This window comes from Oculina patagonica, chromosome 9 (assembly GCF_052425735.1).
Source record: "Oculina patagonica isolate OP01 chromosome 9, crgOcupat, whole genome shotgun sequence".
Lineage (NCBI taxonomy): Eukaryota > Metazoa > Cnidaria > Anthozoa > Scleractinia > Oculinidae > Oculina > Oculina patagonica.
In genome coordinates, this window is record NC_135766.1 from 29,475,712 (window position 1) to 29,618,666 (window position 142,955).

The 142,955-nt window shown below is 38.3% G+C and overlaps 12 protein-coding genes and 3 pseudogenes across 14 annotated transcripts in view; 5 read left to right on the top strand and 10 right to left on the bottom strand.

Annotated features, from left to right (window-relative positions):
* Positions 1 to 227: 227 nt before the first annotated feature.
* On the bottom strand, positions 228 to 14,850 carry LOC144664794 (uncharacterized). Of its 3 annotated transcripts, none has more exons than XM_078526011.1 (5): positions 14,657 to 14,850; positions 10,153 to 10,329; positions 8,570 to 8,638; positions 3,576 to 3,824; positions 228 to 1,918 (listed from the first exon to the last, which is right to left on the bottom strand). In XM_078526011.1, the coding sequence occupies exons 2-5, from the start codon at positions 10,325 to 10,327 to the stop codon at positions 1,596 to 1,598; spliced, it is 816 nt and encodes a 271-aa protein (XP_078382137.1). In that variant the 5' UTR covers positions 10,328 to 10,329; positions 14,657 to 14,850; the 3' UTR covers positions 228 to 1,595. The 3 variants fall into 3 exon arrangements, with proteins under 3 accessions (XP_078382137.1, XP_078382136.1, XP_078382135.1); XM_078526010.1 differs by lacking the exon at positions 14,657 to 14,850 and adding an exon at positions 11,413 to 11,503; XM_078526009.1 differs by lacking the exon at positions 14,657 to 14,850 and having other exon boundaries at positions 228 to 1,914; positions 3,572 to 3,824; positions 10,153 to 10,717.
* Positions 14,851 to 26,501: 11,651 nt separating this feature from the next.
* On the top strand, positions 26,502 to 27,614 carry LOC144664774 (melatonin receptor type 1B-B-like). Its single transcript, XM_078525983.1, has one exon. The coding sequence runs from the start codon at positions 26,502 to 26,504 to the stop codon at positions 27,450 to 27,452; it is 951 nt and encodes a 316-aa protein (XP_078382109.1). The 3' UTR covers positions 27,453 to 27,614.
* Positions 27,615 to 29,516: 1,902 nt separating this feature from the next.
* Positions 29,517 to 38,963, bottom strand: LOC144664732 (platelet-activating factor acetylhydrolase 2, cytoplasmic-like). Its single transcript, XM_078525936.1, has 9 exons — positions 38,584 to 38,963; positions 37,219 to 37,402; positions 36,254 to 36,380; positions 35,360 to 35,473; positions 35,155 to 35,246; positions 33,848 to 34,002; positions 33,189 to 33,213; positions 31,839 to 31,987; positions 29,517 to 30,274 (listed from the first exon to the last, which is right to left on the bottom strand). Exons 1-9 carry the CDS (start codon positions 38,885 to 38,887, stop codon positions 30,141 to 30,143), a joined length of 1,284 nt encoding a protein of 427 aa, XP_078382062.1. The 5' UTR covers positions 38,888 to 38,963; the 3' UTR covers positions 29,517 to 30,140.
* Positions 38,964 to 39,031: 68 nt separating this feature from the next.
* Positions 39,032 to 53,700, top strand: LOC144664693 (putative sodium-dependent transporter YocR). Its single transcript, XM_078525891.1, has 14 exons — positions 39,032 to 39,162; positions 39,790 to 39,907; positions 40,792 to 40,975; positions 42,236 to 42,347; positions 43,378 to 43,582; positions 44,634 to 44,693; positions 45,715 to 45,817; positions 47,810 to 47,938; positions 49,480 to 49,619; positions 50,134 to 50,225; positions 51,479 to 51,580; positions 52,153 to 52,202; positions 52,661 to 52,781; positions 53,484 to 53,700. Exons 1-14 carry the CDS (start codon positions 39,091 to 39,093, stop codon positions 53,616 to 53,618), a joined length of 1,623 nt encoding a protein of 540 aa, XP_078382017.1. The 5' UTR covers positions 39,032 to 39,090; the 3' UTR covers positions 53,619 to 53,700.
* Positions 53,701 to 54,560: 860 nt separating this feature from the next.
* On the bottom strand, positions 54,561 to 55,665 carry LOC144664776 (melatonin receptor type 1A-A-like). Its single transcript, XM_078525984.1, has one exon. It carries the CDS (start codon positions 55,596 to 55,598, stop codon positions 54,648 to 54,650), a length of 951 nt encoding a protein of 316 aa, XP_078382110.1. The 5' UTR covers positions 55,599 to 55,665; the 3' UTR covers positions 54,561 to 54,647.
* Positions 55,666 to 59,497: 3,832 nt separating this feature from the next.
* Positions 59,498 to 60,541, bottom strand: LOC144665102 (melatonin receptor type 1B-B-like). The gene has a single exon (XM_078526277.1). The coding sequence runs from the start codon at positions 60,539 to 60,541 to the stop codon at positions 59,498 to 59,500; it is 1,044 nt and encodes a 347-aa protein (XP_078382403.1).
* Positions 60,542 to 64,416: 3,875 nt separating this feature from the next.
* On the bottom strand, positions 64,417 to 67,474 carry LOC144665103 (kelch-like protein 17). The gene is made up of 2 exons (XM_078526279.1): positions 67,425 to 67,474; positions 64,417 to 65,352 (listed from the first exon to the last, which is right to left on the bottom strand). The coding sequence occupies exon 2, from the start codon at positions 65,344 to 65,346 to the stop codon at positions 64,417 to 64,419; it is 930 nt and encodes a 309-aa protein (XP_078382405.1). The 5' UTR covers positions 65,347 to 65,352; positions 67,425 to 67,474.
* Positions 67,475 to 67,600: 126 nt separating this feature from the next.
* Positions 67,601 to 68,569, bottom strand: LOC144665104 (kelch-like protein 40; annotated as a pseudogene).
* A 1,572-nt stretch (positions 68,570 to 70,141) lies between these two features.
* LOC144665105 (uncharacterized) lies at positions 70,142 to 72,897 on the bottom strand (annotated as a pseudogene).
* A 1,488-nt stretch (positions 72,898 to 74,385) lies between these two features.
* On the bottom strand, positions 74,386 to 81,421 carry LOC144665106 (uncharacterized). Its single transcript, XM_078526280.1, has 4 exons — positions 81,388 to 81,421; positions 78,454 to 78,510; positions 76,412 to 77,023; positions 74,386 to 74,696 (listed from the first exon to the last, which is right to left on the bottom strand). The coding sequence occupies exons 1-4, from the start codon at positions 81,419 to 81,421 to the stop codon at positions 74,476 to 74,478; spliced, it is 924 nt and encodes a 307-aa protein (XP_078382406.1). The 3' UTR covers positions 74,386 to 74,475.
* A 4,721-nt stretch (positions 81,422 to 86,142) lies between these two features.
* LOC144664835 (C-type lectin domain family 12 member B-like) lies at positions 86,143 to 90,546 on the top strand. The gene is made up of 2 exons (XM_078526058.1): positions 86,143 to 86,366; positions 90,344 to 90,546. Exons 1-2 carry the CDS (start codon positions 86,300 to 86,302, stop codon positions 90,496 to 90,498), a joined length of 222 nt encoding a protein of 73 aa, XP_078382184.1. The 5' UTR covers positions 86,143 to 86,299; the 3' UTR covers positions 90,499 to 90,546.
* A 4,253-nt stretch (positions 90,547 to 94,799) lies between these two features.
* Positions 94,800 to 96,013, top strand: LOC144664748 (uncharacterized; annotated as a pseudogene).
* Positions 96,014 to 103,594: 7,581 nt separating this feature from the next.
* Positions 103,595 to 104,719, top strand: LOC144666681 (uncharacterized). Its single transcript, XM_078528068.1, has one exon. The coding sequence runs from the start codon at positions 103,595 to 103,597 to the stop codon at positions 104,717 to 104,719; it is 1,125 nt and encodes a 374-aa protein (XP_078384194.1).
* Positions 104,720 to 108,329: 3,610 nt separating this feature from the next.
* LOC144666683 (uncharacterized) lies at positions 108,330 to 119,441 on the bottom strand. The gene is made up of 7 exons (XM_078528070.1): positions 119,406 to 119,441; positions 118,132 to 118,213; positions 117,998 to 118,060; positions 117,579 to 117,733; positions 116,710 to 116,811; positions 110,589 to 110,763; positions 108,330 to 109,380 (listed from the first exon to the last, which is right to left on the bottom strand). The coding sequence occupies exons 1-7, from the start codon at positions 119,439 to 119,441 to the stop codon at positions 109,076 to 109,078; spliced, it is 918 nt and encodes a 305-aa protein (XP_078384196.1). The 3' UTR covers positions 108,330 to 109,075.
* Positions 119,442 to 122,915: 3,474 nt separating this feature from the next.
* The window catches only part of LOC144664682 (furin-like), a 142,888-nt gene continuing 122,848 nt past the window's right edge, over positions 122,916 to 142,955 (bottom strand). The window contains exon 15 of the mRNA XM_078525875.1: positions 122,916 to 124,832. Within this exon, the coding sequence (XP_078382001.1) occupies positions 124,754 to 124,832 (79 nt within the window). The 3' untranslated portion in view covers positions 122,916 to 124,753. The remainder of the gene's footprint in view (positions 124,833 to 142,955) is intronic.

Consider the following 142,955-nt stretch of genomic DNA (forward strand, 5'->3'; position numbering starts at 1 on the left):
ATTTCGATTTTACCTAACCTTTCTTAATTCGAAATGTCAAAATTCCCTGACTTTTTCCTAATCTTCAAGAATTTTATTTTCCCGACTGGCCTCCTGACCTGTGGCAACGCTGCTATATCGTGAAGTAACTACTCTTTATTATATAAACATCAGTGAAATACCAGGAAATCTTTCGCGCGAAAAAATCATATCTTCACACGTGAAAATAACATGTTATTTCACATGTGAAGATATCGATTTCTAAACAATTTCTGACAAGTTTGCCCTGTTTCAATGCTGAATGAGCCAAAGTAAATCGATATTAAGTCGAAACATCTTCGGATATTCCTCGACAATCTTCGGCAATCTTCGGATATCTTCGGAAATTTTCGGAAAAGTTCGGAAAATGTTCGGAAACATTCGTACGACCTTCGGACAACATTTTGCAAATCTTCGGAAAACTTCGGAAAATGGTCGGCAATCTTCGGAAAATCGTCAAAACCATCGTAATTAGTAGGTTTATATAATAAACAGAATATTACATGGTTGCTTGGAGATATGAAATTTATCTTCTCGTGTTCAAATCGATATCCCACTCGTTCGCTGCGCTCACTCGTGAGATATCGATTTGAACACTCGAAGATTAATTTCATATCTCCGCGCAACCATGTAATATCCTCTATATTTTAGTGACATAGCAGACATAAGAACCGGATAAGAACAAGCACAAAGATAAAATAACACGTTATTTTCACCCTGCTCTATTTTATAATTTCACATTATTTTTATAACGTGTTTGACAACTGCATGTAATTATTTTGTTCGATAGCACAATTTAATGAAAATTCTGATCAGTATCCCCTGCAGAAGAACTATCATAATCTGCCTAGGTCTATGTTTCTTAAAAATGTAAAACAGCAAGATCAGCTTGAAACCGGCCTGGCATGATAAATTATAACCTGGCTTCCAGGAATTTAAAATTAAATTCAGTTATATTAATTTAAAAATTGGTAATGAGATCTGCCTCCTTGAAACGCCGGGACAATAGAAAGTTATTTGGTTCTTTGAATAAAAAAAGTAGCTTTAGCGTAAAACGTGTCTTCGTTTGACAATTTCAGTCCTTGTCGCTCTGTTTAATCAGGGCATGCACTTTTTGAGAAAGAATTCTAAATTAAAAAAGAAAATCTAGGCTACTTAAAACCATATGGGTCACCCATTCCTAGCTAAAGGTCTCATTTTTTGTCGTTTTTATTATTAGGTGGAGCTGTTCCCGGTTTTCCTTAGTTTGAATACCAAGTCACTGGCCTTGGCTGGCACCATGTAATAATCTGATCCGGTTTCTATTAATAACCTAAAAAGGTTCCTAGAACGGTAACAATTATCAATTATTTTAATTTGATTTCCGGTAATTACTTTGATGCAATCTTCCTTTACAATTAACTGCCAATTACAATAATTATTACTCAGCAAAAACGTGATTCGCTTTCGCATATTATGAGAAAACAATACAAATATATGGACTGACATACTGAGGTATTGAAGTTTTCTAATATCCCACATCCCACTCCTTTATTGTGCAGGGCGTGTAAAGCTAAGACTCTGAACTCCGTGATTACTCAGGTAGTTTCATAAAAGACTTCCACTTCATCAGGTTGAAAGTTCTTACTACCTGCCAGGAATGACTCAGCGAAGGAGGATCCAGGACTGTAACCAGATGACAGGCGGAAGGTGTATCCAAGTAGTGAGTACGATTTGGTGTTGGTTGAAGCGGAGTCGGCAATGTGAAGATCGTGTCCTATACCAAATGATGGTCCATGGCGGGAGCAACTGTAGATGGAAGTACGTCCTACTTGATCTAGTTTTAGTGGCTGCCAACCAGGCTTGTTAACCACAGAGAAGAGAAATGCTGCTGGATCGTAGTGATACCGACAACTGCTACCTATTAAGAAACAAACAATGGAACAAAAATTTATGACGCTTCCTACAGTTTGGATCGTTTCTTATATACTTTTTACAAAAGTTAATATCATGGGTGACAAAATAATTAGTCCTAAATTTTTGCGCGAAATTTCATCCTTATCTATATTTTCTCAATGCCAAGATGGCATCCAAATTTAACGATGTTCTTAAAGTTTTAAATCTTTACATATTGGCGGGTTTGCTTTGGCCACATGACAAACTTTTAACAAAAATCTATTCGCAGAACGTCAAAACACGAAGCCAGTTACATAAATTGCACGTAATGGCGTCGAGTGGATTTTTGAGCGCATTTTAAGCGGGCAAGGTTTTCAGTTCATTCATGACGAATTAGAGCCCACGATCGCAGCGTAATTTGTCACTTATGGTAATCAAATGGTATACTCCTCACCATGTGATTACCCATACTTCTGTGACGACTTCAAAACATTTCACTGTAGTAATTTAAGAGGTTTCTTCATGCAGTGTTATTTTTACGTATCTGAAGCCTTAGAGGGACTGAGTCACGGCTGAGTTTAGTTCATTTTATTAAGTTTTACCAAATACTTGCTATAAAACTTGATGTTTGAAAATAAATTATTTCCATGGATCTAAACGACAAAACCATAGCTTCATTACAGCCAAATGTGTCTCTCGGGCGTTATAACTTAAAGTTGCAACAAACGAGATTAACTTTGAAAACTGTTCAACCCAACAGTATTTGAAAAACCCATATCGCAATCGATTTCAATCTTCTTCACTTTTGGCCATTCGCACCTTCTTCTGTATTTAATGTGCTATTGAAATTGTTCTTCACTGTTTTATGTATTTAGTTTTCATATTTCACCGAATGTTATGGCCATTTCCATGCCTAAATTTGGCTAGAATCCCTTACACAGTTCCTTTAATTACATGTAGCCAGTAGGCGGGCAGTTGGTGGATCAAAGGTCTAAGTAAGACTTTGTCCCTGATGAGGCGTGGTCGACAATGTAAAAATCGTGCATTATTCTTAACAGGCTGCTGAATCGTACACCTACCTGCAACTGTAGCCTGATTGTAAATACACATGGAAAAAGAAATATCAAACACTGTATTTCGCCAGTAAATATTTGTTGTGTGTCCCACTTGTTACATTATTGCAACCCAATTATATAAAGGTACTGAAAAAATACAGAAAAGCCAACAGAGACGCGAAAGGTGAAGCGTAAACGAGATACAGCGAGACAGTAAAATAAACTCTGCATCCAAATCTTGCTGCATTTTTACGAGTTTTGCAGTACTTTGGCGAGACCGAAGGACGAGTCAAAATATCTTAATAATAAATGACGAGTAAAAATGAACAGCGATACTATACATACCAAAATATCTAACATAACTTTCCAAAACCAAACATAATATATTTCTAAAACACTGGAAAATGCTGACTTTCCACCGTTTTTTAATAATTCGCACGGTCAAGAGGAATAAAAGGAATACAAGAAATCCGTTAGATTGGTCTTGTGGTTTACAAATATCTTAAGATATTCACTCCACGAATCGGAGTTGGATAAACAATGTATGAACTTTATTCTATGTTTTGCGTACCTAAATATTATTTTTGTTTGCGTATCAGCACGTATTAACAAATTCATGTCACTTACTCCATGAGCGGCTGGTGTATGCCCCGAAGATATACTGACCAACACGTACAATTGTAACTGTGGGACCTTTATCGTCGCAAAGTGAATGAAAAGTTGTTGCAGCCCAGCCATCCGACGACGCACGCCAACAGCGCCTCCACCGAGAGTTGCTTTGCATGACAGGCTTTAAAATGTTAGCTAAAGCTCTTTGATAACTGGGGTCACGGCGTTTCATGATTTCTGAACCCCCTAAACCAGCTGCTACAGATGCTGAAAGCGAAAAAATGAAACAAAGATCGAAATTTAAAGAATCGTTCTCGAAGAATTCTTGCAAGACTGTTACAGCAATTAGTGGCAAAAAACGTAGGAGCTGTTGTGTCACAATAAAAGATACCTTTCTTCTTGGTTCCAGGTTGGGGGTTGTGCGGCGGGCTGATAACCCGCTCCCAGAAAATGCTATTTATTACAGAAACCGAAGCTAGAACTACCACTGCACCCTATCGGGAAGCAGGGGTAAAGGATGTTAACACCCGGTTGGAACAACGTGCGAAGCAGCGAAAGGCGAAACTGTGCTATAATCAGGAATGGATGAAGGTGAAAATCATGAGAGAGGAGTTGGCTTCATTTTGTCCAAAGAAGCTGCACAATGCCTGCTGGAATGGAAGCCATTGTCTGAGAGGATAATCAGGGCAGGTTCAACTCGAGGTGGCAGCAGGTTACCATCTTTCAATGCTATGCCCCAACAAATGAGGCAACGGGGGAGGTTAAGGATGATTTCTATGACCAGCTACTGATGGTTTTGGAGCAGGTGCCATACGGAGTGGACATGGAGGTCTCCTGATGATGGTATTGTGAATCAGATCGACCACCTGGCATTTAGCAAGAGATGGAGGAGCTCACTGCAGAACCTTCACGTGATGCGTGGGGCAGACGTTGGGTCAAACCACCATCTGTTGATGACAAAGGTCAGGCTAAGGATTGCCAAAGTGAGAAAGGGGAAAAGCGGCCGAGTGCGTTTTGAGGTCAGCAAGCTCAAAGATCTGGAGGTTAGGAACGCATTCAAGCTAGCGCTGAATAACAGATTTGAGGGTCTGTAGCAGTTAATGGAGGAGGAGGAACTGTCAGTGAATGATGAATGGAGGCAGATTAAATAAAGTTATGTGGAGACCTGCGAGTAGGTGCTGGGTAGGTTAAAGGCAAACAGGAAGGAGTGGATCAGCAAGGAGACTTGGGAGATAATCGAGCAGCGAAAGGTCGCAAAAAACACCACAAACATGGCCAGAACGAGAACCCAGAAGAGAGAGGCAAGTAAAAGACATCAAGAGTTAAGGTGGCCCGCGGGTATTTATGAGGCTGGCAGTTCCCTCTTTCAAGCGCGTTTTAAAACGGCAAAACGTGAAGCGATTGCTTAGATTTTTGAGAATCTGAAAAAATAATGCTTAACTATATAAAATGATAAATTTTATGGCGATCAAGCGCGATTTGTTAAAGTTATAAGCGATTTTTGGAAGCCTTCGTTTTTAATAAAATGCGATTATTTTGAAAATGCCACGGTGAATTTTTCTGTTATTACCCAAAAACGCTGCCAAACAGTTGAAGTTTACTCACAACAACTTACAGGAAAATCCACTCCGTAGATTTCCTGAACGAGCGACTTCTTTATTTTGCCTTTAAAAACTGTTGTGTTATGCGTCTGACTTGACCGTCGCACAAATTTAATATTTATACTAACCCAGTACCAGCCAGTTTTGAGTCTGATGTCACCTTAATCTTGTGTGTAAAAGTTAAAAAGATCGTGTCTATACATCAAATGTTAGCAGTCAATAAAGATGGATGGTTTTCAGCCGAATTTTTGAAAATATCAAACAAATGACGTTATTTAGAATTGCGAAAAATTTGTCGATTTGTTTTTCATTTTTTTAAAGCTGCAGCTAGACCAGGATATTGCAAAGATTTGTGCCGAGTTTCAGCGTGTTCCTATCATACGGTTTGAAGAATTTCGGTCGGAAAGTCAGGTACATTTACTTTCCAAGATTTGGTCGCTTTGTAAACCCCGCATTTCGAATGAAATTATTCTGTTGTTGTTTGAAAAGAGGTGTTACTTCTAAATTCCGCACGATCTTCTACCGTCAGGGAATACATGTGCAGGAACGGTATTTGTCATTTTAGTAGTAGCTATTTCAGGCTGTGTTATTTCCAAGTGGCCGAAGATCGTGCGGAATTTGAAAGCAACGCCTCTCTTCGAAAACAACAGTATAATTTCATTCGAAATGCGGGGTTTACAAAGCGACCAAATCTTGGAAAGTAAATGTACCTGACTTTCCGACCGAAATTCTTCAAACCGTATGATAGGAACACGCTGAAACTCGGCACAAATCTTTGCAATATCCTGGTCTAGCTGCAGCTTTAAAAAAATGAAAAACAAATCGACAAATTTTTCGCAATTCTAAATAACGTCATTTGTTTGATATTTTCAAAAATTCGGCTGAAAACCATCCATCTTTATTGACTGCTAACATTTGATGTATAGACACGATCTTTTTAACTTTTACACACAAGATTAAGGTGACATCAGACTCAAAACTGGCTGGTACTGGGTTAGTATAAATATTAAATTTATGCGACGGTCAAGTCAGACGCATAACACAACAGTTTTTAAAGGCAAAATAAAGAAGTCGCTCGTTCAGGAAATCTACGGAGTGGATTTTCCTGTAAGTTGTTGTGAGTAAACTTCAACTGTTTGGCAGCGTTTTTGGGTAATAACAGAAAAATTCACCGTGGCATTTTCAAAATAATCGCATTTTATTAAAAACGAAGGCTTCCAAAAATCGCTTATAACTTTAACAAATCGCGTTTGATCGCCATAAAATTTATCATTTTATATAATTTAAGCATAATTTTTTCAGATTCTCAAAAATCTAAGCCATCGCTTCACGTTTTTCCGTTTTAAAACGCGCTTGAAAGAGGGAACTGTCAGCCTCATAAATACCCGCGGGCCACCTTAAATAGGGAAGTGAAGAGGAGGTGTAGGAGAGACAGGAGGGCGTATGTGGAATCAGAAGCTGAGAGAGCTGAGGAGGCTGGAAAGAGAGGGGATGTCAGGACTTTGTACGATGTCACCAGAAAGCTAAGTGGGAGGTTCCAGAATACTACTAAGCCAGTGAGAAACGAGGCAGGCGTGTTGCTTAGGACAGCAGAGGAGGAAATGCACCGGTGTAGGGAGCACTTTCAAACAGTGCTTAACCATGAAGAGCCGCTCAACCCAGAGGTGGAGCCAAATGAGGAGCTTAACAACAGGACAGGTCGCATTACACGTATTGAAATCAAGAATGCTATAAAGAAGTTAAAAAACAGGAAGGCTGCAGGATGTGACAATATTCCACCAGAGGCAAATAAGGCGGTTGGGGAGACGTCAGAGGAGGTTCTTCTGGACCTCTGCAACAGGATATGGAGTGAGGAGAAGATACCAAAGGAGTGAAGGAAAGGTTTGCTAATCAAGCTGCCCAAGAAAGGTGATCTGAGCTACTGTAAAAACTGGCGTGGCATCATGTTGCTGAACATGGCAAGTAAGGTGTTTTGCAGAGTGATCCTGGAGCGCATCAAGATTGTGTTGGATAAAAAGCTGAGAGAGGAACAGGCGGGCTTTCGAGCAGGTCGAAGCTGCACGGATCAAATAGCAACACTGCAGAACATCGAGTGGCAGTCCCCCTTGTACATCAACTTTATAGATTTCGAGAAGGCCTTCTAAAGTATCAGCAGAGATGTTTTGTGGGGGTTGTTGCGGCACTACGGGTTGCCCAACAAGATAGTCACCATCATCATAGTTCTCTTTGAGGGTTTTTCGGCACAGGTGGTACACAATGGACAGAAGACTCAACCATTGAATATGAAGACTGGGGTAAGAAAAGGCTGCCTGCTATATCCTTTGCTGTTTCTGGTCGCCCTGGATTGGGTGACGAGGACAGCCTTTGACAGGAAGAGAGGTATTCAGCGGACCTTTACGACATCGTTAGAAGACCTTGACTTTGCCGATGATCTGGCCCTACTTTCGCACAGAATACAGGACATGAGGTATGAGACACGGGCCTTGGAGGTACAAGGTGCAAAGGTAGGCCTGAAGATCAATGCCACCAAGACAAAGCTGATGCGTATTGGTACCAAGCGTGGTGATGGTGTGTCGGTAGCTGGGGAGCGGGTTGAGGAAGTGGATGAGTTCACATACCTTGGGAGCATTGTAAGCAAGAAGGGAGGCACTGACGAGGACATCCAGGCACGAATAGGAAAGGCAAGACAGGCATTTGCGATGCTGAGACCAATATGGCGATCCACGGCACTAACAACCAAGAGCAAGCTGAGAGTCTTTGGGTCAATTGCAAAAGCGGTGCTCTTGTATGGTTCTGAAACTTGGAAGCTGACCAAGGGAATGGAGCAGAAGTTGCAAGTGTTTATCAATAAGAGCCTGAGGAAAATCTTACGAATTTGGTGGCCTAGAAAAATCAGCAACAAGGACCAGATCGACATGTAGTCAAGAGGGCACCAGAGTGGAACCCACAGGGGAAGCCAAAGATAGGGAGACCCCAGCACAGCTGGAGACGCACGAGGATGGCAGAGTTGGCGGCAAAACATCTTACGTGGAATGAGGCAGAAGGCATTGCACAAATAGGGTTAGGTGGCGCGCGCTACTTGAGGACCTATGTTCCCCTTAGGAAAGAAGAGGATTAAGTAAGTAAGTTCTCCTTGTTCGTTTTTACTACTTTATCTGGGCCCACTTGTTCAAAGAGTGAAAAACGCTTTCCATCAAGTGGATAATAAGGTCGGCAAAACAATCTTCGCTATCCACTGGATACTGGTTTATCCAGTGGATATAGTGTTATTATTTACAACTGAGGCATGGCATTTATCTTAAAAGGTCGTAGTACACTGTAAGCGGGGAGGCCACTAGGTTCGAATGCAGACTTTTACACTGTCAGACATTGCAAATATAAAGTATCAAAAGTATTGTATCTGCAACTTACCTGGTTGAGAGTCAACCTTTTCCCGCAACTCATTAATTGTGTTATTGAGTTCTTGTATCTTTGAGCAGGCTGAAAAAACAATTGTGACCAATTTCAAGACCTTTAAAATTTGTTAAATAAATCCACTCTATAATTCCTTTAATTTATCTTAAAGGGAACCTTTCACTTCACTTTTTCAGCACTTTGTTTACCCTCGGATTTGAAGAGTAGCTTATATAGCTAATATCTCCGAGCATTTCGCAGTAAGCACAGTACAACGGGCAAAGACCAGACCACAACACCGGGAACTCCATTCCCTACTCTTTACGATAAGTGTGTGGGTTCTTTTACGTCCCCTGCTGACCATAACACTGAAGATGCAGGAGACGGGGCCTACGGTTTATCGTCCTTATCCGAGAAGACTAGAATATCTAACCATTTGCAGATGTAATTGCAAAGGCAGCATATTCTCCTCAGTTATTTTAAGACCCTGAGTGTTGGTCCGGTCTGGGACTCGAACCCGAGACCTCCCGCACTGTAGTCTGTCGCTCAACCAACTGAGCTAACCGGTCGGCGGTTGTCCACTCTTGGGACAAGTTGGCGTTAAATTGTTTGAAATAATTCCTAAATTCCAAATTTTACAGAGCAAGGGAGAAATAACATTTAATAATAACAATAATTGGAAAATTTTATGGCTTTTAAATTTTCAGCGCGCCGCCATTTTGGATTTTATAACGTGTTATAGCTCCCGCTATTTTTTTGGAAGCTTCCAAACCATACGTCATAAAATCCAAAATGGCGACGCGCTGGAAATTTAAACGTCACAAACGTTTCCATTTATTGTTGTTATTAAATGTTATTTTCCCCTGATCTGTAAAAATTGAATTTTTGGCATCATTTAAAACAATTCAGCCTCAGCTTATTGTAAGAGTGGAGGTTCCCTCCGATTTCTTATAGTTGGTACTTGTAATTAATGTACTTTTCTGTTCCCTAGGTAAGGTTTCCGTAAAGGGTTCTCATTACAATTACAAATGACATCATTTTCTTCTTAAATTTATCCAAATTCTTGTCTTTCGATTCGATCTTAAACGTAGCTAGTTTGATTGCAGTGAATGATGCGAGGCAACATTTTAATTTTTTATTATAAGAGCAATTACTTTCGAGATTATTAATTTTTTCCATATAATTTGTCAAGAAAGATGGGCGTCCAATTTTCTATAAGTTTGCGATCTTTTCCTTCTTTTTGTCAATCATTATTAGAGTAATGACAGCTTGACTTTGGGAGTTGGATATTTCTTCCTTTTCGAAGGACTTGTTTACGCAATTAATAAACGGTTACGTATAGGATTCCATCCCTTCCTGGAGATTTATTGCTCTGAAAAGTTTCTAAAATGTTTCTGCATTCTTCAGCAGTAATTCCACCTTCGAACGATTGCCCTCGCTTCCAATATATTCAAAGACACTGAAGCACGCTGTTCAGAAAGAATATGGGCAAATCGGTGAATGACATTAATTAGTGTCAAATTCAGCAACTAAACGAACGTACATACACTGTACTTGTATGTCAGGACTGACTCAAGACCAAGTAGGATGTATACACTTACCTTTGCATTCTTCCAGTGCCTTAATTTTTGCTTTGAGTTCTGCTACGCTCGCTTCCAATTTTTTTGTCCTTTGTTTCAGCGGTTGTCCTGCAATAGCCAGGACGGGTTTGAATTCTTCCATCAGAATGAACAACAACAGACAACTCACAAAACCAATCTTCAGATGACTGGCCATTTCTGTGAAATAAAAGAAAAACGGTATTATACCCCACAAGTGAGTGAAATGCCGGTTGGTAGTGGACGGGAATGTATCCTCGCATATAACGCACCTTAAAACGTTATAATTTCCTTTTTAGGAAGCCAACAGCTTGAACTTTGGTCTTGCACGTGATGAAGTTGTACATTTTGAATTAGAACTATTCTCCAGTTACATACATTTTGAAAAAAAAAATGTTTTCAGACAAAAAAGTATAACCCATAAAAAATTCGACCGTATAGAATTATGGGGAGACTATGTTAGTACATTGTTTGTTTACACTTCATTCCTGAGTTCATCATGTGTTGCACGAGACATTCCATACACCTCACTAGAAAGGGGCTTCTGTGGTTCCAAGTCGCATATGATTACTTGGGGGCTGGGTGCGCGCTAATAAAAGCCTTCGGGACTGGGAGTCAATGGGTTAATGCCTCGCAAATCGCGCGCTTTAAATGTTATCATTTCCCCTACGCATACTCCACGCAAAATAGTAGAATCTTGAACAGATCTTTGATTGGAATAAGGTTGTTTTGAAGAAGTGATAGTTTTTTTTTTTTTTCAGTTATAACCCTTAGGGATCGTTAGGCCTCATTTCTGTTACAGTTATTTTACTTACTCAAAAGGAGAGTTTTCTCAAAGCCAACCTTGTTTAAAAAAGAGATGTGACTGAACGGTGTTGTCTTACAGGAGATATCGCGGCTGAGTCAGCTTTAGCCTTTATATTGTCGAAAGATGCCCTTGTTGCTGAATTGTTAGGTCACCGTTTAACTTTAAACTCTCGCAGGCTCTCATTGAACCTCCCCAAGTTTTAAGTGTCGACAAAATGTTTCACTTGTCGATCTAATTGAAATTACAGGCATGCTCTGTTTTCGTTAACTCTCCGTGGTCCGTAGTTAAATAAAACGTTAAAATCACTAATAATCTAAATGCAACATTGGCTTAATATCTTTTCTTCGTCTTGAATGATCTTAAAGGGTTATCGTAGGAAACCGATCGTGGTGATCAAAGGTCTCAAAAATAAGGCTAACTCAACATAATAAGTATTCAATGTTAACAATACTTACCTATGACTTTTAATGTATATAACGCCCACGTTTCTAGCGAGGTCTTACACTAAAATGAAGCTATCAAGAGAGTTCCGCTGATGAAATCGCTTTCTCGAGCTTATGACTTGTTAAGTCAAAAGTTTGCTCTCAAAGGCGTCAAAACGCCAACAAAGCAGCTGTGGTAACAGAGTCGACGGCTTGTGTTTTCACAGCTTTTGCGCGAGTTTTGTTAATTAGTGTGTTGCTAAAGACCATGTTGCGTTATCATTGCAATCCAGCTAAATATAATTCAACCCAAAATATTGACAAAGATAGCATTGATTTCGAGCTTCAAATGTTGCTCCTTGTTGAAGCAAGGTTGCTCCGAAGTAGTGATAGTTATCTCTTCTGGAATATGTAATTTTTGACGCTTAATTAATAAACGGATCGTTATGCCTAATTTATGTTAAACATAATTTACTTACTGAAAGAGACAGATTTCTCAAATAGTTAAGCCATCTTCATTTTCCAAAGAGATGTGACTGAACTGAGTGGTGGGTTTATGTAGTTTAGCAGCTGAATGACTACACCCACGAGTGGAGTCTGCATTTTAAACACATCCATTATCATTTTATATTGAAGCCGAAAGCGTTCGAAAAGAGTGATTAATGAGAACTGCTCTTCGGGACGACTTCATTACAAGTGAAATTAACCTTCTCTCGGTTGTGAACTGAAGGTGTCTATCTTTTCGGTTTCCTGTGTTAAGAATACGTGTTAAGTAGAAATTATTATAGAAAATATTTTAATACGCGGCTAAACACAACAGCGAATATGAATGCATACAACAAATACATATTAATTTATTTATTTTTTTATTTATTTTGGATTTAAAATGCACAAACAATCAGTACTAACATGAACCTGATGCATTTTTAATAAACTTGATTTCTCATTCAAGAGTCTGCTTTCAAATCGTCAGTGTAAAAAAATCATCCCTTCAAACTACCTTATTATAGGAATTAATTAAATTAACGTTCGTGTTAATTAAGGTATTTGAAATTAACGCGACTTAAATTAACGCGAATTGAAGGAAAAATTACTTCCCAATAAAGGAAATTAACGCGAAAGAGGGGATAACATTTCAAAATGAAGGAAATTAACGTGACGAACACAAAGAAAACACTTGTTGAGACGACTTGAACAAGTTTATTTCAACACTAGGCGTATAATCCTAAACGTAGGAAGAAATCTGACCGCCTCGAGCGTTCGTTACAGTTTCAGTGATACCGGCAAATTTCCACCCTGATGAAAAAATGCCTTTTCCCAGGAGACAAGAACGTCTGGACTGTATCGAGAAATTTGGGCCAAAATAATGGAAATTGAGGTCATGGAAATTAACGCTCTAGTTAATTAACGGTGCGGAAATTAACGTTAACAAAAATTAACCCGACTTAAATTAACGTGAATTTTTGAACTTCGCGTTAATTTCATGGAGCGTTAATTTCCTATAATAAGGTATTCAATTGCCGTATTAAACTCTTTTCTACTTTTCCTTAGGTTTTAAGCGAGTGATGGCAAGTATATTAACTACTTTTTTTCCTGTGTTGTTGGTTCGATGTTGAAGAGACATGTTGCGTGTGGTTTGCGATAAATTCTATTTAGCAAGATTGCGAGATTTGACGAAATCGAGCAGCTAGACAAATATCTTACAATATAGACAAATAGACTAGACAAATATCTTAGTGATTCCTATTTGTGTTTTGCGTTTTCATATCAACATAACTTACTGACAACGCTGTTTAAACTATAAGAAACTGAAATAAAAAAATTCCTTGTCATATGCACTTTAATTCGAACTATAATTTGTCAAATTCATCTTAGATTTGAAATGATGATAAATTTAAGGGGACTTTTTTTAACAAGCACTGCAGAAGGAGATTTAAAAGTAACAATACATGGCTACTCTTGAAAATACCAATACCAATCTGAATAAACTGACATGCGAGATTTTTTTTAATTTCTTCGAAAAATCGCTTTCAGTTGTATCGCTAAAAGCATGTTTAGATTTCTGAGAAGGTTGGAATACTCTTAACATATACATTTTTTTTTAAGGAGGCCCAAACCTATTCGTTGGTTACCGTTTTGAGCCGTGCGTTTTTGCAGGACACATTTCACTGATTTATTTGATTTTTAATTTGGCATCCTAATGAAGAATGGCCGCATTTAGTCGCAGTCGAAACGTTTAAGATATCAACATATTTTCAAAAACTTATCTAAAAAAAAACGTGTGAATAGTTTTAAACCCAAGACAGATTTTTTCCTGACTTCATGAAATAAGCCTCAGAGTTCTCAATTTTTGTAGAATTATGCAAGTTTCATGACAATCATGGCCATGCGACTTTTTGCAGAAAAACCTGGTTAAATTTACCCTGAAAATGCTACGCTAATGCCCTTGAGTTACTTTACACACAAATAGCGGATGAGCGCAGCCAGACTATTTCCCATCTGAAAGACTGTTGTTATCCAAAGCTTTATTGAAAGAAACTGAGAATTCAGAAGACTGTTGCAAATACAGTCAGTGCTTCAAGAAGCAGAACTTTAAGCTAAATGCAATATAATTCTTGTGCATTATTAATATGTTCAAGATCTCTGGTTTAATAATTATGCGATCCCTTTTCAATTTTTTAGATTATATTTGTTCAATATAATTAAAATAAATACGTGTTCTTTCACTTATTAAAAGCTCGCCAAATTTATCAAGAAAGATACGAAATTTTTAAGACCAACTTAACCTTGAGCGGAAGATTTTCTTAACATTTTGATGCCCTAAAAGATCTATTTATTTTTTTAATAGCGTTCAAAGAAAAGTGACACGAAATGAAAACTTAATAAATAAAATCATTTCAAACTGGATGAAACAGCAATGTTTTGAAGTTTATATTAGCTTAACTGTACGTGAAGAAAAAACGTAATACTGAAATATAGGCGCTTGGCTCTACGTTGAAAAAAAAAAAATAGCGAATTTTCTTTTAGGTGAAAATGAATAATAGCTGACACACCAACCTTAAATGTTGGTCTCCTGAATAAGATTTCATCCTCGGGATTGTCAAAATGGAAAAGGTGCCTCTGAATTTAGAACGCTGTTCATTTTTCATTGAAAATTGATTTTGGCTATCTGTTCGTTTATCTGGATTCGAGGAAAAATTACAGAACGTTTGACTGTCTTATTTTTCTTACGTTTAAGTGCGATTGGCAAGTATTGGAAAGCATTTAACATATGTACCTTCAGTGATCCCTTTGTCAATCAAAGAGGTCTATGACCTACTCGTGAATGCGTTAGATATATTTGAATCGTTCCTTTGAACAGTATAGTATCGATGGAAAATATTCATTATAGGGATTAATAATAATAATCAACTTTATTTCAAGAGGGTGAACATATAACAGGTCGCTTAGGTATAAGAATTACTTTTTTCACCGATTATAATTGTGTAGCAAATCGATAGCTCAGTGGTACAGCTCTGCGTTCTTAAGCGTGTGACCCGGGATCGACTCTCATACCCCCGTGGCTAGAATTCTTTTTTCTTTTTCTTTTTTTTTTCCACGGATATTATATACATATCTGTCTTGTATAGAGTTTCGTTACTCTTTTACTGATTATTCTTTTATAAATCGTGCCGTGCTCTAACCTTCCCAGTCTTTTAATAACACATACATAAAGTCACTGGTCATCGTTTCCGAATGTTCGCGATTATTATAAAAGAAAAGGCAATATTTCATCGTTTGGGGAACGATTGTTTCTCATTTACAGGGGTGAAGTATTTTCTACAGTTATTTCTTTGAAATGATACCTTTGTAAAGCTGTATTTTTATTCACAGCCGAGGGAAACGAAATTTAGAAAGCGCCCGTGAGCATACCTAATTTGCATAATGTTAACAACAATGGAAGGATGGACGGATGGCTCAACTTCACCACTATACTCGTTCATTATGCATTCACGAGTAAAAACCACCGTTGAATAACTGTTTATAATAAAATTAATGTGTATAGCAACAGTCCTCCTCACAGTTCAGACTATTGGCAAGAGTTCTTCTTTGAAAAATTGAAAAATAGATCTTCTAGACGCCTCGCTTTATTGACACATCACAATAATTAACCGTTTGCATTTGTTTTTGAAACATTCAATTATTTTCGAACATGTACTGAATTTTTTCCAAATCTTTTGGCAGTCAAATTGATTTTTTGTAGAATGATATGGATAGCCAGAAAAAATATGGCGACGATTTTTCTGGAAATTTATATAATTGCTTATACCATCAAGGAAGGATGAGATTATTTTTCTCTTGATACTAAATAATATTGAATTCACCTCTCAAGAATAATTCCCTGTTTATTTTTTGATTAATACGTCTATTGACCATATAATCTCAAGCGAACAAAGAAATTATGACACTTTGTTACACTGTAAAGTACTCCGTATTGCTAGGTCAATACGCCTGTAAATGATCAAGGTTCCCTTCCAGGCGTTACAAGTGATTTATTTAGGGTTTTCCGATTTAGCGGAAGATCCGCGGAAGTGGAATATGCCCATTTCAACAGAAATCAATTTCTGGACGTGAAAATCATTTAACCGACTTTAAATGATTAGTAAAATGAGTTGTTTATACCCTTTATATGGCGATTTCTTCAGTACAAACTTTTGAGCCATGATAACGTGCTCTTTACAAATACATCAGCACAGCACTCAAATCAGTTTATTTCATTCTAACTTGTAAATTATAAACGTTTCTGCTCAACAAAGAATTCGAGCAAGGAATATTTCTTTCAACTGAAACAAGACAAACAAGATTTCCATGGCCAGTTCCCTGACTGGAGCGTCTCAACGTGGTTTAACGTCAAACGTCTTTTTACCGTCAACTGTCGAAAAAAATCAGTTTTTAGTTGTCAAAACTGAGGTACCATTTTAGCAGCTCCTCTCGGACCTCTGGTTCCTCTAAGTTTTGTTTGTAAAATTTTAAAAACCAGTGACTCTTGTCATCTTGAGGGTTGCCAAACACAATGAAAGTAAGAAATGCAGGGACCTGGGCGTTTTGTAGTTTGGGAAACCCTGACGATCAGCACGAGGAAGCACGAGCGTTAACACGCATTTGACTACTCAACCGGGCATAATAAATGAGATTTTCACGATTACCGCTAGAACGGTTTTTGCAAGGCAAAAGTTTTCGTGTTTTTTACAAGTTGTTGATCAAGTTAGCCTCGATTTGCATTGGCGTCCTTTTTAAAGTTCACGTCTGTTTGGTGCACATTCAAGCAATTATCGTCGTTGAACGGATGCCTTATCACGGAAATAATAATAATATATCCGGTTTTGGCCGCGTAAACTGAGGTTTCCTTACCCGTATGGTCCAAGCCGAGACGTAAAAAGTACATTAAAGGAGAAGTTCACTCCAGAATGGCCATTTATTTTCTTTACGCCAATGAAAAGTTTATGCAAAGATATGTTATTCACCAAAATTTCAGCCTCCAACGTGCGCTATAACCCTACGAAATCTTTCTTTGAAGTAGCCCAAAACTCGACAACTGAACGCCGCCATTTTGGAGCCTGGTAATGTATGCGTGACGTCAAAGAGCTCAGCCTGAAGTTTAGCGGGAAAATTTTAATAGTCGAAACTGCTTGTTTCTTTGTAGTGGCGTTTGTTTGTCAAAATACAAATGAGGTAAAAAAATCTTTTCGCCGTCTTTCAATATCTAAAAGAAAAATTACTCAATAAGAATGGGTAGGGACGAAAAATTACTGCCAAAGCGGACACAAATATTTGTGTGTTCCGAAAGCTATACGGGAGACTGCTTTGAAGAAGATCACAGATACAGCCTCCTACGTGAAAATACCCACACACAAAAAAAAGAAAGAGCCAGACGCAATACCAACCAATGATGCGTTTATGTTATTTCACTTTTTAGTTGATTTCAGGGAGGACTTTTAATCAACCAGAGAAACTCTTCTTGATCAAATATAAGATCGCAGCTCCCAAAGTGAACTTTATGTCATTTTTGTAGTTGACTGACTGAGCTAGAAATGTTTGAATTATTTCATTTTAGATCAAGCAAAATTTTAACTTAACCTATTACTTGTTTGTATCTTTTTCTCTGTGTTTTTCTCCTTCTATATTTATTTACATGTACAACCCAGTCATTGCATCCAAACTTTTTAACAACTTAGCTCGTTTTGTTATTTGTATTCTGAGAAGTGTTGTTGCCAATTTTTGTTCATGCTGTAATTATTTGCCGTCGTCGTATTTGCTCGTTTAAACGCGGGTCACCGATTAAACTCCGGCTTCGTATTATTAAAGGTCGGGTCAAAAATGCTAACTTTTAAATAAACGCCGGGGACGTTTGATCAAGGTCCCGGCGTTTATTTACGGTCGAGCAAACAAGTAAATATATTCTCTTAATTAGCACTGCTACGACAAACTGGTACGGTTTGCTTCTTTGGTAATTTTTTTTATCATGCTCAAGGAAAGTCCAGCGTAAAATAACTAGGATGGAAGCTGTAAACAAAATGAAACAGCAATGTTCGCGTTCGTGTTGTCATGACTGACGCACTGTTGTTTATAACAGTGAACGTTTATAACTGCGGAGGAGGTTGGTGACATTGCCGTTTATGGACTCATTGGTTGTTTATGTTCTGCAGTTTGGTTTGTAACAAATCTTGATTGCAACATGCACGTGCCGTATGCAATACTGTTACTTTGGTAAAAATCATCCTCGGAGACCCAAGAGCAGTTTGTCGGCCGGGACGACAAGAAAAATCGTGGTTCTCGGGACTGAAAAATTACAGAAAATTGCACTTCGTTAATAAACACCGGACCCCGCCAAGTTTGAAATAAACGCCGGAGGTGTTTGATTTGAGAAAACACGGTAAGCAAAATGACTAACCTCCATTCTTTCCTTATTCTTTCGCTTGCATGTCGTTTGAAGGGAGTTACAGAAGGATATTTCTTAAAAATGGTTTATATTGCGTCTGGCTTTTTCTATCTTTTGTGGGTATTTCCACGCAGGAGACTGCATCTCTGATCTACTTTGAAGCAGTCTTCCACATAGTTCTCGGAACACACAAATATTTTTTGTCCGCTTTTGAGCAATTGTTCTTTTAAATATCGGAAGACGGTGAAAATAAACACCTCTTTTTGTATTTCTTGGAGCTCTGTCTGAGCAAAATGGTGCTGCACAAACAGGCATTTTGACAAACAAAAGCCAATACAAAGAAATAAGCAGTTTCGAGTATTTTAATTTCCCCGCCAAACTTCAGGCTGAGCTCTTTGACGTCATGCATACATCAGGCCAGGCTCCAATATGGCGGCGTTCAGTTGTCAAGTTTTGGGCTACTTCAAAGAAAGATTTCGTAGGGTTATAGCGCACGTTGGAGGCTGAAATTTTGGTGGATAACGTATTTTTGTATAACCTTTTTATTGGCGTAAAGAAAATAAATGGCCATTCTGGAGAGAACTTCTCCTTTAAGTTTAAAGAGAAGATGGCTCCTGTTCTTCTTTTTAAAATCATATCCCAGCATCGGGCGAAACGATGTACTCGAATCGGGATGCGTGCGCGGTTCAAACAATTCACCCTCATAGAAAATCCAGCTGAGGTCCCGGATAGTCTGCTTACGATGTCGATACTAGTTTGTTCCGAATAAAGGACATTCGACTAAAGGCCGTTCTATCGAGCAATTTTATATAATTTAATATAAATGCAGTCTGACCAACTTATTACTACTACGCATCGTTACAGAACAAAAGTACTGAGTGACTTTGAGTTAAAAACAAAGTTATCAAAATTGAGTTCAATTCACAGATTCATTTAGCGCGGAAAATAGGTGCGAAATTCCGCGAAATTCCGCTAAATCGGAAAACCTAAAGAGAAACAAGGGTCTAGAAAACTTTTACCTTAAATGAAAGTTCATATGATGAAATTACTGAAAATAGTAATTATGCTTTGACATCCAATTTGTTGTCAATAATCGGGACAGCAAAATAGTCATTTTGCTGCCGTGAGCGGCCATCTTTGTTTTCCCACATCATGCAAGCGAGGCTATGACGTTGCATTAGTCAAGGATTTAGTGGGGTTTTAATAGTGAACAGCAAAAGTGAGTCGCGCTTGTCGCAGAAATCAAAAGAGATGGAGCCATAAACCTGCCTACAATACGACATGTCCTTCGAGGAAGAAGTTCACTCGAGCCGATTGCTCATCAAGAAGCTTCAAGATCAACCTGTAATAGTGGAATCCGACGCCGACGGCCCTACACAATCGCATCTTGGCAATCACGACCGGTGTAGCTGCAACAATTTCCAAGTTTAGCCCACAAAAACAGAAAGTATTTATTACCAGGAGATGGATATTCTGGGTTTAATACCGTCTGGCCCTCGAAGGTTTAAATATTGAACCTTTCGAACTTTTTGAACTTTTACTCAAAGGTAAACATTTTAATACAGAGATACCTTACGGAACCAGGACGCAAGCCACTTGTCAGTTCACAAATGCGACTTTAATGGTGAGTTGTTTTTTTCTATTTGTAGGAGACAACTCGAGAAAAGGTAAAACATTGCAATTTTTCTTTCAGTGGTAAAATCACCAATATTAAAATTCTACGCGACGTAAAACGGTGAGGGTAAAAGGAGGAATGAGTTTGCGGAATGGCATGTGGCATGAGTTGCGGAATGGCATAATTATGCGGAATGTAATTTACGCGGAATGATTCATCGACATAAATTATACCAAAAAGCGCGCCAAATTTTAAAAAAAGAAGCCGCCTTGTTAAATACTGCTGGACGAGGAAACTTCCATTGAACATCGTTGTAAAGATCATTTCCCCGTTCAAATCAACGATTTACGCCGAACAGTACCAGAGAAATTACTTTTGCTATTTGCCGTGACGCTTCCGAGGACTTGAATTTTCGACTAGCTGGCGTTGGCTGAGTACAGTGTGAGTAGTTCTGTAAACGTGAATGAAATCTCTCGTCTATTTGCCTCAAAATACAGAACGATATTCGTTCTAAAGCTACGTACTTCAAGGCAAGACACACAACTGTCAAGTTCAACCCATTTGAAGAGAAGTTTTTAAAAAGACAACGCATTTAAATAAATGAAAGCATGCAAGTGACGTGTTGTGTCGCCCGCGAAATATTGTGTGACCGTAACACTGCCTTGTTCCAGGAATCGTTTCTTTCTAAATGAAAACTTGCTTGGTGGGAAAAAGCTAGTGGTTTCATTGAAGACAACTACTTTTGGTATATTTCTAGCTTTTTATTACAGCGATGAAAAGATCGTGACACGGCTTCTCCGCTGGTGTGACACTATTTACACCGCAGTGGATTTTATCGATGTGCGTCTCGTGATCTTTGCGGTAGGATAAAATGTATGTTTAGCGAATGATTTTCTTTTCCTAAGAGAAAGCCAAGTATTCACAACAAGTAGGCAGTGATAATTACTCGCCGGATTCCTTATCGGTAAATCTGCAATGCGAGCTAGATCTGGAAATACGATAGCTTGTTTTTACCGTGCGGTGACTATAGTCACTATATGAAAGTTTCGCTCTACTCGATCGGCCGTCGGTTGCCGCTTTTTTACGTTTATGTTCAAGTCTTCCACTGAGTTTATATAGTCTTCATAATGGCAGGCGAAAGCTAGTCTCCTTCGCAGCCCGGCACTCGGGCCAAACTGGGAGCGTTGCGTGATTTCAAACCGATCGAGCGTCTGCAAAGGAGACTAACGAAAAGCAAGGCTGGAAGACTTCTAATGAAACAAATACGCCGTAGTGTTCGTAATCTCTCTGCTTTGTACCCTGTACTTACTGAGGCTGAGATGATATCCGCCAAAACTCGGCTTTCCGTCTCGATGTTTTGTTTAACTTACAGTATTAAAGGGTCGCGTGTAAATCTGGTAAATGGTAACCGCTACATGAATATTAATACAAAGATGTATCCGAAGCATTTTTCGGTTCGTATAAAGATCTACGGTCGGATGCTTTTCCTTATCTTTTGACTAAAAAAAGCGATAAACCGTCCACAGAATGGGAAAGCCTTAGCATTGAGGAAACACTGGCCGCCGAAATATTTTCGTAGAATCCGTGAAGAACATCATAGGTGAAATCAAAGACTCTATGCTATCTTCAATCGATTGTCATCATTAAGCCCGCAGTATTTAATAAAGCGGCTGCTCTTTAAAAATTGGCGCGCTCTTCAGTATAATTTATGTCAATGAGTCATTCCGCGTAAATTACATTCCGCATAATTATGCCATTCCGCAAGTCATGCCACATGCCATTCCGCAAACTCATTCCTCCTTTTACCCTCACCGGACGTAAAACAATTTTTTAGACGACTGCATGCGATGCGAGACAAAAAATTAATTAAATTACCCCAATTCAAGTCCCGGTAGATTTTCTCGGAAATCCTACAACTTGTAGCTTCTATTTTAGGCTACTAACTCATCCTAAAAATGGTAAAAGGTTTACCACGTTGGAAATGAGAAGAGAAACTTCTTGAAAAAAGTAGAACAACAATGCTATGGCAACATTCGCTTATCGACGAATTTTAATTAAGTCCTTGCGTTGTCTCGAGTTGTCGCCAAAGCCTATTATAATTATTTGCACGCACGGCAACTCAGATGTTTTATTTTTGCTCACATTTCTACATTTGCTACAGAGCTTGAATGAGATTTTTTTTCATCGAGTTTCGGTCAGACAGATATCAAATTAGAGTAGTGTAGAAGTTTCATTGACCATCGTCGTAACTTTGATGGCCTTAGCTTCGCAAAAATTTAATATTGTGTTTTGATTTCATCTGAGTATGAATATTTCCAGGGAAATATTTTCGCCCTATCAGAGTCTTAAGTGTCTTTATTTTCTTCTTGTCTTGCAGTTTTCGTAAACGTAAAACTTTGCGACTCTACCATTCCGGGCGCCAGAGGTTTGTTATTCTACGTAAAAAATATAAAGCCATGGCAAACCATTCGCCGATCGGCTCATGGTCGCTCATGTTCAGTGATATGTGCCTGATTTTTAAAACGATTGCTAGCTTAATACTAGCTTGACAGACTCTTTTTTTTAGAAGTGTAGCTGAAAATGGTAGGAATAGCTTCCTCCTTTAGTGGCGGTTTGTTTTCCTTTTGTTTTAAATAGCTCCGTCTGTAAGGAAATAAATGTACCAGTCCGTATAAATATTGGTAATCTCAACTGCGTGACACAAAGATCAGAAAGGCGATGATAACAATAAACAGTGTAATATCCCTACAAGATGAGAGGATTTCTTAGATTTAGCAACTATTGAATAAAATACTGAATAAAACACAGGCTGATTGTGTGTGCTGCGGCTTTTTTCGTGAACAAATCGATAACAATTACATCGCCGCTTACGGTCAGAAAATTCGCGCTGATTTCAGGAACTGAAATTTAGCATACCTCTTAAAAATAAATGTAATAAACTCGGAATACCGCACACTACTTATCATGAGGATGCAAAATATAAATTACATGTAAACAATTTACGTACCTGAAAATCTTGCTCGTAGTCATTTTATAATTAGTGTAAAATGATCGGATCAGAGAAAACAGTTCCCGCGCTTCGGTCATTTACCGCATTTACCCTCTCGTTATGTCTTGGCGTGCCACTTTTTCGATTTTTTCAACCTCAGGAACTTGTGAAGGGTGACCCATCCCTTAGTTTTTTGTATGTGTTGCTACAGCCAGCATCCAGGCAGCGAACCATAATATTCTGGGATTTATTAGATATTACTTTTGCACCGAAGATCTGGGTCATTGCAAAACCAGCTTTGACTAATGCTACGTCATAGCCTACGTCATTCAAGATGGCGGCCGTCGGTGTTCGAAAGCGGTGATTTTGGACGATTTCAAAGCCCTCTTGCTAAAATTCAAAGCGGCGCTTCGCCAAATCGCTGCGGGCCATTTTTCCACCTGCGTGCGGACAAAAAATGAGTATTTTGCAAATTTGTAAGATATGTTGATATATTTAACGTTTTAAACAGGTTTGAGCTACATAAATCAAATTTTAACCAAATGTACATTAAAAACTCATGATAGAACAACAATAAAAACTCATCCTTCCTCGGAAGCATGTGAAAAGTTCAATGGTTTGAGCTTTTACACTCGTCCAAATAATCTTCATTTCATTGTCGAATTCATCACCAGAAATATCTTCCTTGATGTCAGAATTGTTCCACAATCTCTCTGCAGCTTCGTTAACATTAATTCTGCTCATTTCTTGTCAGTTTCAAGCCGGAAAAAAGAACGAAACAACCACATAATTCACCGAAGAATCACTTGTCGCAAATCCAAGATGGCGGATAGCATGAGTTTTGGGGGAATGAGCAAGAAGGTTGTAGGCTTTCTGGTCATGTATCTGTCACCAAATGTACAAGTCTTTACCAGGCCCCCATAAGTATTTTTATATGCGGTTAGATTGTTTTTGCGCTATGCGTTAGTATGCATACAAGTAGTTTAACTGAGGACGTACTGAGTACGTCCTCCTAGCAGCGAAGGGGTTAAGACAAAAACATTTCCGGCCAGAAGCATGATTCGAAGTGCATAAGGTAGCAAGAATACAAAGTCGAGAAAATTGGAAGGGGGGAGCAAGAAAAAATATATGACCTGCTCAGCCCGAAAAAAGCCCAAACTTTGTAAATTATTGTACATTTTAACGCAATCTTCATCATAATCTTGCTCAATGGTGTAGATATGTCTTTTTCTAGTAACGTTTAGCGAAATTTAGCATCATGGCACCAAGAAAACGCTGAAACGGTGAAAAGGTGGTATTCTGAGACAATTCTGTACTTTCATGGTTAGCAGTTCCCACATACGAAGTAAGAGTGACGCAGTTTGGGGTACCTTGACTAACAATAGTTTATTACATTTATGGTTAATCCTTATTACATTTATGTAATGTTTAAAACACGAACAGCAGTGTTTTTTTTTTTTCAAGGTTAAAAATTCGAGGCGTAGCCGAGAATTTTCAGACTTGATAAAACACGTGCTGTGAGTGTTTTGAAGGACTTTAAAACACCTCCAAAAGACACCTCCAAAAGCGTGTCCTTAAGGAGCAGAAACAGTTGCGCTTTTGTATAAATGCGAAGGAATATTAGCATACAAGAAAAACACCTGATTAACATGCATGAAAAAAAAATTCCCCTCCCCCCCCCCCCCCGTTTCTTACGGCTGGTAGGTAGGATCAGTTTTTAACAACTGTACTTTCAATTTTCCGTCAGAGTAAATCTAGTATTTGATTATTCTTTACCTGAGAAAATACTATTAAATATTATTTTCTCTTTTGCTTCGATTGATGTTCATACAAATATATTAATGTTATTAAGCCTATTTATTAGTATTCTGTATATAAAGAATACTAACAAGGGATTTTTTATCAATATGAAGTGCATGCACGTGATGTACTATCATCTTCTTGATTGGGTCTGGGGTCATGAATTATTAATCAGTTTTTGAAGGGTATTCGGTTTATTACATTTTTGGTTAAATTTTATTACATTTATGGTGAGTAAGTTTATTACATTAATGGTTAACAGTTTTTACATTTATGGTTAGTATTACATTTATGGTTAATTTTTAATACATTTATGGTTGGTATTACATTTATTGTTTTTATTACATTTATGGGTGATACATGGACCACTGGGCGAGAATGCGAACTTACGTTTCTTATGATCACACTATAATAACATCTCTTGTCCCTTGCCTGAACATGATCAGTGAACATGATCAGGCTGTCGACCATAATATTAAGATTTTTCTCAATGTTTTGTTATAAAGTTGCATAAGTATTTCAATTAGTTTGGTAAGTTATACTTTGACAGGCTTGAAACGAGGTGAAATAGTCGTGTTCCCGAGCACTATTGGTGTGAACTCTCAGCGATACAATTGAAGTCTTCATCCCGTTGGGGAGTGGGGGAGGGGGAGAATCCCACATGTCAGGGACCGGTGTGTTCGACGAAAAATTTGAATTCAACCCGTGAAGAAGACTAATCTGGACATGGTTGAAGCTTTCTTTGACCCCTAAAACATGCCATTTTTCATGCCCGATTAAATCTAGACCACCGACACAGTATGACGGCGCGTTTTGTTTCTTAATGTTCAACCATAAACGCATAAACGAGACCTTGATGGTTGAAATTATTGGCATTTCAAGACACCCTAAGTGAGACCAAATTCCGTTCACTCCTCTAGGCGAGACGAAGAGCAACCCCGTCCCTTCCATATGGGAGTCCTCCCGAGGTTCTTTAGCTGTCGACTTTGAAATAATTCAATTGTCCCGCTTCCAAACCAGTTCGAGGTCCGTAATTGTACGGTTGCAGGATTATAAAGTGGTTAATTGCCTAAATAATTCGTGCCTCGGAAGATGGTGTTATAAAGATTCAAAGCAATAAAAAAAAAATTGTTACATTTTTTCGGCACTGTCAACAAACTTCCGTCTTATTTGCTAATGGGACGGATTTTTTGTTGACAGTGCTGAAGAAAAATGTAACTACATTGTTTATTTTTACCGGAAAAGGGCAGTTTTGCTTGGTAAAAATCAATTATGAAAGATAATTCTTTGAAAAGCGTCATTTATTCAAGCGGACGCTTTTGAACTACCTTCAAACATGGTGACGTGGGTTTGCAAACTTTTGTCATTTTGGGTAAACTAAAGATCTTAAGAAAACAAACATGAGATGTAAAGTAAATCTGTTTTTTAATAAGAATAAAGTTGTCAGTTCGTACACATTCCTCAGAATCTTACGCCCACTGTTAATAAATTTAAATATGCTCGTTTCTTTAGATCTAAGGCTTAAGAATTAAGTCCTGCATCGGAAACAAGTTCAGTTTTCGTTGGTCGTCATTATTCTTGTCAGCTCTTGACGGTGTTTCGGTAATGTGAGGAGAAATGACAACTAAATCAATCAACAAGACAGGTGCAAGACAGGTGTGCAAACGAGAGGAAGTTCTCTTACGGACAGCAACACGTATTGCTGTTCGCTAATATATCAAAGCTTCTATAGCTTATAGCTGCATGATACATCATAGCTTCAAGCTTCGAACTTTTACACCTTCCGTGGTCATTAAGTTATGAAGGAAACACTTTCTGTCGAGCTTTCCGCGAGAAGCGAGGCTTTAGTTTGGACTGAAACAGTTTTGTTAGCTATTATTAATGTTGTAGCTCTCTTTGGCAATCTTCTCACTTGTTACGCCGTTTACAGAAACCAGAGGCTTCGCACGCTTCCCAACATGTTTGTAGTAGCACTTGGTGTAAGCGATATTCTAATGTCGACCTGCTGTATGCCTTTTTCAATTGCAACTCTGTTCCACGGTCAGTGGTTATTTGGTGAGAGGTTTTGTCGATTTCAGGGTTATGAGTCACTGACATTTGGACTGGTCTCTCTTCATACTATGGGAATAATTGCAGTTAGTCGATATGTCTGCGTTGTGAAACCAGCAAAGTACATGGTGTTGTTCCAAAAACGAAGAAGTCTGATATACATTGCTTTTGTTTGGTGCGCGGCTTTCCTTGGAACTTTACCTCCATTTTTCTTCCATAACGGCGGATTTAAATTTCAGCCGGGAAAAGCAATGTGTTTGTACTCATTTGAAAGTAACATTCCTTACACGGGCTTTATTGAGTGCGTTTATATCGCAGCACCTTTAATAATTATCACAATTTGCTACGCCAAAGTGTTTTGTACAGTGTCACGTTCAAATCGCGTCTTCTCGCACGAAAATAACCTCCAACAGCTCAGAGCGAACGTGGAAGAAGCAAAAGTGACCAAGACTTTAGCAGCTGTAATGGTCGGCTTTATATTTTGTTGGCTTCCTATTTCTATCATGAATAACATTGACGCCGCGCGCGGGGAACACACTTTGCCGCGACAGGCGTACTTCACATACGGGCTCTTAGTTCACGTGAGTAGCAGTATCAACCCCCTCATATATGCTGCCACGAATAAGCAGTTCCGACGAGAGTACAAGGATACTTTGGGTACGATTGTTAGCTTACGATGCAACAACAACGACAACAGCTAAACATGACACAGCATTTGGCGGAAAGTTACCGTTGTGGCCACTTTTTGTCTCGTGCATCTTTAATTGAGATAGTGGAAGTGAACTTTTGAACTTAGAAAACTCTCTGTACACTCATTTTTTTTTACTGATTATTTCACGGACAGCCGTTCAAAGAACGAAGAACGACAGTTGGCATCTGATTGAGGATTTCGCATAAGCCGTCCACGCTGTCAGAGTTTAACGTAATTTATTATATAAACTGCAGTGGTATAACGAGTGGTAGCAAATCGATAAATGATGTCTACACCTTTGACTTTTGTGTGATATCATTTTTGACCAATCAGCTAGAAGAGTTTGCCATGTTTCAATGCTCATTGAGCCAAAGTTTATCGATATTAAGTCGAAACATCTTCGGATCTTCCTCGGCAATCTTCGGAAAATTTCGAATAATGTTCGGAATCATTCGTACGATCTTCGGACAACATTTTTAAAATCTTCGAAAACCTTCGGAGATCTTCGGACAATCGTCAAAAACATCGTAATTACAGTGGAACACCGCTTTACGGACACCCGCTTAATACGGACACCCCGCTATTACGGACAATTTCGTTGGTCCCGACCTCATACATTTTCTCTTAAATTAACCCGCTTTATACGGACACTTGTTAATACAGACAACGGACACTTTTCCGTGTCCCGAGTGACGAACTGTCATACATTGTCAACCCAACTTTACGGACACTGTTTATCTGTGTACTGTCAATTAATTTTTCATTGTCGCGATTATTTGCCAACTTCAACATGGTCAAATAATGACAGAATTGGACGGGTTAAAACGATTTTACTACAAACAAGAGCTAAACAGCTTGATTTCCAAGAGTTTTGTCGAATCTTCAGTCCGCCTGGTTGTGTGGCAAGCTAAAAGCTTCCGTGCAAAGTAAAGTTATCGACCTTTTGAAACGATTACGGTCAGATCTTCAGTTACAAAGGAACATTTATGGAAAACGTTCTGTTGTTGTCGACATGCGTTTTATTCCTTGTATATAAATATAGTAAAGCTGCGAGATTTTCAAATAATTCCACTGGTGAGTTTATTAAAGTTAAGTTCGAGTGTCTAACTCGATCGTAAGTTGTTCGTAAAAAACTATTAATCTTAGTCGAAGAGTTCGCAGTTTGCACTTGTTTCATTTACAGTACAATTAAACTACGTTTTGTTACCGTCTTTGTGTCGATAAAACACGTATCAGTGACTTTTTCTGAGACCCCGCTAAATACGGACACCCCGTTAAAACGGACAATTTGGCTTGTCCCTTTGGTACATTGTTTTGGTGTCCGTATTAACGGGGTTCCACTGCCAGTAGTAAGTTTATATAATAAACAGAATAATACATGAATAATACATAATAAACAGAATAATACATGGCTGCTTGGATATATGAAATTTATCTTCTCGTGTTCAAAACCGATATCTCACTCGTGAGCTAGCGATTTGAACACTCGAAGATAAATTTCATATCTCCGCGCAACCACATATTATCCTCTATATATCAAACAAAAGAGACAGTGTTTCATCGGGATATCCAAACACCGAGAAGGGAGTTGAGATTGGATAGCGGATGAAACTCTGTCTCGTGTGTTTGATATATCTTCTCAATCGAAACAAAAACTACTGAGTAAACGGAAAAATAAAATCGTAAAAAATCTAGGCTAATTAAGAACGGGTATCAAAACCAATTTCACGGTTTTGATTTTCTTTGTATAAAAACTGTTATCTCCTTTTGCTGTGTTTTCTTCGGAGTAGTCTGGCGGCATTTTCGCGGAAGCAGAATACAGGTTACAAGCCCTGGGTTTATACAACTTCATATGAGTTTTTGGGTGGGCTTATAAGTGAAGCGGCTTATATCCGGAAGGGCTAATTATAAGCGGAATAAAAAAAAACCGTACCGAAACGGGCCACGGGAGTGTTGATCGAAATGCGTTTTTTAGTTAAAAACGCACAATAAAGCAACACTTAGCCCTTTTTAGTACTCTCATACGGCAGGGGGGGGGGGGGGGAGGGGGCTCATAATGGGATATATTTTTTGATTCCAGGTAGATGGGCCTATAACTGGGGGGGCTTATAAGCGTGATTCAGATTGCGTACAAAACAATCGACGCGCACCGCGTGTAAAAAAGGAAATCTATTAGAATAAAAACAGGTACAACTAGTGAACATGTGTCTACTTAAGTTAATTTAGAAGGTCTTGTGAAGCAATGACGGAAAAGAGATCTTGATTTAAGTGTTTTTTGCATAGTGTACATAAAAAGTCCCGGAAGCCTGAATGTTAATATCATGATTTAAAATCATATTTATTTAATTGAGAAGATATATGGTTTGTGTAGTATAGGATTTATTAAGCGACGTTATGTTTAGTTTACGGTTGTAAACAAGCCCGACGCAACTTCACAAGAGTTGATAAGAGTACATAAATGATTCAGTGAATTTCAGGACGAATTAAATTGTTAAAGCTCTTTGGAATTTGAAATTTCTAAATGTTAAATGTTCCAGCGATTAGCAGGACTGAGGGGGTTATCTTAAGATTTGTTTGAGGTTTAAGTGTCAGCCTTTTAAATTAGCGTTTTGATTCGATTTGGTTACATGTAAGAATTATTGCTTACTCTTGAGGAATCACTGATTTACGCGATTTTGAGTTAAGTAATTTCCCAACATCAAAGCGAACTCTGCACTGAATCGAGTTTCTTGTCTTCAGTTCGAGGTGGCATTTCTGGGCCGAAAATAATGTGCTCCGGTGTCCCCTCCCCTCCGTCGAGAATTGGTTCATGCGGCGGTGGATTCCTAATACCTGAAAGAGAAAAATACAATTCAGTTCAAGCTTTTTAAAAGGAACCTCTGCTCTTGAGGCAAGTTGACGTTGAGTTGTTTGAAATAATGCATAAACTCCAAATTGTACCGAACAAGGGAGAAATAGCATTTAGTTACAAACATAAACGGAAAAGATTATGACTTTTAAATTTCCCGCGCGGCGCCATTTTGGAATTTATGACGTCAGTGTGTTGCCCAATTATTGTTTCACACAAAAGAACCTCTGGTTCCTGTCAATAGCGGCAACGCACTGACGTTATAAAATTCAAAATGGCGGAGCGCGGGAAATTTAAAAACACAAAAATTGACAAATCAAAGACCCAGTATTCAAATGAAAAGACGAATTCGCGTCTTTTAACAACCAAAACGGATTTAGACTGTGGTAAACTTATTATTTTGACAAGAACTGTTTTACAGCCGAAGTTCCCTTTAAAATTTATCATGATCACGGTTGCCACAGAAACTAGTGTGTAAAATTCTGCCACCATTCGCTTTAAGTAGAATTCTTATAGAATACTAATGCAACTGCTGCAATCTGATTGGCTGAGCTACTGTACACTATCAATCAGAGCCATTAGCATAACCCAGCGGCTAAATATTGACAAAACGGGCAATCTGAATGGCTAAACAGGTGCCGTCTATCGATCAACAGACGGCTCTCAGAGCGCTCAGTTTTTCACTGAATTTTGAAACCTTAAAATCAATTTGAGCGATATTCTGTGTTTAATAGATCAGCCACAGGGTTTAATGCTAAAAAAATTAGACGGCTCTCGTTGTTTATAGAAACATCGAGCTTGCCGTCTTATTGTTATTTCAAAGTGTGCAGTCTCGAGAAGCTGTAGGTTGACTTCCATCCTAAGGTTATATTTTCCTTTAGATGATCAAAGATAATGTTTTTACGAGTCCAGTTACCTATAGGCCTTTCTCGATTTTGCTAGCATTTTTTTCGGCATTTTTTGGGAAAACGAGCATTTTCTTTTCGTTTTTTCTTGAAAAAGAATTGCTAGCATTTTCTGTCATTTTTCATGACTGTGATCCAGATTTCAGCACTCAGAACTCAGAAGGATAAATAATCCTAAAGTTTCACAGTTTTGATTACTTTATTTGATTGTTTTCTGCCTGTTTCGACTGTTTGTGCCTTGTGTGACTTGTGTACTTGTGTTGTGTTACTTGCGTGTGTGTTTTTTTAATTTTTTTTTAAAAAAAATTTAATAATTTTTTTTATTTCTTATTTTTATAAACAAACAATTATTAAGTATCACCTGTTGTTGATATGAGCATATAATGTAAGAGTTCGTACGTTTTGTTTGAAATAAAACAAAGCATTCTTTGGAATTCAAGTAACATTTTTTAAAGAAATCGGGCATTATTTTAGCATTTTTTGGCTTTATGCGAGAATTTCTAGTACGCATTAAATGCCAGTTTTACTAGCATAATCGAGAAAGGCCTAGTTGCCTACCACTAATTTCAGAACAGTTTTGACCAAAAATCTTCCTAAATTCCCGTGACATAACTCTATTAATTAGGGACTAAGTTTTACGAACCAAGATGTCTTGCTATGAAAGCCCAAATGGCTTGTCTGTTTAGCCTCACTGCAGTCGATTGATCAAGTTTGCTACCCAGTGATGTCCAACGTAACATGTAGGGCGGTAAAACAGATGGAATATCACACTGATCCATGTGCTTTGTCCACCTGGGGAAGAGAAACACATTAAGCTAAATATTTCACGAAAAAACTAAGTTAGTTTTTGCAGTTTAATATCTGATGAAGAAAAATATAAAAAAAATCACTACGTCAGAGCTGATATTAACCTTTCAGAATTTTTTTTGACATTATAAATAAGAAAATTACCATGCTTATTTTTAGTAAAAAAAGAAAAAAAAAACTTTACATGAAAGTATCCTTTGCGACAGAAGTACTGCTGAAAATATTAAGAAGGGTAAGTCTAAGGGCACGTTTTTATATGCACAATTTTGGAATGAGAATGACCAGAATGTGAAATGCGCGCGTTTTTCTCTAGTCTCCCTCGCAGCCGTTTTTTAGTGTCGTCACGCAACGGTCTGGGGAGGAGCGTTGCGTGACGACACTAAAAACCGGCTGCGAGGGAGTATTCCACATTTCTTTTCCGAAACGGAAAGAACGCAATCTCGTCTATAGGACATAATAAACAGAATGTTGCGAATGAAATCCAAGATGGTGGACAGCATAGCCCGTGAACTGAAGAATGTGTTTTCTCTCCTTTGCGAATAGCATTGCCAAAACATTCGGCAAATCTATTACAGTCATCATACTTTCTTCCTCCTCTTTTTGAGTAGAAAAGGTGCTGCGATAATGGCTGCCATGTTTGTTACGCAATGTTTACTCGTGCCAGGACCCGCGCATATCAGATCGACTACATGGGCGTTTTTTAATGCAGGCATTCCGATATTATTGCTAGCATTCTGTACCAACCATTCTTATTCCAAAATTGTGGGTAAAAGAACGCGCCCTAAGAGAGGAGTTGTTGTCCAAGTTAGCCATCAGTTCGTTTGAAAACAGTTTTTCCTCGAAGTTAATTAGCTAAGCTTGTACAACTGATACGTAATTACTGAGACAATAATAGAACAGTTTTCAGTTGAGCGTCGTAAAACCAAAACCAAAGTAATTACTCTGACCAATCACAAGGGAAACAATCAAAACTCGAAGTAGTTACATGTAATCGTCACTGAGCGCGTGAAAACGTGCGCGAATAAACTTACAAATGGTCTTGGTTTCTCTTCTAATTGGCTCAGAAAGTGGCGCGATATTTTTAGCCAATCAATGAGCGTAGTAATGCAAAACCAGCGTAAAAGCAAATTACTTTCGACACTCGAGTGAAAACCGCTCTAATACAGCAAAACAATATTTTAATTACCTTATTGCTATAATTGGGCGTGTGTCTGCAAAACAGTAAATTCAAAAACGTAATGGTGACTTCTCATATTATTTCAAGGAATAAATAAAGAAATAAACCCAGAAGGAATGAAGAAAGAAAAAAATCAGAGAGGAACACAAAGGGATAGAAGAAAAAGAGGAAATGTGACTCATGTTTTACAAACGTGGTTCACGAAAATTTCGCTCTTTTGCACCAAGTACGATTAAGACATTGTTTCACAGTCAACTCTCTCTAAAACGGACAGTGTCCGGACCGGCTCCAACTGTCCGTTTTAGCGAGGTGTCCGTCTTAAAGGGAGTTCAGTTACAGTAAAATGACAGAAAAATGGCAGGGAAGGGACCAACACTAAGTGTTCGTCTCAAAGAGGTGTCCGTCTTATAGAGGTGTCCGTTAAGAGAGAGTCGACTGTATGACCAAAAGTTAACCAAGAGGGCAAATTCAAGGCGAAAAAAGACTGATATTCCATTTAATTTTTATATTTTCCTATTTAGAGTTTGATTTTTGAAAAATCATTGTAAGTGAGTTGCAAAAAGGTGATATAGGCACGAACTATGTTCAGTTCAAAAAAGGAAAATTGGCTTGAAGAAACAAACTAACAAACAGAAGAAAGAATTACGAATGAAATAACAATGCTGTACCTGGTTTTTTATTTATAAGTTCTTTCAGAGGGTCCATGTTTTCTTTCCATCGGTGAAAAGCTTGTGTGTTAACGAAAAGTAATGGCTGATCAAGCTCATAATTAAAAATATCTTCTCCTACTGGAAGCATCCATACATCTAGAGCTACACCGCATCTAAAAAGCATAACACAAACAGCGTTACATGTAGATAAACCATTTCTGTAACTAAAGACAAGTATATGTACGAGTCTAATTTTCAAATTTATAGGTCGATATCGCTGCTAAAGTTAAGTTTTCGTAAGAATATTGTTATATACCACTTATTTAACAAGTTTAAGGTCTGTACTGTAAGATACAGTGTAGGGACCAAGCGATTTCGCCTTGTCCATATATGGCCAAAAAGCGAAACACGCGGGTCATTTGGGACAAAAGCTTGGTCTGTATTCGTCAGTACGGGCAGAGAAAACAAGATTAATACAGCGTTAAGACTCGGATATTTCGATAAAACCTTTTTTCAGTGAATATGAAAAACATTTTGATACGAAATCTTTCATAAGAATATATACTACTTATTTATCGAGTTCAAGGTCTGTACTGTAAAGCACTGGCCAAACGGTAACGCAAGTGGACGCAAGTAGTCGCGGGTTCAACTTGTATACAGATTTGCGTTGGTTGGCCAAACGGACACGCAAGTTTAGCCGCAAGTGCACGCAAGTTTGGAAAAAGTCATTTTAAATGTTACGAATTGCAATTCAGTATTTGAAGTAAAGTGCAAAACATCGCGGCTTAACTTGCGATGGGTGGCCAAACGGTGAGAAAATTGCGTTAACGTAGTGCAAAATTTGATCTCAACCAAAGTGAGAGCAAGTCAACGCAAGTGCATGCACACAAGTACTGGCGAACTGGAGACGCAAGTGGACGCAAGTTTTCATAGAGCAGTTTTCAATTGAGTGTCGTAAAATTAAACCAAAGTAATTGCTCTGGCCAATCACAAAGGACACAGACAATCCAGTCAGCCAATCAAAACTCGAAGCAAATACATGTAACCGGCACAAAGCGCGGGAAAACTTGCGCGAGCGAGTCACGGTTGGTTTTGGTTTGAGTTCTGAATGGCTGAGGATGTGGCGCGAGATTTTTAAGCCAATCACTGAGCGTAATGCAAAACCAAAGCAAACGCAATTTACTCTCGACACTCAAGTAAAAGCCGCTCTATGTGGTTTCGCCCCTGGTGTCGCCGTACAAATGGACAGCGCTTCATATTTTCAGTATTTTTCCCAGATAAAAACGCTCTGTACGCCATTCCTGGTTATGTGTCAAATGAGTTACCTAAATCGCTTGTCCTTTGCTAAGGCCACAAGAGTTGTCGCTCCTCCAAACGAATGACCCACAATCGCTACCTTGTTTAAGTCTAACCTTCCCTTAAAAACGAATACCACAGAATTTTGAAAGCAAATAAAAATTCAACTATAAAACATTACAATAACTTAATAAATCAAATATTTAGTAACAAAATATTCAAATTGTAAAGTACCTTAAGCTGTTGCAAAATAGAGTTTTCCTTTAACAAATTTCTAGGATAATCTCCTGTTTGAATCTTTTCAAGAATGTTGTGAGCATTTATACATTCATTTGCTCTTTTATGAACCTGTGAACAATGAGAAAATCAAAGTTTGCACCAAACACACATGCAAAAAACACAAATACAAGAAAGACACATTAGACATGTAATTACGGATCAATTCAATGCATGCATCAACAAGACTGCAAACAACAGCCATTCATCCAACAATCAGGAGCTCCCAACAAGAAAACGTTACAATAGGTTTTGGAACACCGTTTTTACGTTACAAATTATTGTCCTTTTTGTTTGATTTAAAAACTTATTTTTACTTTAAACGCTAAGAAATTAAAGTGTATTGATATGCTAGCTTAACTTTCAATCTTCATAAAATTACTTAAGGGAACGAAATATTATTACCCGAATTTACGAGCCGCTGTAGTGTTGCCTTCTCGAAAATCGAAGCTGGCCTTTTTCGTACCCAAAACAACATTTTTCTCTCATCAAAAACAACAGGCATTACTTTCCCCACCTCCCGAAAGATTGAGCTAAAGAAATCTTCAGCTTTTCATCACACTTTACTGAAACCAAAAATCGTAGGCGATTAAAGGTCTTCCAAACAGATATTCATCGAAATGGTCTATTGGGTGCCCCTGAACAATTAATGGCCACCTAAAATTTACCTATGTTTGACCAAATCTCAACTACATTTTTGTATGGTCAGAATTGTTCTTTGAAGAAAAAATAAGTATTTACCTATTGATAAAAAAAAATCAGCAAACTGTTGTCCTAATTTTTTACTGAAATACATTTTTCTTTTGCTTCCAAGTTAATTTCTTTTCCAAACAACAAATAACACTTACTAACCTGACCATTTCTAAATTCAAACTCATTATAACTTGGTTTAAGCCTGTGATATTGGATCCATTCTTCTTGCATCTCTTCAGCTCCTTCTTTTTCTTTTAAAATATAAGTGGCTGATGCAGACTCATCTCTGGAAATAGAGAAACGAAACAATAGTAACATACATATGGTAAAGCAATTTTTCTTTACAAGAATCTAAAGTCAATAATTTTGTTTCTTGGTGTAAAACTACCCCCTTGATACCAGTAAGGGTATTTCATAAACAAATTTTTACACTTTCAAATCATGATTCCCATTTGGTACATGTTCAAAGTAGGGTGTAAATAAACAGGAACTAATTTAGTGTAAAGAATTGAAATGATTGACATTCAAGAATTTCTTATTATTGGCTGGCCAGTATCATTTATCGGTTACAATTAAAATAATGAGACTATTTTCAACTGGTACCTCTAAGGGGTAGAAAAGTTAACTTGTGCCACCCTTCCCTAGAAAATAGATTTTGGGGCTTTCAATCTTTTCTCCAAAAAATAAATCCCAATCAGCATCCTATCACTTAATATATATAAAAGCATTCCCCCCTCCCCATCCCCTCCCCTGGGCAGCTTACAGTATGCTATAATTTAATGTTCAACTTTATCTACCCCCCCCCCTTCCCCCCCCATGGGATGCTAGTTCATTGCAATGCTACCCCCCCCCCCCCTGCCAGCATTTATAGAGCTGGCTAGAGAGAGGCATTGTAGGTGTGAGCAAAGTGACTCTTGTCTAAGAACACACAGCATGATCCCAGCCTGGGCTCACACCAGGGTTGTTGATCTGGTGTCCAGTGCAAAAACCATCAGGCTAACAGGCCTCCTTCTAATTTACCTTTACATGTGTATTATTGTATCTAAAATACTCATTCTCAGCTAGTGTGCGTAATTTAGCACTTGCGAAGCTAACTGACATGAAGGTCATTATATAATTTATACCTGTGCTCCACACATGCCACTAAACATCCTTGGGAGGCCAGCTCACAGCAGAAGGTGCTGTAAAGTAATCTGTTGCCACCCAGGCCATGTGAAAATACTACACAAGGTAACGACTGACCCTCCGCATTATCATTGTCAGGTTTATAAAGAGGTGCATTGTACACTGCAGGAATACGCAAACTACCTGCAATCATAATAGTACACACAATGCAAAAGAAGAGTTAAATTAAATGAGGTCTGCCTTTTTGGATCAGCTAACAGAACTAAAAATTTTCATAGTCAATTTATTTGCCTGAGTCCTGGTTAAGGTACCATATTAATAAAGTACATATGTGACTATTAATATACAGCGTTTTGATGTGGGTTTCATTGAGTGATTGTACAATATAAATGTAGGTATTAAATACCAATTGAGCTGTGCACTAGCAGAGCATGTGTGCCACAGCTAACTTACTTTTGTCTTTGGGTGACTTGTATAACTTTTCTATCATGGAGCTTCTAAGAAATGGGCACCCAACATTTTTTTTTTCAAAAGAGCCTTGGAGCACTCTTTTATTAATTAATCTAAGAGCACAGCTTTGATTTAAGTGGTTTAAGGTTAAAGTAAGTGGTACACAAGTGGGAAGGATGAGAGTTGGTTTTGTCTTTTGCATGTTTGTGATAGATTAGAAAGACTTCTGACTGTCAGTCTGGGCTGGGAAAGGTCTTGTATTTAGTTTTTTTTTTTTTTTTTCATACAATGGAATGAAAACAAAACATTTTATGTATACAAAGGGGGGCCAAAGGGGGCAGGAACTCAGGAATAAAGGGGGCAGTCAAAAGCAGAACTGGGAGTAAAAGGTAAGCCAAGCAGGAGTTTAACTCTACCCCTGCCCCTGCAATGCCCCCCCCCCCTCCCCCGCCCCTTTCCCCCACTCTAGCTCCTACCACTATACAAAATGAACAGAGGGATACAGCCTTAGAAAACCTAAAAGCATCATGGGGATACAGCCTAAAAACATCCTGGGAACCATATATCAGAGGGCTGTTCCTGAATAAGGTGGACTTCAAATGGTATGTCTTATCCGTTTGTAAATAAGGAGTACAGTTGACTCTCTCTTAACGGACACCTCTATAAGACGGACACCTCTTGAAGACGAACACTTAGTGTTGGTCCCGTCCCTGCCATTTTTCTGTCATTTTACTGTAACTTAACTCCCTATATAAGGCGGACACCTCTCTAAAACGGACTGTCCATTTTAGTCGACAGTTGAATTCGGTCCCGACAGTGTCCGTTTTAGAGAGAGTTGACTGTATCCCATAATATTTCCCCTATAAACTTGGAGGTTTGGCCCGAGAGGCGATAGTATAAAAGACCATACCCACCAACAGTCCAATAAAAAAGTCTCCCAAGAAGCCACACTGGAAGTTTCATAAAGCGTACGAGCCCTGTCGTGTATTCTTGACGAGGAATCCAAAAACACGTTTTTGTTTCATCTAATACAGCGGCTGTCTTCTCCGTTGGGTAAAAGAAGCGAATAAAGCTACCGGCATCTGAGGTGACACCGGCGGAATCATCTTTGGCGCACATAAAATCCGTGCATCCTACAGCAAACGGACCCGTACAGTCTTCAAATTTTGTCTGCACTCTCCAAAATGAGAACCACGATGACATTTTTCTTCTAAGCATGAAATCGCAAGAGCGATTTAAACATAAACTTGCCTTTTCGTACACAATCAGTTACGCAACGATTCGCCGATGTAACTTTCTGCAAGGCGCTCGCGTTTTTAAAGTCGCGTAAGACTGGAATTGAGTACTTCAAGGACTTGACCTTCGAAATTTACTGTATTTCCGGGGAAAAAAGACCAAAAAATCCCTGGACGTCGCTAGCGATGTCTTCTGGAGAACATCGTCCACTCCTGCGAAGGGAATCTACATCAGAAAGACAAAATTCCCAAACTGAGGTACAGAATAAATCAATAAATCAACAATGGCTCGATTATTTTTCTTTATCATCAATTCACGTGATAATCTTCAGCTAACATGTTAAAACTTGTGTACATTGTATTGTTTACAGTAGAACCCCTATTAAGCGGCCACACTAAGGGGAAATGGCAACTGGCCGCTTAATAGAGGTTGCCCGCTTAATAGGGGTTTGTCAGAAATTAGCATAAGGTCTTTTAAGAAGGTTTCATTATTTCAATACAAAATAAGGTGAAAAGGAATAACGAAATCACAGGAAGACGACAATAAACCTGTGTTTGAATGATTTTATCGGCCGTCACGATCTGATTCGGAGCTTGTTGGAAATTTATTTAAATATCGTATATTACATTCTTATTGGCCGCTAAATAGAGGTAAAAACAATAGAAGAACGCTCATCGGGACGGAAGAAAGGTGGCCGTGGCCGCTTAATAGGGGTGGCCGCTTAAAAGGGGTTTTATTTACAGTATTAATTATACTGACAATATTTTCGGGACTTTAGTAACTGGCGGCTTAATAGGGGGTGGCCGCTTAATGGGTGGCCGCTTAATAGGGGTTCGACTGTATATTATATTGAAGCATCTTTTTGTGTGAATGTTAAACTTTAGGTAACACCTGTGTTTTCAACCAAATGGGGCCTGATTCTGTCCTGTCTTGGTTGTGTGGTTGGAACAGGAAATATTTGGAGATTTCCCCGGATTGTTGCAAATAACAGCGGAGATATAGGTAAAAAGTTAATTTACTGTAGTTTGTTGGCTTATATGTTTATGTTTTCGTCTATTAAGAGGGACCTGAAGGGGTAAAATGAGAACTGGGATTTAGGCAAATTTTCACTGGGAAAATGGGATTTGGGTCACTGGGACTGGGATTTGGAAAATCAGGAAAACAATAGGCTGGGAAAAAAATTATGGGATCTGGCCAAAATTTGGGCTGGGAAAGTGGGATCTATAAACCCAGCCCCACCCCACCCCCCTCCTCCTGCCCTTTCCAGACCATCAATCCTACAAGCTTGCTAATACAGTTAGTTAGAAGTCTACATGAAAGGTAACATATTTTTTGTTTGGCTGTGGGGGTGGGGTAAGGAGGAATGTCATTACCAAAGTGTTAAAGGAGTGCATTTGTCGTGCAAAAGGTTTGGGTTCAAGTCCTCATTGCATTGTGTCAGAAAATACTGACAGGAATAAATCTTTCCCTGTTACCCAGACAGACAATAACAATGGTTTGTTTAGGGTAGGGAGGGGAAGTCATAAAATGTCTATAGTAGTTTTTGAAGGGATTTATAATCATTCACAAGTTAATTTAATGGACTGTTATACCGTAAAATTCTGGTTATAAGCCCAGAGCTTATACAACTTTGTAAGGGGTTTTGGGTGGGCTTATAAATGAGCCACGGCAGTGTTGATCGAAATACATTTTATAAAAAGCCTCTACTGTCATCCAGCAGAGGAGGGCTTATAACCGGAAAGTGTTTTTTTTGTTTCCAGGTTGATGGGCCTATTACCAGGGGGGAGGGCTTATAACCGGAATTTTACGGTATCTTTTTATTTTATTTTTGTACAAATACAGTAGTACAACATAAAATTTTATCATCATGTTGTTATTTTGTCCAGGTGGTCTGCAGTTTTTATTGGTGTGGATTTTATTCCTTGGGTTATGGTCAATACCAGTGATTCTCATTGAATATTCTGTTGGTCGTTTTACAAGGAAGGCTCCAGTGAAATCATTCCGACTACTGCTAGGCCCCTGGTCATTATGGTGCGGTGGCTGGATGGTAACGGTTGTTATTTTAATCACGTAAGTGTTTTTAAGTTCAAAATTTTCACAGATGACATCCAAAGACAATAAATAGATTATCAGACAACTCCCTTAACTATGTGGGAGTCTGTAAAAGGTAAGGTAAAGTCTGAGTGTGTCCGAGCCAAGTGGCCCATAAAGCCGGAGCTTATCCTGGTTTCCAGTACATTAAGTGATTATAAGTAAATTGCTACTCCCCCCTGAAAGGGATGCTAGTCCATCACAGGGCTACCTCCCAGCAGTAAATTTGCTGGTACCCATTTATACATCTGGGTGGAGAGAGGCACTGTGAGAGGTAAAAGTGTTTTGCCTAAAGAACAGTACAACACAGCGCCCAGGCCAGGGCTCAAAACCCGTGCCATTTGACTCGGAGTTGAGCACGCTAGCCATTAGGCTACCATACCTGGCAGACTGTGCTGTGCCCAAATGGTTAGAGCAGTCCGGGTTCTTCCCCTGGCCAGCCAGTTATTGTGTTGTGTTCTTGAACAACACACTTTATGTTCTCTGTTCCTCTTTCGTTCAAATTAAATGGGTTCCAGCAAATTAAAAAATGCTTCAGGGATTACCCCTGCAATGGATTGCAGACTATATGTAGCATGCATTCCGGGTGAGAGGGAAGAGGAAATACTATGGCTGCTGTGGGCTTAAATGTGGACTATGCCCACATTGTTTTTCAGTATATGCTCACTTCTTTCCCTTGTCAAGTCTAAGACATCTGAAATTTGACCCACTTACAGAAAAATTGAATTAACTGACCACTGTGAGTCTTACAAAAGTGCATTAAGGCAGTGATTGAGGCATGGAAGGCAGCGAGGCATGCAAGGCATGCATAGAGAGAGAATTCCCCACTCCAAATAGAAAGGCCAACTGTAAGCTACCTAAGCTAACTGTAGGCAAACCGGAATGCTATTAAGGCTAACCTAAGTGCTATTTAGGCTAACCAGAATAGATGGTAGACCTAATGCTGCCTGGCACTTGACAACCAACCACTGTCAGTGATTAAGTAAACAAGTCAAATTTATACTTTCGTGGCTGGTCTGACACGCATGTTTCGTCTCCGCCAAGAGACTCGTCAAAGACCTTTCGGTGAAAGCTAACTCGTCGAACATTACGTTCGAAGTCCCTCTAGCGTCGAAATGATGGTGCAATCTGGCCTTACATCGCCTTAGCATTCCCAATTGCGTAATGTGTAAATTGTTAATGAATACTAAGTCAAATTTATATCAAACTAAATTCCTTTAAATTGTTTAATGCTTTTAGGTCGTACTACTCTGTGGTGGTCGGCTGGTGTTTGTATTATCTCTTTCACTCCATCTTCTATCATCTGCCTGAATCAGCAGCAGCAAGCTCAACAATTTGGAATGATTTACAGGTGACTTCTTGTTTTCATTTCTTACCAGCTGAGTGCAAACGAATACAGAGTGCAACTGATGATATAACAAGTGGAGGGCGGGGGATGGGAGGGGGGGGGGGGGTAGCCTGAGAGAAAAATGGCAGGAGGCCAGAGAAGAGAGGGATGAAAACGGGATTTTTTAAGGTAGCGGGAACCAAGAGAAGATAAGTAAAATTTTTGCAACATTTTGTTATATTTCGCTAAAGACGTGGGACAATGAGATGGGAATCACTACAGTAATGGGATGGGATACGGGAGTAAGAGGTACATTAGGCGGGAGGTTCAGACATCCTTGTCCCCCTCCACTAACAACTTCAAGCTAGCGTAATGAAGGTTTCTTTAGAAACAAGCCACTTTATTTGAATTTTAGACTATTCCCATGGCAACTCTCACAAGTCAGAGTCTAATGATCCTTAAAATATACAGCTTTGAACAAACATATTTATTAACTTTTTTTTGCACAGTTCTTATAATTATATTCCTTTGGAAATAATTTGCCAATGCTACAAAACAATGTGCAATCCCTTAAATTTTATGTATTTTTTGCTTTTATCTAATTCTCTGTGTACATGTTGTGGTTCAATTTTCCCCTTAGTATAATTTGGTATTTTCCTTTGTTCTAGTGTATGGAAAATAATGGTAATAATGATAGAAAATAAAGTGCAGTACTTGAGCTTCAATCAGCGCCATTAAGACTTGGGACACCCATTTCAGCAAGTATAACGTGACATTTCGTCACGATTTCTCAGAAATGGAGAACCCCCTCCCCCGAAACCAATGTTGCAAAACAGACAGCAACGGTAGGCATTGGTTTTTCAAGGTACACAACATTGTAATGGGGCGGGGGAGTAATTATTGATTTTTTTCCTCTTCCGAAGTGCCAAAAATGACGAGTGTCCCAAGAAAAGTGGCGTGGATTGTTGTTACCAAGGGTAAAACTCAGAATTACAACATACATATTTTTTTTTTCTAGTAAATAAATAAATTCTTTTTGTTTTTTTCTGATCAGAATCACAAGTGGTTACCCATTGTCCTCCTCTTTTTGAGTCTGTTGCTTGCTGGTTTCGCAGTGACAAGAGCAGTGTCGTCCATTGAACGAGCAAACAGCATCATCATGCCGCTGCTGCTGCTTGTATTGTTGGTGTCATTCTATTGGTCCCTGACCTTGGAATACGCATCACATGGTATTACATATCTTTTCACACCTGACTGGGGTAAGTTACTATATGTATATTGCTAATAAATTATGGATGGGCTGACTGTGCAGAGGAACTCCTTGGATTGGCTGACTGCGCAGAGAATCTCCTTGGGATAGGCTGACTGAGCAGGGCAATGTTTGGATGGGCCTGCTGTGCCAACAATCCTCTTTCAATTGGATGGGCAGACTATAAAGAAATTCTTTTGGTGGCTTGACTGTGCAGAATACCTCTTGGGACGGACTGACTGTCTAGGAAAATTTTGGGGATTGGCTGACTTTGTAAAGAAACCCTTGTTGCGCTGTCTTTGCGATGTAACTCTTATTTCACTGACTAAGGGTATGCAGATAATCTCTTTTGGATGAGCTGACTGTGCATAGAAAGTCATGGGTGGGCTGGCTGTACGACAAACTCTTGGGGGTTGGGATATGCTGACTTTGAGGAGAAACTCTGCTAAGGGTGGGCTGACTGTGTAGAGAAACTCTTGTGGTCGGCTGATTTTTGCAAAGGGTGGAAAGACTGGGCAAGGAAACTCTTTGGAGAGGCCATCTGTACAGAGAAACCTGTGTGTTAGGTTGGTTGGGTATTTTATTTCTCAGTATACATGTAGTTGTTATTGTCTCTCCATTATGGAAAAACAAGCAGTGATGAAATCACCTTCCCCTTCAAATAGGTCAGCTAGCTACAGAAATTTGTGCAACTAATTTATTAATTAGTGATGGACATAATAAATGGTGATGTCCATAATGCTAAGGGTAACAGGCTAACTTTTCAGACAGGTAATTTAGACATACAGTATTTGCCAGTTAAGTTTCTGCCTCCCCCGCAGAGGCCCCGGGGGGAGGGAACGGGGGGGAGGAAGGCGAAAACCCGAAACCCTCCCCTCCCAGGTGCCCCGCGCGCCGCACCCCAGGCTCCACGCGCTACCACCCCCCCGTCCTCCCCACACCCAGCCCGAAACACGAAAGAGACCTCTGCGGAGGAGAGAGAGGTTTCTGTAAATACTTCCAGACATTCAGGATAATTTTGTCTCATTGTCAGAACGATGTTGTTGTTTTTTATTCTTTAGCTGAACTTAAAAACCTTCGACTATGGGTGGATGCTGCTTCTCAAAATGCTTGGGACACAGGTTAGACTAGCCTGTAAATACTGCCGCCTCTGTTTGCCCCAATTAGATCATATTCGTATTCTCTGTATTGGACTGGAACTAGCTTGCGGTAGAGTCTAATGCGGGGAATCTTTTCAAATGCAAATGACATGAAGCTCTTTTTAATGATATTCCCCCACACTAGCCTCCATTGCAAGCTAGTTTCAGTCCAATACCGAGAATACGAATATGGTCTAATAGATTGGACTGTATTAGCAGGCTAGAGTAAGAGTTGCGAAGGATTGCATTCCATTCCATACAAAGTCTGAAAGCTAGACTAAGTGTAACTTCTCCTCAGCTATTTATAAGAAGAACGAATTTGCCATCGATGTTACTGGACTTAGTTCTATCCAGTTTGGGAAATGAAACAATTTTATTATTTGAGCTAAATTATTCACTTCTTTCTGGATATTTGAATACAATTTTCTATTTGAGCAAAATAAAAACACCAGGTCTCCATCACGATGTCGACAACTCAAAGGAGGCCTCGAGTCAATCTTCCATGCTGCCGTTCTTTTAGAAAACGAGTGTACTGCAAAACTGTTAGTTTGTCCCATAGTTTCAAGTTCTCTTAACGTTTTTGAGGAGATAGAAGAAAGAAACCTTCGGGATCAAAGTTATGACCATAAGGACGCATGCGCGGATCCAGACCGGTTTCCACCGTTTTACGGAAATTGGTCAATTTTTTTTATTTTAAATATATAATTATTTTAGTGTTTAAGAACTAGTTTCAAGTTTAAATTTCCAGAAAAAAAACATTTGTTATTATCCTGTCCGAAAATACCCAGAAATGGCACTAGAGAGTCAAAATCTAATTTTTTTTTCGGGGGAGCGTAATCCCAGAGCTGGAGACTAACCCTTTTCGGCGCTTCTGTTATCGGAAAACGGTCATCTTTTTTCCTGGATCCGCGCCTCGGACGCACATGCATTCACACCTTCAACTTTTTTGTATTTATCAGTTTTACTTGCTTATTTGAGAATCTTTCTCCGCATTATTTTACAGGTGCCGGAGCAGGGCTGTTTTTGACGTATGCAACGTACATGTCAAGACGGAATAGTGTGGTCAAATTAGGGATCCTTCTTCCAGTTTGCAATAATTTAATCAGGTGAAGCACGACTCATTTCCTTTGTTTTAAGGCCATGACAAACGATGACACATTATTGCGGCCATAAATGTTTCCCGTTTGCCTGCGCGCACAACATTTGTTGCGACACAAAATTTGTGTCCGGGACATAAAAAATGTTTCTGACTTTTTTCAGAACCATTTTGTATGCGCAACAAATGTTTCCCCGTTTGCGCAGCATGGATACCTCAGTGGGGGGTACTCCGCCTTGTAAATGACGGGGATGATCGAAGAATATTTTTGGGTTTTAAATTTTCGATTCCGGGATTTTTTTTGGTTGGGAAATTTGGCAAGTATTTTTTTTTTTGGTGAATTGATTTAAATAGGGGATTTTTTGGGGTATTAAAAACGAACTTAAGTGCCTTGGCGCTTACTTGGCGTATTTATGGTATGATGAATAAACAAACACGAGCGTTCAATTTTTTATGGTTTTCTTTGTGTTATATTATTGCCCCTCCTGGCAATTTATGGGTAATTTGACAAGGGATTTTTTTGAGGGGTTATTTTTGTCCAGGGATTTTTTGGGGTAATGTCGGAAGACTTAGGGTTTTTTTGGGTCGTGAATTTTGCCTCCATTCGATCATCCCCGTCATTTACAAGCCGGAGTACCCCCCTGGGATGGATACAAAACATTTGTTTTATGTCCCGCTCGTTTGCTCACCCAAGAAACATCACGAGAAACAATGTGTACACAACTCAAATGAGTCCTCGTTTGCCAGCACTTTTACAGATACCGGTACTTCAGTTAACGTTGTCGGATGAAAGCGTTTTATCACATTACGGGACAAGACTTTGTGTGCTCTGGATATTCATTATGTATAACACATCGGTGAAAAGGAAAATATGCAACCCGTTCGCATTTTTGCACGTGAAGTAGTTGTTTTAAATTTACGAGATTTGTTCCTTTAGATTCTCTATCACTGTTAGGGCCTAGGGCCCGTTTTTTATTAAGAAAAGTTGTCCCTGGTGGAAAGTTCCTCTCCTGGCCCGGGCCATTTTTACTAAACGTTTATGAGAATGAAGGTGACCCTGCCAACCAATTCAAAAATAGGTCCCAAGGGTGACAGAGTCTAATCTATGATAGTAGATTCCGCGGCGATGAGGGGAGAATGAGAGGGAAAGAGGAGCGGAGGGGAGGATCCGTCAGAACAAATTGGAAAGAGGTGACAGATGGGGGCCTCGCACGATGATGACGAAAGAGAGCACGCACGGCCCCGCCAGTCGTTTCCCGGCGGCTGACTCCGTGTGGCGTTATATAGAGGAATGTTGAAAATCACGGATTCTCTCGGGTTTTCTTGTTCCTACCTCTTTGTCGCTTACTGTTTTTGCCGTGCGCGTCCGCCCCCGGGAAAGATCTATCGCGTATCCTATATCAATGAATAGAAGAAAAATTGTGGAACTGTTGGGCCGGGTGCGGCGCACGCGCCGCCAGGCGGCCCGCACGGGCGTCCGCAGCTACTGTCTACAGGAACGTTATCGATCCCGAACCATTCTTGGGATTGCTAACAGCTTTTTTCATATAACAAAGAGTCTAATGCGCATGCGCAAAGCGCACGCAAGCATTAGACTCAAAAATTGACCCTCCCGGTTTAACGCATACACTGTATGACTTGTCCCTGGTTGGCGAGTCACGAATAGCCAAAGTGTTTACATGAGAAAAAGTTGGCTTGGCTCCTAGGGTGTCTCTTCTTTTAAGGCGAGTAACCCTCTACCAAGTGTCACGCTGCCCTCCGATCCAACTTTGCAATTTCTCACACGACTATTTATAAAGAAATGTATGAAAATCTTTATGCCCTTACACGGCATTCAGTTTGAAATATGCTTCTAAAATCTAGTGTACCTAAAAAAACTAACTCAAAAGCGTTGATTAAGAATTGTTTGTTAGACATAATGTTATGTACGACCACCGGTTGTCATGCCGTCTGAACTCTGTTTAAAGATCGTGTATGTTTTTGTTATTGCCTTTTCTTACAGCTTGCTAAGCGCTATAACGCTCTACTCGACAGTCTTCTCTACAAAGATGAAAGAAGGCGCCAATAAATCTGAAATCGCAAAGTTGTTAAGGGAAGATGGATATGCCAATACTGGACTGACGTTTCTATGGTAAGTTTAATGGGGCAAATTTTACGGATTTCCCCAAATTTTTAAAACAGCCAAAATTTATATTTGTGTCGCATGAAATAATAGTCCATTTTTATTTAAAATTGCTATATTATAGCACTGAAACTGTTAACTAGTATTATTGGCTGCGGATGGCGCGGATGGAAACGGATTGCAATTTGAAAACGTTAGGCAAACGTTTTCAAGTTGTTTCCGCTCGTCTTCAAAAAAAAAATCGATATTTGTAGCCTTAGCTTGATTTCTTATCCACAGATTAAAATTATATCTTCTTTTAGATGTTCACAGATATTGTTTTTTATGGGTTTAGTTGAATTCCACTAATTTTAGAACAGTTTAGACCAAAAATCTGCGAAATCTCCGTGACATAGTCCCTTTAAGCTCAGAGCAAACAAAGATACGAGTCCACGAGATTTAAGATTCAAACTATTTTCTTGTTCTACCGCGAGCGCTTATGCGCTCTCGTTTGATTCAAACCTGCTTATAAGTTGTTGTTTTTTTTTTCACTCATTTGTCCCGCATCTTGCGTGCGTTCACCTCTCACCTCTCACCTCGCAAATCTCGTGGACTCAAGTTCTCATTTATTCTAGTTTTTTTGTAGGAGGATAGTTATAAAAATGCGTTCTGGATTAGGACTGACTCTTCATATATCTTACGCAGTATTTTATAATCGATTAAATCGATAATAAATAAGCTGAGCCCACGATGTTTTTAACAAGGACATTGCTTAGCGAAATGACTAATTTTGATGGCGTGTAGCTGACGTCAAAAATTCGGTGTGCTCTTTGTGTTTTTCCGATTGGACAAACGGATTCTGTTACCCTTGTTAACGAAGATTTCTCGGAACTGGACTAGTACCAAGCGCGGGAAAACGTGCTTGATCTATTAGTCACGCTTTATTTGGTTCTGCATCTGATTGGCCGAGAAAAAAGCGGGTTGTTCTGATTGGCTAGAAGATGTTGCTCGAGTTGTCACACAGTCGGTTGCTTTCGAGGGCGGCCCCTTTGAAAGCCTTTTTTATAGACTAGTTCAGAATTCTAATAAGAGAACATTTCGATATACAATTTTTTATAAAAATTAGCGAAATTAGGCCACGACGTTTCGAAGTCATCTTGACTCTATTGTCAAGTAGATGAAAATAACGGTCGAGTTTCAAGTTTAAATACTAATAAAGGTGGCAGAGTATGTTAGAATATTTAAAAAAGTGTTTCGCGGTCATTAGCGTTCAAAGTCTCAGTGCGCGCTGCATTTAATTAAATATTACTTTCGCACGTATTGAGTCCGACTGCGTGTTTAGTGTTGGTCTTCTTTCACGAATTAACAGCGTTTCGTTAACTTAACAATCCAGTTTTCCTTGGGATTTCTTTAACACGGAAAACATCTTAAAATCGACCGTTATTTTTATTTACTTGATAATGGAGTCAAGATGACTTCGAAACGTCGTGGCCTAATTTCGCTAATTTTTATAGTAAATAGTTCAAAATTGTTGAATATAATTATACCTTGACTTCATTTTCATTTATCAGGATGCCCGTCCTCTACAAGGAGTTGGGAATCCCTGGACGTGTTCTGTCGTCGCTGTTCTTCCTGTGCTTGTCGCTAGGTGGTATAAGTTCGCTTGTAGCCATGATAGAATTACCGGTACATACTCTGGAAGAAATGCGAGGTACGTCGACTCTCTGCTATTATTTCTTTTCTTTTTTTTTTTTTTCACAATGAAAACTACTATATTGTTTAAAGGGGCTAGGTCACGGTATTTTAGGTAATTCAATTTATTTTCGTTAATTAAGAGCTCTAAACTTCAAATTGGCAAAGCAAAAGTCTTTTATTGGCAAAATCACGACCACATAAACAAACAAGGATGATTTTCGAGCATTGTAAATGACACTTTCATACAAATTGAGATAAACTTGAAAAAGTCGAGCCCACGTTTTTCAAGTTTACCCAAACGCAATCCGGTTCAATCTTCTCGAATTTTGCCCATCCATGCTCCTTTTTGGCCTTTCTGTGTTCTTTTGAGTTATTCTACAGGTTTAATCCGTTATATATATTGTGATATTTCAGCGATCTCTGCATGTTATTGTTTTTACACCCTTGAATTTTCCTGTTCTTACGAGATTCAAATTCCCCCGTACATGGCCCTCTTCCTAATCTTTGTTCTATTTTTACGTTGTTTATAGTTCCTCGAAAGTATGGTCTCCCTGTGGTGTTTCTTGTGTTGTTCTGTCTTGGTCTACCATCAGCGCTGAAGTTAGACATCCTAGTTAATCAGGTCAGGTGCTAGACAATTTTTTTCCCCTTTTTCTCTTGTAATCGTCATTTTGTCTTCCTTTAATCACTGCCCAAGTTTTAATATAGTTTAACTGTCAGTTTATTTCGTTCACACGAAGTCAGATTTAGATTTATTATTTTTTCACACTATTTGCAAAAATCATACACTTTTACTCACTATTTACAGGAAATGCATTCATTAAAAGAAGGAAAATATAACAACAATAAGAGCCAAAATAAAATGTGCTTAGTGACCAAATAAGCATATGCTATCGTGTTGGTCACTGGCACGTATAAAAAACAGACAAGACATATCTATTACTAGAAATAATAGAAAAAAAGTACAATTTAAATATCAAACGTACACAAAATAAACGTGTTGAAGGATGAATAAATCGTAAATAAGTTCTTTGCAGAATACAAACAAATTATGCAGAAGAGTAGGATTGGGTGTAGTCTTCATTGCTTATCAAAGGAAGTGTAAGGCAGTTTTTTTAAAAAAAAAAAATAGAGAGGTTGAGCATGACGTTTATTTTTCCCGCAAACGGCAAAAATTCAACTTCTGCTGTCTGCCATTCGTACGCGGAAATGAGTAGTTTTGTGTTTGTCGCGAATGTGGGATTTTTCCGCTATTTTTATAAGGGATTAATTTTAGAATTGCGATAAAAAGGTAACAAATTTCCGCGTACGAAAGGCAGAGCAGAGTCGACGTTTGCTGTTTGCCGGAAAAATATAACGTCATGCTTAACCTCCCTATTTTGTTGGAATAGTTTTCATGAAACAAAAAAGAAAGTAGAGGTCCCATAGTTATTTTTTCTCTTGGCCTATGAAAATTCAAGTTCAGTAGTAGCAAATCTGGTATTGTATGTATGAACTTCAGAGGCCTGTATGAACTTTTTTTGGCCTGTATGAACTTCAGAGGCCCTAGTAAGGGTTGTATGGAATATTGTTGTGATGATAATCTGAAGTAGTCAAATTATAGCTCATTTGTGAAAACGTACAAGTTTCTAGTCACAGTCGTACTTTTTGTGAATTTATCCAGAGGATCTTCCCTCGTCGTCTACCTTCTTTACAGCGATAATAATTGTAGCGATAAGAGTTGCAGATTTGCAATTTCCTTCCTTTTCTTTGGCCGGCTTCAAAACCTTTATCAGAACTTAATCGCTCGCATGTTAGACTACCCAATTTTCATTTTTAAGAGCACGTGGCAGTAAAGCTTAGGAAGCAATTGATTTTTTGTTTTGTTTATCGCAGGACTTTGTGTGGGCGTTCGGTCAAGTCCTTGCAGGTGTGGTCACAATCTCTTTACCAATCCGTTATGGAGCGTCAAGATTCCGTGAGGAGTTAGTGAATCAGGTTTGTTGTTAGACGTTGTCCTGCATACATTTACATTTTAAAGGAAAAAAGAAATTGTGGGAAACTTGTCAGCACGTTGGGAAGGTTTCGCGTCTGACACACAGAGTAAAATCTAATTGGTTAGACAAAGTTGACGGAGAAAACCTTTGAAGTATTGACGAGCTGACGTGACAACTTTCGGAATGGTCGTAACATTTCCGAATAATCAAAAACTGTTCGGGTTTTCTTCGGAAACTCTTCGGATATACTTTGATAACTCTTCGGTTATACTTCGATAACTCTTCAGGTATACTTCGGGAACTCTTCGCATATATTTTGATAACTCTTCTGTTTTACTCGGAAACTCTTCAAGTAATGTTGGAAAATTCTTTGGATCTTTGGATATACTAAGAAAACTCTGTGGGCCGGTATACTTAAATAAATAGGCGCTTGAATTTCTTTTGCAGTTTTCTGAAGTAAATCGTGTTTAAACAAAAAGATCATTATGGAAAATCACTGCCATCTGTTGGTTTTACAACTTATTGATGTAGTACTTATACTTTTTATCATTTTAACTTTCCTGTGTGCTTTAGTTTGGATTAGATGACTGGAAGCTTCCAAGGATTTGGGATTACATAATAAAGTAAGTTTACTACAGTGGAACCCAGATATAACGATCTTCGTATAACAATGAATATTTTTGTCCCGGCAATATTAAAATTTTGGGACGGAACCCCGATACAACGATTCCTCTATATATCTATATATTTTTTTTCCCCCCTTTATTTTTTTTCGGGGTCCCCTATTTCCCTATCTTGAATTTGCTTTTATTAACTTTAGTTCTTTTTAAACTTAAATATGTTCCAGCAATTGTCTAAAATAAGTTTTTTCACCACCAAACCGATGAGTCAGTGTTGAAGAAACTTTGTTTTCTTATGGTGACGCAGTGAACCCTAACTCTGCTATTTGCGACGTAGACAAGTTAACAATAAAAGGCACAATGCGCAGTGTATTTGGGCGGAGAAAGGCCTCTGAATAACGTGTAACTAAGTTGTCAACTTCGTAGAATAATGTAAAATTATTTTCTGGCTTTCTTTTTAGCTTTATGGATCCTGTGATAGCAGTTGCGTTACTAGTATCATTTGTAATTGACACTGTTCACGATGAAACAAACGAATGGTATGAATTTGGAAGAGAATCACTCATGACATGTCTTGTTGAGGTAAGTGGCGTAGAGAAACGAAACGCAAAGCATGATTGGAGGACATTTTGCGATTTAGCATTTGGGGGTTTATAACTTGGTAGGAACTGGTAAAGTCTGCGTCGAGCCTACGATAACAAAGGCAATTGCGAAGCGCCGAAGTTTGGGGATCAAATTTCGAAGTCTAGAAGCCCGGAAATGTAACTTTTCGGTGATATCAGAAATAGAAACACTTTTTTCTTATTGACTTCTTTCAGGAACTGAACATGAAAAGAATTAATTATTTCACATTTTGAAAAATTTAACCTTAAGTTTCCATCCTTGTTCCTTTCTGGCTTATTATGACTCTTAGTCTTGGTTTGGCTTTCCGTCTTCCTTTGAACGAACGAACGAGCACACGCACGGACGCACGCACACGAACAAACGAACGAAAGGACGGAAGAACGAACGAACGATCGAACGCGCGCACGAACGAACGCGCGCAAGCACGCACGAAAGAACGAACGAACGAACGTTGAACAAACGAACGAACTAACTAAGAGCGCACGCAGGCACGCACGCACCCAGAACGCACACAGGCACGCACGAACGAGCTTTATTAATGTGTCTATAAGTGTCTAGCAGAGAGAGAACCCTCTGTTATTTTTTTTTTTTCATGGCTAAAAAATTGTTCATTTAATATAAAGTGACAGAGCTCATCTTGTCTTCATTTGTGTTTTGTAGTGGCTTGCTTTGCTGCTGTTGCTGCTACTGGCGAATGCCTTGTGGATGTCTCGTCGTCGATCTCGAAGAAGAATTCACAGAATTTCCAGCATTCGTGACGCACAGCGAGAAGTTTACACAAACGACCAAAGATAGTGATTTTAATAATTTGTGAATTGGTATTTCCAGAAAGTTTACTTATAGTATAGTATTGTATTAAAGTTGGATTTTTAATTTATTTGAGTTTAACGCGATTTTTATTTTGTTCAGATTAAATTAAGTTGAAAACAGGATAATTGTATGATTGAGATGTATTGGTCATAGTGAGCCTGTGATATTTTAATTTTCTTAAATAAGTTCAGGTAACGGGGGAGCAGGGATGGTGCAGTGGTGAGAGCGCTCGCCTCCCACCAATGTGGCCAGGGTTCGAATCCCGGACCCGGCGTCATATGTGGGGTCGTTTTTTGTTGGTTCTTGTCCTTGCTTCCCGGGTTTTTCTTAAATAAGTTCAGGCAACGGGGGAGCAGGGATGGCGCAGTGGTGAGAGCGCTCGCCTCCCACCAATGTGACCAGGGTTCGATCCCGGACTCGGCGTCATATGTTGGTTGACCTTGTTGTTGGTTCTCGTCCTTGCTCCGAAGGTTTTTCTCCGGGTTCTCCCGTTTTCCTCCCTCCACAAAAATCCGAATTCCATGAGTTCGATATTTACTTCGATGCATGTACACTTTCCAACGAGCTCCACAGAGTATCTCCCTGTTTCGTTGGTACTTGAATACTTAAAAATATTTAAAAAAAAACGTTTTCACTTGTTACATAGGCCATGTCTAAAGTCTAAATGAGTCTACGGAACTGTGGCTCATCTGCGTGTTCCGTAGAATTTATGTCACTCGGTGGAGTACAAATAACACGTGAGGCAGTGTTCACAATTCGTCGCGATACCCATATATGGTCGGAGCTCGTGTATCGGTCATGATACATAACAGAATCCTGCGATGTACGGAGTTTGTCAGGATTCATTCGAAGACTTGTAAAGCGCTGCATACCTTATTTTAGGACATTAAAGATGCATGTTATTAACGCGAATTCGCGTTAATTTTATGCCCCTTAATTTACTTCATTGTTAAATTAAATCAGACAAATTTTCGCATCGTTGTTACACACATGTCAGCGATCACAGACTTTGTTTTAACTGTTGCCGTTGTTCTGGCTTGGAAAGCAAAGAATCTTAATCAAAATGGCCTTGTACTCTCGTCTGAATTGCTTGTTCGTGCCTCCATATATAAAGGGGTTTATGGTGCTACTCAGGAAGACCAAAAACGCGTATGTAAGGTACGCTTGACGCGGCAAAGTGTGTCCCCCGCGCGCGGCGTCGATGGTATCCATGATACAGATAGGAAACCAACAACATGTAAAGCCGAACATTACTGCTGCTAATGTCTTGGTCACTTTTGCTTCTTCTACGTTCGCTCTTAGTTGCAGGAAGTTATTTTCATGGGAGAAAACTTGGTTTGATCGAGACACCGTGTAAAACACTTTGGTGTAACAGATTGTGATAATTGTTAAGGGGACTGCGAAATAAACGCACCCAAGAAAGACAGTGTAAGCAACGTTGCTTTCAAATGAGTACAAACACATTGCTTTACCCGGCTGAAATTCAAATCCGCCGTTTTTGAAGAAAAATAAAGGCAAAGATCCAAGGAAAGCCGCGCACCAAACAATAGCAATGTACATCAAACTTCTTTGCTTTTTAAACACCACGCTGTACTTTTCTGGTTTCACAACGCAGAAATATCGACTAACTGCAATTATTGCCATAGTCTGAAGAGAAACCAGGCTAAACGTGAATACACCAAAACCGTGAAATCGACAAAAGCTCTTACCAAACAACCACTGACCGTGGAACAGGGTCGCAACTGAAAAAGGCATACAGAAAGTAGATATAAAAATATCGCTTACACCAAGTGCTACTACAAACATGTTGGGAAGCGTACGAAGCCTCTGGTTTTTGTAAACGGCGTAACAAGTGAGAAGATTGCCAAGGAGGGCCACAGCATTGACAAAAGCAAACAAGACTGTTTCAGTCCAAACTTGAGCCTCAGTTCTTGAAGTTAGTTCCAGAAGAAGTGTTCCCTTCATGACTTTTAACGGGATGTGATAGCTTTATAGCTATATATTATATCAAATATTCGCGCTGATATAGTTTAATCGCAATCAGAATAAAACACCGTTAAAAAAGCAACTCAGTTAAACGTGAGCGGAGACGGTTAGCAACACCTGCTCTATCCCCTTTGCCTACCTTTTTCTTTTGTTTACACTATTTTCCATGGAAAACGATTTTAAAATTGATCTTCACAAAATATGTCAGTTTGTTGACGTGCATTTTAGACAATAGAATATTTCAAAGCTCACAATAAGGTTAAAAGAAATAAAAGCGGTACAAAACGTATTAGCGTAGATTTATGATTTGTATGGCGTAACAAAACTATTGTCTCGATTTCCAGAGAAAATGATTCCATTATTATATTTGTCGATCAAAGGATAAAAGATCTCAATTCAATATGCAATATGCTTTAATCGTAATAATATTCACGCAAAAAGTATATTTAACAATTATTCCATGAGCGCGCGTTGGATGGAAGATAGCCAACGACTTGGGCAGAACTATTTCATATCCAACAAGCGCGAGTGAAATAATTTTTTTATTAAAAACGCCTAAAGAATTGCAATATTTAAGCTCCCCGGCTGTTCCCGTTGGCGCGTGTATATACCATATTTGTGGTCCATGGTATGTGAACTCCTATACTATTGTCTGTTAACCAATCAAAACTCAGAAATTGCAATATACCATTGCCAGTTTTTAATAAACATCAGTATAAACCAAGATAAAACACACTGATTTAAAGAAGATAAAAAGCGTTCCCTGTTCAGCGAAAAGTGTAAGAGTGATAATCATTTGGCAGAGCCTTAGTTCTCGACGTTTGTTCAAGAAAAAGTGATTCTTTCATGACTTCTAACGGGAGATCGTAGCTATATGATATATCAAATATCCGAGTTGATATAGTTTAGTGGTATTAATAAAAGACCATGAAACTCAATAAAATGACGCCAGCGAAGACGGTTGAACAGCTGCTTTGTCGCGGCTTTGCCTATCTTTTCCTTTTGTTTACACTTCTCTTTTCCAGGGAAAACGTTTTTTAAATTGATCTACGCGTACATGTCAGTTTGTTGACATGCAGTTTTTAAATTTACCAGTTAGAAGATATTTATCGGGTGGACATTAGAATATTATATTGCTCACAGTACGTATAAAACAAATTAAGCGTTGCAAAACGTATTAGCGTACGTAGATTGTATAACAGCGTTCAAAATGAGGAGGTTACAAAACAGGGTCAAAGCATTGATAACTGCGAGCCAAACAGTTTCAGTCCAAACTAGAGCCCTATAGCCATCTCCAGAGTAAATTATTCGTTTATGACTTTTGCTAATCAACGACATGGAAAGATCTCAATTTTCAATATTCAATCAGTTGCTTAAATCAAGCAATAATATCCACGGAAATTAAAATTGATAAGTGATCAGTAAACTAGAAAAAACACGGATTTAAAAAAGATAAGAATCGTTCCCTGGTTACTGAAAAGTTTAATACCGATAATTTGGCAGCCACTCCGCTTAACAAATGATGGAAAAACAACGCCGGAGAAAAAATACACAGACGACATATGTTTATTAAGTTAGCTCCAGAAAAGGTGATATTAAAAATAACAATATAAACAGTTACACTTTTTTATGGAGTTAAAAGAAAAAAGTAATTAAAAAAAAGTTGTTGAAACAAGCTAAAGTTTCGACAAGATAAAGTTTCCATGCAATATGCTGATATTCTATACTCAGTTTTTGTATATGTTAGCTAAAGTAACTTTTCAAAAGCACGTGCATGTTTAAGTTGATTTTTAAATGGACGAGCAACCAGGATAGGACAAGGTAAAATTTAAAAGCGTTCTCTGGTTAAAAATGTTAATGATATAATAGGCTTTCACGTCTGTAGTCTGGTAGTCGAAAGCTTGTTTTATCTTTAACGTTTTTAACTAGAGATCGCTTTTAATTTTTTACCTAATATTTAAATTTCATTCAATAGTCGTTCTAACAAGAGTCACTGGCAGTGCCTGAGCCTTTATAGAGGGTGGAAAAAGGATTTTTGTGATCCGTACCGTGTGAAAGCCCTTTTATTTTTCCGTGAAACGTGTTTGGTTACTTAGTCGTGTACCGTGACTCGCCTTTTGTTTTTCTTTTTTTTTTCTTTTTTTACGAGAATTGCAATAATGGCTATTGTCTTTCACTGAGACGTCGCTGTAAATCGTGATTTTATTTTCTTTCTTTCAAATATCATCCGGCAAGTGTTTGAAAACAAGACTACGTGTGGTAAATTGCGCATGACAAGTACATGACTGTAACGTGATTGATCGTCATTCTGGGGCTCAGGTTTATTTTGGTTTCGTGAAATGGCTATTTTAGTGTGGATGAAACGTGAAATGGCTATTTTAGTGTGGGTGAAACGTGGAATGGCCTTTCTATTTGACGTAAAACGTGATTCAGACACCCCTTCCTTTACCACCCTCGTTATGAACAGTTATTGAGATTTTTTTACATATGTTTTTTTTTTCTCGAGTTTGTTCTCCGATGAAGCGGAAGTCGCACCAACACTCAGCACAGGGGGTCATGCAACCTAGGCCCTTATCGATTGTGCTAGCATAGTTTTTGGCATAATTTAGAAAAACGAGCATAATTTTTGCACTGCCAGCAAAATCATGACAAATTTTGCATTTACCGGAAAAACTCGGAAAAAAATCCCGAGTTCCAGATAGGATTTGAACCCACGACCCTCCGTGATTTAGTCGGATGCTCTACCACAAAGCTACTGGAGACTCTATGGCATAGAAGTAGCATAATTTTCAACAACGAACATAATAGAAAATATAAACTTCTTAACAATTTCTTTTTTTAGTAACATGCTTTAACAATCAATAACATAACGTTTCCTTAATGTCATTCCAACGAAATGGAACTGACAATAGTGATTTTCGTTCAAACTTTGCCTATTGGTTTGTCTATTGGGACCTATATTTTTGAAATAAAAAAGAGGGGTCCCGGTATTCGTTTAGGAGCAGGCAGACTTTGAATATACCCCATAATTCCTTACAATATCGATCAGCTTTCGGAAACGTTATTATTTGAACTGTTCACTTCCCGTTTCGTGAGAGCAGAAAAAATAACGAGAAAGCAAAACGCAAAATGTAACTATAGATGTACCACATCGACTTTAAGGGAAAATTTAATACATGTTCCCAGTTAAGCTTGTAGTGATCTCGAGGTCACAATTATATTATCACGAGTACTGGTTAAGTTCACATTTCCGTTGATTATTAATTTTTCTACAATAGAAATTGGTTTATATCCATCGTTTTAGAAAGAAGGTGATTACTAGACTCAGAAAAGAGAAAAAATGATAGGTCCCGGTACTCGTTTACGAGAAAGCAACGATTTATCTCTCTTCCGAACCAAGCCGTATAGAGAAAGCCACCATTTTCTTAATGTGCACGCGTTAATCGCGCGTAAAATTATGTGCAGTACGGGATGCGCAAGGAAATACTGAGGAATTACCTTAAGGGACGGACCATTATTTTCTTGGAGGGGGGGATGAAAAATTTTCCTCTGCAAACTTCTTTTTTTAGTTTACGCGCCTCTGCAAACATTTTTTTCGAAATTCCACCTATGTTTTGTTATACATATCGTGTTCGCAAACAATTTATTTTGCCTTTCTAGCCCTTGTAAACAATTTTTTTCAATATTTTTCATCCCCCCCCCCCTCCAAAAAAAGATGGTCCGTCCCTAAAACCTTGCTTTTGCATTATATTAAATTAATTTTCAAATAAATTAGACTTTGTTCTAATATTTCTTCATCCAGCTAAGGCTAGAAGTGTGGGCGCAATACTGTAGAAAGTCCATTAATTTAAACGGACATTTTCCCTCTTCGTTTTTCGTTAGAACGATGACTCAAGTTCTGGCACAGTCTCATTACATTTTACAAGGTCAAACTCTTTGCTTTGAAAGATGATCTGTCTTGCAAGTTGTTGCACAGCGCTGTTGCTATTTTCGTTTTGAAAGCAAAGAATCTTGCACAAAATAACCTTGTACTCTTGTCTGAATTGCCTATTCATGGCACCATATATGAAGGGGTTAATGCCACTACTCAAATAAGCCAAGAACCCGTATGTAAGGTACGCCTGTCTCGGCAAAGTTTGTTCCCCGCGCGTGGCGTCAATGTTATCCATGACACATATAGGAAGCCAACAACATACAAAGCCGACCATTACTGCTGCTAATGTCTTGGTCACTTTTGCTTCTTCCACGTTCGCTTTAAGGCGCTGCTGGTTATTTTCTTGCGAGAAAACTTGGTTTGACCTAGACACCGTGTAGAACACTTTAGTGTAACAAATTGTGATAATTGTGAAGGGGGTTGCGATATAAACCAACTCAATAAAGACGGTGTAAGGAATGCTGCTTTCAAATGTGTATAAACACATTGCTTTACCAGGCTGGAATTCAAATCCGCCGTTCTTCATGAAGAATGGAGGCACAGATCCAATAAGAGCCAAACACCAAACAACAGCAATGTACATCAGAGTCTTTCGTTTTTTGAACACTACTGTATACTTTTCTGTCTTCACAACGCAGAAATATCGACTAACTGCAATTAAACCCATCGTCTGAAGAGAGACCAGACCAAACGTCAGAGCACCAAAACCGTGAAATCGACAAAAGCTCTCACCAAACAACCACTGACCGTGGAACAGAGTCGCAACTGAAAAAGGCATACAGCAGGTCGACATTAGAATATCGCTTACACCAAGTGCTACTACAAACATGTTGGAAAGCGTGCGAAGCCTCTGGTTTCTGTAAACGGCGTAACAAGTAAGAAGATTGCCAAAGAGGGCCACAACATTGATAACAGCAAGCAAAACTGTTTCAGTCGAAACTAGAGCCCCAGTTCTTGTGGCGAGCTCGACAGAAAGTGATTCCGTCATGACTTTTGGTGATTCACGGAAGATGTAAAGATTCGAAGCTGTAATATATCAGCGAAAGTAACCACGATGCCGTAGTTCAGAGCTAAAACTAAAACCGTTAGAGGTCTTTAGCTGTAGTTACTTATTCTGTGGAAGTCATTACGATTACTAAAGTGATTAAATTAGCCAAATGATTCAAATTAACGTAGAACAGCCGGTACTTTTAACGGCTTTTTGTTTGCGTGCATTAGATACGTTCATTAATGGAGAAAAAACTGAGTCATGGTACATTAAATACAGCACCTGTTTTGCCGCCTTGTTAACATTCTAAAAGCGATCAAAAATGTATTTCTCCCCACATTTACAATATATTTCCATGCAGACTTGTAATAGGAATATTGCAAATCATCTACATCAGAGCTTTTAAATGTTGTAACACTAAATTATCCGAACTAAGCATAAAGAAATGTATGGGAATTAGTAATGAGAATGAATGTTTTGATCATGAGACTAAAGAAAGTCTAATATACACAAACCTTGCTGATGTTGCTGACTGTTTGAAATTGTTTATATTGCTGTCACAAAAAGACCTTTCCGCTTTCGCCCCGGGTCATGTACTTATGACGTACTCTTAATATTTTAAGTACATCCAAACGTACATGTTTCTATGGCAACGTTGAAAGCATAACAAAAAGCACTAATTTGGAAAGGAAATGATTTTATTTTTAACGAACAAAGAATTGCTTAAACGCATTAATATGAGAAGGAGATAAGTAAAATTGCTTCAGACATGCAAACTAGGTTTGTGATCTTTTCGAACTCGTTTTGCTTCGCAATTTATAAAATTTCCAAGGAAAAGAAGATCGCATGACCTTCTTGTACAATTCGTGATTGATAGGCACTGATGATAAAAAATTTCAAGCACCTTAAGGTCCACACACAGGAGGAAAAACTGTTGCGGAAAGACTTTTTCCAAAAATATTTTCTGCGTGCGTGCAAACGGGAAGTCATTTTTTTGCTACTCAGAATCAACATTTGCTTCCACCTCCCTATTTGCGTGTGTGCAAACGGGTAAAAATATTCACGCAAACAAAGTTTCCACGAGGCTTAAATTACCCTGATGATGATAATGTTCAAGTCGAAAACGTTCAGGTTTTTCCTTTGTAAATGCCTTATGTAAATACGATTGAAGATTGAAGCGCGTGTAAATAGTTATTTTAACCCAAAGCGAATACTATAGACAAGGTTTTTGCATCTTTACTGATAACTTCTACAAAATAAAAACTATCAAAATATTAAAGTCTTAGAGGAGGGCCTTTTAAAGAGAAGGATTTAAACAACATGGGCCATAACAGTCTTTTATAGTGTCATAAAAGTGTTTGCGCTTGTTTAGTTGATTTGAAAACAAATTCACTTTTTTTTGTCCTTTACCTCCCTTTTCCTTTTAAATATTATCCTAAAATTTCGCTTGTTTCCTTGTATCATAAAGAGTGGGAAAAGTAGTACCTGTTTTTTTTTTTAAGAAAAGGTGTTTATTTCTTGAATACAACAACGGTTTCCCATAAAAAGATTGTAAAACCTATTGACAGCTTTAATGCTGACCAATTTTATTTTTAGCTACAATTATGAGAGAGCAATGTAAAGAACTTTACCCGGTCGGTCCGGTCCAATACATAGAAAATATTGCACCGGTAATAAAGAAGAAATCATGATTGGTTAATTTTTGTTATTTGCTCTCTCGGATTTCATGGCAGCATGTGTAATAAAATTAAACCTTAAAATATTCTTCGGCATGTTGAAGTGTACGTTTTTTATTTTTGAATATATATTTTTTAATTTCATTTTACAATGCCACAGCAACTGAATTGTAAGTTATTGCTACCGGTCAAAACACAAACGTGTTAACGAAAAAGTTTCAGTATTAAGCGAGTGATTAGATTTTCAGTAGCAGTGTCCTGTCACCCTTTTAATTGTCTTAAAAAAATTAACGATATTACTCGTTTCTGTTTGGTTGCAAGCGGAGCAATTAATTCAAACCTGTACTTTCTACAGGAGTTTTTGTTATAGAAAGTTTCGCGGCATTTGTAAACTTGATGAATTTAAATTTAGAATGTAAAGGGTTCATTTATAAGCAAACAACAAGTAGTCTACACGTGTCTAAATGTGGTCACCAAAGACAAACGAGCAATTGGTTTAAAGAAGCATTCTGATATTTCAAAACCAGGACAAAACAGCTATCCATGGGTTATTGGCCGTGCGCATGCGTCAGGATTCCTTTGTAAAGTGCATGGGATAAAGACAAAATGAGAATCCCCGACGAGAGTGAAAGCCATGACCTTTTCTTCACCGGTCGGACGCTCTTACCTCTGAGCTAAAGGGACACTCGTGTCGTGTCGGGCTTAGCCTTTTATTAAAACCCTCGTCAAAAGTGTTGTCTCCTCGTCTTTTCTTTTCACCTCCCCGTCTCAAAGTTTAATACTGAAACATTGCACAAACAATCCTTTAACAATTATATACCTATATATTAGAGGTATGTTAACTGTATGTGTCCGTGTGCGTTTCTAGTGTGCTGTGCTTTTTTTGTCATTATCGGTCTCCCTCACTTTTTCTTCCCACTGATCGTGAATAATGCTTCTTTCGTGATGTTACCCAAGACCGTTCTCAAGTGATATCTGCCGACTTACCGCCATTTCTTCTTAGTGCCTTCCTGTATTAGTCAGGAAAAAAATAATCCAATTTCGATTGTTAAACTTTAATAGTCACGACATCCATTCCATTATGTAAATTATACCACTTTCTGAAGATATTGTTGTTTTAGGACAAAAGTTTTTTTAATACATTAAACAATCCTTTGTACCTCACTTTTAGTATGAGAGGTGTATGAAACGTGTGTGTGTTCCGACATTGTAAATTTTAAAGATCGAAAATATCTTCTGGTCTCACTGCGAAGGCCTGGCCGTAAAGAAACTTTCTCGGGGGGGGGGGGGGGGGGGGGGGGAAGAAGATGAACAAGAACTCAAAGAATGACAATTTTAATTACCTTTTTCCTCTTTCGTTGAGTGTGTGCCTATCGCTAGAAGCTAGCAAGATTATTTTTCTTTCTGAAGATCTCCGTTCTACTCAGTTAGACAAAAAATTCAAAAGCCTGGTCAATTTTCTTTCCACAGGTCACCTGAGTAGAAGGCCAATCCTGAATTCCGAAAACAAATGCGTACTTAAGCAAGACGAAATTCGCTTTCATTCATGGAAATCAAACTTAGACATTTCCAGCCCGCGAGTGTGCGTGGCGTGATCTGATGTCACTTTCATGGTCTATACTCTAATCGACCATAACCTTAGATCAAACAGCCGAAAGCTCGTATTTTTAAAGTTTTTAAGCCAGAGATCGTTTTCAAATTTTATAACATGTTTTATCCTGGCTGCCGCCCTTCAATATTTTCACGGAAAAAACTTGTTTCAAGTCTTTGTTTTTATTTTTATTTTTTATTTTACTTTTAAGCGCAAAAAGTGGTGGGGACGCGGCCCTACCAGCCCCTCCCCCTCCGCGGTGCCTGTTCTCAAAAGTGCTTTGAGACTGTTTCTGACGTCACAATGTTTGTCATTTTTGCCATGAAAACTATCAGCCTACACCAAAACACAGTACAGTCAAATCAAAAATATCCCCGATAATCCATTAAGTCACCTCCGTTGATTCTAATGCCGTTTATTTGTAGAAATTCTTCACCCAGAATCTGCAGAGTGATGTATTGTGCTAGGGTAGGCTTGTCAAACGTGATGGTGACACATTCCTCAAGATTGCGAGCTGGACCAGCAAAATACTGATCCACACCGAGAATTACCCTCCAGTTTCTTGTTGCCTTCAAAATATACATGTCCTTCCAATACAAATCTTTTGTTCATTCCGTTACCTCTTTTCTTCGTCCTCTATCGTGCGCTGTGAATCCCTCAGGTACAGGTTCCATCCCAGCTCTGACCTCCAGATTTCTTAGCCTTTCCTGATAACCGTTTAGACGGTTGACAATTGTCACAGACGAGACCAGCACAGGGGATGGCAACTTCACCTCCAGCCAAGGATTATTTTCAAGTTCAGAGTGGAAAAAGTACTTGCTATTGACCGACATTTCACCATTTATAGCAAATCTTGGTCCCCAGTAACTTGATTTGCCACTATACACTGAAGAACAGCGGACCTGGAAGTCAATTTCTTCTTCAGGTGCGGTCAGAAATTTCTTCAGTCGATTAATGTGCCATTGTTCCTTTTCCATAATCGTCACTCGCTCCTGCTGTAAAATTCTCAAACTGTCGACTTTCTTACTGATAACCCCTTTAGTGAACTTATCAAGACTGATAATACCTACTTTAAGATTCTTCAAAGCGAAAAAGACTCCCGCCTCAACCAATTTTTCCATCCCATGAGCGTTACCAAAATTGATAACATGGCCACAGTTGGAATGGTCGATGCTCTTGATGATAAAGTCAGTGCAAATGTCAATCACCTCTGTAAGATTGATGAAGTCGGCAAACACGAGCACATCCTGAACATTTTTACTTGTTAGGCTGATTTCATGAATGTAAATATAGTCGATGCAGTTGTTGATTACGTCAAGCGAGAAATCTTTAAAAGTGGTTTCACTGGCAGTTGGGTCTCTGCGGAACAGAGCAGCAAAGTACTCAATTTGGGAGGCAAGAAGAAACTTGTGAGATTTAATTTCCTTGCCATCCTTATCTTTGATAGTGAAATCATAAAACTGTTCTTCTCCTCTTTTTGCATGGTATGCTTTTATCTTGTTGCAGAAGTTCTTGATTCGGTTAATCGGTGATGCCATTATTACCTGCAATTAAAAACTGTAATCAGACACTTTTCTTCATTTCATCCAGATGACATTCTGTAGAAACGGGAAACGAAAATCAACACCTTAGACTGGAAACTTCTATGTAAAAATGAGAGGTGTGCTTGGCGTACCTCTTAGGGATGGATCTTGTGGATTGGTACCACTTAGGCTGCTTAAATGATCGGCTACCGTTAGAATTATCGCGGTGCTTATTAGTGTATTGAGTCGAAATGTCATATAGGAACTATTTGTCTGTCAAGGAATCTTTTAGTTGTGTCGTATTCAGGATTTGAACTCAATAAAAGAATATATATTCAGTTTGGATGTATTTGTTCTTTTAGAATTGGTACCTCTTAGGAAGAAAATGCATCTGACCTACTCCCATTAAAGAAGGTTCCAGCACCTTTCCGACAATAAACCCCGTCATGGAAGTCCTTCCCTCCGGGCACATGACAAGCTTGTATGAGAACGCAGGTAATTAGAAAAGGACAATATGGAAAAAAGTGCAGGATCTTTTATCAGCCTGTTTCAAAGCCAGTTAATCAGTCTAGTTTACTGCACGAAAATTCCGTATACCCTATTTAAATTTTAGTATCAACTAAAATAACAACACCAACAAGAGCGACAACTACACACTTTATACACATACAGTAGTACATCATTGTTCCCTGCAGCAAGCAAACCAGCTGCTATATATAGAACACATTGTATTAAGGAACTTTAAAAGTAGGAAACTGATATTACTTTGAAATCACGCTTACATATCACAGGCAGTTTATGGGTATCTCATAATTTTCTAGGACAGTACGGACGCAGACTAACAGTGAGAATGTGATTGGTTTTACTTAGCACCAAAATATTTAATAGATAGTTACGGAATATCACAGCATTATTGGGTACATTGCAGGTAGCTTCGGCCGGCACGCGCAATAATGCTGTGAGCCGAAGAATATATCTATCATAATTATTGACCCTGGGAAAACCCGATTTTTTTCTTTCCACATTACATGGACGATTTCAGTCGCATCCACACTAATGTTCTGGTTCATGGCTGCAATATTCCATATATTGTAGAGAGAGAACAATAGGATTTTTGTGGGTCAGTATCGAGTCAGTAATTATATTTATTATATAAACATCAGTGAAATACCAGGAAATCTTTCGCGCGAAAAAATCATATCTTCACACGTGAAAATAACATATTATTTTCACATGTGAAGATATCGATTTCGAAACATTTTCTAACAAGTTTTCCCTGTTTCAATGCTTAATGAGCCAAAGAAAATCGATATTAAGTCGAAACATCTTCGGATCTTCCTCGGCAATCTTCGGATATCTTCGGAAATTTTTGGAAAAATTCGGAAAATGTTCGGAAACATTCGTACGACCTTCGGACAACATTTTGCAAATTTTTGGAAATCTTCGGAAAATGGTCGGCAATCTTCGGAAGATCGTCAAAACCATCGTAATTAGTAGGTTTATATAATAAACAGAATATTACATGGTTGCTTGGAGATATGAAAGTTATCTTCTCGTGTTCAAATCGATATCCCACTCGTTCGCTGCGCTCACTCGTGAGATATCGATTTGAACACTCGAAGATAAATTTCATATTTCCGTGCAACCATGTAATATCCTCTATCTATATCACGTTTGTTGTAATTATATGTCTGTACATACTCGGACTGATAAGTTAGACCAATGTTTGTACTAAGGCGTACTACAACAAACCACACCAATGAAATATGTGAACATAGTACACTGTTTACACACTGATCACGGCATGTTACAATACTCGGACTGATAAGTTAGACCAATGTTTGTACTAAGCCGTACTACAACAAACCACACCAATGAAATATGTGAACATAGTACACTGTTTACACACTGATCACGGCATGTTACAATACTCGATCGACTTCAATGAATTAATGTTGGCATACACTAAAATCGCTCGGCGTAACAACGAAACAGTAATTATCTTTAACTACGAACAATCTGTATTTTCTCTTAGTATAGCCTGTTCGTCGACCGAAAAGTGAAGAAAAAACGAAAAAGTTACTCGTTCTTACCTCTTTTCCTTGGTTGTAGTCGGTGAAAAGTTATTATTTTTCGCTAGCAAAACGAAAAACAAAAAGCCCTTTCATCTGTGACTCAAAACAAAAAGCCAGTTCATCTGTTACTCAGCATGATGGAGCAAATTTAATATTCAAGTTTATCACACGACTGAGAGGGCCAATAACTGAAATCAACCAATTAGAATACCTAATTGCCGGTCTGATATTCCAAAGTATTGGACCGAGAGGGTTCCTCTAGCCATGTTCTTTTTAATTGTTATGTTTTGGCAAGTAGTAGATATGACCGGAAGCAATTTCACCATTACAACTAAGATTGGTGCAAAGAGACGTAAATCCTCCTCGTATATTGAAGAGCAGCGAGCGTGGAAGACGTTTTCTTCCAGTGGTGCTGACAGAGAGTTTTTCAGTCGATTAATATTCCACTAATCTCCTGTCATGATCGTGACTCTTTCTTGTTGCCTATCAGCAAATTTAGTAATAACGCTTGAGCTGTTACCTTTGGTGAGCTCATCAAGATCTTCGAGACTTTGTCTGAAGTTTCTAACAGCGAAAAGGACTCCTGCCTCAACCAACTTATTAATTCCATGAGCTTCACCAAGATTGATAACATGGCCACAGTTGGACTTGTCAATGTTCTCAGGGTCGTAACCAGGTATATGAGATCAGGGATCACAGCCTTGGGATCAGGGATCACAGCCTTGGGATCGGGATCACAGCCTCGGGATCGGGATCATGGACCCGGGATCCCGGGTCACAAGTCATGGGATCCGGATCAGCCAATCAGATCGGATCAGAATGGAATCAGGGATCAGGAATCAAAATTTAGAGCTAAAATTTGGGATCAGCGATGAAAAAATATACCTGGTTACGACCCTGATGTTCTTGATGATAAAGTCAGTGCAGATGTAGTTGGCAAATATGAGCACATCCTGAACGTTACAATCTTTAAGGTTGATTTCATGAGTGTAGAGAAAGTCGATGCATTTCTTGATCACGTCGAGCGAGAAATCTTCAAATGTGGTTTCACTCTTATTTGCATCTCTGCGAAACAGAGCGGCGAAGTACTCAATTTGGGAGGCGACAAGAAACTTGTGAGATCTAATTTCTGCGCCATCTTTGTCTTTGATGGTAAAAAGCATAAAAAAGCTAAAATGGTGTTTTGATTTCTCAAATGGGATTTTCGGTTTCTGAAATGGGATTTTCTCTCTTTAAAATTGGATTTCGAATTTCAAATGGTGATTTTGACATCTCGAATGGGAATTTTGATTTTTCACGTTTTCTACTGCTCACAGTAGCCACCGGAACAAAGAGGGGAAATGGAGAGGAAGGTGTATAAATCACCCTCCTTGCAGATTTGGATCGTGCAAGCTATTACTTCAACAAGAAGGAACCTCCAAATGTTGAACGTGCGGCTGCACTGCCCGTTCACGTGTAGATACAGTGGAACGCCGTTAATACGGACGCCAAACTTTGGCGTCCCCTAAGGACACGCAAAAGTGTCCACATTATCGGAGTGTCCGTATTAAGCAGGATCTAAAAATTAACGACACGGACACATTGTATAAATACAAAGACTTCAACGTACAAATTGAAAGCAACAGAACGATGGCTTATGCCTTAAAGTCCAGTGATACCAGAATGCCCCCTTTCTTTTCCGACATGGTGTACTCCATTACATAATTTATCAGGCGTATATTTTCTCCAATATAACGACCTTTCATGAATCCGGTTTGATCGGAGTGAACTAATTTTGGAAGTACTGATTCTATTCTTTTGGCTAATGCTTTGGATGCAATCTTATAATCAATGTTGAGTAAGGTTATAGGTCTCCAATTCTGAATGTCTAGTAGGTCAGAGTCTTCTTTAGGTATCAAAGTAATTACACCTCTTCGCTGTGAAATGGAGAGTTCTCCATCTTCAAAGGCTTGATTAAGGCTTTGGATCAGATCAAGTCCTATTAAGTCAAAGAAATGTTTATAGAACTCAGCGGTGAATCCGTCTTCACCTGGAGATTTATTATCTTCAAAAGATTCTAGTATCCTTTTACACTCCTCCAAGGTAAAAATCCCTTCCATTTGTTCCTGTTCTTCGTTACTAAGTTCTGGGATTTCAATTTCCCGAATAAATTCATCAAAAGCTTCTTGGGTCACAGTTTTTTTTAGAGCTGTAAAGGTCCTCATAGAATTTCTCTATTTGTTGTAAGATTTTAACCTCTTCTTTTATTGTTACGTTATCGCTAGTTTGAAGTTCGGTTATTGTCTTCCTATTATAGTTTCGCTTTTCTAAATTAAAGAAATATTTATTCGGCCGCTCTCCTTTCTCTACCCACCTGCATTTCGATCGGAAAATTGCAGCGCGCCCTTTTTCTTCGTATATTGATTGAAACTCTGTTTTAAGGTTGTCGTACTCATTTAGCGTATTCTCTATATCTGATAAATTATCGCTGTTACATATTTCATGGTCTAGCTCTTCCAGTCGCTTGGAGATTTGTACTTCCCGTTTTAAAGCAGAAAGCGAAAGCTTTATCTCCGTTTATTTTTTCGTTAGTTTACTTTTTGTATTCATAAGTGTTTGTTTTTGGTTTTATTTTTGTGTGATTTCTTTTTCTACAATTACATTCAAATGCAAAACAATTCAAGGTGTAAAGTAATTTATATAATTATATATAATAAATGTAATTCAACCTGCCAGCAACGCTTATCTACTTAAAGTTAATCTAAATCATCTTCTGTATTAATTCGTAACGGCCTACCCCCAGGTGAAGTCTTGACAAAGATTTTCCCGTCTACAGTCCACACTCCTTTCAAAATTCCATCTTGCTTCATGTCGTTCGCCATTCGCACCAGGTTCCGGCGATGCGCCGTCAAATTTTCATTGATGAACATTCAGTTCAAGGATGGTCCTGCCGTTGCCGGAGCACTTGGGAACAGCTGCGAACCGCTGATATTCTTTAATTTAACTCGTTGCTTGTAGAGTGCCCTCTTCACCTTATGGCTTATAAATCTCACTATGATAGGATTCGACTTTTTCCGTTTAATCCTGTGACAGATGTCGATATCTTCTCGCTTCACGTCGACGTTCAAGACCTGTGCGACTTTCAAAACCGCTTCCTCGTCGTCACAAATATTTTCTGGAATACCTTCAATCTCTAGAGAGTTTTTCCTTGTGTACTGTTCTAACGCGTCCATATCTTCATAAAGATCGTCATTTTCGACTTCAAGTTCTTTGACTCGATTCTTGGTCGCTTGCAATTCGGTTTTGAGCTGTGCGTTGTACTTGAGTGCTGCGTTCAATGATTCCTTAGCAGTTTTTAGTTCCGATTCCTGTTGCTTGAAAGAGGTTTTTAATTCTGCAACTTCCCTAGAAAGGTTGTTCATTGACTTCTGGATATCTTTTAGTAATGCGTGGATGTCCGCTAGGTCTGGTTGGACGTCCTCGCGCTCCTCTGAGTCTTCAGGCTCGAAATCGGCGGACGCCTTGTTAACACGTTTTGGTTATGCAGTTTCGTCGTCCGTGGATCCTCTTTCACCACGTTTGTTCTTACGGCCTGAATTTACAGGAAGCATATTTTTTGAACAATTTTCATGCTGTAGATAGGTTTTTTCGTCTGAAATTGAGTAATTCGAGGGAAGAGGTCTCCCTTCACAGAAAAACGTGGCCGTCTTCGGCCAGTCCGCGCATGCTCTCTCTCTGGTTAATTTTCTTTTGACAGATCACCTGAGTAGAAGTCCAATCCTGAATTCCGAAAACAAATACCCACTTGATTCAAACAAAACACGATGAAATTCACTTTCATTCATGGAGATCAAACTTACACATCTTTTAGCCCGCGCGTGTGCGTGGCGTGATCTGACGTCACTTTCATGGTCTATACTCTCATCGACCATAATTTTTGACCAATCAGCGCGCGAGAATTCTCTCGGTTATGGTATAAAAGCAAATCACTTTACCGTCTTTAAAACCCGCAAAACTTTTTTTTACAATCTCTAAAGATCTGCTGAAATGATTTTGAGAAATATTGCGTTGTTTTTTGTAGACAAAATAATTTAATTTCACAAAATTACAAAATTGAAATATGACGGAAGGGAAATTACTTAACCAGATGAGATCTTGAGATTTACCATGTTGCTGTGCACTTCTTTTAACCGTTTGCCCCTTAAAGCGAATGTGGCCGGCCTTTTTTCATAAATATTAAAAAATATAAACCTGATATCCATAAATGATACACCATTTAAAAGTTCTTGATCAGAAAGTTTCATAAAACACTTGAACAAATGAGAAGGAAGTTACAGTTTTGAAAGAAATGGGTTGAAACAATTTAAAAAATTGTTTCTCTCCGTATGTAGTAGTAATTACAGTAATGTTACATGTCACCTATGTGTCAGGCAAAAAAGTTATAGGTGTGGTCAATCATGTCACAAATAGAGGGGAGGTACAATTTTATGCTTTCAACATGCAGATCTTTCTTGAAGACAAGTGTAGTGTCAGGCATACAAATTAATTAAACAAATATTGACAAAGTTATGGCACTCTTAGGGGTTAAAGGGTTAAGGAGTCCACAGCAACACTAAAAACACTACAAGCTTTAAAAGGTTTATACTCCACTGATACATTTTCAAAGTTAAATTATTTTTGTACAGGACATGTACAGCTAAGACTCCGAACACCACGATTCCTTTAGGTAGTTTCAGAGAAGACTTTAACCTTGTCAGCCTGAAAATGTAAACTTCCCACCAGGAATGTCTGGGCTTCGAAGCTACTAAATTTCTATTAAAAACTAGCAATGGTATATTGCAATCACTCCTGCGATTTTATAGGTTAACATGCAATGGTATATGTACGCTCATATACTATTGACACAAATATGGTAGACACGATGCATCAACAAAAACCGCTGGGGAGCTCAAATATTGCAATTCTTTGGGTGTTTTTATAACAATTATTTCACTCGCGCTTGTTGGATACGAGATCGTTATAGGCAACTCAGCGCTACGCGGCTCATTGGCTATCTACCATCTCGTATCCAACGTGCGCCCGTGGAATAATTGTTAAATATACTCTGCTTTAATTTAAATATACACTGCAAAATAATTCCGCTGTGTCTTAATAGAGCAAAAACCCTGGGGTTCCACCCCCCCTTGTACGACGGTAGAGGTTAAATTTGCTTGTACGTTTGCTTGTACCTTTCCGCCTTTCCGTCTATAAGGATCTCGAAAAGTCTGCTTAGGGCGAGGTACCACTAAAAAGGAAAATTTCATTCAAACGGAGCCCATTGGGAGCAATTGTTTCTTAAATGAATAAAAAGAAACCAAGTGTAAAATCAAAAACGATGATAGAAAAGAAAAAGAACGAGTGCAAATAATGCTTTTTATTCTGATTTTCTTTCAGTCGCTAAAAAGCAATCACTTTCTTTGTAAACTACACTTTTTTCACTTACTTTATGCTTCCACCGCAGTTCATGCACCATGTATAAGTCTTTCGATATATTCATTACGTTAACAGAAACGTTTGCGTGCACAAGTGAGCAGCTTCCCAAAAACGAAGCTACTGATAAAAAATGAATTGTTTAAAAGTGAAAATGGGATTAAATTTACAAACTAGTGGTAACCACAGGTTAGAAAGTGCGGGCCTTGACGCACTTAGAAAAGGTACTGTTACGAGAGTGCGTAATTTTAGATGGCAGTGTCGATAAATAAATGATAAAATGGACAAAAGACAATTATTCCGAGTAACGCATCAAGCAAGGAATGCATGTTTTTTATCGTTTTGGGAAGTGTAATCGAGCACGCGGTGTGAATTGAGATGTGATTTTTCTCAGTCGGTAAACTCGCTATGTTGTGCTCGCCTTTTATTAACGTGGCGCGATTAATGATAAATCACTGGACAAAAGACAATTATTCCGAGTAACGCATCACGCTTAATTGCCTCGAACCGGCCGCGAACCAGTCAGAGTTGTTTTTTGATTGACAGTTTTTTTTTTTTGTGTAGACGAGCACGCGGTGTGAATTGAGATGTGATTTTCCTCGGTCGATAAACTCGCTATGTTGTCAGTGTTATAAAGAATTTCTCAAGAATAACCGTTGTTGGAATCATTCGCTTTGCCGTGGTTTATGTGTGATACAATCAGAGCAAATTTTCGCAAAAGCAACACCCGTAAAACAAGTCTGCAAATTGTAATGTTTGCAATCTTCCATGTGACAGAAGCCTAGATCTTATGTGACAATCGTTCTTGGAGAACAGATTTTCTCTTCCGGTGTTACGACAACAGTCGTGATTGACACATTTTTCGCATTCCGATCGTTCTTAGTGGAAGAACAAAATTTTCAACTTCTGTTTTCTGTTCGCCTTTTATTAACGTGGCGCGCACGCGTAAAACACAATCCGCTGGTCACTGTCAAGATTAGGGTTGCGGGCCTCTCTTGGGCCCGCAAAAGAGGTAACAATGGCAGTGCTAAATAACGAATCCCAGAGTCCGCGTCCCCTCCCCCCCCCCCCCCAGAATGGTCGTGCGTGACCTAAGTACAAACCAGAACAAACCTGATGAAAATGACGGCCTTTGCAAAATTCTGCGTGCAGCGCCCAGTTTAATTTTTTGCAAAAAGGAAGAGATTGACTGAAAACAGTAGCGTTCACAACATTTTGTTCTTTTTGATACTAAAAGTACCACTCAAAAGAGGGACAATCGTCCCATAATGGAACGTACCCAAAGGAAAAAACAAAATAGCGAACAACAACAAAAAAATCATTAAAACTGAAGCCACTAGGAGAATGAAAGTCACATTTCAAAGCATATTGAAATCTCAGGGCTATTAGTAAATTTCATTGGAAAATCATCCTAAAACATGTTAAAATGTGCAAGTAGAAACTGGGACGGAAACGTAAGTTAACAGAAGAAAGGAAGGATTGACAGTCTTAACTGAACAATCCACGCAATTAAGATCAGTGTTCACAAATAGTCATTTAATTACAAGGCTATTTGTTTACAATTTGCTTTAAATGCAGAAGCATGCAAATACATTGAAATGTTGACCTCGCAAACTGAGGGTCAACGCCCTCCTTCAATTTGGATTGTATTTCTGTTAATTTTCATGAAACAAACAAATCGATAATCGAAGTACCAATTAGCAGCTTCCCTTGGATCACGAATACGGTCTCCATTTCCATCTCTGTCAGTTGCGCGGGTTTTTCCCATTTTGTGAGACCAGTATCCGTTATTATCCAAGCGGTACCAGTGGTAATCACAATCCCATGGACAACCAAATGGACCTGCACAAGATATAATATAAGGATATGTTTAAAGGGACCGTGTCACGGATTTTAGCCAAACTTAGGCATAGGAAATGACCATCAAATTTGTTTAAATGTATAAAATATCCTCTTAAAACAGTGTAGGAATACCGTAGAATTTCGGTTATAAGCCCTGAGCTTATACAACTTCGTAAGGGTTTTTGGGTGGGCTTATAAGCGGAGGGGCTTATATTCGGGAGGGCTTATAAGCGGAAGGAAAAAAACGTTTCGAAACGAGCCTCGGGAGTGTTGATCGAAATACGTTTTTAAGTTAAAAACGCACAAAAAAGCAACATTTAGCCCTGTTCAGTACTGTCATCCGGAAGAGGGGGGCTTATATCCGGGGGGGCTTATAACCGGATGTATTTTTTTGTTTCCAGGTTGATGGGCCTATAACCGGGGGGGGCTTATAAGCGGGGGGGGGGGCTTATAACCGGAATTTTACGGTATTTAAATAACACACCAAATGCAAACGAAGGTACGGATGGCCAAAAGTGTCAAAGATTGAAACGGATTGCGATATGGGTTTTTGAAATATGGTCCCGCGGAACAGTTTTTAAAGTTAATCTTGTCTGCTTGTAACTAGCTTTAAATTATAACGCCCGGGAGACATATTTGGCTGCAATGAAGCTATGGTTTTGTCATTTAGAATCATAGAATTAATTAATTAATTAATTAATTTGCAAACATTTAGTATTAAGAAACTCTTTAATGACATTGCATATTTAATTTTATCTTAGTCTTGATAATGGCGTCAAGATGATGCCGAAACGTCGACTTTTTTCAATTATATTTGCATGTATATGCTTTTCAAGATATCTTTTGATAAAACATTTAGTTTCATAGCGAATATTAGGCAAAATTTAATAACATAAAATTAACTTAGCCGTGACACGGTCCCTTTAAATATTGTCTTTTTGTTATCTATGATATTGCGATGTTACTTGGCTTCACACTTGATAACAAAGTATATTACTCGAGGTGAAAGCTGTCAATCATCTTCAAAATCGTGACAACGCTGCACGCCGCTTTCGTTTGGCTTCCATTTCCTATTGGTCAAGTGCGTTCTCAAGTGTGGTGTACACCATACTTGGCGGCGTACTTCGGCTTCTTTGAACTACCATGGTTTCCATGGTCACCAAGTAAAGTTCAAGTAAGTACGTTTTACCCCTTCACACTCAAAGTAGGTTCCAAGTGCACTTACATTATACTTACGAGCTCTAGTGTGAAGCCAAGTAATATCTAAAACTTTACTTCTTATACGAAACCACCACCACGCAGCTATGTTGGCCCAATTGTTTCACACAATAGATCTGCTTTTTTACAATAGCGGCAACAATTACGTCATTAAATCCAAAAGAGCGGGCGGGGCGCAGAAAAGCCAAAATCGTTTCCACTTTTTGTTACTATTAAACGTTATTTCTTCCTTGTTCTGTAAAATTTCGAAGTTAGGCATTATTTCAAACAGTTCAACGTCAACATGTCGAAAGAGTGGCGGTTTTCTTTTCGCTATCATAACAAACTCTTCCATATGGCTATGAAGTTATCGAATTTCTAGGCCTTTTTTACAGTCAACACCAGACTGATCTGGTCTTAATATCTTCCAAAACAGAAACGATCGATGGCCTAAGATATGCGTGGTTTCCAATTTCGTTGTCAAATTGACAAACATTTTTTTTTTTATCTTTACTAACCTTCATAATAAAACAGCGCGACCAAGTGCTCTGTTCCATGAGGGGCGCACATATGTTTCTGGGCAGGTGTAAATACACAACCATCACTTGTTGCGGCCCTTTTTACATCTTCGGCAGTAAAACTGGAAGGAAAGGGATTTCCAGATCCTGTGCCAGGTTGTGCAAAAGCATCATTCAGGACCGTGCTGGCGTAGTTGTAACAATTGTTAAGTAAGACGTGAGCTGGTTCATTCCAGGGTCCTGGGTTGTACGGTGCGGCATAACGTTTAGCTGAATTTGTTACATTAGCTGAGACTTTTCCACTTCGGATCTCCATCTCGACAATTCCAGTCGATATCCTGTTACTAGGAGCAGTCCAGAGTAACATCAGCTGTAGTGTATCTGTTTCTGGGCCTACAATCAAAACTGGCGCTTGCTTTTTTCCTTTTTTCACCTCCTCCACAATAAATCCCTCGTAGCCAAGCTTCGAAGGCGCGTCTTCCGGTTGGTATTTTTGCGCACTGCTGAAAAGGCTCTTTATCTCGCTAAAATTTTGGTGATTTTGCTGAATCGTCCATTGTGGATCCGGAACACCAGATAATATCTCTAAAGTCACAATAAAGCCGTCTTCGCCTAAAAAATACAATTGGCCTCCGGTGTCAATGCGTGAGAAGAGATATACAGTCGAAGCTCTCGTAAGCGGACACCCTCGGGACGCGAAAAAAGTGTCCGTAACTGGAGCTGGCCGCTTACGAGAATGGTTCTCATAAGCGGCCACTAGAGTTGTAAGGGATAAATGGCCGCTTACAGGAGCTTTCCGTAAGTGTAAGTGGTGTTTCGAAATGTAACCGGACGTGGATGACGACAAAACAAGCACTGAAAAATGTTACTGTAATTACTGTAAAATCATTGTGACGAACGGCGATGTAAAGTTGATTGGTAAGAACAAGATACAGAGGTTGTTTATAGGATTTTCTTTGGGGTGTCCGCTTACGGGAGCTCAAAAACAAAGAAAAAGTCTAACTCGTTATCTCTGAAAGTGTCCGCGGCCGCTTACGGGAATGTCCGCTTACGAGAATGTAAAAATACAAAGTTTGTATGGAAGTTAAAAACGGGGTTTCAAACCAGGCGGCCGTAAGTAGAGCTGTCCGCTTACGAGAGTGTCCGTTAAGAGAGCTTCGATTGTATGCGGCTGCACTTTTCCCAACCCTGGCAGCTGGCAGAATTTATAGTACGAGTTTTTTGGTTTTTAAGGTGGCTCTACCCAGTTTTTTTCTAGCGATACCTGCCAACTTTAAACCCCTCATACCTGAAAAGCTTAAGGTCAGCGACATATCCATTATATCATATAGATTACACATAGACTGAACTGCAGTATGATATACGTTTTTGGAGATCGGAATGAATATCACGTGACTGTGAAGTCACACACGTTTTAGCACATAACCGATTTTTAGCCCGTAAACGCATTTTCTCTCAAGATCCTTCACGCTACGTATACCTTGGGTGTTTTCCTTCAGCTCTGCGAAGTTTCATCAAAAAGCTACAAGAGGAATTTTGAAATATCTTGGAATTTCTATTCAGATGGTATAATTTTTGCGTAAAATAACGGTAAGACTTCATATAAAGGAATTAACTACTTTTTTAACGTCAATGAAAGCTTTTAGCTCTCATTCCTTTAACAAATGTCCCATATACTAAATCCAAACCGTTAGAAGTAGATAGACGTACGCGATTTCGAAAAATATGAGAATGACTGAATCATAGTGAAACTCAATGTTGAGCTTTATTTACCATTTCTAAGGCTAGTTTCGCGAAAAAAGCGATTATTTTAATTTAAAACTCGTCGATGAATTTTCTCCAAAATTTTTGAGGCTTGCAAAGCAAATTTTTTTCTTAATTTTACTCAATAATGGATAGTTTTAGCGTTTGGGTGGTTAAAATGGCATTTTGAAATTTCTGTTTATTTGACCTTTAAATATTTTATTTATATAAGACTTTTAAGTTAAAGTTTAACTTTTAACGTTAAAACGTTACCAAAATACAGCAAAATATTTTATTACCTGGAGGTATGTCTGTGGCAATTGCAGTCTTCGATACGTCATGTCCCACCTTTCTTGCTAAAAACATAGCAGTAATAATTATTAAGGTTAGGTTTTCTTTATCTTACTTCCATTGGAGTATCAATACTTTTGTAAAACGTACTGCATGGATGTCGTGAAACACTACATTTCTTTATCTTCAAAAACGCGGAATAAAACACCGACAGACAGACAAACAGAAAGAAAAAGAAAGAAAAAAAATCATGTTACCAATTAGAAACAAAGACCAAATGAGGAGCAAGTACCATCTTATCACCTCTGTGGTAAAAATTCGCTCGATGTAAAGCTTTTTTGAGAAGTTAAGTAAAAGGATGCCGTGAGAGAGACCTTTTCGCGTGGTCTGAATGTTCAGCTCCAACTGAAAAGAGGAGGTTTAAAAGACCCTAGTCAGCCTTATCTTTTTTTGTGTTTGTCTAAATAAGACAGTTTTGATATGGCAGTTAACGAGGAACGTGTCTAAGGGAAAAAAAACTTTGAAACTGCAAGCGGGAACTAATCGGACTTCCAGTACTGGACACAACTTACAGCAAGTTGTTAATTTTGAACTTATAAGTAACTGCGCGCCACAGAGTCCTTAGCAATAACGCCAGTTTTCATGTCAGGCAGTTTTCACTCGAGCCAAAACGTGCATAGTTTAAACATGCGTCGCTTTCTTATAAATGAGGTTCGCAGTAGTGTTTCAGGTAGCTGTTTACATAACCTATTGAGGTGTCATGGTTCGTTTATTGTGACTTGACTAGTTTTTATCCTTGAGTTATGAATTAGTAACGAAAAAAGTGGCTTTTTCCTTAAAAACAAAAACCTGAAACACAATCGGCTTTAAAATAGCTTATTATAGGAAATTAATGCTTGTGTTAATTTAGTATTTGAAATTAACGCCACCTAAATTAACGTGAATCGAAACGCGATTTCAAGAGAGGGTGACATTTAAAAATAAAGAAAATTAACGCAAAGAATACACAAAAAAATGTTTTTACCATGATGAAATAATGCCTTTTCTTAGGAGTCAAGAACTTCTGGACTGTATCGAGAAATTGTGGCCAAAATAATAAATATTAACGCTCCACTCAATAAACGGCGAGGAAATTAACGTTACCAAAAATTAATGCGACTTAAATTAACGCAAATTTTTTGAAATTCTCGTTACTAAATATCACGAAACGTTAATTTTCTTAAATGAAGTGTCCAGAAAGTTTTACCTTGAATTATTTTCTTATACAAAAGAGCAACTGATATGATTTTCGCATAAGAACAGTGTGTTAGTCTTCAAAGTAGATAACAATGTAGGATTAGATTAGACGGATACTGAATCAAAAACGTTCGTCAAATGGAAAGTAAATATTATGAGCATAAGCTTTGTAGAAACCTTCAGAGTATTTCAAAAAATTATTAGCTGAGCATCCATAGGCAGGCAAATGGTATCCCATCGAACCAAGAAATTTTTGTTGTCGCCCCGTAAGTACGCACGGATTTGGCCTGGGGACGAGGTTGCCCGCTCGTGGCTACATTCTCGTCCCCATAGCCCTTTCGTTTCTCTTAGCCGGCTTGGCACGAGAAAACGGAGGGCTCTGGGGACATGGAATTTTGAATTAACGATTTTTTTTTATTAGCTGTTTGGAACAAAGAATTCCTAAACGGAAGTCGAAAACGTAACGACTTTCTCACACATTTGTTTAATACGTCATGACTTTATACATGAAGACCGGAAGTCCTAGAATCTAAGACTGGAAACACCGTGGCAAAACGCACTGCGCATGAGTGGAAAATTAACATCCGGTCAGTTTTGTATTTCCTGTTGACTATGTAATCCAGTCGCGTAAATACAAAATTCCCGTCGCGGGAAGTTTAAGCACAAAACATAAGAAATAGCAAAGAAACATAAGGAAAAGAATGGTCTCTTTCAAAGGTTTATTTATTTTTGTAGCTTCATACTTTTGCACCATGGGGTTTCCTGCTTGCACCAACATTGAAAATGATGCTTGAAGTTTGCAGGTCGCTAGCGCTCGACAGACGACTGCGGCAATTCGTTTGGACTGTGTCTATTTATACTTTTCCCGCTTTAATTGCTCGCAAATTAAGGGGCGACAAATGAGAAATAATAAAAATAAAAACAAAATAAAGAACCACTGAACTTTCAGGTTTAGGCGAGTTCGATAATTCTTGCCTTCACTGAGAAAAAAAAAATCGCAAAACAAGAAACAAAACAACATTTACTCAGTGTTAGTGAATTGAGTCTTCGATACTCCCGGACTACCTGGAGTTTTTGCTGGATTGAATGCTGTTAGCCGAGAAGCTAAACAAGCCTATACTTTGTTTCCATGCAATTTGATTTTATTAATCCTCCTCACATTCCTCCTCACTTGGTCGAATATTCATCTACTAGGCGGATGTTTTCCACATTTTCAGTCCGTGTGGCTGCCTCACGCGCGAACATGAAACTTACAGATTCGCACATGGCGTTCAATTTACCAAACTTTTAAACTATCGTATAGTACCGGCTATGTCTCTTAAGTCTAAAAGGAAAACATAATCAAAGACTTGTTTAAAAACTTGCTTTAAACCAAAAACCGATTAATAAAAAAACCGAACTCACTGCCGGGTGTTATTTGTTTAAAAAAAAACTTTAAAAAGTTTTTATACCTCTGAACGAACAAACGAAGCGACTGCGTGCTGTCACTTTTTAGGCCCGAAGTTTAAGGTTAAATAAATGTAGAATTAAGGCTAAAAAATACACAAACATGCAACTGAATAACTGGATAGGAAAGTATGAATTTAGTCAAGGTGAAACTGGCAAGTAAAACTCCGCCTTCTCGCCTTGTGTAAGAATAAATTAAGCTTATTAAAGCTACTCAAATTCAAATTCAAAATCAAAGCCTTAGTGAATCCACGACTTACCTTTTCTAAATCTATCAAGTATTGTTTCGGTCATATTTAGCTTGTAATCCATGACAGCAGATTAAAACAGCGCAATTCTCGAAGCAAAACAACTAAACGTGGGCCATGACTGACCTTAAACCGAAAGTGTGACGAGTGAAGCCCGTTGAGTGACTGGAAAGATGACCGGAGTGCTAAATTCAGCACATGCGTAGACGTTCTGCCGCGGTGTCAAGACTGGAAATTCTGTGTCCCCAGAGCCCTTTGTTTTCTTGTGCAAAGGCCCAGGCGGCTAAGAGAAACGAAAGGGCTATGGGGACGACAATGCCGTGGCTAAAGAAAAGTAAGGAAATTACAAACAGCAAATAAAGCTCGCAAGGCACGACAAAATGTACACAAGGAGTAAAATTGCACAGTGATACTACACAGCAAAATATCTGAGAGGATTATTATCTAACTGCTCTATTTTGTTAATCTTTATTCATGTGTGAGTGTATCGAAGCCTTTACACCAAAAAAAAATGGCTCTCGTTCGATCGATACACGGTTAAATTCAATTTGTTGGTCTCTGGTCGCATTTTTCGTAAGCGTACTGAAACGAGCAATTGATGTTATCTTCTATCGACTGCATGATGTGGACATTTCAGTTTGATCTAAACTAAGTTATGTTATGAAAACTCGGAAAAATTTGTTGCGCGGTGTTCACTGTGTAGGCTGAATGCAACCGAGAGTATAAAAAAGAGCGACAGAGAATCGAAAACTTTCTTACCGTAATATTTCTCGCACGATGTCCTCAAAAGTCACCTATGTTCCGTGAAATTGTAGATAACGAAAGAGATGTACGACGAGACCCGGAATAATTGTGAAAGATATAGAGGATATTTAATACATGGTTGCGCGGAGAAATGAAATTTATCTTCAAGTGTTCATATCGATATCTCACGAGTGAGCGCAGCGAACGAGTGGGATATCGATTTGAACACAAGAAGATAAATTTCATATCTCCAAGCAACCATGTAATATTCTGTTTTTCCGAAGATTTCCGAACATTTTCCGAAGATTTCCGAATATTTGCAAAATGTTGTCCGAAGGTCGTACAAATGTTTCCGAACATTTTCCGAACTTTTCCGACAATTTCCGAAGATTGCCGAAGATTAACGAGGAACATCCGAAGATGTTTCGACCAAATATCGATTTACTTTGTTCTCATTCAGCATTGAAACAGGGAAAACTTGTCAGAAAATGTTTCGAAATCGATATCTTTACATGTGAAAATAACATGTTATTTTCACGTGTGAAGATATGATTTTTTCGCGCGAAAGATTATGTACTTATTGACTGAGTGGGAGGGCCGGACGGGAAAATATTTGGCTCGAGGTCAGGACGTACGGACCGAGCGCAGCGAGGTCCGTGCGTCCTGACCGAGAGCCAAATATTTTCCCGTCCGGCCCGACCTAACTCAGTCAATAAGCATTTTATCATATGACCAATGATTTTTTTGTTTGTTTTTCTTTCGTGGATACAGATCATACAGACGCGGCGGCCCGTTTCGCGCGCATTTTGAAAAGCCAATGGTAGCTCGTAATTTGTTTGGGAAGCCAGTAAAGTGCATTTGAACTGCGATGTGCGTACAAAGTTTTTGAACTTCTGTTAAGTTGTCAACCAAATCTTCTAGTTTTAGCTCCATTCCAAGAAGATTTAAATCCGACTAAATTCCTCGTACATGATTGCAGTTAGTAGAAATTTCAAAGGAAACGTCTCTCAGCGAAGACTGAATTTATCCTGCCACAACTTAGCGACGTTTCTTCTGAGCCGAAATTCACATTTGGTTTGAACGAGAAGATTAATCAATTTTTCACCAAGAAGGATTTTGGATGTTAAAACAGCATTAGATCTTTATCTATGAAACTACGTAAAGACTTGGAAAGGGATTGTACTGGCAGTTCAGGATTTTGCTTCGCTTCGTTTCCCTTCGGCTTCAAGTTGTTTTGTTTACCACGGATCGTAGGATTCATGAACGTCTGCTGTTGTTGCCTAGTCCTTGAATTCGTTAGTTCCTCGACGATGTTGAGCTCTGCATTACAGTTGATGTCCAAATTGTGCTTAAAATGCTTCGTGAAAACAAGCGGGAAACTGTGTCATAATCAGGTTAGTCGTAAACATGTACTCGCATTTTGTTTGGTGTGATTACGCAGCAAAAAGAGAAATTTGAGTTTACTTTGCATTTGCATTTTTCTTCAACGTTTATCATGACTTCAAACCAGGATACGTCTTTCAGGTCTTTGTCTGATTATGTTGTTTTTTGACGGCGTTTATATCGATTTTATTGTTATTGTCAGGAGTATTTCTTCCTCATTTGCCAAGTTTAATTTAAACATGCCTTCAAACTTACAGCGCTTTCTAGATAGTTTAAACATGTTGGACATTCTTTGCTTTTTAAAAATCTTAACTATCGTTTATCTGAATTCAAAGCTGTGGAATCAACTGGTTTCAATTCCGGCATCTCGCGGCAGTAGCGGGGCCGTACGCTTTTCTAGTGGGGCCGTACGTGTTTTTCCGGCCCTGCTAGAGCGAGGCGTACGGCCCTCATACGGGACTTTTTTTCATATGGTTTTCCAAGGAAATTGCGCGCGGGTCCGTACGGGTCATATGATAATTCCTGGTATTTCACTGATGTTTATATAATTACTTCCTTGTACACGTCCAGTTTGCTTGTTTCTGTTGTTTGCGGAAGAATCTTCGGCCGTCCACATCAAGAATACAATAACTTTAGCAATGATTGTGTAAAAACGAAGCTAAACACTGCATGGATTATAAACTTATTTAAACTAAACTTGCTCTGAAAAATATGTTTAACCCATCTAGCTCGAGCGCGAGGTGAAAAATACAAACTGATATTTTTCAAACTAGTTCAAACAATTATTTTGCTTTAGTGTAGCCCACTTTTACACTGAATAACTACACTGAATAGAGATGATTTAGTGTACGTTTAAATTTGTTTAAACTGTGCACATGGTAAGAAATAAGTTAAAAATAAGTTTCAAATTTGCGTAAGTGACTAAGCAACCCATTTCGATGTTAAGACAAATACAGGAAAGAAACGTAAGACGGGAATATGCCCACAAAATATATTGACGTTATCAGTTTGTATAAAGCAAAACGATGTAAGATGATCGTAAAACTATTTTCTATTCCTAGAAAGCAGGGAATAAACTCTAAAAAATTTTAGGCTAGCAAAACGATAAGTGGATCGTAAAACTATTTTCTATTCTTTAGAAAGGGCTTGAGGGAACAAACTCTTATGCCATTAGTTGTTCTGCCTCGAGATTATGATGGATTTATATTTGTCTTGCACCTGTGGGCCAGCATATACATTAAAGCTTTGACCGCATATTTATCAAAATGAAAACATTGTAACTCCAGCTAAACTTAAATAAATTAAAGGGGAGCTCCGCTTTTAGGCTTTCCTAAATCTATATTTTACCGCTTACCATAGGCACTCCCATGAATACAAAAGAAGAGGAAACCCACAGTAAACTGAAAGAACAGCTTCGCCATGGTCACCAAGGGATCTAAGAGAGCTTCAGTTGTTAAAAAGTCGATCTGCTTCTTTTTCCACACTCGAGCCAAAATGTGCAAAGTTAAAAGATGCGTTGCTTTCTTATAAATTAGGTTGAGAGCAGAGTTTCAGGTAGCTGTTTTCATAACCTATTGAGGTGATATGGTTTGTTAATTCTGACTTGACTAGTTAGTCCTTGAGTTTATATGAATTAGTAATGTTTCTAAGCGTTTTCTTAAATACAAATAAATCTGAAACACAGCGCTCGAAAATAGATAAAAATGGTGGCTTAAACAAATTTCACTAGCTTAACAGATCAGATTAGCGGTGAGAGTCCTTGTAGGGCAACGGAAATCACGTTAGTTTTTCAAATGCCTTAGTCCCATTACGTAATTTTTTTTAAGATAAAGCCCTTAATGACCATGAAAGAAAAGAAGAACTCTAGGCTGGTTTAAGGTGACAATACGTTTCTGCAGTAATAATCGCCCCGATCTTTTCTATCGCCTCTGTCACTTCGAAAAGATCGCGGCGATGAATATGAGAACATTACACAGGCGATCGCTAACGTCTGCGGCGATTTCGGCGATCACGACCGCTTGGATCGCCCGTGTTTTATCCTTTTAGCTTCTCTTTCCCTTCTTCGCCGTAAAACCGTAATAACTGAGAAGATAGGAGGCCACGAGTTTTGCTCTTTCATTGAAGGCTGCCATTGTGTTAAATCTAGGGCTAAAATGATTATTTCTCGTAGGTCTTCGCTCATACCAGGCGATCGGGACGATCATGTGAGAACCAACCTTTAGATATTTTCCAACTTCAAATCAGAACTAAATCAACATGTAAGTTAAACAGGACAAGGTATCGATTGTGAAATAAATGTACGAACAGAAATACTTTCTATTTAATTTGTACTAGAAAATAACCAGGGAAAAAAAGTTTTATTTCGGCAAAAAATAAAAAAATAAATAAAATAAAAGAACCAGGGAATTATTTTCTTTCAAACAAAATTAACAACATTGAAAACTGTTTCAAAATAAAACCTGTTGATAGTTTAATATTGGCAAATTCACGTATCTGGCCTCAAAACAAAAATTTCGAATACAAATGAAGTTAAGACAAGTCTGGGCTCCCTCGATTCATTAACTAATAATTCTTACTCTACGTGAAATAAATTTAACAACATGGTGAACTATTCAAACATTTTATGATTATGCCCTGAAGGCTTGAACTATTGACATAGTTACTGGTTTGTGACTTAATAATCTTTTCACGGTCACTAGATTCTCGAGACGCGCACATCATTTATGTGTGCACATGTACTCATAAGTTTTTCGCTTTAGCAAAAGAAACATTTCCAAAATTCTAGCACGAGTAAATAATGGCCATGGCGCGGCGTTGTTTATTAGCTGTGGCGTGCTTCATCTTCTTAGCCATCCAAGAGGCTGGTAAGTAATTCTTTGGTTCGATTTCGTCATAAGATTTTACCTTTTACAGTTGCGTCTACTGTCTATTTTCACTGAACTGATACGTTGAGGTTTCAGGGTGTAACTTTTGTAGTTGTATTCCATACTTCACGTCGCGTCAAAGATTTATTTTAGCATTGTGCAAAATTTCGAAAAAATAAATTAAAAAGAGCTTTTTGCTACGTCATTACCTTTAAAAGGTTTTGCTAAGCATAAATATGATGTCTTACCCTATACAAGAAGGGTGATAATAAATAAAAAGTCTCACAATAACGTGAATTTGTTAAGTGAAATAACGAATATTTATCTATGTATATAAAATGTAAAAAACAAGACTTAATAGAATCCACAACATGTGAAGTCGAGATGCAAAATAATTTTCCAATTCAAGTCTTGTTCAGCTTCGCCGTCATGATTTTCGAACGGTCTTCTTTGGGGTATCCCGGAGGATGTTTTGAGTGGAACACGTCTGCTTTCTAGGGAAGGGCATAGGCAGTCATTTTGTCCTGAATTTCAGCGAAAAAATGGAATAAATTGTCCCAGAGACTGGTACATATCCTAGTAAATCGGTAAATTTACGACCTAATTTGATATTCCAGCTAGTTTTAAAAGAACTATCCGCGAACTGATCGGACTCAAATTCGACAGACTATAGTTTGAAGACTGTTCTTTCGAAGACCAGGAGCTGTTATGAAACAAGTCAGAGAAGAATATTTTTTCGGCCACATTCCAGAGACGGTACCCAATTCGTCGATGTGGAAATTCAACGCCTTCTGTAAATATTTCTATTCTATACACGAGTCGAAAACGTAAACTCATAGAACTGCTATAGCACGCTTTAAAACACCTAATAACCTGCATCAAAGCAAACTAATATAAGGTGAAAATTTTTATACTTCGTTTTATGGCAAATACACAGCAGTGAAAGCTGATTTTAGAAGCTTAAATATTTTCAAGAGCGATCGGTTAGAAAATTTGAACATTTACTATATGGCTTTGCTGTAACCTCACAAACATATGGTAAACCTGTGATTGGATAGAACTGACTTAAATCGAAGTTTTTGTTGAATGGCAACAAAACGAGCTCACAAAATTTCGAATATAATTATTACTAAGTCTTATATTAAGTACACCTCACACATATAATTCTGACTAATTCCCACTTTCTTAATAGTCGAACACCGATGACTTATTTTCTTCTGAGAACCACATCGGATATTCAATTGTTTAGACTTTTGGGACCCTCACTATAGACCACTGAACTACACAAACAGGTGGTAATATACATACGAGAAACACTCGTGTGCCTCGTGTGCTCAAAGCAGAAAATATTTCCTTTGTTCGTGATCTCTTTTGTGCCTTAACCGTATCTACCAGTCACAAGTTCAGTTCTTCTACAGAGCTAGAAAAAAAGAGCTCTCGAATTAGTTTATAATAGAGATACTGACAAAGTGTTCATTTTCATCATCATCGTCATTTATTTAAGTTGCCACATAAGATAAAACATTATAACTATTATTATTTTACATAATTATGGGGAGTAGACCTCTTAAAAGCCACCGGATTTATGAGGAAGGCCACCTTGGTTATTCTCAACCCAACTTCTTATTCATTTTTTAAACAAAAAGTGGTCATCTATCGTTAAAAAGGCTGATATGTTTTAAAATTATACATGAAAGTTAGTAATAAATAATCATTGAAAAGTCGTTTATGTTTTCTGTTCGAAAACAGTCAACGCAAAGCTTAAAAGCTTTTTAGAAAATAGCACAAAGTAAATACGTGCGCTGATTGGTTAAAAATTGTGTTTCTATAACTCGATGAAGACACAGACAGTTGTCGTAGACACGGCAATCAATATTCACGGCGCTAAAATAAGCAATGCAAAAATAAAAAAAACTCGTGAAAGTTTGGGAGAACTCGAAAAAGCTGTGGAAACACTCGTCTATCGACTCGTGTTCCCACAGCATTTCTCGTTCTCCCAAACTTCCACTCGTGTTTCTATAACTCGATAGAAACACGGAACATGTTTTCTATTTCTTAAATATTCATCAGCAGCGTCATTGCACCAGAAACAAAAGCACGATTAATCATTGTAAAAAGTCCAAATTCCTGCGATTGACCACGCGGCTTATTGAGCGCATTTTTTTTTTCTTTTTCTTTTTTCTTTTTCTTTTTTCCCTTTTTTTAATGTACCATGTACCGATATGGTATCCAGTTTTCAAGAAAAAAAATGCTGAAACTAAATCGCACAGCTTTGGAAAGTGAAAACCGTTTAAGTATTTCACTAAGATTTTAAACTGAAAATGCATAACAACGTACTCTCATTTAAATTCAATCATCACAAAATCACGAAACAAATGCTGACATAACATATATAACATAAAACTTTATTTATCCTCGAATTTAATATAGCTAAGACAAGCTAGTTTCTTCGAGAAACAAGTGAAATATATATTAAAAAATAAAAATAAAATAAGTAAAATAGAAATAACAATATTATTATATCCGTTAACTACTTACACATTAAAACTATATAAAAAATACAAATTTACAAAGTTTGTTCTATTCACCCCCTCCCCAATCTACCTCCCCCTCTATTCACCCCCTCCCCCACGAGCATCAGGAAAGAAATGGACAAGGACTAACTTAAAACCCTCTTATCTAAAAAGGAAAACGGTGGCCAAAATTTAGCGCCAGGCAATTCTGTGCTATTTTCCTATATGAAAAGAAAATTTCGATCTAAACAAAACACAACTTTTATTTTTGTTGTTGAACGCTAAAAATAACACGAAATGGACACTTTGATAATATTTCGAGGTATTTGAGCGCAGTTATTCAAAATAAAATATATCGTTGTCGTATCCATTTGCAGAGTTCCTTTTATGTTGTAGAATATTTATCACCATCAAGGATCTTTTACCAAGAGGCGGATAGTCTTAATTTGCTTTAATTTGTTGAAAGATAATGACTATCAATTTCAGGACATACAAAATGTTGTGAAGAACTTCATTCTTGTTTTAATTAAAAACACTTTAACAATTTTTTGTCGAAATTTGGTCCGCTATACTTAAACATTTTCTTTCTCAAACTTAACCTCGCGATAACGCAGCAGAAAACCAAGATACTTCAGTCTTTGGAACTCAGCAAAACTTCTTTCTTAAAAAGTAAATCTCTATAATACTTAACCCTAACGCATAGTACAGACTGCATGCTTAAGGTCATCTAGGCATCTTTAAGTTAATTGACTTGGAATGGTTAACGCGTAGCTTATATACTGCCCTAGGTAAATAGAATTGTCTTTTTCTATGGATTTGTGGTACAAAAGAGTTCTATGGTACATAAAAAAATATAAAATTTATTGAACGTTTACAGTTTATATTAATCGAGCTGTAAACAATTTTCATAGTATATGCAGGTGTCTTTTTTTTTCAAAACTGTCTCCAATGTAAACTCCGTACTGTAACTATCGGGATTCTTTTCCTTATACATTGAAGTGTTATTCCTCTCGTGACAGCTGACTCCGGTTTGAGGGAAAAAAAATAGCGTTTTGCAACCTGTAGTCTTCATAGGTTAGAATGGCTTAAATGGCTTAGAATTGCTAAATAGCCTTCTAAATCTTCTAACTGAGCGGTTTTCGATTCTTCAAATGGTGTATCTATTTCTTTCAGCAGACAAGTTTTTAATACGGTTATAGCACTTCTTTTAAAAATCTAATAGATCTTTATCTAACCTGCAATTTTAACGAGCCCAAAGCTTGCACATTTCTGTAGGAGGAAAGAAACATCACAGTACTGGTATTTTCAAAAAGTAAACATTAATTGAACTTTGTTCCGCAACAACCATTAATTCCATCGGTAAAAATATTATTTACTCCATTATCAATTTCTCAGTGTTTTTCTATTTAAGCGTTCTTGCAAAAATTCAGCTGACTTCACATCTGTTACTATCATTTGGTACAGGAAGCGTTAATCCATGCCATTGGAACTCTTGCTACTTCATCTCGACCGCAGAAGAAGGGCGCTCATGGGATGACAACCGTAACACCTGCCAAGGCAAAGGTGGTGACCTAGTTTCCATAGAAACCTTAGTGGAATGGCAGTTTATTAACGGATAGATTCAAAAGAAATGCATTGGAGTACCCAATGAATGGCAAATTGGTTTGCATAAGGTGGGAGGGGTTTGGAAGTAGATAAATAATAGCCCATTTACTCTGGCAAGCAAGTGGCATACGTCAGCAGGAGAGCCATCTGGTGACGGAGATGTGGCTGTCATATCAAAGGATTACCCGCCTACTCATCAAGGAGAATTTAATGACATTGCAAGGAGGCATAGGAACGCATTTATTTGCGAAATAGCCAAAGGTAAGATGAACGAAAAAAACGCAACCCAATTCGAAAAAAACAACAAGAACAAATGAGCATGAGCTGTTATGCATTAATACTATTCTTCAAGGGAATAAATTGCATTCTTAAAGCTTATTGGTTACTTATCGGCTTATTAAAAAACATCTCCTTGAAAGATGTTTGAATAGGGACCTTCAGATTTGACTACGAGTACGACATCAAGTACGAGTACGACTTTGGAATTTCAACACAGTCATATCCCCCAAGCTATAACTCTTTCCTTTTGCTGACTAACACATAAATAAACGTTAGGGATAAGATTGGTGTAATAATTGATTATAGGAGGCACACGAATTTAGTTTGAAAACTCGTACTCGTACTCAATCTCGTACTCGTAGTCCGATCTGAAGGTCCCTAATATTTAGGGGCCAGACTTGCCCAACTTGCCCAACTTCCATAAGATGCCACCTAATAATAACAGGCTTTTGCATTCAAAAATATTCTTAGATACATCTTAACCCCTGAAAGGGTCATTAATTTAGCATCATGGTCTTAGGATCCCGAATCCGCAAGACAATTGTAAGGAGTTCTGTCGGATTTTTCAGGAACACACCAACCCAACTTTGAATGGTTGATACTGCACTGTCTGATGTCGATCGGGCAAGCTGCCTAGCACAAAAATTTAACTAGACATTGAATAAATTTTTCAAAAGAAAAGATTTGATTCACATGAATTGATGTTACTATAGCATCGAAACGATGATATGGATTTTGTATATCAGAAGTTTGCTCAACATTGAGACCTTAACATTGAAACTTTAACTTTTGAAATAGTCAATTTACCCGTAAAATCAAGACTGGAAAGTTTGAAAACATTCTAGGGGAGCGTTTTCAAAAATAATTATTAATCGGTTGCATATTTTAAAGCAAAAAGTGTAAAGATTTGCATTCTTTGATGCTAATGACTTCCTGATAAACTAAAAGAGTGTCTTCACGGTATGTTCCAATACGTCATACCTTCATTTGTCTTTCCTTCAAGTTTTCATCCAGTTTGCTTCATTTCATTTCACTTGAGGCAGGCTATATCTTAAAAATGCCCATTTTACTCATACAAAAAACCTCTGCTACGAAAGCATCTATTTAAAAAAAATCAATACATAAAAAATCGATGAAAAGTCTAACATGTAATGTGTTTATCTCCGAGAAGTTCGATTCAAGCGCATTCAACCATTTTAAAGGCGCAAAATAATGATAAACGTATAGTGTATGTAATGCAGTTTTGTATTCTCCATCGAACGTGGAATGAAAAATGGTCTTGTGGAAGAGAAGATGCTGCAAGGTATAAGAACTCTTCAGTCTATTAAAAAGTTAAAAAAAAAAGTATATAAACGAATACAAATATCTAATACCTCAAAACAAATAGGAAACTAAATCATATAGAAATATTAAGTAAAATGAAATATAATTAAAAACAATTCTAAAAAGTGGGTCTTAAACAACGATTTGAATCTATTTAAATGCCTGTCATTGCCTTACTCTTGCGGTAAATTGTTCCATTATTTCGGAGCAGCCGCTGCTACGGTATAGTCTCCTAGTGTCCTTGTAGTCAGACATTTTGGCAGGCTACAGAAGCAAAACTCTTGAAGATCTAAGTTTATATGAGTTGATATCTTTATTTTAATGCTAACCAGTTCACTATGCTTTATTACAGCTACCGGAGGAGAATGATACGGGAGGAAGTTCGGAACAGTGATTTTAAAATGGCCACACTATATAAACCTCGTATTCAAAGAAGAGAAATAGAACAGTAGCTAGTTTTCAATGTTTCGCTGTAGTGGCAGGTGAAGATAAGATAATATAACAATAAAGTGCTGTTCGCTAAAAGAGAATACAGACTTCAGATTTACTTCTCTTTAACCCTTTAAGTGCTAATTTTCTGAAAAAAACGCGTTTTTTTTTTCTTACCGTTAAACTAAATTTTTGGTGCTACGATCCTGATTAGAATTTTCCTCACCTTTGCTTTAAAAGCACTTTTCCACAATGCAAGATTCCATGAAAAAATGTACAAACTTCATTGGTGCGTGCGCATAAGGCAAAATTTTTACTTTTTTTAAATCGTTCCCAATTTTTTTTCTTGCTCTTTTTCCTTTCGTTTTTCTCGGCTTTGTTATTCCCACTCCTTTCTACCCTTGACTTCCTTCCTTCCAAAAAGGTTTTGATGAAACCATTGGTAAACCCTGAAAAGAGGACCTCAATTTTGCACCAAAAACTAATTGTGTTTTTCTCGATAAGCTCTAACAGGATGTAACCGATACGCAAAATGAATAGTTATGTGAAAATGTCAAACGTAGCTCTATCAGTTGCTTATCACCAAAATCTGATGTTCAAATAGATGACGACACAAGTGGTTAATTGACCGCTCTTCTAAATTTTGACAGAAGTCGGCTTTAGCACTAAACGAGTTAAGAAAAAGTAGCCAATATTGCTTTCACGCCAATTTTTGCTTGTTTCAAATTGATTTCTAGGAAAAGAAGCACAATTTGAAATTTGTTAATGACGTCGGTATCAAAAAGTGTCAAAGCTGTCCGAGTACGATTGTTCTTAGACAATTTTGACACGTTTGATATTTATTCCTGCAAATTTTAATTTAATTATTTTAATGATGCGTACAGGGTCTATTAAGGCATAAGCCATCGTTCTGTTGCTTTCAATTTGTATGTTGAAGTCTTTGTATTCATACAATGTGTCCGTCTCGTTAATTTTCAGATCCCGCTTAATACGGACACTTTGGCGTGTCCCTTTGATGTCCGTATTAACGGGATTCCACTGTATCTACATGTGAACGGGCAGCCCAGCCGCTCGTTCATCATTTGGAGGTTCCTTCTTGATGAAGGAATAGCTTGCAAAAACCAAATCTGCAAGGAGGGTGATTTATACACCCTCCTCTCCATTTCTCCTCTTTGTTCCTGGTGGCTGCTGTGAGCATGACGTGAGGTGCCAGTTCCTTTTAAACCCAGCCCTAAACCAATTTATATATCAATTTCATCATTTAAGAGTAATTTTTACCTAGTTTTTATATCATAGCGTATTTTTAAGTAAATTTTCCAATTTTAGATTGTTAGATTTTTACCATTATTTTTAGTTCTTAATTGTATTTTATATTAGAGGGCCACTAGTTTTTCAGTTTTTTACTGTTAGGTGTTCACCCTTTATAAATAAAGTTGATTATTATTATTATTATCGATGATAGTGGATTTCATGTAAGATAAGTGATATAAGTTAAAATTACTAAAACACCTTCGGTCAGAAATTCAAATTTGGAATTGAGAAATCAAAAGAACCATTCAAAAAATCAAACACTTCCATTTGAAAACTTAAAAAGTTTATTTGAGAAATGAAAAACACGATTTTAGAAATCAAAAATCCCACATGAGAATTTCAAAAAACTTATTTGAGAAATCAAAAACACCATTCTGAAAATCAAAATTCCCATTGAGACATCAAAAACACCATTTGAAAATCAAAAATCCAATTTTAGCCATCAAAAACACCATTTTATAAATCAAAATCCAATTTTAGAAAGCAAAAATTCCATTTCAGAAACCGAAATCCCATTTGAGAAATCAAAAGTCCAATTCGAGAAATCAAAACAACATTTTAGAATCAAAAATCCCGTTTGTGAAATGAAAAATAGCCATCAATCAAAAAACCCTTTTGAGAAACCAAAAATTGCAGGATGTTTTCAATTTCAGAAATTGAAATGTAACAATAAAAATCAAATCATGAAATTTAGTAACCAATAAAGCAACATCATAAACCCAAAAAAGTATAAAACCAAACGGCAAATTTTAAACATCAAACCAAGAAATCAAAAATTGACGAGAGAAAACCAATTCAAAAAATAAATAAAAACTAAAAATTTTGAATTCGAAACTAGTACAAAATGATCGAAATGGAAATTAGTAAATCAAGGCAACATATAAAAATATACATGATAAAAAGAAATACAATCAAAAATATATATTTGTTAGTGAAACTTCCCAAACACCTTGTAAGACTGGGATTATAAAACGCAGAAGCAAGCCTGTTCGCAGTTTCAAAACATCGAGGTTCTAGCACCAGTGATTTAACAATGGCAGCAAGGAGTGACCCGATCCAGAACTTCTGTAACAAGATCAAAGCGTATCATGATAAGAAAGAAGAAGAACAATTTTACGATTTCACCATCAAAGACAAAGATGGCGGAGAAATTAAATCTCACAAGTTTCTTCTCGCCTCCCAAATTGAGTACTTTGCCGCTCTGTTCCGCAGAGATGCAAACAAGAGTGAAACCTCATTTGAAGATTTCACGCTCGAAGTGATCAAGAAATGCATCAACTTTCTCTACATTCATGAAATCAACCTAAGAGATTGCAATGTTCAAGATGTGCTCATATTTGCCAACTACATCGATTTTCCAGATGTGATTGACATTTGCACTGACTTTATCACCAAGAACATTGACAAGTCCAACTGTAGCCATGTTATCAATCTTGGTGCAGCTCATGGAATGGATAAGTTGGTTGAGGCAGGAGTCTTGTACGCTGTAAGAAACTTCAGACAAAGTCTCGAAGATCTTGATGACCTCACCAAAGGGAACACCTCAAGCTTAATTACTAAACTTGCTGATAGGCAACAAGAAAGAGACACGATCATGACAGGAGATCAGTGGAATATTAATCGACTGAAAAACTCTCTATCAGCACCACTGGAAGAAAACATCTTCCACGCTCGCAGCTCTTCAATATACGAGGAGGATTTACGTCTCTTTGCACCAATCTTAGCTGTGAATGGTGAAATTGCACCCGGTCATACCTACTACTTCCACTCTCAACTTGAGAATCAACCATGGCTGGAAGTGAAGCTGCCATCCCCCGTACTGATCTCGTCCGTGTCCATCGTCAACCGTCACGACGGCTGGCGCGAATGACTGAGAAATTTGGAGGTCAGAGCTGGGATGGAGCCTGTACCTGAGGGATTCACTAAGAACGATAGGGGAGAAGATGCCAACAAGAAACTGGAGGTTAACTCCCGGTGTGGATACTTTGCTGGCCCAGCTGACAATCGTTCACGCGAGGAACATGTCATCATGTTTAACAAACCTACCCTTGCACAGTACATCACTCTGCAGATTCTGGAGAAACAATATCTACAAATAAACGGCATTAGAATCAACGGAGGCGACTTACTCGATTATCGGGGATATTTTTGATTTGCCTGTGCTGTGTTTTGGTGTAGGACGGTATTTTTCATGGCAAAAAATAATGACAAAAATTATGACGTCAGAAACGGCCTTAAAGCATTTTTTGGAAACCATCTTAGAAGGATACCTATAATACAGAGCCTAGTTGTTTAAACGGTGGATAACGCTATCCACCTAGGAGTAGCATCATATATGCAAGTATCTCAGAGAAATAGTTGCAAAAGCAAAACAAAAAAAGGAATAATAGGTAATTTAGGGGAGCAGGGATGGCGCAGTGGTGAGAGCGCTCGCCTCCCACCAATGTGACCCGGGTTCGATTCCGGCCCGGTGCCATATGTAGGTTGAGCTGCCTCGTCCCCATGCGCCGATTGGCCGGACGTTGAGGCGATAAGGCGGGAAAACAGGGAGCGCGGGGGTTAACAGGCCCAGAACGCCAAGCGAACCGTGCACGTCAGTCCCACAACGCCAACCGTGCACGACCAAGGACGAGGACGCCTGGGGACGAGGCAGTAGGTTGAGTTTGTTGTTGGTTCTCGTCCTTGCTCCGAGGGTTTTTCTCCGGGTTCTCCGGTTTTCCTCCCTCCACAAAAATCGATCGGGAATCCGAGGGCCACAGGTTTGTCAGTCGCAAGACTGTTACGTGCTACCCTCGTAAAATAAAGACGATTTTATTTATTTATAATTAAATTTGAAAAGTACTTCCTTGGCAAAACGAAGTCCTTAATTCGTCAGTTAGAGTATTCCAATATTTCACAGCAATGAGTCTTAGAATATGTTTGCCATAATTTAAAGTGTTTACATGTCTTTGCTGTAGTTCTTTATTAGGCCTCTTAATCCATAGGCGTTTATAGTTAAAAAAAATGTAATGTACGCAGGTTTTGCGCCACGGAGAGATATATAGAGCGATCCTAGCGATCGTGGTATCAAGAAGAAAATGATAGTTGCTGATGGAACAGTCAATATCGAAACACAAGGTGCTATATTAGAAGTAAGGCTGTATTCCAAATCTAAAACGCTTTTACTTTGCACTGGGATATTTTTTATTTTACAGTTGGCCTGTAGGGCCATTTTATTTTGTGATTTGTTTATGGGTTAGAGACTGTTGTGAGTGTTTTGTTGACAAATACACGCACGCGCTGGCCGCACAATGAATCTGAGTACACTGCAAGCGATCATCCGACTTAACGAACTTCAAACAATAATGTTAAAAAATAAGACGTGTAGTAGTACATAATTACACGGGATTAGATCAATAATGTAAAAATCACAAATAAGCCGTACAAAAAGTAAAGCTTACAATGGTTCATAAAATCGTTCATCAGCTGTGGTTGTTCATGAATACAGTCAGCGAAAAGTTTGTTCAAAGCAAGTCGATGGCTTTCACAATCGAGCAACAAGCAAGTCAACCGCACACAAAAAATGTATTTATTGAGCTTCAGTTTACCTTTGAACATGAAAGCGCTTCAAGTTGTTATCCTCTTCGATTTTGTTTGGTATTGGATCGTTGATAATTTGACGAATATATTTTTCTTCCACTTCTGCAAGCCTTGAAGCTGAAGACACTTTCAATAATGCACGATTTTTGTGCGTTATTGTCAATACTGCACTGTCGGAGTTTGCTGACGACAGGTAAAGCAAAATCACGTGATCTATTTTAACCAATTGCGCGCGTGAACAGTGGACAGTGAACGAAGATTGTATATTAATGCAGAATATATCATAATAAGTTAATTTGTTATTGCTGCCGTCAACTACCTTGATCAAAACAGAAGGTTCTAATTATAAAGATATTTAACCAGGGAGCTCACATTATTCAGTGAGGCCCTGCAAATTAAAAACTAAATTAAAATCAAAAAGTTAAGATAGTTTAAAAATTGTAAAAAAGCTACAATAATAAAATGTACAATGTCAAGATCGCAGTAAAGAGAAAAGGTTCTCAATGTTTACTTCTTGAAAGTTTGAAAGGCTCCTCAAAATTACGTTTTCCGTATTTATGACTTCACATGTTTTATTTTGTTCTTTTTAACCGCAATACCGTATGTACAGTATAAAAAAATCGTATGTTCTTATAATAGGAAGGAAGGGACGGGTCTCAAAATTTCACTGAGACGGGCATAAATGCTCCAAGTTCCCCTCTCCATTCTCTCCATACGTTGTAGTTATTCCTTATATTTATAATATATAGTTCTAGTGGAGACCTTTCAGTTACCGGCTCAGTGACGCTTCATCTTTCTTTCCACGTGTACATAATTGTTCGTCGTAAACAAAATAGACACAACCTCCCAGAATTCGCCATTTTATCTGTTGCCCTAAGCTCCAGGTCTTTTCATGGCGACAGGAAGTGCTGACATTCTTTCGGTTAGCGAGAGAAGGAAATGTTAGCAAAACGAAAATGAAAACGAAAATCGGAAGTTCGAATTCGTCTTAGGAACTGACGGAAAACGCAAACGGAAGTTTAATTCTGTTTACCGATGTCATAGGAAAATGAAAACTGACAAAAACGGAAGTTCGAGCTTCGTTTTCCAATGTCATAGGAAAACTAAAAACGAATTCAAAATAGGAGTTAAAATTTTGTTTTCTTAGTAAGGCACAAGCCATCCTAGTCACTACCTTCTACGCACCAATCTCGTCCCTCCCAATAACTCATTCTTGCGCACGCAAAAATGAATAAGTTAAAAACACATTCTGTCGTTGTGAATCACTTGCGTACCTATGTTCGTATGTTTTCGTGTGTTACTCCGCCATATTTTAGTCATGATCGGTTTTGCTAGCGCGCTACCATTTCTCAGCCGGTGCCAGAACAAAGCTTCTTACGTGATAGCATCCATATCTGTTCTCAACAAATGCCCGCCATTTCCTTTGTGATGTCATACGGGAAAAAATACAATTCAATTTCTATTGAATTGTATTGATTTCATGCCCGACAGACCCCCCTCCCCCACCCCTGTGGGGGTATGATTGTGGACGTACGTCCGAGGGTTAAGAGTTGTTTCCAAGTTAAAAATAGCTCCCAATCAGAATTTTTAAAGATGCTATAGTTACGCGTGAAATCGCTTCGAAGAAACGGAAGCTGTTATAGGGTTGTGGTGGTAAGAAACTCTTTTTTATTATTTTGTTGAATTAACTAAGCTCCTGCTATAAATGAAAAATCGAACGACCTTCTCGTGATTTTTTTAAAGTTCGCAAATTTTTTCCGCCAACTTTTGTTGTTGTTCGATTTTGAAAGCTTTTATAGAAACAGTAACAATTGAAATATATACAGTGGAACCCTGATATAACGATATGCCAAGGGAGCAGTAAAATAATATCGTTATATCGAAGTATCGTTATATGGAAACTCCCGATATTTAACAATTATTCTTTGAAATCGAGGTGAATAGTGGTAGAATATTCACCGAGCCGCGGAGCGGCGAGGTGAATATTCTGCCGCTATTCACCGAGATTTCAAAGAATAATTGTTTTAGTATATACACACGAAGTGATCTCAACAGCAAGCGATCTCAAAGTTTTCAGGAAACCATTTAAAGTCGATTTAATTGACCTCTCAATTCATGCGTGGAAAACCTACATACAAGCGGCACTAACCGACATGCGCGAAACAGTTTACAGAATCTTCAAACATGGCAAATCTAGTTAAACTTCGATAAAATCCTCGTCACAATCTAGCAAAATGGTCCTTTAACACCACTCAAACCTGCAATCTGAATCAAAAACCTGCTTGCAAAACATTTTGACCGTTGAATCAAAGCTTTTGAAGTTCACTTGAATTGAAAATTGAAAGAGCAGTTGGCGAAGGATCCACCTGAAAGTTTGGATTATACTGAATGTGTGCAGAACTGTGGTGAAAACTGGATGTTTTCTTGCACAAAGACGTTTTCCTGAATATTCGTGGAGGATCTTGGTTGAATAACACTTGATGTTGCTGCCGATAAATCTGCGGTATTCATTTCTGCCGATGCCGGGCGAAGAGCGACTTGACGGTAAGCAATTGTTTATCGTTTTAGTACTCGAGTTGTGTGGACATTGTGCTGCAAATTGCGAAATATGTAGTCTTCTCTTACTTTGAAAACCATCAGGCCAAATTTCTTATCCTTTTTTTGTCTTTTCTGGTTCAGCATCTTCTTGTATTCTTAGTATTTGCGATTCAGAAACGCCGGCGAAACGCGAGTTTACGCCGGCCATTTTGTTTCAGTTTGGATCAAGCATTATTCACTCCGTAGGGAGTGAATAATGCTCATTATTAAATTTTCAGCCACGGATATTGCATTTCTAGCATTCTGATTGGTTCACTCAATCCCGGTTGTCAGCTCGTATACCTTAGTTTGACCTTATTTGGAAAATGATTGCGTTACTGTTGCCAAACTAAAATTTTTCTGCGGGAAGCGACAGTTCCATCAAAATGGTTTTGAACAGCAAATTTGGCGAGCTTTATGAACAAGAAATAATTAGCGGTGCCTACAAAAACCAAAGAAATGCCATAGTAAATTAAACTACGCAAAACAAAAGGATAGATGCGAAAAGTGTAATTAATAATACTTTTAAACTGAACGCACAGCAAGAGCGAGTGAATAAAGTATAAAAGCAGCAAATAATTTACGAAAGAACGGCAAACTGACACAGTTTCATTCAGTGTACGTCATAAATCTAGGCTCAGCACTTCAGTAAAGTTTGTTACCTTTCAATCTTGGTTTTGTCCTTTCATACTTTAGTAAACCTGTTCCACTTTGAGCTCAATTTCGCTTCAAATAATATAGCAGTCTTGATGACAGCCGTGGAGCCGTAAAGAAGTACAAATTAAACACTTGCCTCGTTCGACTTGCACAAGACTTGTAGTTTCCAGAAAAGGTTTTGCTTCGGATCTTCTCGTAAATCTTAACTGTTGTCACAATTTCCATGATATTTAGACGACTTTAGAGGGGATTGTTTGAGGAAAATCTTCTGAAGAAAACTCTCTTGCTCGCTTTCCTCGTATGTTTCATTCAACTCAAGAAGTGAACACCGCGCCAGAAATTTTCGCGCCTCCTCATACTATCACTTCGTTTACATCAAAATGAAATGTCCATTCGATTTTCAAGTTCAGTGAACTTGAGAAGAATTTAATAAAACAATTATTCCATTCGCCCTTGTTGGATACGAGTCGTTATAGCCAACTCGGCGCTTCGCGCCTCGTTGGCTATTTACCACCTCGTATCCAACGCGGACTCATGGAATAATTGTTAATTAGCCCGAGATAGCGAACCAATCAGATTGCTTGAAACACCAAGATCACTGAGTGTGTATATACTAAAACGATATGTCCGTAAAATAACCGAAAATATCGTTAAATCGGGGTAAACCTAACAAGTACTTTTTACTGCTCATAAGAGGAGGATAAAGAGAATAATTTTGACAAGAAAGCTTAGAACACAGTATCATTTTCGTATTGCATCGTACAAAGCTGTTTTTAGAAACGTCAGAGATGACTCGATTACCGTAATGTTATTGCATTAAATTCGATGTTTTGCAAACAAAATGTGACGGTGTACTGATAATATCGTTATATCGGGAGGATTTTACGTTCGGTCCGCTAAATTCTCATCGTTATATCGGGAATATCCAGAATATCGTTATATCGAACATCGTTATATCGGGGTACCGTCCCATACATTTTACTGTAACTTTTGCCGGGACATAGAATATTCATCGTTATATCAGGAATATCGTTATATCGAGGATCGTTATATCGGGGTTCCACTGTAGAAAGAATCTATTAAAATATGTAGAAGAGATCTTTTACAATAGGGCTTTTAATTTACGGTAAATGCAAAAGTCATTTTGCTTTCTATAATATCAATCGTTTGCATCTGACGACTTTTTCCCCTTGCAATCTCGACACAGTAACAAACAGCCGAATGACAAGAATAGAGAAAACCATCGTCAAAGAATTTTTTTCTGGCTGGTACAAAATATAAATAATTGAAATGCAACAAACGTGTGTGTTACCTTATTATAGGAATATAACGAAGCATTTTAACAACGCGAACAAAATTAACGCGTAATAAAATTAACGCGAATTTAAGAAACGTTCTGGTTAAATGCTTGTAGTAAACGTGTTTACATCAATAAAATTAACGAGAATTTCTGAAATTCGCGTTAATAACATTTAACGTTAATTTCCTATAATAAGGTAAATTGCAACAATTAGCACACGACGTCAGCAGACAGAATTATGGAGCTCAGAATTCAAGTGTTTTTCTCGTTGGAAGTTGGGGGTTGGAACTGGCACGCCGAACCATAACAATTAAAGGGAACAGTGTTAGAAACCCTCTCGGTCCAATACTTAGGAATATTAGACCGGCAATTAAGTATTCTGATTATTTGATATTAATTATTGGCCGTCTCAGTCGTGTGATAAACTTGAATATTAAATTTGCTCCATCATGCTGAGTCACAGATGAACTGGCAAGTTTTTGCTAGCGGAGGAAAGTAACTTTTCACCGGCTACACCCAGGGAAAAGAGGTGAGAACGAGTAACTTTCTCGCTTTTTCTTCATTTCTGGGTCGACGAACCGGCTATACTAAGGGAAAATACAGATTTTTCGTAGTTTAAGATGAATATTGTTACGTTATTACGTTGTTACGCCAAGCGATTGCAGTGTATGCCAACATTCATTAAAGTCGATCGAATATTGTAGCATAATCAGTTTGTATTATAGTTGCTCTATTATGTTCTTATACTTCATTGGTGTGGTTTTGTCGTAGTTCAGTACGGCTTACTACAAACATTGGTCTAACTTATCAGTCAGTATGTACAGATATATATTGTGGTGCTAAGTAAAGAACAAATCACGTTCTCACTCTTAGTCTGCGTCCGTATTGTCCTAGAAAATTGCGCGATACCCATAAACTACCTGTAATATGTAAGCGGGATTTAATAATGGCATAATGTGTTCTATATAAAGCTGGTTTGCTTTCTGCAGGGAACAATGATGTATACTGTATGTGCATAAAGTGTGTAGTTATCGGCTCTTGTTATTGTTGTTGCTGTTGTTGTTTTTGTTGATACTAAAATTTAAGTAGGGTATACGGAATTTTCATGCAGTAACATAGGCTTGCCTGATTTACTGACTTTGAAACAGGCTGATAAAAGATCCTGCACTTTTCTTCAACATTGACCTTTTCTTATTTTCTACGTCCTCATACAAGCTAGCCATGTGCCTGGAGGGAAGGACTTCGATGACGGGGGTTAAATTGACGGAAAGGTACCGGAATCTCGCTTGATGGGCAAGGGGCAGATCCATTTTTAATTTAACCAATTCTAAAAGAACACATACATATTGATGAGTTCAAATAATAAATGTGACAAAACTAAAAGATCAGTTGACTGACAAAAAAGTTCCTGTACGACATTTCGACTCAATGCTCTAAAAGGTACAGCGATAATTTTAACGGTAGTCGATCATTTAAGCTCCAGAAGCGGTACCAATCCACGAATTCCATCCCCTAAGTACGAAAAGCACACAACTTATTTTTACATGAAAATGTCCAGTCTAAGGTGTTGATTTTCGTTTCCCGTTTCTGCAGAATGCCCTTTGGATGAAATGAAGAAAAATGTCTGATTACAGTTTTTCTTATTGCAGGTAATAATGGCATCAGCGGTTAACCGAATCAAGAACTTCTGCAACAACATAAAAGCATACCATGCAAAAAGAGAAGAAGAACAGTTTTATGATTTCACCATCAAAGATAAGGATGGCAAGGAAATAATATCTCATAAGTTTCTTCTCGCCTCCCAAAGCAAATACTTCGCCGCTCTGTTCCGCAGAGATCCAACTGCATGCGAAACCTCTTTTAAAGATTTCTCGCTCGACGTGATCAAGAAATGCATCGACTACTTCTACATTCATGAAATCAGCCTAACAAGTAAAAATGTTCAGGATGTGCTTATATTTGCCGACTTCGTCAATCTTACAGAGGTGACTGACATTTGCACTGACTTTATCATCAAGAACATCGACCATTCCAATTGTGGCCATGTTATCAATTTTGGTAACGCTTATGGCATTGATAAATTGGTTGAGGCAGGAGTCTTTTTCGCTTTGAAGAAACTTAAATTAAGTATTATCAGTCTTGATAAGTTCACCAATGGTGTTATCAATAAGAAAGTTGCCAGTTTGCAGATTTTGCAGAAGGAGCGAGTGACGATCATGAAAAAGGAACAATGGGACATTAATCGACTGAAGATATTTCTGTCCGCACCAGAAGAAGAAATTGACTTTCAGGTCCGCTGTTCTTCAGTGTATAGTGGCAAATCAAGTTACTGGGGACCAAGATTTGCTATTAATGGTGAACTTGCGGCCAATAGCATGTACTTCTTCCACTCTGAACTTGAAAATCATCCTTGGCTGGAGGTGAAGTTTCCATCCCCTGTGCTGGTCTCGTCTGTGACTATTGTGAACCGTCTAAACGGTTATCAGGAAAGGCTAAGAAATCTGGAGGTCAGAGCTGGGATAGAACCTGTCCCTGAGGGATTCACTGCGTATGATAGAGGACTTGAAGGCAACAAGAAACTGGAGGTTAACTCTCGGTGTGGACATTTTGCTGGACCAGCTCGCAATCTTAATGAATATGTCACCATCACGTTTGACCATCCTACCCTTGCACAGTACATCACTCTGCAGATTCTGGATAAAGAATATTTACAAATAAACGGCATTGGAATCAACGAAGGTGACTTACTGAATTATCAGGGCTATTTGTATAGTAGGTGATTTCGTGTGCAATTTGAAATTAATACGTAGGAGTAAACTTCTCAACTTCCAGTATCAAAGACTGATGTTCCAAAGATTCTGACTGAGCTGGCTCAAATACTTCAGAAGACTTTCCAAATTGACCCGGAGACGTTCGAAAATGTTCCAAACATCACTTGAACCATCAGTCACAAATTGTACGAGATCGTGTGATTTCCTATGTTGCAAACTGCATTTCGTGACGTTTTTATTAGTGTTACTTTTTAAGTATAAAAATACATATTTTTACGAAATCATGTTACAGCTTAAAAGAGGGTAGCTGAGATTTTAGTCAATTAAATTTTAACTGTCAGCTGAAAAATGACGCGCTTTTAAACTGAATATAGTTATGATCCGAGATCTGAAAAATTTACTTATAGCTGCGAAATGGGCTGAAATGTTAACTGAGGTTTCAGCACCCCCATTCAGACCTTATTGGAAAAACTGTCCTCTGTATAAAAGTAAAGAGGAATGTTCAAAACATTACAGGCCTAACTAATCCTGTGTAATATCTTTCAAATGCATCAAGCTCTGTTTTACTGAGTTCACGAGGCCGTAATTTCTACGGTAACCCTTTATAAATGTACACTTACTTCGCCTTTGATTCGTCTAAATATAATCACGAAAAACTCATTAATTTTAATGACTGTTTTTATGACTCACAGTTTAACTGTTCGTTTCATTTAAGGCGCAGGAAAAGCTACTTTGTTTGAATATTTATAGCATGCTGCTGCGTGCTTGTTTTTACAGCAAACCACGTAATTATATAAATAAGCTAAACGCTCTTAATTTTTTAATGAGAATGTCATTCATTTTTTCGACGTTTTTGCTTGTTTACAAGCAAAAATGGTAGAATAGGGGTTAGTAGACAAAATTTGGATCCACATATTTGTAAACTCTCAAGGGACTTTTTTAATTTCTCAAGGGACTGTTTTAATTTCTCAAGGGATTACTTTCCGCTGTGGGTGATCACTTGCGATTTCGTGGAAAAAGCGTGACTTGTCACATTTACAAACGTTATATAACAATTTTAAAAGTGACATGTCAGCTTTCTTATCTCAACGCACGTGTGTCTGAAAGGCGATCTATAAAAAGCGTCGCACAAACAATGGATTGCGTAACTAAAACACGAATAAATAATCACTAGCACTTACATCGCGTTGAGAGCAATGTTGCATGAATCGGCTTTACAACATGCGATAGTATCTACGCAGTTCGAGTGGAATTTCAGTCAAAGACAGCACAATTCTTTCGTATTTCATCTTCAAATAATTATAATTCGAAAGCATTCACTGTATATGTGGCTTTTGTTTAATCCTGGGTCTTGATATCCGACCCTCGCCGAGCCTAGACAAAACGCAGCTTGAGTGTAACGATTTGTTTACGCAATGTTTTCTCCGACAGTAGTCGGAAATATCCGTATTTTTTTTCGTGCTTTTTAACTCGGAAAAGAGTTGAAGTGGGCGAAGTGAATTCACTCCATCACTCCTTCACTCGTTTCCTGTTATACATATGCACGCAATGCGTGCAAGTGTTTTAAGGCCTCTAGAGAATTAGACCTTTTCTCTGATACCTACATTTCTTGTTAAATTACATAAAATTAACATGCTTAGTCACCAACCGAAATATTGTATTCATGTCAGTTTTCTTGAAATAACATTATGATATCTATTCAGCTATAAGCTGAGACCGTAAACCTTTGTTTTTTTAAAACCAGTTGGAAAAAACTAACCCAAAACACTCAGCTAAAGATGAATTTATTTCAGTACGATTTGGTGAAAAAAAATCGCTCGACTTATGGCCAATGATATTATTATTATTATTTGTATTAGCAAACCTTTATTTGTCAGTTTGCTGTTTTCGATTCTTGTTTCATAATAACTTTTCCGAGTTTAGTGGCTTATAGCCACTTTTAGTTATTCATGGAGCAATCGTAACGATACGGCCTTGAACACATTGAACGGCGGTCTACCTATAACAATTCAAATATAGCGTCGCAAAAACAAAGCGTCGAACGCATATTTTGCTGTTTCATTTGCTAATTTCGCTGCCGTAATCGACTGCCTCGAAAGGTCCTTGCAGTTTTAAAGTATAGAATTGTCAGATCTCGCTGAAATTTGCACTGTTTATTTGTGTAATGTTAAGGAATATGTGTATAAATACCCGGCGCGAACGAGCCATTTTTGACAAAATTATATGGCTGCATTTCCTCCGCGAAGATAGGAAATTGTTAAATTAAACTACAAAGAAACTGTAATGATAAGTTCGAAGAACAATGCACAGGATAAACCTTCGACTCATACTTCATGCAAAAACGTCGATATCTCGAAGAGACTTTGATTAACAAATAAAATGGTGGATCCAAGATGGCGAATCGAATTTCATGACATGGTATGACGTCATGCGATTTCATACCCTACTATCAGCTAAAGGCATCATGGTTTTGTTATGCCTTATGGTTTGGGTTTGTTTAGTTATGTTCATCAACTCCTCCCCCCCCCCCCCCCCATAAAAAAATCTGTACCTTTATGAATATCCCGTTATATGTAAATTTGCCGTATTGCTTCCAAGCGCAGTTCTTCAGGATAAAACATTTTCGTTATAACTTGATTTGACAATACAGTATACGCATGTCCTCTTGATTGTGGATAAGCGCCAGGGTAGATTTCCGTCCAAATATTACCTGTGGCAAATCTGGTCATAAAGACAGTGGTTTTTAAAATGGCGAAAAAGGAATAGAGGTCACTGGCAACGTTAAATCAATGAGTATGGAGAATTGCTTATGAATATCGGGCGGCTGAAAGGGCTTTAGTAAACATTACTATCATTTGCTAACCGGCGACCGGTTAGCTCAGTTAGTATAGCGCCGGACTGTCATGCGGGAGGTCTCGGGTTCGACTCCCAGCCCGGACCAACACTCAGGGTCTTAAAATAACTGAGGTGAACGTGCGGCCTTTGTAATGACATCTGCAAATGGTTAGACGTTCGAGTCTTGTCGAATAAGGACGATAAACCGTAGGCCCCGTCTCCTGCATCTTCAGTGTTACGTTCAGCAGGGGACGTTAAATAACCTACACACCAATCGTAAAGAGTAGGGCACGAAAATTCCGGTGTTGTGGTCTGTTCTATTCACATCTATGGGTTGGGTGGTGGGGTGAGATCGTACACATGGACGGGTAGCGACTGCCCAAGGCGTCTGATATGTCCGGTCTCATCACATACTTCTAATTGTGAAGCGCATTGAGCTTTGTAAATGCGCTTTATAAGTACCTATATCATTCATTTTATTTATGTCCCAGTCCTTGGAAAAGCTACCTGCTATTTTCTCTAAGTCGTGTCAGATATGGCCTAGTAAATGTATCGTTTTGTATCGACACTGGGGCGTCCATAGAAAAATGTCCGTTTGCGGTGCTTTTGTCTTCATTAATATATGTTATGCAGAACGAAAAATCAGCAAAGCATACTTTATTGTAAAAATAGAAAGTCAATCAAGTTACATACTACTTTATAACTTCTACGTCAAAACGTTCAATAAAATTATGTTTGACAAATAATAATTTTACTAGATTTACTACCTAATCAAAGCGTTGCAAATAATTGTTCCATGCGTTCTCTGCTATTATTATTATAACTTTTAGAGCATTTTTAACACGTTTGGATTCAGTTTTACACGACCTTTTTAATGTTTCCCTTAAGATTTTGTTCTCTATATAACATGTAATTAATGCTATGACCATCAAACAATTTAAGTCGAACGGGATGCATTCGGTAAGTAACTACTGTAACCATAGAGCTGAACATGGTAATGTCACACAAGGAACCAATGAAAAAACTACTTGCATTGTACAATAAAAAATTACCAAGTAAAGACGCTAAATAAAAATTACGGAAAAGCGCTTAAAAAGTTGTATAAGAATTTTCTTAAGTTCTTGCTGCGCCTTGCAATAGTACGTGATCTCTAAAGTTGTCGGCTCACCTGACGGTCGCGTTTAACACTGCCGTCAACAGTATCTTAGCGGACGTCCCAGGAAACGAAGTATTTTGAAAGGTAACGTCTGTGAGTTGAAATTAGTAAAATACAATCTATTTTGTTTGTTTCTTTTTTTGAGTGTGAGCTGGTCGTCGTCGTCGATAGACGGCAGCGTAAAACGCAATCTTTGGTTTGGTAAAGGTAAAGGTAATCTTTATTTCCACATATTAAAAATCAGCTTTTTTAAAGCACTACATACAATCCTTACATAAATAATGAACTTCAGAGTTAGCGCGTTTGAAAGGTGCAGTAATCAAATGAATAGGTTTTTTCATGTGAAGATGTATTCTTAAAGCACTTATATTTCTTTATGTAACCGGGATCGGGCATCTGTAGTCACAGCATTTGGGATGCTTAGCGGTGCGATGCTGTGTTGTGCACACATATTCTCCAGGTATTGGCAAATGTCGATATATATCGACGCATTTTACATAGAAGTAGAAGTTACGATATAGACTCTTTACTTTACATTCGAGATCCCAGCTGTAGGATTTTAGACATTTTCCATCCAATATATATTTTAAGGGGTGTCTCCCTTGACTGACTAGGCAAGATGTGAATTGATTCAATGTGAAACTGGTCTGCCGTCTCTGACGTGTCGTTGCTCTCACAACTGCAAAGCAAATAACAGAAACACAGATTATCCTAAAGATCATTATAGATGCCAGATAATCCTTGTCTCTGATATGGTATAGATAATTTCTTTTATCATTCGATGCATTTCTTCCTTCCTTTTCATTGGCGAAGATCCCACCACGTGATCTGAAAATAACTGCCTACAAATAATGGTCTGCTCATGCGCATTAGCGTCTAGCAGTGATTTGCTGCAAATAATATTCTGCTCATGCGTGGTTGTGTCCACTTTCGAGAGAAATGGTGGCTCGTTTTCCAGAGTTGTGGAAAAGCGGTTCCATTTGTCTACTGGGCCCGAAAAAACAGCGAAAATACAAAGAAGGCAATGGAAATTTCGCTTAACGTATTTGGGCAATATAGATAGAGAACTGGAAGAAAAAGCGTGCAGTTCCCATGCAGTTCCCAAGGTACTTGTACAAGACAAATTCAGTGATCGAATGATAAAACTGAACTCGTTTTCTTCAAAATATTGTACTGATTTTTCAATCGCCGACAAATCACGATATTTTCCTCAACCTCGTCCAATCATTGTTATGTGTTTCATAACAGCACCTATTGGTTAGGGTTGCTGGACCCCGAATCAAGCGGTCTGAGTTCGAGCAGGCCGGAGCCTAGGTGTTGCGTTCTGAGGCACAACAATTCAACTTCACAGTACCTTTCTTCACCCACCGAGGTGTATATATTATCGTTTATACCATGCCATAGACAATACAGTCAATCAGAATACAGGAAAGCCGTTGTATATTCGACGGTATTTAACCCAACCTTCCCATCGTGCGCTGCGATTGTATTCTCGACGAAATTTAGTAAGCGTATTTTCTATGGCATGGTATAAAATAGTTACAAAATACTTTCTCGTGGTATACTATGGAATATCCCACTTGTCACTTGTATTTTCTTGGTATACACACTCGCCTAAAGGCTCGTGTGTATACCGAGAAAATACAAGTGACTCGTGGGATATTCCATAGTATACCACTCGAAAGCGTCGCGTAACTAGTATTTATAATATCGAATGCTGGGTTGGGGCGGGGGTAACCTTACGATGGACTAGCATCCTATTCAAGGGGAGTAGAAATACTCAGAGGTGCTTCATGCCACGGTAACCAGAAAAGAGGGCTGGCCTGAATATATAAAAGATACTCCAAAAAAATAACACCTCAACTATAGTAGTTTACCAGAACTTACTAAAAGTTCCGTTTTGTTCCTTAACTGGGTTTGGAAAAACTTCCGTTTTGTAAATCGGTAAGGCTCCACAGAAGTCCAAAATCTCCTTTGTAAGTGAAAGTCTGTTGGCAGGACCAGTCACCACCACCAGATGCTCCTGTGTTGTGACAGGAAGTTCATCCGACTGGGAAGCTGCCTGCGAAATTCAAAACAAGATCACTTTAATAGCATTGTCGCTGGTATGTTTTATATACTGTAGCTGCAAGCAAGCATATGAAAAGCAACAGTGTGAGCTAGGGGTATGATACTATGCAATTAGTTGGCCAAAAGACTGAGCATATACTAAGCATATATTTGCATAACAACATTAATTAAACAGTAATGAACAGATAATATTGTTGATGATGTAAAGGACGAGGAGGAGGAGGATGGGGAAGGATGATTATAATGATGATGATGATGATGATGATGATGATGATGATGATGATGATGATGATGTAATATTTATACAGGATAACCCCGTCAGTGTACTAAGCACTGTTATCAAAGGGGGTCCTGTTACAAAAATACATTTAATAGTATAAAAAAATATAAAAAATGCAAGAATAACATAGCAATTCAGACTTATGGGAGAGCTCATCTGTCCTAAAAAATGTGACTTATATACAGTGTAGTTGTTCATTGGTAAAATCATGTGCGTGACGTACGCTGTTTTAACTTAATTTCCTAACATTTTTTTTTTTGTAATTTGTTTATTTTTTTCAGCATTTTACAACACTTTACATTACTTACAATACATTACTTACACTAACTTACTTACAATACACTCCAGTTACAATACCTAGCTTACAAGACGAGTAAAAAAAACATGAGAAAGTAGTATAAAAAGTATTAATTAGTTAATTAATTTAAACTACGCGAGACAGAGGGGTACGTATGCTGGTGGACTATATATTATAAATCAATATATGGCAAAAGTTTTTCCCATTTCTGAAAATGTTTTGTTAACTTGTTCCGCCTTGCGGCTATCTTTTTTTCTACTTGGCAGACCTCCCGGGTCTTGGCTCTATAAACTCGTAAGGATGGATTCACAGAATTCAATTTACACTTATAGATATAATAATAATAATAATAATAATAATAATAATAATAATAATAATAATAATAATAATAATAAAACCTTTATTTGAGTGTCAAAACTGAAATAGCAGTAATAAAACCACTAAATGGGGACACTTTAAAGTAAAAGAAAAATAACACAATCGAAATATCCTAATAAATGCTAAAATCGGTTAAAATTGGTTAAACTATTTACAATATATACAAGTTAAAATACAAGATAAAATATTTTCAATATATACAGATAAAATACAAGCTAAGAACTTACATTAAGAACTACATAGAATACAATTAGCGCAGCAATTATCATTCATTAAAATATCTAAGTCTAGCTTACGAATGTTTTTCTTAAAAGATGACAGTGTTGGTAAACTCCTAATGTCCTTTGGCATTATGTTCCATATCTTAGGCCCAGTGTATCTGATCGTATGTTTGCCATATGTGACTGTAATAAAATTTAGCTATAAGTATCAGATGGTTTAAAATAATAAAGTCTTCCTCCGTACTGAACACTCCAAAAAAATGTCTGTTATTGTAAATGATTGAGACTTAATCTTACATTCACCAAGCCAGGAAGAGAAAGCTTCCCAGAAAGTCTTTGTCACTTCGCAATAGAAAAATAAATGTTCGAAGGATTCAATCTCTCGTTTACAAAAGGTACATAAAGGCGAGTCCTTCATTTTCAATCTAAACAGTTTTTCATTTGTAAATACTATATTATTCAATACTTTATATTGGAATTCTGAAATTTCAATCGTGACGGTAAACGGCAAGGAGTATATTTTCTTCCAGTCAAACGGAAATTGTGGAAATTTTTCCTTAAACTTTTTTTGAGCCGTTGGAGGCACTTGTTTTTTACTCTTAAACGCATTGTAAAGCCATTTGGACGAAAGTTTGGATAAAGCTACCTCCGAATTATCCATCCTTAAATAAATTGTGTCATCAATATGTGAAGGGAGGTGCTGTGTACTTTGTCTAATGATCTGTCTCCATTCAAAAGGGATTGCGTCGACGATGCTAATTAATTTAAAATGTTCTATTTGAGATAGATTTGCATTTAACACCTTAACCCCCTTGAGGAAGATTCCAGTGTCGGAAAGAAGGTCACCGATCGAGACAATTCCTTTGGAAAACAAACGCTTTTCGAAAAGCGAGAGCTTTTGAACCGTAATATTTTTATTATTCCAAATAACCTGTTGAACAACGTCCTCGTACGATAATATCGGCGATTGATTTAACATGGACCAAGCGTCCAGGCACTCTTTATAAAAAGCTGGAAGGCAGACAGGTAACTTTTTAGTATCAAAATTGCACTTAAGAATAACTTATCCGCCTACCTTAGAGAGAAAGTAATTTAGTGTTATCTTCCAGGAGCTGTCATTATCCTTATCCGCAAATCTCTTTAGTATCATCACTCTCTGTGCAAAGATCATCGACTGCATATCCAACATCTTGAGTCCACCATTTTCGATATCATTGATAAGAGCAGCACGTTTAATTTTATCATTGCCTTTCCAAATAAAACGGTAAATCAGACTGTTTATCTCTTTAATAAAATCTTCTGTAACTGTAATCAAGGACGCTTTACTTAAAACTTTTGGAATAATAAAGGATTTAACGATCTGTATTTTTCCCAATAATGTCAGCCCTCTCCATTTCCACATGTTCAAAAGATCATTGGTAGATTTGAGAACTGAATCAAAGTTCGCTTTCATTCTTAATGGCGTATTATAGTCAAAGACAATTCCCAAAATTTTAATTGACGTTCGAACTTCATGGCGATAATTAGTTTGATCAGGACGATGTCTGCCAATGGCAAAAATTTCTGTTTTTTCGTTGTTGACCTTTAGATTTGAGAATCTAGAAAACAGCTGCAGAGTTGCCAATAAACGGTGATAGGACGCTATATCTCTCAGAAAACTAGTCATATCATCAGCAAAAAGTGTTAATTTGATTTCATTTTCCTTAACTAAACTGCCTTTAATTTCATTGTCTTCTCGAATTCGGCAAGCGAGTGTTTCAAGGGCTAAGATGAATAATAGAGGTGACAAGGGATCACCCTGTCTAACCCCACAACGGACTGGGAAAAGATCAGTAATGAAACCATTGTTTAAAACACAACTGGACACATTAGCATAAAACATCTTGATCCACTGTAAAAAGTATGGTCCAAAGTTGAATTTTTCCAGGACTTTAAAAAGGAAAGTATGGTTTAAAGAGTCGAATGCTTTTTCAAAGTCAATTGCCATGAGAATACCCGAACAATCTGTAAATTGGGCAAATTCAAGTACATCTTCAATCGTTCGAACTCCATCTACTATTGATCTTCCTTTGATGAAGCCATTTTGGTTAGGGTGGATAAGATTCGGTAGAATTGATTCTAATCTTTTTGCAATTGCTTTAGACGCAATTTTAACATCGACATTTATCAAAGATATTGGTCTCCAGTTTTTGACGAATCGTCTGTCTTTGTCTTTCTTTTCTAATAAAGTAATCATAGCCTGTTTCTGCGAACTGGATAGTTGTCCGTGCTCGTGAGCAAAATTTAAAGCGTCGGTAAGGCACTTCCATATCAGATGCCAGAAGCCGATGTAAAACTCTACAGTCAAACCATCATTTCCTGGCGTTTTGTTGTTCTGAAAGGATTTCAATGCTTCAAAATATTCGTTGGTTGTAATTTTTTTATCCAAGAGTTCCCGCTGCTCATCACTCAACACTTTAGTATTTATATTCCTAAGGAACTCGTCAGTCGATAGATCGTCACGGTCACAAGAATCTGTATCGTAGAGATTTGCATAAAAAGTATGAATTTCTGTCATTATTTCTTTCGGATCAGTCGTACATTCCTCACTTGCTACCACCAACTTTCTAATACAGCTTTTTTTCTTTTTATAATTTTCTAAATTCAAAAAATATTTATTGCTTTTCTCTCCGTGTTCGTACCAATTTACTCTTGATCGAATTATTGCCCCTTGAGCGATGTATTCATAGTGTCGATTATATTCAGTTTGTAGAATTTCCAGATTGTTAATATTTTCTGGAATGGGATGTTCATCACAGTTTGCTGTACATTCTTTGATTTTTTCCTCTAACGCTGATAGTTTGTCCCTTCGACGTTTAGCCTTTTGTTTACTATAGGTGATAGTTTCATAACGAATTTTGTACTTAACGAAGTCCCAAAGGACTCTAGGATCTTGAATGTCTTTTCCTTCTTCCAGCCAACTACCATATTTATCGGTAATTACTTTAATGTAATCTTCATCTTCCAAAAGACTGGAATTAAACTTCCAAAAAGACGGTCCCCTTTCTGTTTCCTCAATTCCATTTATGTGAATTGAAATAGCCAAATGGTCGGATCTTATCGCAGGAATAATATCCACATTCTCTACCTCTTCCTGGAGACTGCTGGTGATTAACCAAAAATCCAAACGACGCTGTACTACTGGGTTCTTTTGTCTCCATGTAAAACGCTTGATATCTGGATTTCTGATTCTCCATATGTCAATCAAATCATACGATGAACAAAAATTTTCGATATTTTTACAAGATTCTTTTACTTGAGGCTTACCTCCGGAGCCATCCAAATTAGCATCAAGAATAACGTTGAAATCGCCTCCAATTATCACTTCGCAACTTTCTTCGAGTTCTATTTGATCAAGCTGTTTTTGAATCTCTTCGAAAAAATCGCACTGCTTTTTGATCTTATTTGGTGCATAAATATTAACAAAAACAAACGGTTGGCTCTGAATAAGGCTCTTTAAAATAATAAATCGCCCTTGTTCATCTTCTCGATGAACCTTAATTTCATAGTCAAAATTCTCTTTGAAAAGAATCATAACTCCTTTGCTGTGTTCCGTACCATGACTGAAGAAAATATCGCCCCTCCATTGTGACTTCCAAATATTAACAACTCCCGGGGTACTATAAGTTTCTTGTAGAAAGATAACATCATATTTCTCTTTTCCTAGCCAATTAAACAATGCTTTTCTTTTGTCTGTAGAGCGAATCCCTCGAACATTTAAGGATAGCATTTTAAAGTTTAGATTACGTTTCATAAAAATACGAAGCGACAACAAGGTTAATGACGCAAGCGGAGCAGAAAATTTCTTGAAAAGCGATTGCACATATGCCATGCATGCTCCCCACTCTAGTAGCAGTACAATACGCAATTAGCACATTATAAACCTCTAAAGATAGTAACAAAAGAAGTAAGACAAAGCTACGACACACAATTATACACTTAATTTCCTAACATGATCTAATTATCTCATTTGTTATGAAACAAAATTTTTAACAGTCTGACAAGTTTTAAGTTTGTTTTCTCTTGTTCCTTTTTTAACCAAATTTAAAGTTATAATGACACCCTAGCAATAAATCGGTTTATTATTCATTCCAAATATTTCTTCGTTTCTGATTGGCTTTCAATCCCAGGCTAATTCCAACTAACCGGCTAGCACCGACCAAATTTGGAAGACGCTTCTATTATTGGATGAATGACGTTATAATTATTGGATGATTGACGTCAATCGTCCAATAATAGAAAAATTATTGGACGATTGACGTCACGCAACAACGGCTTTGTACAGAGCTCAGTCGAAGGCGAAAATGGTCGCTAAATTTCAACATTGCGACGAAAAAATTGCCAAAATATTACATGATAAAGATAGCAAAAACATCAAAAAAGCTTCGAAGGGAAGTCACTTGATTTTTAAAGCTTATTTTCAGGAGAGAAACATCAAAAAACCAGCGACACCAGAGGAATTGGCCACTGTTAAATAGCAAAAATTTTACGCCAAAGTTAGTAGCCATTTTAATTCATTTTGTGTTTTTAGACCTCTTGGAAATATTTTGAATGAATAATAAAACAATTATTGAATTTGGCTTTTGTATGATATGAAGAATTATGTAGATCGAGGAGGGTCTTATCCGCCGAAGCCGAAGGCTTCGGCGGATAAGACCCTCCTCGATCTGCATAATTCTTCATATCATACTTAGCCTCATCCAATGATTGCTTAATATTTACCCGTGCGATATCCTCCTTCAGTTTCGCTGGAGATGACACGGATGGGTCCATGTTGGCAATGTAGCAGACCTTTCGTGACAGAACCTTGGTAACAGTCACGCGCTACAAAAAACAGGAAGCAAATGTCAAGAGGAGGCTATCGCAAAGAGAGAGATCAATAAAAGTTTAAAAACCACTTCGTATCACTATTTATACATATTTTTATAGGGCTTGTTTACATGACAGGACGATAACTCTACTGGCTGGGTTCCCGCCTGGAAAAACTAAAACATATAGACACGGGTTATGACAGCGACAGTAAAACGTGTCGCGCCATGGCCATAGAAATATTTAACTGGTCTCATGAAATAAAATATATAAAAAACAAATTAGAATTTTTACTCGCAATTAAGGTCATCTGTCCTCGAGACAATTGAAAAGGCCAAGTTCTAAGGAATTCATCGAACACATTTTTTTCGGGTTTTAAGCGTCCATGGTCGCTTAATTAAAATAATATTTGTCATCAGGTGTTGTTAAAGTAGAGCGATTCCAGCGGAAACCGTCTCAAAAAACATTTTTGCCTAAAAATGATATTACCGGTATCCGATTGACAGATATAAGTAATTTTGATCGAAAAATATTGTTACAGTTCAGAAACCATACATTTTGTCGGCACTTACATTGTTGGTCAAATTTAAAGGACCAGTCTCACGATATTTTAAGTCATTTTTCTGATTACTTTCAAAGTGAAGGAAACCTTGAAATAATAGTTTTCTAACATAGAAAATTGCCCTCCTTTAAGACTTAGCCCGACTAGGTGGTTGCCTCTGGCGTGACTGTTTTGATACTGCAAAAAATAGCCTGCCTAGAAGGGTTATTGCTGAACTTACCATCTTAAAATCATGATAAAAATCAGCAGCATCAACATCGTTGTGAGCAGGAACTCGAAAGACTTCAACGTCCTGTTTTACATCGACTTCGATTTCTTCGGTGAGTGGTGTTCCCTTCTCTACACTAGACACTTTGTAACGATCAACCTCAAAAACTTTCAAATAGTGAAATAAATTAAAATATTACAAATCCACAGCTCGAGTTTAAAGTTTCTAACATTTGCCTATCGTGACTGAGTTATATTTTCATGTGAAATGTTTTTTTTTCTTTATGTTTCAGTTTCAATTTAAAACCGAGTACCTTTTTAGTTCTATCTTTCAAAACCGTCGTTTTCAACGTAAAAGCTTACTACTATGAAAACCACAAAAATCTCTAAATCGGTTGTTGTCGCCAAAAAAAATAAAAATAAAAAACTAACCTGTCCTAGTGAAAATGGCATCAGGCATGTAAAGGCCAGGCTGATGACTGCAACTGTCAGGATCTAAAACGAAATTCAAAAATAAAATTAAATAAAAAAAGTACGAGACTGAATAAATTGTATCAGTTATTTACCTTCATGGTAAAACTCTATGCCGGCGTTGTGTTGTTGCTCTTGAGACACCAACTGATCTGAATTGTTGCTTCTGGACGAAAACTTGAGATTTGAAGAAATGCTATTTGCAATTTATAGCTTTTTGCAATTCCTCGTCAGATCTCGTCAGTCCTGGATTGCTGAAGGAAGTACAGTGTTTACTCTTCGCTGAAAAGGATGTTCTAAGTTATTTTCAAATTAAAACTCTGCGAATTCGATTTCATCCTGGATCGCTGAAGCACGTACCCTGAAAACCCTGGAAAGAACTTCCGCATAAAGTTTTGATAAAAGTCTGACGTGACAAAATTCTCTGAAACTCTTGAAGCTGTATCATTCAATGACAAATTGATTAAAAGTCTTGATACTGACTATTGATAAAAATTAAATACATGTTTTACATACCTGTAAATCAAGGTTTTTGACTAGAAATCAGGCGTTTCCAATAACTACTACTTTTAGTAATATCTTGATAGGCTGTACCAGAAGTTCAGTGGTCGGGAACTTATTGCTAAAATATAACACCAATGGTGTCAGTAATCAATTTTTATTTTCTGTCGCTCTGACCGATCTGAAACCTGCAACGGACTAGTACAGTTGAGCACAACAGACAATGCACCAAATACTCGGCAAGCAGATGGATTTATTACTGTTAGCGGACGACGACTGAAAACTGATCATAAACCTGCAGGCAGCTCGTTATCAATGGATACTCACTAATGCCGATCTCGCGCGCGGTGTAATATTGAAATTGCGCTTAAATTTCAATTTCCCGTACGAAATTTCAGCAGTTCTAAATACCCTCGCCTCCCCATCCCTAAAATGTATACAAGCGCGAGCAAGTAGCTAGAGAATTCAAATGTTTTTCTCGTTGGAGGTTGGAGATTGGAGCTGGCACGCCGAACCATAGCAATTAAAGAGAACAGTGTAGTTATTGGCCCTCTCAGTCGTGTGATAAAATTGAACATTAAATTTGCTCCATGTTTTTGCTGGCGGAGGAAAATAACTTTTCACCGGCTACAACCAGGGAAAAGAGTCAACTGAATCCTTTTCGGTGCGTTATACGAAAATCGCAGGCTAGAGAAAGTCAACATTAACTTAATCTAGCAGTCCCTCTTAATTTCCCTTAGTTTTGACGAGCGAAGAAGCAAAAAACCAACGCCAGAGATACAAAATAACAGCGCGCAACTGGGAGCTGTATTGTTTCGCTTTTTCTTCCAATAGAGATTTTTCGTAGTTTAAGCCTGAATATTGTTACGTTGTTACGCTGAGCGATTTCAGTGTATGCCGACATTCTTTAAGGTGGCTCGACCCAGTTTTTTTCTAGCGATACCTATCAACTTTGAAACATTCATACTTAAAGGGATTGACGTCAATGACAAAACTACTACACCACATGCATTACACATAGACTAAACTTCAATATGATATAATTTTTTTGGCGATCAGAATGAATATCACGTGGCAATGACGTCACACAGGGTGTTGCTCTGAATCGAATTTTAAGCGGTAACTGCATTTTCTCTCGAGATCCTCCACGCTACGTATACCTTGGATGTTTGCCTTCATCTCAGTGGAGTTTCATCGAAATCTACAAGAGGAATTTTGAAATATCTTGGAATTTCTTTTTAGATTGTTTAATTTATGCGTAAAATAAAGTCAAGATTTCATATAAAGAAATTTGCTTCTTTTTTATGTTTAATGAGAGGATTTAGCCCCCATTCCTTTTAGAAATGTCCCATATACTACATCCAAACATTTAGAAGAAAGTAGACTTGCGCGATTTCGAAAAATATGAAAATATCTTAATCGGAGTAGAGCTCAATGTTTAGCTCTATTTACCATTTTTACGGCTACTCTTGCAAAAAAGCGATTATTTCAAAAACCCGTCGATGAATTTTTTCCAAAATTTTTCAGGATAAGAAATAATCAATACACCACACAATCCCTAAATTTCATGCTCATTGAAAATTTCTAAGGTTTTCTAAACTAAACGCAAAATTGAGTAAACATTGAAGCGATGTCGAAGTTTGAGATAATTTTGTGCTCTGGGATTTCCTTTTGTTTCGAGTTAAGCACAACATCGAATTCCAGTGCACCACGCGTGAAATGACTACGCTTGGCTACCTTCCGAAAGCTTTCCGAAATCTTTCCGAAATATGGAACAATGGAAAAGAAATTGTCACGCATTAGCTTTTCTTGTTGGGTCGACGTCTTGGCTGAAATAAAAGTTAAAAATGCCAAAAACAAGAATTGCAAAACACAAATAGGCCGCAGTACTGAGTGCGACGATAAAGAGAATTAAACATCAAAAAGAAGAAAGTGTAAACGAGGTATGTTTCTTTTAAATTAATGAATTAATAAATACTGGACGCCAGATGCAGCTTGCTTATAATACGTGAAGTCTATTTTCTGTCCGTTTTACTTTTTTAAATGACTGAGGAGGCATAAAAAAATAACCGGCTTTGAGTTTGGTGTTGTGTGACTGCTTTCTTCAGTTGGAAATGTATTCATTCATCCATTATTGTTTACTTGAACTCGATGAGAATATTACCATATTCCGAACTATTTCGGAAAGCTTTCGGAGGGTAGCCAAGCGTGGTCATTACACGCGTGATGCACAGGAATTCGATGTTGTGTTTAAATCGAAACAATAGGAAATCCCAGAGCACAAAATTATTCAAAACTTCGACATCGCTTCAATGTGAACTCAATTTTGCTTTTAGTTTAGACAACCTTAGATATTTTCAATGAGCATGAAATTTAGGGATTGTGTGGTGTACTGATTATTTGTCACCCTGAAAAAATTTGGAAAAAATTCATCGACGGGTTTTTGAAATAATCGCTTTTTTGCGAAAGTAGGCGGAAAATTTGTAAATAGAGGTAAACATTGAGCTTCACTATGATTCCTATATTTCATATTTTTCGAAATCGCGCAAGTCTACTTTCTTCTAAAGGTTTGGATGTAGTATATGGGACATTTCTAAAAAGGAATGGGGGCTAAATCCTCTCATTAAACATAAAAAAGAAGCAAATTTCTTTATATGAAGTCTTGACTTTATTTTACGCATAAATTATACCATCTAAAAAGAAATTCCAAGATATTTCAAAATTCCTCTTGTAGATTTCGATGAAACTCCACTGAGATGAAGGCAAACATCCAAGGTATACGTAGCGTGGAGGATCTCGAGAGAAAATGCAGTTACCGCTTAAAATTCGATTCAGAGCAAAACCCTGTGTGACGTCATTGCCACGTGATATTTATTCTGATCGCCAAAAAAATTATATCATATTGAAGTTCAGTCTATGTGTAATGCATGTGATGTAGTAGTTTTGTTATTGACATCAATCCCTTTAAGTATCAGAGTTTCAAAGTTGTTAGGTATCGCTAGAAAAAAACTGGGTCGAGCCACCTTAAAGTCGATCGAGTATTGTAGCATGCCGGAATCAGTGTGTATTGTAGTCGCTCTATTATGTTCTCATACTTCATTACGTGGTTTTTTGTAGTTCAGTACCGGGCTTGGTACAAACATTGGTTTACCTTAACAGTCAGTATGTATAGATATATACATATTGAATTGCTAAGTAAAGAACAAATCACGTTCTCACTCTTAGTCTGCGTCCGTACTGTCCTAGAAAATTGTGCGATTCCCATAAATTGCGTGTGACATGTAAGCGTGATTTCCTTTTATAATGATAATGATAATGTAATGTTTAATAGACACTCATTGTTACTTTTAGAGTTCCTTAATGTGTCTGTTTTATATATAGCAGCTGGTTTGCAGTGAAACCACTCGCCTAACGGCTCGTTGGTCCACTTAAGTTTTGAACATTTTCTGACGTCATTTCTATGGTCTATAAGAGTGTAGACCATGAAATGTGGACGATTTCTTAATTTCGTGTTTCGTACGTGCTGGGAAATGGGGAGAGGCGAAAAGTAAGCGCACGGAGCCTAGACAAAATCGAAACGAAAGCGCGCGGGGGAAATTGGGAAGGAAAAATGTAACAAAAACAAAAAATTAATGGGCTAGAGCGGTTTTCACTTGAGTGTCGCAAGTTAATTGCGTTTGCTTTGGTTTTGCATTGCTACGCTTAGTGATTGGTTTAAAAATCTCGCTCCACTTTCTCAGCCAATCAGAAGTAAAACCAAAACCAATCGTGACTCGCGCGCGCACGTTTTCCCGCGCTTCGTGCCGGCTACATGTATTTGCTTTGAGTTTTGATTGGTTCACTGAATTGTCTGTGTTTTTTGTGATTGGCTTAAGTAATTACTTTGGTTTTGGTTTTGGTTTTACGACACTCAATTGAATACTGCTCTAATAACACTGAACACTAAATCCCATTCAGACCCTACATTTTTGTTTTTGGTGTGGATCATTCGAGAGAAAAATCCTTAAAAGAATTTAAATAACTGTTGTCTGATATCTGCCAATTACACGTGCTTATTAGTACACGCTTAAGCTCCGTTGCTCACGAGGACAGTTTTGCAAATCCCTTTTCGGATTTCCCTATAAATGAAAACGCAAGTAGCAAATAAACTCCGTTTTCTGATTTCGCATTCAATTGCGGGATGGAATAGGTCGTGTTCAAATAAACGCTGGTACCCAAAATAAATTTCAAGGGCGTTTTTGAAACTGACCATTGCGTTGCAAGCGTTTATTTGCGTCCTTGCATTCGATCGAGAAAATACTACAGTATTTGAGCTTTAATATTCGCTGCGACGTCACTTCGAACACCCATTTATTGCTATTGTTAGACTCAACGATACTCCAGCTTCATAACAACGTTTATTAGTGTTCAACAAATTAAGATTTGATCAAGGTTTAATTACTACAAGTATACTTAAAATAACAACTACAACAAGTATCATTACAAAATAACAACTACAATAAGTATCCTAACAAGTACTGACACACGAAGGAACATGTTACAGGGGCATGTACACACACAAATAGTAGAAACCAGGAGCCCATTACCGTTAGAAACATATTGCTTGGACACTTCGCTCTGTGGCACAACGAAACGTGTTGCTGCAACATGTTTCTGCTACATTTTATTATGTGAGCATGTCGTGATGATAACCCTGCTACATGTCCCCACATGTGCCTATCAATGTAGACATGCCGAACAACGCCTAAAAATAGCACAATGTACAGCCACACTTCCGTGTCCCTATTGCTCTTTTATCATACCGGTGTGTCAATGCTTTTATTTTTGCTCAGTCTTCAGGGGCGGACCCGGGATTTTTCTTAGGAGGGGGTGTTTTTTTTTTGTTCGCAGAATACCAGTTTTAAGAAAGCCGCAGGTCATCTCAGGGGTGAGGGGGGGGGGGGGGGTTCGCACCCCCTGCACTCTCCGCCTAGATCCGCCCCCTGGTGTTGTATTTCAAAGGAATGCACCTATATAAAACAAGATTTAAAAAAGTCATATTTATGTCCATTAGATTAGTTTTGAAACATTTGTTTTCTATGAATTCTGTTCTTAATCAAATATGGTTTTGAACCATTCTCTATAAAAATGATTACCTTTAATCATCCCTTCTTTTATCAATAACAGCTTTTCATGTATACCAAGCAAGAGCAAGCTTGGCTTGCTCGATTTGATATGTACATAATATTAGCGACATACCACATTCATTTATGTTAAAATGTCGCCCAACGGTTTTACCATTAATTGTATTCGTAAATAAAGAAAACAACAACTATGTTAATCTTTAAGGCGGTATTTTAATACCCTGTGCAAAGTATCTCGCAACACTTTGTGCGTGTCTTGGTCTAACGTCTAAAACTGTTGCACCAACGCAAGTCGAAACGTCTTCGGCGTTCCCACTCAAGGTTTGGTACACTATTCTATGTTGCATGCAGCTTACTTAGCAACGAAGCTGCAAGATTAGTTACACGATGTAAGCACCGAACCCTTGAAATTATTGTTCTCAAGCGTAAATCCTTTCTTTTTTCATTGAGTAAATGTTCCTTAAAGGGAATTTTAGGCAATTTCGGCACTGACCAACTGGTCATAGAATTAACTGAAATATCACAATGACGGCTTGAAACTGTAGAAGAATTCAAAAGAATACATAAAGGCCAAAAAGGGGCATGGATGGACAAAATTCAAGAAGATTAAAACGGATTGGGTTCGGGTAAACTTGAAAAACGTCGGCCCGACTTTTTTCAAGTTTATCTCAATGTGGATAAGAGTGTCATTTACCATGCTCGAAAATCATCCTTGTTTGTTATGTGACCGTGATTTTGCCAATACAAAACATTTGCTCGGCCAATTTGAAGTTTAGAGCTCTTAATTACCGAAAATAAATAGAACTACCTAAAAATACCGTGACCTAGTCCCTATAACAAATAGTGAGCCTAGAGCCGCACCGCACTGTTATCAACACCGAAGACATTTGAAGCACTCGAAGGATAAATAAATATAAAATTTAACAATAAAACGAGCAATCGCTTTTTAAATGTTTCGTTTGTGTTATCACATGACCGCAGCGTTTGATGACGGTATGATAGTGGCTCTGACTCTTTCGGACATCTATTCGAATTATATACATAAAGGTTTAAATACGACAATCGTTTGACAACGTTTCTCAATTTATATATTTTAGACAAGCTCAGCACGTGTGCTTCTTTCCCTTTTCTTTTTTTCTTCCCAGATTGGAGGAGACTTGGGATGACTGCGACTGAAGAATAAAAGTTGAAAACGGTTAACGTATTGGGTTAATATAGCATCTATGGGCTTGCAACACCTCCACTGCCAAAACAAAAGTAAATCTCGAAAATTGTTTTTCAAACAAAACCAATGGAACACATTTTGCTGTTTAGTAAAATAAAAACACTACAAACCACTACAGGGAAGGTATGCCTTCAAAAGATGTAAATGTTGTTTATAGTGGTCATGCACTTAGCTTCCAGATAGCTAGTTTACAGGCATGCCACTGAAACAGAGGAAACAAATGTTTTAAATAAACATAACAAGGTTAAAAATCCCACCTGGCAGGTAGGCAGGTAACCAGTTGGCTATATACAAAGCGTGACCGAGGATTTGAACACGGGACTACCAAGAACAAATCCAGCTAGTGGCAGGGGCAGGTTTTGAGCCGGGGACCTCCGGATTACAACACCAGCGCCGTAAACCACTCGGCCACGCTTGCCTCCACAAAGTGGAAGTGATTTCGTATAATATTTTATTTATTTGTCAGTAGGTAAAGGATTTAATTTTACACAATATTTTTCATTTAAATGAACACAGTTAAGGAATTCACCTACAGATTAAACACAAAAAATTTAAAAGAGTATACAAAGCCGGTTTTACACGGGCAGTTTTTATGTGACAAATATACTTGATAGTGTAGATGACACTGCTGGCAATTATTTGTCAGCAGTCCCAAAGTTAAATGCGCCAGTGGTGACCTTGAACAGCAGAAATGCACACAGCGATACGTGCGAACAGTGCCCAGTGGAATACGCTAACCCTGGCCTACCTTTTTTTTCTTTTTGAACTTGTATACAGCTAAGGCTACAAATATCAGCAACATTACACCTCCAATTCCACCTCCAAGTCCTATTTTCCAAGTTGCTGCGTCTAAAGGAATAAAAAGAAAACAAACAAGCTGCGGTTACCTAAAATTACGACGCAGCTCTATAATGAAACCTGCCGTTATGCTTAGTGATTAACTCCATTCTTGTCCCCAAAGCCGCTTGTTCCTCTTAGCCAGCCGAGCCTGGGGCACGAGAAACAAGTTGCCCTGGGGGCACATGAATTGATTGGATAGATCTGTAACAAGGGAAATTTAAATATGGCAAATCAAATCAACCGTCTTAAAAACCCTTTGTTGTATGGGATTTTACTACGGTTGATTTGATTGGCTAGATTGAAATTCTCTCTGTTAAAAAATTTAGCCCATCGAACCATGTATCCCCAGAGCCACATGTTTCTCGTGCCCCAGGCTCTGCCGCGGCTTAGAGGGACGAGCGGCTCTGGGGACGAGAATGTGATTGGCTCCAGCTGATCACCCGAATAATACAGACAGTTTTGCGTGTCCTTTTAGTGCTCGTATCAAGCGGGTTACACACATAACACTAATAATAATAATAATAATAATAATAATAATAATAATAATAATAAAGACTTTATTTAAAATGAGGGTAACACTAAATAGCAAAGCTAACAAACCTGTGGCCATCCCTAAAAATTACACTAGAATATTATAAAAACACTATATACATTGAAAATTGAATACAAATATGCATAATAGTAAACGATATATGAAGCTAAAAAGTTAAAACTATACAATAAAATGATGTAAAAGCTGCTGCTCCGAAAACACCCGATCTCTGAGAGATTCTTTAAAGGGCTTCGGCTGTTCGATTCGCCTTTTTGAGATAGGGAGAGCATTCCAAAGGCGGGTGGCAGAAACAGAAAAAGTGCGCCCGCCTTCTGTCTCCCTTCTGAATTTCGGGCAGCGCAAGTTAAAATAAGCGTAGCGAGTGCTTCTTTTGTTTGCTTGGCTATTTAACACAAGTTGGTCGCTTAAAAAGGAAGGGACGTTTCCATAGATCCGTTTGTGGACTAGCGCGCATTTGTTTATATTACATTGTTCGTGTACTGGGATCCATCCCAGTCTATTAAAAAGTTCCACAGATGATGCACGCGGTTCTGCAAAGAGAATGACTCTGGCTGCGCGCTTCTGTAGTTTAAGAATTCTGTTTAGACATTCTTTGTTGCACACCGACCATACTATGCTACCATAATTTATAATAGGTTGTATTAAGGCGTTATAGTATTGTTTGCGTTGTGCTAACGGCAAAAACGATCTTATTTTTCTAAGAATTGCAATACGGGAGGCCACTTTTTTACATGTCTTTTCTACGTGTTCGTTAAACGAAAGTTTGCTATCTATGTCAAGTCCAAGTAATGTTGCACTTGATACATTATCTAATGCTGTGGCGCCGTTTCCCGCCTTAACGCACAGTTCAACACCTGTCTTAGGAGCAAGGCGATTGCCAGTGATCATCAAGACCTTCGTCTTCTTCTCGTTTAACAAAAGCTTGTTCGCGTTCGCCCAGGACTCAATCTCCCCTACCGACGTATTGAGAGAGTCATTGAGAAGATGCAGATTGGCGACGTCAGCTGCGGCACAGACAGTAGTGTCATCAGCATATAGATCTACTTGAGTTGAAACGTGTAGTGGCAAATCGTTTATGAACAATAGGAAGAATAGCGGTCCTAGTATAGATCCTTGTGGAACCCCGTAAGCCATATGCATTTCCGAAGAAACTTCACCGCCCACTTGTACCACCTGTTGCCTATTTGAGAGATATGAATGGCACCACACTAGCTCTTTGTTAATAACCCCATACACCTCTAACTTCCGTAGTAGCAGTTCATGGTCCACCATGTCAAATGCCTTGGTATAGTCCACAAGTACCATACCCGACACCTTATCATTGTCGAGATTGAATAGTAGTTCATCCACTATCTTGATCAGAGCTATTTCAGTACTATGATGTTTCCGGAAGCCAGATTGCCTGGAGTAGAGAAGGTTGTTGTCATTCAGATAAGTATACAAAGAATCGTGCATGTGCCGCTCAATGACCTTGGACAAGACTGGGAGAATCGAGATAGGACGGAAGATTCGATCGTTTATGCTGGACAGACTACATCGTCCTCGGATTGATATTCTATCGATCAACGAGTCCGTTTTGAAGCCTAAAATTCCAGACTCGCTCTATGCTGTGCCGGGTTTCGACATTCACCGTAGAGATCGCAAAGGGACTAAACAAAAAGGGGGAGTATTGATCTATGTGAACCGGGAGTTGAAACATAAGAGAAGAACTGATCTAGAGGATTCGTCTGTTGAAGCTGTATGGTTGGAAGTGTATCCCTTCAAATCAAAGCGACCACTTTTATTTGGGGGTATTTATCGACCACCATCATATCTCAAGGAAGACGACGAACGTCTGGAAAGGAACCTTGAGTGCGCTAATCTTCTGAATCTAGAGACAGTCCTCGTCGGAGATACGAACATAAATTATCTAGCTATGTCGTCTTTCAAGAAACATCGTCTGGCTCGCGCTTTGACGAGTATGAATTTTAAACAACTAGTTACTGTTGTCACAAGGCCTATTAGTAAGACTTGTCTGGACCATATCTTTACTAATTACCCTCAGCGAATCAGCTCCGTCCTTGCACACACGTGTGGCCTTTCGGACCACCTTCCGGTATTTGCTGTAAGAAAGTATGCACGCAAAAATGGAGGTCCGCCCAAGAGCATTCACACAATACGTTACCGTGACATGAAAGGACTTGACATGGAAAAGTTTAATCAGTCAATTCAAGAAGCCCCCTGGGACGCTGTATTTGTTTTTGAGGATATTGATGATGTAGTTCACGCATGGGAGCAAACGTTCAACACCGTACTTGAATCGCATTGTCCCTGGCGCGAAAAACGAGTCAAACGTGAAACACAGTCTCCCTGGATGTCCAAGTCAGTCCTTAAACAGCTACACTCAAGGGATCATTTACTGAAGGTGGCGCGGCGCACGAACAGTCCAGATGATTGGGCAAATTATCGTTTAGCCAGGAACAAAGCAGTTTTCTCTTTACGGGAAGCCAAGCGTGAGTTCTATTCAAAGTCTCTTGAGGAAAACAGGAACAATGCGAGCGCGATCTGGAAGTGCATTAAAACGCTGACGGGCGCTAGCAAAAACAACTGCGGGATAACAAAGCTCGAAATCGGCGAACGTGTTGTTGAAGATTCCAAGGACATCTCGGAACAGTTTAATACGTATTTCTCAACGATTGCCGATAAACTGAGGAGTACTATGGCTCAGGCACCTTTTAGTCTTTCGAAACTGTTGAGCTTTGTGGAATCACGGAAAGACCCGGATGTTGTATTCTCGGCTCCTCAAATAACTAGTACACAGGTTGCTCGCATAATAATGAAGATAAACCCAAACAAGGCTTCTGGAGTTGACAAGATTAGTGCTCGTGTATTGCGAATTCCTGCTATTGCACCGAGTATAGCCAAGTTGACTAATTAATCACTGTCTAGCGGAACGTTCCCCCAATTAATGCACTTCAATGTAAATACTGCAGTCCGTTTGTCTGGCCAATCATGCAGTCAGCCATTTCTAGCCTGCGTTGCAGCCGGACGTGTCACAAAATCCTCGATATAGAAAATCCTTGGTGAACATTTAGAAAAGGCAGCATCAATTACCGAACTGAGCCAAAAAAGGCACTGTACATGTACGCAACTTTGAAAACTCGTATGAGCTCGTTTGTGTCAATTTAATCTAAATTAGAAGGGAAGAGATTTCTGAGTATATAAAACAGGTTTTCTTGACAATCATTTAGTTAAATAGATAAATCGTCACTGTGAATTTGATTCCAGTTCCATAACGATGAGACTAAAGGCTGGTTTTCCTTGACTGTGCCTAAGCACAAGCATAAGCACAATAATTGCAAAAAGGGTATAAGAGGAACGCATACACTGCTTCTTCTTATGCCGTTCTTATGCCTCACAAGCATAAGCATAGGTATGAGCACAATAAAAACAAAGTTTGTTGTTTTTGAACTTGTCCTCATGCGCTTATGTTCATTCTTGTGCTTTTACTTATGCTTATGTTTATGAAAACCAGCCTTAATTGTCAGGAAGACTCAAATCGTACCTGCCGATGATGATTTATCCTCTCTTGTAGGTGAAGAAGGTATTCCTTGCCAAAAAAGAAAAGTTTGATTCATTGACAAATTAATTTATCGACTGAATCACGCACAGCATGTAGTTTTGCGCTTAGGGCAGCAACACCAACGGGTAGACGTTGTAAAGCGTTCAAAGCACGGGAAAGATGGGAAAATGTACAATAGCCGCCAACAAGTGTACTAGCTTTTTCAAGATTTGAAAAAATTCGAGCCCTTTTATTTAAAAATTTATCACCTTGTTGACTTCGTGTTTCCTTTTTCACTCAGTGTTTGTTAAGGACATTTAATAGCAACAAAAGTGGGGAAGATTACAACTTTTAAATTTCCCGTGCGCCGCCATTTTTGATTTTATGATGTGCCCCGCCCTATCCCCCACCAGGGGGCAAGGAACTAAGAGAATGGCTGGCCAATTGTTACAAACAATAGAACCTCTGCTTTCTAACAATAGCGGCAACCATGACACGTCATAAAATCTTAAATGGCGACGAGCGGGAAATTTAAAAGCAAAAATCTTTTCCACGGGACTAGAGGACACGTTTTGTTGCTATTAAATGTTATTTTGCTCTTGTCCTGTAAAATTTGGAATTTAGGCTTTATTTCAAACAATTTAACGTCAATTTGTCTTAAGAGTGGAGGTTCCCTTTAAAAATTTATTTCCAATTTTTTCTACTTGAAATAATCAGATCTTCTGTTTTGAACATCTGATAGACCAATAAGACAACCTAAAGTTGAGCAATTCTTTATCGGAAAGCGGGAAAGAAGCGGGGGGGGGGGGGGGGGGGGAGTTGGGCAGTTTTTCCGGGCAATATATTTTTCATCTTCAGGTTGCACAAGAATTTTTTTTAAGATTGCTCTATCTTTTTTTCTCATGGCTCAACTTGCACGATCTCTTTTCACCGTTTTTCTGTGTAGGATTTCAACTTTATGGCTGGTCTGAAACTGAAACTTTATTTACCCTCGGTATTATGAGCCGTGTTTGGGCTCTATCAAGTAATGCTAATGAAACCGAGCATTTCACAGTATACAACACAATGCGCAAAAATAGACCACAACACCGGGAACTCCGTGGTCTATGGTTCCCATGCTTGTTCCCAAGGTCTAACGGTCGCTTAGCAACGCCATGTAATAATTTTAATATCTCGGACTTTCGATCGAACCTACCTGTATTAATATTATACAGTTGTGTGTTCTGTAATGTTAATTTCCATACACCCACAGCATTTTCTCCCCAGTAATGTAACGACATCAGAACAAAGTTTAAATCTTTTGCACCGAAAGAACTATCGTACATCCTGTATTTTGTAAGATTGGACACAGTGCCCTGGGGTGATGTGAGCTTTATCAACAGATCTCCACGACGGGAATAGTTCAAATTCACAGCTACTTCAACGTGTTCCAAGAAGTTTATTTTGTCACCGCAGAAATCACTCCAGTTATTCAGGTCGATCGTTTCTATCAACGCCTCTTTTGAAGGGATTCGACTGAAAGACAGGAACAATTGTTATACAGCTGAACATTTTTCCCAACAGCATGCTCTCTCATTCAATACTTCAAGGTCACATGACATCTATCGATAAAACTGTTTCCTGCCAAAAGCTTCTGAGCGGCGGGCAACAAAAATAAAATCTCTGACGTCAGAGGGTGACGGTGCGCTGTTACGTGCGAATGTTGACTGACAAATTTATTTCTACATTGCCTCTTTAAATGTGTTCGTTGGAAAACAGGCAATTTTGTCAGATCACACCACGCCTACCGACTGAGGAATATTAAAGCGAAGTTGGACGTTAGTCTCTTTTTATTGTAAATATCAAATTTAGGAGGTTTTTTTTCTTGTGAAAAATTTTCATAACTTATTTTATTTATTTTGTGTCCCCTATTCAGTAGAGGGTTTTATTCTCGGCTAGACTTCATGTATATTGACACATTAATAAAGTTATTCATTCACTCATTCATTCGTAACTCAACGTTCACATGGTCAGACGTTGTAATGAAGATATCAAAATTATAATCAAAATGATTAATAACTCATGAGTGCAAAATCCAGTAAAAATAGCTAAAGCTTGTCACGTGCATGAGTTTTCAAAATTTGTTTTGAATCAAATATTAAAACCACTCATGGTTTTCATCTTTTATCTCAATGCATATCTTGATTCAAGTTAGAAGCAATGACCCAACCTGTTACCATGGTGCTAAATTAAAAGTAAAATAAAGGGCAGGAGAAACCACACATTTATTGGTTCCTACCTGTTTAGTTTATAAAAACTCGGTATCTCGCAAGTAACTTTTGTAGGAACAGTTGTCCAGTTGATTGCCAGATCAATCATCTTTTTTGCATCCATCAAGCCAAATCCAACTCTATTATTTACTGCATCGAAGGAAAGACACGTGGTTACGAAAGGAATAACTAATCAATTTAAAATTGTTAATGAATAATAATATTTCGTGGCTGGTCTGACACGCACGTTTCGTCTCCGCCAAGAGACTCGCCAGAAACTTTACGGGTTTAGATGTCGGAGGTCAAACCATTTTTGTTTAAATTAAGATTAAGAGACATCCTTTCTTACAATTGATGCTGGCAGTGCCTGTCTTGTTAATTCAATCAAGCTGACTTATTAACATAAACCGACAACTACAGCAACAGCAGCAACACATTTTATTGCAAGAATTCAAAATTCCTAATTAGACAACATTTTTCTACTTTATCACTGATTACTTTTGACCTGACGACACACATACCTTTTAAACCAGCCTTGTTTGTAACCCAGTTGCTGATTTTAACAGGATCTGGCCTGGCGGTCCGTACAATGATGTGTTGGACATCTCGCCAAGAAAGTTTGCGACTGAAATTAAATGAACCGAATAACAGAGAAGGAAATTTTTTATCCCTCAACTATCTTTGTAGAATCCACCGTTGCAGCCTGCAGAACTGAAGACACGTAGATTGATCCAAGTGGCAACTAATGCAACATTCTAGATTAACCTTGCAAATAGTCTATTAACATTACATTTTTGGCGACATTGAGTTAAAAAAAGTTTATCAACTTCTTCTCCTGGAGACAATTTGTCATTCAACAGGAATGCCAGAACAAGCAAAGGTTTTACCAACCAAAGCACCAAGTCCAAATTAGCTATTAGCAGTCAAGGCCCACAAAAATATCTTTTAGTATACCGTATTCATTCGATTAAGCGATTAAATGTTTGGACCTTGAGAATGGGTGCTTATTCGAGGTGGGCGTTTATTCGAGGCTGGGTGCTTATATTATATTTTCGCCATTTCTCGCAAGTAGTGAGTTCATTTGACAACAAAACAATGAATGATAATAAAACGTGAAGATGCCTGAAAAAATTGTAATTGTTCATTGAAAGTTTCTGTAAAATACCAAAAAACTAGGTCTTCGGGGAAGTCTCTTAGTAGTACTTAGTCAATTTCAAACTCAATTTCAATAACAATCAAAGTACTCCTATTGTGCACTTCAGTATTTTTTGAAGGGGGGTGGGGGATGGGCACTTATTCGTGGCTGGGCGCTTATTAACTTTTCCTACCTACAGGGTGGGCGCTTATTCGAGGTTAGGCGCATACGTCGAATTAATACGGTATCTGTTTTTGTTAACAATGATAGGAAAGGCTTTTAGATCCAAAAGTAGTGGCAATGACGATCGTTACTTTTATACAGCATTATACAGTGTATCTACAAACATGTGCATGTATTTAACAAGTGGCTTACTTTGCACTCAGTGTCAAGGCTATGAGACCTGAAGCCATTGCTGCAGCAGCAGAACTAGCACCAAAGGTTTCTGAACAATCCTTGTTTTTATCAGCAGTAATCTAAAATTCAATCAATCAATCCATAAAAAAAAAATTATTAAAGCCATAATGCAGAATGTGGTAATGCCCTCCCTATCTGAGCCAGACGATTAGATGATGTCATTGCTCAGTATTGAACTTGGCAACGTGCGATCTGTCACCCGTAAATGTTAACCCTTTCCTTCCCTGCCGATTTTTGGCCAGACCAACTTGTTATCATGTTACCATAGCAAATACCATGGACACATGGTTGACATATCAAAAAAATTTTGCAAGGGATGAATGAACATGAGCTTCTAAAAGTTTCAGCATTGAAGAGTAATTAGTCCTCTTTTCAAAATTTCGAAAATCCTCATGGGGGTGGCAATAATTCCCCCCCTTGCACCACCACCACCACCCCTTGTACCTCTGAGAGTTTTAAAAATGCCTGTAACCCAGTGCGCAAAATGTGACCAGGTTATAATTCAATTTGGCATAACGCTGACAATTGGCTGAAAAACAGATGTAGTAGTTCCTTTGTTGACCTACCACTTTGCTTTGATCACCAATGGAGTCCCTGCTGTATGCTACCGCCATGAGTCCAGCACACGGCTCGCTGTATCCTGGAATTGAACCATCGCTATTCAGTCCTGTTATAGCTATTGTGTATATACTGTTAACATAGCCACTGAAAGCACAACTGTCTTTGTAAAATCCACTGTTGCCTGCAGAAAACACGTAGATTGATCCAAGACCTTTACGACCCTGCAAGTTTAAAAGTATTTTAATAATTTATGACTAATAACTTATTTTAGACGAAAAGGCAAGGTTATATGGTGTATATGTTGTGACTCAATTTTATTCATGGATTAAATTTTATCTTGCAAATAGAAATGAGCCAAAACAAACCGCGCTAGCGAAGCAGAACCAAAAGTGTTAAACTCTTCACTGAAACGGAAATTTGTGCAGCGCAGACCTATGACCTTTAGAAATTTGCTAGGCCAGTCTTTCGGCTCTATTTAAATCAACACATACATGATACCTCCAAATAATACAGCATTATAGTACCCTTCAGAAACAACTGGGAAGCAAAAAAGGTCGAAAGACCGAATTTAATATAAACGGCGAATTCACCTCCGATGACATATGAGAACGCATAAATTACTATTTTTTAATTACGTCACAGACATGGTAGGCTGCTCACGCGTCCAGCCGTCTTTCTCGGGGAGGAGCAAAGACCGGACTCGAGGAGGCGGCGGAAATCGAGCCTAGATACACAGTTGACTAACGATAACTTGAACCTTCAAGAGAGATCGAAAAAGGTTTGAGATATCAACAGTTCGAGTTAGCGAGGGTACCGGTAACAAATTATTAGAGAAAAAAAACTGGAGGGAAATCGGAGAAGATTCGAGTTTAGCAGGAGGTTCGAGTTATCTGTAATGAAATCGACAACATTATATAAAGTTTTGAGTCAAGTCTCCACTGCAACTCCGATCCAAGAATCGAAGGCAAAAGGTGAGACAACTTTGATGCTTACAGCCTTGCTTCTAGTTATTTTTAACATCAGGTCACGGTAGTCCGTGTTTATACCTAGTCCGCGGTTTGAGTCCTCATTTTATACCCCAGTCTGTGTTTTATACCCAGTCCGTAGTCCCTAGTCCGTGTTTTATACTGACCGCCCTTCCATCTGAAGGTCTGGATCAGCCACTAAAAGGTACACGAGGCAGAAGGTTCGGATACCCCGGTCCCCCTCCACTGACTACTAACTCTTGAACCTAGCGAAATCGAGGTTTCTCTAGAAAGTCTAGAAAGAAGTCACTTTTGAATTTTAGACTATTCTGGTAACTCTCGCAAGACAGCTTTAAAAACGAAGACAAACGAGCCACTGAGTTTACACATCAGGCATACATAACGCACATTTATACGAACATATAAGCTTATAAATTTCTCATTAAAGATGTGTTTATAATTTGTTCATTGTGGTGTAAGATCTACCTACTCAAAAAAGTTTTATACGGGGAGGCTCCACCCCAAGTTCTAACCCCTTACCCTTTTATATACCATTTTTCACAGAATGTGTACCCCTTTCGTATACCTTTAACTGAAGAAGGTACCCCTTTCATATACCTAAAAGACATGGCGTGGACTTGAAATAGGACGTTTTCTTGTCATTTTATGTAGCGCTTAATAAATTAAAATAATACAACCATAAATTGCGTCCGTTCGAAATATTTTAATTGAACGCCCTTTTTAATAGCCAAATGACAGATTTCCATACCCTTTCGTATACTTAACCTCGTGAAATCCCTACCCTTTTATATACCTAAGCCTGAAAAAGGTACCCCTTCCGGGCGGAGCCTCCCCGTATAGGCCATTATAGGGAGTACCCCCCCCCCCCCGGGTGTAAGATAGGAAAGATGAACGTTAAAAAAATTAAAATTTCTCGTTATTTACATCCACAGCCGAAGACGAGCCACCGGATACACCGTCTTCAAAAGTTGCCCTGCATTCTGTAGTTAGTAATAGGCCTATAAGTTTCGAGCAGAAAAACAGAATGAGATATAACAGAAGCTCACCTTTCCTTGGTTTACAAAGCCATGTTTTCGCGCCAATCTATTTGCCTCGTCATTATCGCTATCGATTTGCACTGTCCATCGATTCGAATATTCCAAAGTTTTCGAAAAGAAAATCAGAGAGCAAGAGACAGCCCAAAATAAAAGAGTTTTAGACTGTATGAACACGGCCATTTTCTCAGGATCTAGTGAAAGCTTCAACTTCCTTGTTTAGTAGCCGTCTAGAGGGAAAGAAATGTCGATCTCTCTGAGAAGAGTTCGCGTATCCATTACATCTGTCAAGGCGGAATTACGTCCTGACATCCCGCTGCAGTCAAGTCAAAGTGAAAGAGTTATCGACTGCATTATCATGGCATTTTCTCGGGGGAGAGTTGCAAACACTGACCCCCGATCCGCGGACTACCCACTGACCCCCCACTCCACGGATCACCTACGGACTACTCCGCGGACCACCCTTACGGAGTACCCCTATGGAGTACGCTATAAAATGAAACGATTTTATGTTTACGGGGGCAAGAGACAAGAGAAACCTACCTGTGCCACTTGCACGATCGATCGAAACAGCCTCCATCTTGTTTACCTCGATCCAGTCCTAACGGGACTAGGCTAGTACTAAAATCGGGAACGCCGGCCGGAACGCCGGAACGCCGGAATACTAAAACCCGGAACAGATAAAATATATCGTGTAAAACTTACAAATATAAAGAGCTAACCGTAAACAGGCTAACCGAAGTTCATAGCAGGTTTACGGATTAATAGTAGGCTAACCGAAGTTTATAGTATGCTAACCGGAGTGAATAGTAAGCTTACTATGCACTTAGCCTACTATTCACTCCGGTTAGCCTACTATTCATCGGTTAGCCTACTATGAACTTCGGTTAGCCTGTTTACGGTTAGCTTTTTATATTTGTAAGGGTAACACGATATACTTTATCTGTTCCAGGTTTTAGTATTCCGGCGTTCCTGGTTTTAGTACTAGCCGATGAAGTCCCGTTTGAGTTTGTAACAAGAAGGACTGGATCGAGGTAAACAAGATGGCGGCTGTTTCGAACGATCGTGCAAGTGGCACAGGTAAGTTTCTCTTGTCTCTTTCCCCCGTAAACATAAATTCGTTTCATTTTATAGGGTACTCCGTAGGGGTACTCCGTAAGGGTAGTCAGCGGAGTAGTCCGTAGGTGATCCGCGGAGTGGGAGGTCAGTGGGTAGTCCGCGGATCGGGGGTCAGTGTTTTCAACTCTCCCTTTTCTCGGGATCTTCTTGGAAAAATTTGACATTTTTGCTTCCTGTGTACGTGCCTGTCCATTGGAGAGGTTACAAAGCCAGTCCTGGTATTTCGATAAATACGTGGTATAATATATCATTATGTGTCTCAGTTTTGTCTCTCCACAGAGTGCCTTCCCGCAGTGGTGTTTTGTCGAAGCTTTTGTTTTCGATATATATTTTACTAACAAACAAAGAAAACGTTAAATAGATTATTTGTTCGGTCGCATGCAATTTTGAACTGACCGGGAAAAGTGAGTGTTCGCGCAAAAACATTTCTGTGGGGGAGGAAGCGTAGGCCCTTGTCGGTCTTGTCGATTTTGCCTGATTTTGCTAGTAAAAAAGCAAATTATGCTTCTAGTTGTGCCCTTTTTTAACGTTATGCTCGTTGTTGAAAATTATGTTTCCTTATACGATCAGGAAATGGGACTTTTTCACGTCAGATAGTATACCATTCTCACTCATTAATTATGCCGCTCATTGTCCGGCGTGGATAAGATATGGGAAAAGATTGTGGCCTTCGGCTGATCACGCACCTTGCTGCTTCAGTACAAAAGCCAAAAGATCTCCGCATTTATGAGAAGAATATCCACAAAATACACCTTCTCCCCAGAACTCAGAAAACTCCTCAAACCCCAATGAGCGGACTTTCAAAGCTTGTGGAGAGATCTGAGCGCACCAAAATACACCAAAGCAGTAGTGAAAGAAAATCGCTGGCGTCAGGTCACGTAGGCTTTGAACCGGCAATCCGGGAAGGTCGCCTCAAATCTTTTTTTTACTTGATGGTGTTTTTCGGAAGTATTTATAAATGCCTTTTGGTCATATTCACGCATTTCTTTTACAAGCGTGTGGTACAAAGTGTTTTCATGGCAGCCATGTTGGAAGAGTCAAACAGCAATACATTTGCATAAAAATGTTAATGACTTTTTTCCCAAAGGAAAACAATTTTTTGTTTCACTCTTCCAATATGGCCGCCAATAACACACTCTTTTAACCAACTTGATTATTCAGGATGGTGGGCATTTACGTACGTTCAACGCACGTAAAAAAGAAACGCTTTTTATTACTTTTTACGCAACAGTTGAAATTTGCCTACGTATCTTTTTTTACGCACGTTTTACGTACGTATATATTTACGCGTCAGTGGAAATCCACCTTTAGTGTGAAGTATCGCGAAAGAGGTGCCCCATACCTAATAGAAATCGGTAAACCCAGCAGGCCGAGAAATTGTGATGATGTGAGCGTCCGTGAGCGTACGTCAGAAAGTACAGATTATCGAGAGAGGAAGGGAAGACTTAAGGCAGTTGGACTGGGTAGGAGAATGCCCTCTCTTCTTTGGCGGGCAACGAGAAGCTCGCCGTGGTATATCCCTCCCCGGACCGGTTTGTTTGCTTTTCTGCGTTTCCCACCGGGTTTTCGTTGACCTGACTACTAACATACTAGTAAGCTAGCTTCTGCACCGCTCTGTTAACAACGAAAGGGGTTCCCCCTTAAAGATAATTTTTTACTTAGTGACTTTCCCTACGCCGTCCTTTCTCACAATGTGTTTCACCACCTTTCCCATCTTCCATTTAGACCTCCTTTCAGGGCAAGTTTATAACGCATTCTGATTGGCTTACAACGGACCAATCTTTCATCAGTCATGGTGGGGGAAGGATGGTATTAAATTTAATTGTTTTTTCTACTGCCTCCTACGTCACTTATTCTGTTTGCGGTTTACTACGGTGCATCTGTCATCATCAATTGATTAGATGAGGCAGGGAGGATTGGAAAGAGAGATTTTAATTTAATGCGTAACACGCATTTTGTATTTCTTAAACTCAACAAGGGATCCTCGCTTAGACCACAAAGCAAAATGACTAGTACAAGATATAACCTTACTGACGGCCGAGTATCGTATATCGGATGTCAAGCTTCAATGTAACACAACTTTTGCTTAAGAACAACAAAAGGAAATAACGCTACTAGGCCCATCCATTAAACCTTTGGGCTTCTTATTTGTTACATAAACGTGGTCATTCGGGAGACTGCAACCTCTTTGTAATGCACAAACAGAAAAAGATTATCGACGCATAATAAATGAAAGAAGGCTTTTTAATAGGATAAAACGTAATTATATAAACAATTTCCTTGCATTGGTTTAACATTTCTAATTAAACTCGGTACAGGTCTTGAGTCTTTCTACAACATTAACGGAGTTCTGCACGGCTGGGGCAGTGTTCAGACCAGCTGTTGCCGAAATAACCCAAAGGATCCATTCAATCTGAAAGAAATTGAGAAATTGCATAGAAATGTTTAGACATCAATGTCGCCTGGTACCTAGAAAGGTACTAAAAAGTTTCCTACACCCGATTTGTATTTAACGGTCTTCATTTTCTAAATCATTTTAAATTCAAATTATAAGAAAAGATTTCAGGTTACATCCCTTGCCAAATCCAGCTAGTCAGAACGCTGAAAAAGCTGTTTCATATATTTTGCGGCATCTTACGGCAATCAATATTCTGTAGCTCGTATTTTACCTTCTTCGCCGGGAACACAAGTGAATTTTTTCGCATGAAAATCTGTCACAAAAGTGCGTTCAAGTGAGATTTTCCATTTGGTTAGTCAGTCATGAACCCCATGCTCAGTTCAGATTTTGAAGAAACCCTCAATACAAAAAGTAGGCGGATGCTCCCTTCACTATGAAATCTCACATTAGGATACAAAAATTGTTATTCGTCATGGACATTTTGATGGGACAGCTGTTTGTCCAAGCTCCTTGACCTTCCCATCGCAACCATGTTTTGACATGTTTTGATAGGTTACTAGGCATTATTGTGCGTTCTTATGATATTTTCAATTACACATATGCATTTTAACATCCCTTCATTGGTTGTCCGAACCTTGACATCTTCCACAAGCCTTGGCACAAATTGGTTGAGCGTCTAAACTAGTACAGTCGCTTTTATGATAAGCGCACTCCTCGTCGCCGGCATCATTTCGGCAAACCGCTCTGTGTGTCACTGCAGTTGAAAAAACAAAAAAATAAATGATTAAGGTCGCGCAGGACCCTTGGAATCATTAGTATGTATTTATTTAAAGAGTATGCACGAACTGCCGGACGACTGAAGCCGACAACAAACGAAATATTCATGAGAATTAATTGTAATTGAGAATTAATTGTAATTGCTAGTAATTGTTCTCAGCTTTGTGCAACGTGCGCTGGAACATTCACAGCTTTGAATATATCACACGTTGTTGTAAACATTGACTCGGAAGGTCTTCGGAAGCCTCAAAACCTTCAATTTTGTGTCCAAGTTTTCTCCACCGATGTAGAATTTCAAGAGTTGATTCGCGAGGAACATAAACTTGGTGTATTTTATTGTGCTCTGGCTAGAGCGAATTTTTTAATTTCCTTCTCAAAAAGAAGAAAGCATTTTTCAAAGTTTAGATTTCACATTTTTACTCTCTTAGAAGCCATTAACTTCTAGCAGTTTTTGAAATCGAAAATTTCGTTCTAGAGGGAGCACAAAAGAAGTTACGATTTATCACTAGGCTATATAATCATTTAATTTGGTGCGCTGTGCTAGCTGAAAACTTGGACACAAAATCGCATTATCTTCAGTTAAACTTTTAAGGGCTTGTAATATCACAGACAACGGCCATCTCTCAGTAAAAGGACAATCATGATGTAATTCCATCATCCCTGAGTATCCTTATTAAATTTTAGAGGAATCGATATTCAAAATGTAGTAATTTAAAGCTTTACAAGATAGCACTCCAACAAGTAATTTGGCTAATGAATCTATTAATGAGCAAGGGTCCTGCGCGACCTTTAAAGTGCAGTAAAGGGCGCCCGTCTTAACTATAGATCTCGAACAGTCACTAAGGAATTGATGAAGACGTTTTTTGGCGGTAAGCTATTTTCGAGCTTTTGGCAATGCTTAATGATGAATTGCGTTTGCGTTAAAAAAATTATATTGCGGGCGTAACACATGTTAGACTCGAAAGTTCTTAAAACTTGGAGAAAAGAAGTTTGAATAAAGTTCCGATTGTTTTCCAGAATCGGAGATATCATAGCCGTCTTCATAATCTACATATGGAATTACCTTTTACATTAAAACATGGGACGCTTTTAAAGAAAATCTGAAAATATGGTTTCTTATTAGGCTATAATAATGCGACTTTTATAACGAGCGGTCCGTACGGACATTGTAGTGTTTGAGAGGGTTGCCACGTGACTCGTCACCAGTCGAGCTTGTCGGTTGGCAATTGTTAGACGAGACAGGTCTGCCACGTTCTTTGAGAACGTGATCTGTCTAACGAAGAATTTCATCCAGCACGTCGGTTTTTTATATCTTGCAGTAACTAAGGGAGGTAGCTAATGGCATCACTTAGCAAACTATTGATTTTGTTTAAAAAGAACGTAAGCACATCACCTCAGTGACTAAAGAAGGTAGCTGTTTACAGAAAATAATTCGAGTCAGCCTTGTGACATTCTTCAATAATGAAGATTGTATGAACTTGTTACCTGGCTGTCACAGCAAGCTCAAATTTTAATCACTTACTGCTAGCTAGCGTGACGTTTATCCTTTATAAGTTTTAAATTTCCTCTCATTTTACTCCCGTATCTCCGGAATCCATTGAGGAACGAATTTCAGAGCGAGGGGAACCAAAGGTTAGAACTTATGGGTTTACGGCCATGCATTCTGTTTTCCCCATTACTCGGCACTGGCTATAAGTTTTTTTATCAGTTTATTTTGGTGCAGTACATTTCTCTTATATTGCGATGACCTTTTCCCCTCAATTAACTGCCTAGAGCTAAAATTTTAATCCTTACTGCTAGCTTGCGTGACGTGGTCCTTTATTATTCTTAAATGTCCTCTGATTTTACTGCTGGTATCTCCAGAATCCACCAAGAAGTATTACATCAAGTATTTTGTTTGCGTTTTTACTCGCGTGAATCTGTTACCATCTCACGGAGTTGTACACTGGCTGTAAGTTTTTTTTATCAGTTTACATTTATCTCATGTTGCGAGTACCTTTTTGACCAGTGCGTGTTCGAGCCTTATCGCGAATTTTTCAACCCATTGCTTTAGGACATTTGTGGACAAGCCTGTTCCCGTCTTATTTGCATATGCTATTTTTAATTTATATTAACGATCTTCCAAACTCCCTGCAGAACTCTGTACCAAGAATGTTTGCCGATGACACCAATCTTACGTTATCTGCTAAGACGTTAACTGAGCTTAAGTTGGCTTTAGCCCCTGAATTAAATAGCCTTAATTGTTGGCTCAGTCATAAATACCCGCGGGCCACCTTAAATATGCCAGTTTCGCACTTATTGAAGAAGTTGCAATCTATACTTATAGCAGCGAAACCGGACGTAGACAGTTTCTTTTTCCTTTTTATTGTTTTTTATTTATTTATTTTATAGTTATTGGTTCATTAAGACAACCCAAAATGCATTCATCATTTTAATGAAAGTCGCAGCTTTTTAGCTTTC

Bases quoted from the DNA above. Each gene is read 5' to 3' on its own strand.
- LOC144664794 (XM_078526011.1), bottom strand. From the start codon at position 10,327: ATGGCCAGTCATCTGAAGATTGGTTTTGTGAGTTGTCTGTTGTTGTTC. The intron at 8,639-10,152 runs GTAAGTGTATAC...TTGTTTTTTCAG, and splicing joins GGCACTGGAAGAATGCAAAG to CCTGCTCAAAGATACAAGAA. The intron at 1,919-3,575 runs GTAAGTGACATG...GTTTCTTAATAG, and splicing joins ATACACCAGCCGCTCATGGA to GTAGCAGTTGTCGGTATCAC.
- LOC144664774 (XM_078525983.1), top strand. From the start codon at position 26,502: ATGAAGGAAACACTTTCTGTCGAGCTTTCCGCGAGAAGCGAGGCTTTA.
- LOC144664732 (XM_078525936.1), bottom strand. From the start codon at position 38,887: ATGCTTAGAAGAAAAATGTCATCGTGGTTCTCATTTTGGAGAGTGCAG. The intron at 37,403-38,583 runs GTGGGTATGGTC...TTATGATTGCAG, and splicing joins ACTTTTTTATTGGACTGTTG to GTAGTTTGCGTATTCCTGCA. The intron at 35,247-35,359 runs GTACTTTACAAT...TTCGTTTTTAAG, and splicing joins CTATTTTGCAACAGCTTAAG to GGAAGGTTAGACTTAAACAA.
- LOC144664693 (XM_078525891.1), top strand. From the start codon at position 39,091: ATGTCTTCTGGAGAACATCGTCCACTCCTGCGAAGGGAATCTACATCA. The intron at 39,163-39,789 runs GTACAGAATAAA...GTTAAACTTTAG, and splicing joins GACAAAATTCCCAAACTGAG to GTAACACCTGTGTTTTCAAC. The intron at 47,939-49,479 runs GTAAGTTTAATG...TTCATTTATCAG, and splicing joins ACTGGACTGACGTTTCTATG to GATGCCCGTCCTCTACAAGG.
- LOC144664776 (XM_078525984.1), bottom strand. From the start codon at position 55,598: ATGAAGGGAACACTTCTTCTGGAACTAACTTCAAGAACTGAGGCTCAA.
- LOC144665102 (XM_078526277.1), bottom strand. From the start codon at position 60,541: ATGACGGAATCACTTTCTGTCGAGCTCGCCACAAGAACTGGGGCTCTA.
- LOC144665103 (XM_078526279.1), bottom strand. From the start codon at position 65,346: ATGGCATCACCGATTAACCGAATCAAGAACTTCTGCAACAAGATAAAA.
- LOC144665106 (XM_078526280.1), bottom strand. From the start codon at position 81,421: ATGACCGAAACAATACTTGATAGATTTAGAAAAG. The intron at 78,511-81,387 runs GTAAGTCGTGGA...CTATGTTTTTAG, and splicing joins ACTTGATAGATTTAGAAAAG to CAAGAAAGGTGGGACATGAC. The intron at 74,697-76,411 runs GTTAGTAAAGAT...TATCTTGTGCAG, and splicing joins CGCGCTGTTTTATTATGAAG to GTCCATTTGGTTGTCCATGG.
- LOC144664835 (XM_078526058.1), top strand. From the start codon at position 86,300: ATGGCCATGGCGCGGCGTTGTTTATTAGCTGTGGCGTGCTTCATCTTC. The intron at 86,367-90,343 runs GTAAGTAATTCT...CATTTGGTACAG, and splicing joins CTTAGCCATCCAAGAGGCTG to GAAGCGTTAATCCATGCCAT.
- LOC144666681 (XM_078528068.1), top strand. From the start codon at position 103,595: ATGGCATCAGCGGTTAACCGAATCAAGAACTTCTGCAACAACATAAAA.
- LOC144666683 (XM_078528070.1), bottom strand. From the start codon at position 119,441: ATGTCGGCATACACTGAAATCGCTCAGCGTAACAAC. The intron at 116,812-117,578 runs GTAAGTTCAGCA...TGTTTTTTGTAG, and splicing joins TTTATCATGATTTTAAGATG to CGCGTGACTGTTACCAAGGT. The intron at 110,764-116,709 runs GTAAATATTAAG...TGAATTTCGCAG, and splicing joins TGAAGGAGGATATCGCACGG to GCAGCTTCCCAGTCGGATGA.